The 111,768-nt window shown below is 43.8% G+C and overlaps 1 protein-coding gene and 2 long non-coding RNA genes across 3 annotated transcripts; 1 reads left to right on the top strand and 2 right to left on the bottom strand.

Annotated features, from left to right (window-relative positions):
• Positions 1-7,747: 7,747 nt before the first annotated feature.
• On the bottom strand, positions 7,748-20,393 carry LOC116600948. Its single transcript, XR_004289866.1, has 3 exons — positions 20,341-20,393; positions 14,767-14,776; positions 7,748-7,758 (listed from the first exon to the last, which is right to left on the bottom strand). It is a non-coding gene; the product is annotated as an uncharacterized LOC116600948 (long non-coding RNA).
• Positions 20,394-48,536: 28,143 nt separating this feature from the next.
• Positions 48,537-111,300, top strand: CASQ2 (calsequestrin 2). The gene is made up of 11 exons (XM_032302580.1): positions 48,537-49,030; positions 73,767-73,851; positions 76,579-76,679; positions 78,076-78,187; positions 83,604-83,677; positions 89,108-89,238; positions 90,838-90,883; positions 97,100-97,154; positions 106,085-106,185; positions 108,262-108,336; positions 109,895-111,300. Exons 1-11 carry the CDS (start codon positions 48,548-48,550, stop codon positions 110,111-110,113), a joined length of 1,482 nt encoding a protein of 493 aa, XP_032158471.1. The 5' UTR covers positions 48,537-48,547; the 3' UTR covers positions 110,114-111,300.
• Positions 49,024-87,995, bottom strand: LOC116567504. Its single transcript, XR_004276235.1, has 3 exons — positions 87,483-87,995; positions 67,201-67,305; positions 49,024-54,411 (listed from the first exon to the last, which is right to left on the bottom strand). It is a non-coding gene; the product is annotated as an uncharacterized LOC116567504 (long non-coding RNA).
• Positions 111,301-111,768: the final 468 nt, after the last annotated feature.

A 111,768-nucleotide genomic window follows, 5' to 3' on the forward strand; every position in this document is an offset into this window, starting at 1 on the left:
GCTTCAAGCTCTCTGCTCGGCGGGGAGCCTGCTTCCCCCTCTCTCTCTGCCTGTCTGCCTGCTTGTGCTGTCTCTCTGTGTCAAATAAATAGATAATATGTAAAAAAAATATATATATATATATATTCAGGGGCGCCTGGGTGGCTCAGTGGGTTAAGGCCTCTGCCTTCGGCTCAGGTCATGATCCCGGAGTCCTAGGATCGAGCCCCGCATCGGGCTCTCTTCTCGGCGGGGAGCCTGCTTCCTCCTCTCTCTCTGCCTGTCTCTCTGCCTATTTGTGATCTCTGTCTGTCAAATAAATAAATAAAATCTTAAAAAAAAAAAAAAGAACTCTGCTTGTGATCACACATTTAAAAAAAATTCATCTATGTTTTTGGAACTATCAGTAGTTTGTTGCTTTTTATTGAATGTATTTCATTCAAGTATTTCATTGAATGGATAAACCACATTATTTACTTATTTACTTACATATAGGTATTTGGGTTATATCCAGTTTTTGACTAATACCTATAAAGCTGCCATGAGCATTCATGTACCAGTATTTCTGTGAACATATCTTGTTGGTTTCTTCCAAAGCTAAACATACACTCAGCATAGAACTCAAATCATTGTCCTCCTGGCTAATAGCATTTTGCAGCTGCACAATATACTCTTTTTTTGTAAATGTTTCATAATTTATAGGATAGTCCCCTACCGATGGGCATTAAAGTTGTTTTTAGTTTGGGGCGCCTGGGTGTCTCAGTGGGTTAAAGCCTCTGCCTTCGGCTCGGGTCATGATCCCAGGGCCTGGGATCTAGCCAGACATCGGCTCTTTGCTCAGCAGGGAGCCTGCTTCCTCCTCTCTCTCTGCCTGCCTCTCTGTCTACTTGTGTTCTCTGTCAAATAAATAAATATAATCTAAAAAAAAAAAAAGTTGCTTTTAGTTTTTTACATAGTAAACATATAATCTTATGTATATGTCATTTAGCATTTCTGCCAGTGCATACTTAGGGCATATTCCTAGAAATGGGATTTTTATCCAAGTTTTTCCAGTGAAGGAGGGGCTAATAAGTAGAGAAATCATCCAGTTCTGTGCATTTTCTGCACTCTGGAAACTTATCAGAGTACAGTCGAAAGGTGTGTCAAAAATATCTGAAATTGCAGCTAACTGCAACCCCCCCCAGTTCAAATAATGACAAGTTCAAAGAGAGATGCACTTTTAATTCAAGGTCCCAATAGGCTAAAAGCAAAAGGATGGAAAAAGATATACTATGCAAACACCGATCATAGGAAATCTGATGTGACTATATTAATATCAGAGTAGAATTTAAGATAAGAAGTATTACTAGAGATAAAAGAGGGATACTTCATGTTAAGAAGGTTAATTTACCAAGAAGACATAATCCTAAATGTACATGTACCCAATAACAGAATTTTTCCTTAATCATATGCTCAATTTCCATAAGCAACTGAATATTGCTATATTTTATAAAAACTTTTTTCATTGTTCTGTCTATTCATGGGCAAATACCATCCTGTTTTTATTAAGGCTTAGAGAAACTCTGTGATGTGCTTTTAATATCTAGTAGATTTAGGCCCTCAATCTGGCATCACTGTTCTCAGTTTTTCTAGCTACTATTACTTGTTTTTCTCCTTTGAAGTGGACTTTATAATCAATTTATCTAGCTCTAGCTCCATAAAAAAAGTCTGATGGTATTTTTATTGTATTACATTGAATTTATAAACTAGCTTAGGAAGGAAAAAATCTTTCTGATGTTGAACCTTCCTGCTCAAGAACATACATTTTTTCATTGATTCAAGTATATTTGGCTTATTGATTTTTACCTTATAGAATACAGCTATGGACAAATTATGGTACACATCGTAATAGTTACAAAACAGAATGTTACCAATTTTGGAAATGCAAAAGAAAAAGCGTAGCTGATCCTAGTAGAGGGACACGAGGTGAGGAGAAACAGAAAGAAGTGTAGGACTTTTATTATCCTTAATGAAGTAAGAAATCCAGAGTTGACAACACAAGAAAGAGGGGGGTTTACATATTTTTACAGACATTAGAAATATAAAACATAGTTGTTAACCACTATGTTGTGGAGAGGAAGAGGATCAAGAAGGTGTATAGAGCTAAAGCACTGTCCACCTTGATAGGACTTAACAGGGAATGTCTAACAGTGATATTACAATGATTTGGAGGACCATGGGAACATGTTTAATGGGCAGTTATGGAAAGTAGGGCATCTTAAACAATTTGAGCTCTGTCCTCAAACTTGGGCTGCTGACTTCCTTTCATCAGGTGGATACCTACAGACCCAACTCTATTTTGGAGGTTTCCTCCCTGCACAGCAAAGACAGAAAATTGCACACCATTTTATAAGCAATAATCTCAACCCTTAGCGGGAGCATGCCACACCATGCCTGGGGAAACAAGAACTAGATTGGTGCTTTCTATGTTTTCCATCTGATCCCTGTGCCCCAAGAGGGACTTCTTTCCTTTTTATTAAAATCTAGGGGTTAACTGATTTGATTACTCATGCATACTAGGGAACAGTAGGTTGGCTATAAATTTATTGAAGTGGGTTGGCTGAATTCAGTTTACAGTCACAGGCACTGATTTGGGGAAGTAGGCGATGGAGTTAGGATGAGGCTCCTCCACTTAGGGCCTTAAAAAGCCTCAGGGTCTAGCAACAACCAGCCCCAAATCCTTCCATGATTCTCCCTACTCTGACCTACTCCCTTCTGACCAACGGTTGCTCTTTTGCGCCTTTTATTTTTGCTCTTCAGGGCTCTCCATTTATTCCTTTAGATAAGAATATGTGAAGGGACGGGTCAACGTGGGACTGGAGCACAGGAGACAGAGTCCAGAGGGCCAGCTCCAGTCTTACATCATTTCCCTCCTTTCTCTCTCAAGCCAATTTCCAAGTTTTAGATCTACCATGAGAAATACAATTATTAAGTAGGCTGGATTGTCAGGTCTGCTGACCACCACGTCTCCTGTGGTGAGCCTACAAGATAAAGAACCATAATCTGAGGCATCCTTGGTGACTACAGAACAAAAGCAAAGAAAACTGGAGAGTGCAGCAGGACAGACCTCTTTTATGAACAGAGAAAAATTTGCAATGACATCCCTCCTGGGCCCCATGGAGTACCTTAGGTGTTAGCTCTCTAGGAAAGTTAGCCATCAAAGCCTAATTAAATAAAACAGCGATAATTTCCTATGGAGGTCGGCCAAGGCCAAAGTCATAAAGTAGTACATTGAGCATTTCCACCCCAACCACAACAGGAGCGCACAGACACTGTCAGTATAAGAACAGACAAGTCTCAAATCCTCCATTTCCAAATCCTATGGTGATGGAAAACACCCCCAGCAGTGGCTTTCCTGATACTTGCCTTTGGGGATTACCATATACTTACTCTAGGAAAGTAAGTTATATTGTGAACATTAGCCTGGAACAAGAAGCTGTTGGTCTGAGCACTGGGACAATTATAAAGACAAGGTGATGTAAGGTGACTCAGGTATGTGAGGAAGAGGAAGAGAAAGAAGTAACAACAGAAATACCAGCAAGAAGAAAGGAGAATCTTTGTGTCTGAGAGGGAACTGTGACAGAGTGAGCTGGACACGTTTTCCTTTGCCCAGAGGCTGACCCTGTCTTGCTTGTCACAGGTGCAGAGGATTCCCCTCAAAGCCACATGCAGGAGGAACCCCATGCCCCCTTCCACTGGTGCACAGTTAGGTGTTTCCCCCCCTCTAACCTTCTACTTCACCTGTCAGCTAACTGTGGAGTTGGAGCCTGTGCTCAAGTCTGTTATCCACTTGTGAGAGGAAGGAAGTACTACCTCCATTTTCTTGTGTCTCTGAGGCAGTGTGGTCACGGCGGTTGTGGAGTTGGCTAAACTTTAATCCGTGTCCACTCAGGTGAAGTCCACATCTTTTCTGAAGAGCAGATACCTTCCCAGGACCACTGACTGCTGAGTGTCTGTGGTGCTGGAAGCCCAGCAGAGTCACCGTGACAAGTTTCCCTGCCCTCAAGCACCTTCTCTCATTCAACCCCAGTAACCTTTCCTGCAGCTCTGTTTCACACACTTGCTCGGCCCTACCCACATATTTTTCTATTGCTGGGAGCCAACATCTCCTATATTCAACAATTCAGCCAACATTTGTTTGTACTGTGGGTTTATTCTCTAGCTGAATGGAGGTAAAAAAAAAAAAAAAAAAGGATCTGGTAACAGAATTAACTAATACAAACATTGGGCCAAAAGGAGTAGAATGGAAATATAAATTAAACCCTATGGGAGACCAAGAGAAAAGATGATTAATTACCACAAAGTGAATCAGGAAATGCTTCATGGAAATTTTATCTGCACTGGGCCTCAGTGGGCAGGTTTCAACAGGCAAAATAGATAAAGGTATTCCAGAAGACAGAAGCAGTGTAAAATAAGGACGAAGCGGGAAAAGGGTAGGGTAGGTGGAGTTCTGATCACTGAGGGCCTTGAATGCTGTGCCCAGGAGTTTGGACTGCATTCTGTAATCAGTGGGGAACCAGTGAAAGCTTTTACACAGTACCGGATCTGACAACAGTGACATCTATAGAGTACGCCTGGTGATCCAGGCAACCTACTGAACATTTCACAGGTGTTCACTTACTTGGCCTTCATAATGACTTGTTGAGGATGGTGAACGGGGACAGCAGTTTGGGGATGGGTCAGAGGCAGAATGATTAGAGGAGAGGTGGTAGGAAAGGACAGGATTTCAGTGGACTGGGGCTCAGGGATAAGGGCCTGAACTTGAGCCTACTGGCAGCAGCAATGAGAACTGGCATTAGAATTCTGAGAGAGAAGAATCAGAATGGTTAATGGTGGCCAATTAGCTCCTGGAGTCAAGGGTGCCAGTGACTAGCAGATCTGGAAGGAAAACAACGGTAAACAATGTCAGCAGTCTTGGGACTTCGCGCCCCTACCCAAACTCCTAGTCTCAGGAGAATGAGGCACTTTCCCCTCAGCCAGTTATGAGACTTGGAGGGTCAAGAAAGTTATAGCAATGAGGGCTCTTCCATTTGGTCCAGTTGGAAGTCCAGCTGGGATGCAGAGGCAAATAAACTGGGAACAATAAAAACCATCCCTATAGTTTTATTTTTAGTGGGGGCAAGAGAATGTACCATTCAGAGTCACTGGGATTGAATTTCACCTCACCTATGAACCATGAGCTATGTGGCAGGCACTGTGCTGGGCAGTTCACAGACCTCATGTCATTTAATACTCAAAATACTACTATACTGCTTTACTATAATGAAACTGAGATTCAGAGAGATTAGGTAACTGCCCTGAGCTCACATAGCTGCTAAGGGGCAGCACTGACACACATACACAGGCAAAACTGATGTTTCTGACCAGAGCATGAAACTGTCTACAGGGAAAATGACTTCTCACAAAGCCATGTGTGGCTCAAGTTGGGTTCATTCTCACATCTGTTCATTCAGATATTAGTAAATTCATTCATTTATTCATATATTATGCAATGACTGATGATCTACTATGTGGCGGGCACTGTGCTGGGCATTTATAAAAACAAACTACTAAGATGCCATCTCTGCCCTCAGTGAGAACAGTCCAGAAGGGGGCAGGCAAGTGAACAGAGGAGGGCAGCTAACCTGGCTTGTGTGGGCGAAAAGGAAACTGAAGACTTTCAGAGGTGACACCTGGGTTTAGTTGGGAAGGAGCAGCGGATGGTTTAGTTGGGAAGGAGCAGCGGATGGTTAGGCTAAGGTGAGGAAGTGAGAAGAGGAATGTTGCTGCCCTTCGGGTGCCTGCAAAGGCACAGGCCGGCCTGAGAAATGATGAACTCTGTACAGAAGATGAGAAGCAACTTGGATTACCGAAGGCAGAGAGAGAGGCAGAGGAGGCAGAAGACTGGAGTGGGGGCAAGGGATGTACCATTCAGAGTCACGGGGATTGAATTTCACCCAGCAAACCATGGGCAGCCACTGAAGGGCAAACTCGTTGCATAAAACTCACTCAGGCTGCAGTGGGGGAAGAGACAGGAAGCCAGGAGGTGAGAAAGGAGGCCGCGGCAATGGTACCGGTGTGGGATGACAGATCCGAGCAGAGGGAAGAAGACCTGAAAAATGCTCACAGATAACACAGGGGCTCCTGATAAGTGATTCTGGATGGGAGCAAGGGGCTGAGCACTTCCACCCCCCTGCCCCCCGCCGGGAGGATGACTCATGTCCTCAGCTGCCTCCACCCACAGGTCCAGTCTCGGTGGCCTTGTGTGGGTCGTGTGACACCAGTCAATCCTTAGGCTCAGTGAAGACGGTCTATTTGGATGCCTGTGCATCCCAAGCCACTGCTTTTGTGGGGTGTTCTCCATGGAGTGAGGCTTCAGTCCTGGGGCCACCAGCCAAGGGAGGGTATACCCCTCTCCCTATGTGGGAAAAGGTTAGTTCAGGAAGTCTGGGTCTCAAACCCTGCATGTTCCTGAGAAAGTCCTCACTTCAGGAATGGCCTTGGCCAGCTCCTGGGAGAGGAGCTCTGAGTCTCTGGAATATTCTGCCTGATAAGACTGTTCTTGTATGCCTGAAACCTTGGGCCGTGTGTTACCAGTTTGATCAGATAGTTTATGCTAACAATGTGATTTGTGGTGAGCACCTGTTTTGCTCTGGGGGCTGAGGTCTGAGTCACTGAGGTCAGACACATAGCAGAGCATGCCTGCATGACAGCTCCCCCCCGCCCCCCGCCAATAAAAACCCTGGACACTAAGGCTTGGGTGAACTTCCTTGGCTGGTAACACTTTGCATGTGTTCTCACACAATGCCACCAGAAGAATTAAGCATATCCCCATCAATTCTACTGGGAAGGGACACCTGGAAGCTTGCACCTGATTTCTCCTGGACTTCGCCCCATATGCCTTTTCCTTTTGCTGATTTTAATGTATATCCTTTAACTGTCATAAACCCTAACCATGAGTAAAACAGCTCTCCTAAATCCTGTGAGTCCCTCTAGCAAATCACAGAGACTGCGGGTGGTCTTGGGTACCCCAACACACTCTACCCTGGGGTGATGGCAGGAGAGACAGCTAGGACAAGCACATAGCCCAAACCCAGTATTTCACCCCAGGGTAGGCAACTTTAGAGTCAGGCCCTGCAAAAACAAGCTAAGTGGGACACTTCGTGTACTGCCCAGAGTGGGCAAGAATGCCTCAAACACGGGGAGGGTATTTTCCAGCCTCTCATAATCCAAGGTCACCCTGCTGTTCTCCATGTGGCCTCTAGGAGCTCGCTTTGACTCTGACCTCTATTATACAACAAAGCACTTCACCTTTTTGTTTTCAGCCTTTGCAAAAAGCCTAATTTCCTCCCTCCATTCTTCCAGTTTGTTTCTTTTGCCAGATAGTAGTGCCAAAATTGGACCCATAACTGCAGGCAATTTCCAGATTCTGTAGAACAGAATTTGCCCTGAACAACAGATGTGAGACTCTACAGTATGCCCTAGAAATGTAATACATCACTGTGGTGTAAATTTATAGGTTATTCGAATAACGTGCTGCGATACAACAGGGAAATTAAGCTTCTCAGCAATGGGTATGAAGTACAGCCAGGAAACCTGAGGTTCAATTTTATGTGAATAGAAGCTATTTGTGTGCAATCTTCCCCTTCACTTTACCACTCGGTTTGTTTATTTACAGAACATGAGATAATCTCTAATGAGTGGTATCCACCTCCTCTTCACATTTATCCCGAAAAGGATATAGATTAACAGATACTTCTGCTCAACTTGCAGTCCAGACCCATTCTTGGTATCAACTTGAAGCCTAGGCACTAGGAACTTTTTACAAATTTCAGGTAAATTAATGACTTCTTAGAACCCATCCTTGCACATATCTGTAGAGCCACTCAGGCTCTCCAGGCCCTGCCACGTGCTGGTTTTGCTTCCGCTTCATTATCTCCTACTTTCTAGTGCACTGTGGCTCTCAGTTCTGCATGTAGATCAGTGACAAGCAAGACAGGAGGTTCTATACCTTATACCTGTTTATGACCTTATATGAGGCAGGGCTCCAGGTGGAAAACAGAAATCTGGGTATTGTAAGCAGAAAGGAATTGAACACAGGAAATGAGGTGGTAGCAAGTTACTATAAGGGGTGGGGATGTAGATTCTAGGCTGGGTTCCAGAAAGCCAGCACTAGAACTGCAGAGTTCAAGTCCACACTGCCATGCCTGCTAACCAAGGATCCACATCCTCTGCTAGCTCCGCCACAACCACCTCCATACACCAGGAAGCTAGAGACTGACACTGCTGCAGGACTCCCCTCTGTCCTTGACCTTGCTCAGCAACAACAACCAATGCAGGAAGAAGACAGCCCCTCCCTCACAGTTCAAATCCTGCTGGTGCACTACCTGTCAGTGTATGCAAGACCCCAGCCATGAGGGAAGCTTGGGAAATTTCCAGCATCTCATACAGAAAACATACTGAGAGATGAGGGTGTAGGCTGAGTCAGGAGATATGCTGCACCCACTGCAGGCCATCGAGGTCCCTTCAGGATCTAACGTTCCATGTATGACCAGGATCCTGAATGGAAAAAGACAACCATCTCCAGAGAAGGACGTAAAAGAGGAAAGTATGCCTTCTGCTACCATCTCCCTTTCTACTGCCTTCTGCTTAGGAAGTAATTATTTCCATCTTGTCCTGCCCACTTCGGCATCTCTCTGACTACTTTCAATCTAGCCCCCTGTTCCTAAGAGTGGACACAGACTCCAAGTCCGAAGCTGGAAAGGATCCTGGAGACAACTCTTTATTTAAAGGAAAAGAGAACTTGAGAGCTTCTGTAACTCTCTGACTTTATCACTTGGGTTTTCTACTACCTTCGTCAGAATATTTAAGGTACTCAGTGATGGCAGAGGTGCCATAGCTTTTTGCTTTCCAATTTAATAAAGGTTAAAACATCCTACCTTTCTGTCAGGTAGGACTCTCTTAATTTTGGATGCAAGTGGCCCCCAAAAGGGCCCTGGTTAACTGGACCTTAGGGGGACCTTCCTTAACTCTGAAAAAGGGAATGTAGGGACTATTCGGAAAGAGTAAGTATTTTAGGGAGAGAGATTTTCATTTGTTTCATTTGTTGCTCTGTATATTTCTGTTCTCTATTTCCTAAAATAATATGAGGTATGAAAAGCAGAGTTTAAAATACAACATAAAAGGGAATATGGTACTCCAGGCTGGGACTGGGAGGCAGAGATTTGGCTGGTAAAAGAGACACAACGGGGACTTCTGATTTTGAAGATGCCAGAACTATTCCTTGAATAACTCTGAAGAAAGGGTCCAAGGAGTTTGAAGGTGGAATTTTAGGAATTTAGTTGGAAGACATTATACGTAAAAGTCTGAGAGTTTGTACTGTGGAACGTGACAATTGGTGAATAGACAAAAGATTGTTTTAATGCAGTGTTTCTCAACCTCAGCACTACTGACATTTTGGAGCAGATAATACTTTGCTGTGGGGCTGTCATGTGCCCGGTAGAATGCTCAGTGGTGTCCCCAACCTATAGTTTTCAGATGCAAGTAGCAACTCCACAGTCATGATCATCAAATATGTTATAACAGGTTAGAATAGACTGTTTAACATTATCTGAACCCAGTGGTCAATCCTAACATCTTGAAAAGTGAAACAATCCATCATACGTTTCTCCCAATGTAATGGAGTAGAAAGCACACAGCACCACTCATGCAGTACTACTGGAAAAAAAAAAAAGAGTACTAAATCTAATTAAGTGTCTAGATTTTAACTATCCAATAATGGCAAATACACAGGGTTACAGGAACAGGTTAAATGACACTAAGACAATGCACGCAGACAAATTCAGAATGAAGGAAATTCTACAGGGCAAATAATCTAGTTTCTTAAGCAAATAAATGAGATGAAACAGTAAAACAATAATAACTATTAATAAGAACTATTAGACCCAAAGAACAAATAATCCAATCAAGAAATAGGCGGAGGACATGAGCAGACATTTCTGCAAAGAAGACATCCAGATGTCCAACAGACACATGAAAAAGTGCTCCACATCACTCAGCATCAGGGAAATACAAATCAAAACCACAATGAGATACCACATCACATCAGTCAGAATGGCTGAAATTAATAAGTCAGGAAACAACAGATGTTGGTGAGGATGTGGAGAAAGGGGAACCCTCCTACACGGTTGGTGGGAATGCAAGCTGGTGCAGCCACTCTGGAAAAGAACATAGAGGTTCCTCAAAAAGTTGAAAATAGAGCTACCCTATGACCCAGCAATTGCACTACTGGGTATTTACCCTAAAGATACAAAGGTAGTGATCCGAAGGGGTATGTGCACCCAAATGTTTATAGCAGCAATGTCCACAATAGCCAAACTATGGAAAGAACCTGGATATCCATCAACAGATGAATGAATAAAGAAGATGTGGTGTATATATACAATGGAATACTATGCAGCCATCAAAATAAATGAAATCTTGCCATTTGCAACAACATGGATGGAACTAGAGGGTATTATGCTGAGCGTAATAAGTCAATCATAGAAAGGCAATTATCATATGATCTCCCTGATATGAAGAATTTGAGAGGCAGAGTGGGGGGTGTGGGGGGTAGGGAAGGAAAAAATGAAACAAGATGGGATTGGGAAGGAGACAAACCATAAAAGACTCTTAATCTTACAAAACAGAGCATTGCTGAGGAGAGGGGGTTGTGGAGAGGGTAGCTGGGTTATGGACACTGGGGAGGGTATGTGATATGGTGAGTGCTGTGAAATGTGTAAGCCTGACAATTCACAAACCTGTACCCCTGGCGCAAATAATACATTATATGTTAATAAAAATAATTAATAAAAAATAAGAACTGTTAGAGATAAAGAGAAAATTTTTTTTTTTGATAAAGAGAAATTTAAGATACAAACCAACCAAATGTAATTTTGTAGATATGATTTAGATCTTGGTTCAAACCAACCAACCATAAAAAAAGATTTTGGGGGGGGGACATTATCTGAAATTAAACATGAACTAGATATTAGATGATATTAAAAAATTATTGTTAACTTTTTGAGAATAATAATGGTATTGTGGTTGGCAGTCTTAAAAGAGTCCTTATGTTAGAGATAGACAAGGAAGCACTCACAGATTAAATGATGGTATTTGAGTTGGCTGAAATATTCCGGTTATATTCATGCATTACTTGTATAATTGAGATGCAAATGAAAAGTAAAAGAAAAAATGAAGTGCAGAGATCGATTCTTTCTTCTTCATCATTAACATACCAGAAGGATCTCATTTAATCCAAGGGGTTCGGTAGGAGGCAAGTCTACAGAAACCATGTTCCAATGATACAGATTATTGTAGAAGAGGTATTCTGAAAAGGAAAGAAAGAAGCCAGTAAAATGTGTTCTAATACTTTGCTACTCAAAGAGTGGTCCATGACCCAGCAGCACAAGCATCTCTTGGGTTTTATAAATGCAAAATCTCAAGCCCACCTCAGACCCCCTGAATCAGAAACTGCATTTTAACAAGATACCCAGGTGATTCATTTGCACATTAAAGTTTGAGATTCACTGCTCTAAGTGCATGCTCATCTTTTAATAAAATTGTTTCATTATCTACCTCTGAAAGCTCCTAGTGACCACATCTAAGATTTCATGCAGAATCCCCTGGGAGCAAAGATTTGTGTATTAATCTGTTGCAACACCTACACTGGTTCCCTTACTAATGGCTGCTCCACCATCTATTCCTGGCCCCAAGCCACACAACATCCTCCCTGCCATGCTTCCTAATTGGTAATCTGCCACCCATGACCTTGACCAGATGGTGTACTGCCTTGGGACCCCTGGCCTCATCAGCTGATTCCACACTTAGGCAGAACCACATTACAAAGGGAGGTTAGTGCCTGGAGCATCCATAGAGATGGATGGGCCCCCAAAGATTGTGGCATGCAATTAAAGGGAAAGAACTCTATTAAGTATTTTTATGAGAGGCCAAGGCCCTTTACAGATAGGGGTCACCAGCCCTGCTATTAATCTAGTCTTGCTGTCTTCCAAATAGAAAATACTTTACATATGAAGAGATATGAGGAGGGCACAGGGGCAGATGAGGAGTGCTTCACATCCATTCGGATAAGTGGAACGCTCTTCCACCCTCTCTTTCCTCAAGACAGGAAGGAAGGTTTGTCTCCATTAGTGTTATCTTTCTTTTTAAGCAGAGCCAACTTGGGTGTGGCATCTATGCCTTCTTTGTGATGAACTTTTGTTCATGCACATGGCTGTTTAATGAATATTGATTCTGATGATTGCTTTGATTAATAGGGTCTGAGAAATTTCACACTTAATATCTGAATTGAGATGAGGCATGTGGCATCATTTCAATTCTCAGGGAACTGGCAACTACATCACAGCCTCTTTTATGAGGTGTCTTCAAAGAAATCCTTTCCACATTTCTGAATATTTGCCATCAGATATGCCCAACGTCTTCATGTCTGACTCTTAGTTTTGTTTCAGCTGCCTGAGGGTGAAGAAAACAGAGCTGAGCTGTGGGACTGTGTGGGGTGAGTGGTTTAGGATGCGGGCTCTAAAGCCAAATTGCTTGGGTTTAAATCCAAATTTTACTACTTATACCTCTATGCCTCAGTTTCCCACATGTAAAATGGGGATGATGATGTCTTCTGTCTCATAATTTCATTGTGAGGGTTAGATGAACCTGTATCTGTAAAGCGCTCAGAACAGTGCCTGGAACAAAGTAAGTGCTCATTAATGCCATTATTATCATTTATGCAAACACAATGTTCCAACACCAATTCTCTGTCACTCACTGGGGGTCTTACAATTCCAATTAATTCTGCTACTAACTACTGAGACTTACCCCAGAAGTTAAGGGCAAAGTCCTTTTATTCTGACCTATCTGAAACTAGTACGCCATCCCACAAGATGAAGGGCAAGGTTCCAAGACCGCCTTAACTTCAGACACCAGTTGCAAGTGGTAACCCCAGGATACCTGCACTTCTGTGCAAGTTTGCTAGAAATTGAGGGGTTTCCATGACCCCTCCTTCAGGTTTGATAATTCACTAGAATGACTAAAGGCTATAGCTCTGAAACAGCCAAATGTTAGAGGAACATAGGGTAAGTTCTTGGGGGAAAGCCACAGAGCTTCTTTGCCCTCTCTGGGTGTGCGAGCTACTCAGCACATCCATTTCTTCACCAACCAGGAAACTCTCCTGAGCACTGGTTTTCAGTTTTTATCTAGGGTTTCATTACATTGGCGGACTGATTAAATCACTGGTCACATGATGGAACTTAATCTCCAGTCCCTCCTCTCTCCCCAGAGGTCAGGGGGTGGGGTTGAAATTTCTAGTACTCTGCTCATAATCATGTCTTGGTTTTTCTGACATGACCAGTTCCTCCCTTGAAACTATTCAATAAGGCCCATCAAGAGTCACCTCATTAGCATAAACTCAGGTATGGTCAAGGGGCTCTTAAGATAATAAAGACTCTGCTATCACACAGGAAATTCCAAGGATTTTTGAAACTCTGTTCCAGGAACCAAGGACAGGGACCAGCTGTGTTTTTTATTATATCACACTCAACAAATATTCTAGCACTTATGTTGGTCCAGGTACTACGTGAGGCAGTGGGGAATAACCTCTACTTTCAATGGTTTTCATTAAGCCATAGGCTGCAGGACAATGCCGGATCTAGACCATGAATCGGGACCACCACTCTTTCTTACTTCACCATCATGAGCACCTACACAGAGTCCTATCTCAGGAGTTTTGAGAACCACCATTTTGAGCTGCAGGGCACCTGAGAACTTACTAAAACAATTCCACCCTTTTACAGATGAGGAAACCAAGAATTAATTGGCCCAAAGTTGTATTCTGTCAGTGACACATGTCATAACTGATAATCTGGAGCTATTGCTATTCACCCTGAGCTATGCGAGCAAAGACACCAGTACCTGTACCGATGGTGTACCAATGGTGAAAGGCAAATATTTACAGTCCGTCCTTTTGATTAAGGGCCTAGTCATCTTCTCTGCCTACTTACTATTACGCCTCTCAGAGTCGGCTTGGAAGACGTATAGGACATGATGGCGAGAGCTGCTGGTCAGAGGAACATGTATCAGAGGATGCTCCCTTCTCTCTTCCCTCCTCCTAAGCTAATAAGCTTTCCTGCCACCACCTTCCTGCCCAAGAGGAAAGGCCCTAAAACTCTGGCAAGTCCATTCCACTCAATGTTTGGAGAGGGGGCACCCACTATATACAAAGCATCCTACTGCTGTTGAGTTTATAGAGCTGAGTAAGACATGGTCTTGTATGGTATCTACATACATAATTTGAATGAGGGAAAAAAAATGTAAAGCAATGTGGTACCAAAAGGCATAATATGCTATCAGAATATAGGGGAAAGAGATTAATTCAGGCAAGGAGTCCTAGTAACACTGCTTTTGCAAGGTACTGACTTCTCTGCTAGTATAAGGCCAATAAGGAAGAACCAAAAAGCTAAAATTATGTTTCATGCCTGCCACAGTATGCAAACCCACATTGCTTTATTTGCCCTTAATTATCTAAATCAGAGATTTCCAAGTAATTCTTATCACATGCCCTAATTTAGAAAACATTTTAACAATTTTATAAATACATACATATTTAGCTAGGGGTAAAACGTGAGCATATACTGATGTACTGTGTAAAACACATAAAACATAGCAAGATAATAAAAATGATAATCTGTGAAAATCGTATTTCTCTTAGATGTCTATGTCAACATAATTTATCCTCACCTATTCTTTTTACAACATGATACTGACATTCCTTGATTGAGGAGAGGTGATGTCTGTGTTCCCTCCTTTTGAACCTGGACAGAAGTTTGTAACCACCCGGCTAGGATAGGACATAAAAGGAGATACTGTTCTGCTTGGCTCTCTCTTGGCACGTGTGCCTTGGGTGCCCTGAGCTGACATGCAAAAGTAGATGGCCAAGGTGGAGGGAAGTTGACAGTCGGCCTCAACTCCCTGACAGGATGATTGGATTCTAGCCTCTGAGCTGACCCGGAGACACCATGTGGAACAGAGACAAGCTATGCCTGCTGAGCACAGTCCTAACTGTAAAATAGTGAGTAAAATCAGTATTGTTGTTGTTCTAGACTACTAAATTTGGGGATGGTCTGTTTTACGGTTATGGTAACTGGGAAAAAGAAAAAGATGAAGTATTTCATCAATATTTCTAATAATTTTTCTAATAATATTGCTATGTAATTAATAGTAATTAAGACTTAGTTAAATTATAGTAATTAATATTCTAATAATATTTCTAATTAATATTTCTAATAATAATTCTAATCTTTCTAAAACCTCATCAATATTTCTAAAATTATTTTCACTTTTAAGGGTATAAAAGCTATTCAAGCTCTTTTAATATTGTAATTCATAATGACATTTTTGGTGAGAGTAGCATAGTTGGAAAGACTTCATTAAAAAGCAAACAAGCCTCATTTAAAAATTTACAATGTGGGGTGCCTGGGTGGCTCAGTGGGTTAAGCCTCTGCCTTCAGCTCAGGTCGTGATCTCAGGGTCCTGGGATAGAGCCCTGCATCCGGCTCTCTGCTAAGGGGGGAGCCTGCTTCCCCCTCTCTCTCTACCTGCTTGTGATCCCTCTCTCTCGTCAAATAAATCAAATCTTAAAAAAAAAAAATTACAGTATAATAATTCAAAGTCATGATTCTATGCCCAGTTTATTTCCCCACTAAATTTTTTTAAAGGAGGGATAACTGGTACAATATTATATTAATTTCAGGTGTACAATATAATGATTTGATATTCATATATATTTTGAAGTGATCAATACCATACATCTAGTTAATATCTTAGGCCTACTTAATATCTATCCCCTTACAGTTAAAAAAAATTTGGGGGGGCAATAAGAACTTTTAAGTTCTCTCTTAGCAACTTTCAAATATACAATGCATTATCGACTACAACCACGATGCTGCTGTATATCACATTCCCTTATTTGTTATTTATATATTTATTTATTTATTTTACAGCTGGAAGTTTGTACCTTTTGACCCCCTTCCCGATTAGATTTTCATGGCAGACTTGGCCAAAAAGATACCTCATTTCATGAAAACACAATATATATATATGGTTTGTCCCCTATAGTTAATGTTACTAATTCATATTTCAAAGGGTCCTGAAAAATTGTAATTTTTGACTTTTTGTCAGAGCTAAGTATGTCCATTCTGCTTTTACCCCATAATGTGGCTGACAGCTCATACCAAGAGTAGAGGGCTGGCTCTACCATTCTCCTGTTTTCTCTTCTGCTGCTTTACAGGAATCTCCTAATGCCACGCATTCATTTAGTGAGGAAGAGTTCAGTTAAACCAGATAAAGACAAGCACTACTGCTGCGGTGATCTGTTCCCACTGTCTCTGTTTACCTCCTCCAGCGCCTCCTCACCACCCTCAGGATAAATAAATATCCAAGCCTCAAACCTGGCAGACTGTGTCATCTGCTCCCTTGCATGCACCTGGGCGCCAGCCTTTCCAAATCACTTGCAGCCTCCGTTCAGTTTCTCACCAAATGAATGATGGCGGGGTACATCCATGTATCTGAATTTAAGTCAAATGCATAGAAGATAGCCACTCTTTCAAATCATATACGCTTTGTCAGGATGGCGCAGGGAAGGGGTCCCATTTACTTGCCTGGGGTCCGTCTTACACAAAACAATGGCAAGCACTAACCAAACATTCCTTAAATGTGCCTGAGATCTCTGGGTTGGGGGCAGGGACAGAGGAGTCCTTGTCCTGGCTAAGGAGTCTGTATCAACCATAGTGTAATCTGTCTCTTCTGACTGAGCATGGACAGAATCATGACAGTAACCCAACAATCAGCCTTGACGACCTTTCTTTCAAACGTATGATCTTTAAAGCCTTGTTATCTTTTAAGAATGGTTCCTATTATCCCCTAGAATGAGACTGTTTATCTAGTACACAACTTTACTTTTCAGATGAACATCTGTGGCAGAATCCAATTCTGTTACCCAAACATTTCTTTTGCAGCCAAACCTTTAAAAACTCATCTATTCTGTAAAGTAGGTATATTTATATTCCGGTTTTCCTTCAGGGATGGAGGAGGGAACTGGGGTAGGCGAATGCGGTCAGCTCACCAGTTATTAATGTTGTGGATTACATTCTCTGTGGATTATAAGGGTGTGTTTTTCATTCTGGGCCAACACTGACCGAAGTACCTGGGGAATAAAAACTCATTTTAAAATTAGCCCAAGCAAAAATAAATAATGAGGGAAGAAAATGCATTGTAAAAAAGAATAATATGAGGCAGGTGAAAGGCAGATAATACGGTTTTGATCAATCACTGCTTTGGACTGTCTTTTTCCTGCTTTCTCTGCCATTTGCATGCATAATTGAATGTTCCCTACTCGATGAAAAAGAACACTTACGAGAACATATTGCTATCAAAATGGGCAAGAGTGGCTAAACGTGTGCTTTACGAAAACCTCAGGGCCCCTCATAGAAATTCGTTTTCAGAATCTGTGCTCCTTTACAATTTAGGTCTGGTTCACCTTTCATGGATAGCTGATGGACCTTACAGGAAATGAGTTAGCTCTCCGTACCTCAGTGTGTCTCTCTGAGGGATTCTTCATAGTGTTTCCTCATGAAATTTCCTCAGCCATTCACACCTCCCAGGAGATCTGAAAATGGCACTTCTTTTTTTTTTTTTAAAGATTTTATTTATTTATTTGACAGAAAGAGATCACAAGTAGACAGACAGGCGGGCAGAGAGAGAGAGAGAGAGAGAGAGGGAAGCAGGCTCCCTGCTGAGCAGAGAGCCCGATGCGGGACTCAGTCCCAGGACCCTGAGATCATGACCTGAGCCGAAGGCAGCAGCTTAACCCACAGAGCCACCTAGGCACCCCTGAAAATGGCACTTCTTAACACTCATAATTGCCTTTTATTTTCTCTTATTCATCCTTCGGAAAGTATTTTGAGGATGTGGTCTCTTTCCTTTCCCAAGTACGTAGTGAGCTAAACCTCTTAACTCCTTGGCAGTCTCTGTTCGTGAATCTCTCCAGCTTTTATCTTCTTTGTCACTGGAGTGATAGCATCTGAGTTAACTCATGCGAAGAACATAGCATTAATTTCATACACTTCCAAAAGAATGAGAACACTGTATGTATGTGACAGCAAGGCAGCTACTGTGATGACTGATTTATTAAAATGTAAGGTTTATAGTACAGATAAAAGAAAATTAATCATTTGATGGCAACTTCACTTTCCCCTCTGTGGTAGGAGCATCCAATAGCTCAGGCCTGTATTCAGTGGAGTAATACCCCAAAAGCCTTTTCTTCTGCCTTGCTAAGTAGCACCATGCATCAGAACATCAACAAACCTCGTAAAATAATACCCTGAGGTGCCCCATCGGCACTCTAGAAGCCATCTTTAGGAGCCAGTCAAGCTCAATGAACTGCTCCAGGGAAAGTTCTGACCTTCTAGTAAGTTCCTTGCTGAGTTTCTGTTGACAAGCCATTGACCTAAGGGGCAGAGGGCATCCTGTTCTCTTGTTAACCACTGGAAATTACAATGTTTTCATAGACTCTCTTTATGAAGAGCAGAAAGTGCCTTCTTTTACTCCTTTTGTGATAAAGTTAATTACTAGGACCTTGAACTTCACACAAAGTAAGTGAAAATTGGTCTTTTACCACTCCCCATACAGGTAGGTTACTCAGAAGATTTCACTACAACCAGATGGCTTTCTCCTCCCATGTATGTTTTTCCATTTTTAAATCCAGACTTATAAATGCAACTCATTGAAGATAACAACAACAACTAGCCTTTGGGCCTAATGTATTTTTTTTAATAATGATTTTTTTTTTTTTAATGGAACCTACATTGGCCTGACTTCCTTTTGTCTGAATACAAGCTTTAGCACAGTATAAAAGGGTTGCATGTGCTGAAATGTTGCCCAAGGATATGTGTTATTATTCCTCCGCCCTTGACCAGCAGGGTCTCCGTTCTCTTTCCCTTTCAGCCTTTTGTTTGAACAGATGGGATTGGGGAAGCAGGGAAAGAAAGCCATTCTGTTCTCATTAACTCTCCCCATACACAAACACGAACCTGGGCTTCAGGGACTCTGAAACGGGACAGCTCCCACTCAATTGCCACTGAGACCTGATGTACTGAGATACAAAGCAAGCCAGGCTGAGGACCCACATCACCATTTCAATGAGGCCGCTAACCAGTGAAATTACATGTATATATGTTTTTATAAATACATTCACAAAAACATGTGCCTATATAATATACAACACAAGCAAACATTATGTGTATAGAAAAATCAACCTATTATATACACTCTATATAGTCCATGATTTTCAGGAATTTGTTTGTCACGTTTGGTGATAGCTTGGGTACAAATATATTTGTGATGAAAAATAATGGTATTCTGTGAATTATAAAACCCTTTGCCTTTTCATCATATCTTCTCTTTATACAAAAGAGCTTAAATATATCGAGAATGATGGGGTTCCTATTATTTCCTGCTCTCTTGCTCAGTTTTAATGCGAAAATAATTATTAAGGTTTCTAGTTTGGACAGTCCTGTCTGTTAAAGCTCTTGACCATGAAAAATGTCATAAAAAAATTAAAAAATATGGCCCAAATATTGAAGGCTCTCTCTTTAGGGGTTCTTATAAAAGTAAGAGGCTTAAATATATATATATATACATATATATATATATATATATATATGTATATATATATATCGAGAGAACGTGAAAGGCTTTACAGAACTAGATGAGGGTGTTTCCCCCTGGTGAGCTAATTCTGGGAAGTGCTATCTTTTGTTCTGGACATGGATTAGAAAGTGGTCTGGCCTATTTGTTAGATCATATTTGCCTTTAAATCTCCGTCCGTCCTCATTACTATGATGAGGGTACTGAGGCAAAGATAAACAGAGCCTGAAAAGATGTCTTCTCATGGCCAGATGCTACCACCTGAGCTTTTGCCTCCATGAGCCCCAAGTCTCAGGAGGACGAGGGAAAAAGGAACACTGCCCAGGAACAGATGCATTTATGTTTCCAGCACATTCATACATTCAGAGCGCAGTCCCAGAGGACTGGGATGCTACTTTTATTCTTCCAGGACTTCCAACGGTGTGGAATGTGTAGAATTAAAATGAAATGGATAAAACTATGGAGACAGTGAAAAGATCAGTGGGTTGCTGGGGGTTGGGAAGAAGGAGAGACGAGTAGGCGGAGCACAGAGGATTTTTAAGGCAGTGAAAATATTCTGCAAGATACTATGATGACGGATGCATGTCATTATACATTTGTCAAACCCCACAGAATGTACACCACCAGGAGTAAACCCTAATGTAAACTACAGGCTTTGGGTGATAATGATGTTTCTATGTAGATTCTCTACTGTAACAAATGTACCCGCGAGGGGACGCTGATAGTGGGACGGCTGTACATGTGTGAGGGCAGGAGGTATGCGGGAAATCCTCCGCGCCTTCCTCTCAGTTTTGCTGTGAACCTAAAACTGCTCTAAAAAATAAAGTCTATTTTTTAAAAAAGAAAAAATCCCATTTTTTTAAAAAAACAAAATGGATTCTGTGGCATCTCTCTTGGAGGGATTCCCCCAAACACAGGGGACTGTTTGTGTCCCAAAACAAGCATTTCTAAGTGATAAACAATCTCTTGTAGTTCTATGAAATATTTCCTTGGAGTTTGTTATGAACACAAATTAGCCAGTTTACTTTTTTTTTACACCCAAAGAAACTAAAGCACAAAATGCTCCAAGCCTGAGTTTGTGATCAAGAAGAGAAATAAGGTAGAATTTATATTCTAGATTATTCATTATTAACTCATGAATACAGGATTCAAAAGAACCTGTTGAAAATAAAACATTTTGTCAACTATCCAGAGCACATCAAAATATGCTCATATTTAATATCCTGTTAGAAAAAAAATGAACACTGTTATATACCATAATTGTTTCCTGATGTATAGAGAGAACACATATTTGGACTCTAACTAGAAAATCTTGCAATATCTTTCAGTATTTTTATTTTCAAAATCGGTTCAGATTGACTAGGCTGAGGGCAGAGGGAGAGGACTATAAATTGGCCAAACAACAGCAGGAAAAAAAAGGCCAGTGATAAAAGGCAGCCGATCCCAAGGGGGCTTGTCTAGCAGGGCGCTGCGGGGGTCAGCACTGGCTTTAGTCCTATTTAATATTTTTATTACCAATCTGAAGGGGGAGGGGAGACTGAATAAAAATGAAATCTGCAGATGGCTACTCATTACGGAGGATTTGCAGACCCTAGGAAGAGCAGGAATGAAATTCAGAGGTTCATTTGGAAAGGTGGTCAGAAAAGGACAAAGAAGGCTGGAAAGCCATGAGATGGGGAATCATGGGGCAGTAACTCCACTATGGCAGGTAAAATGCGTCTCAGGCTACAGGAATTCTGACAGCATCCTGGCAGCGGACAAGTTTCACCCCACACATTTTAGGTGTTAGCGCTGGCAAGGTAAAGGTCTGCGAGACTGCCTTTAGACTGCTGAATTTAGTTACAAGAAGGCAAAAGGAATTTAAGTTAGGATTTCATCTCTGCGTTCATAATTGCAGGTGCTCCTGCTGAGGGGTGATTTAAGGTATACGAATGATGGAAAAGACCAGTGTGCAACCAGGTCCTTGCCATTCTTTGATGTGTACCAGCAGCCCTCTGTCCTCAGATGTTGCTCTGGGCAGCTTAGCTCCTTAGAGGCACAGTGAGCACAAAGCCTTTCTTCAGGACAAGCTACCCACCAACCTGGTCTCCCTTTGCCAGTGCCCCCTTTATTGTGTGAAGTGCTGTCCCTGGAAGTTCTGCAAGCCTTGACATGATGATGACAGAAAAGTCATCATCAACTGATGAGATCTCCCCCTTGCTCTGAACCTTCCCTGGCTCCCTAGTGCCTGCAGAAAATTGGCTTTCCTTTGCTGGGGATTCTGGCTTTCTCCCGAAGAGCATATAGGTGTCTGCACCATCCCTGGAGTCAGACTGATTGGCCTCAAACTGCCAAACTCACCAAATGCCCATTGTTCCAAATATTAACTCCCAGCCACTTTCAATTACCAAACAGGATGATAACAATAGTTGCCTCATAGTGTCCTAAGGGTCAAATGAAATAAACATACATGAAGTGTCTATATCATGTCTGGTACACCATAAGTGCTCAAGAGATGCCAGCCACAGCTTTTCGGTTGACAATTTTCACAGTCGATCCTTAATAACCATTTAAAATATTTTTCCTGGAAATATCAATTTCTGGACGATAAGACAACATGCCATAAATAAAATAATGAAGGTTGTTTTTGAAAGATCATTTTATAAAGTGGTTTTATTATGATATCTACCATATAAAAGTGGTATTTTCCTACAGAACCCTGATGACCTGCTCCATGCTCGAACAGGAGCCAGTGTTCATAGCTCTGCCTACCTCACTGTGGACTAGCTTGTCACATAACATCCTTCACTTTGATCTCAGCCCCCAACCTTCTAGCTGCCCATCGTTCCCCCTCTTCCCCACGCCTCTCACAGTGTGTCCGCCAGGCACATCCCGCCTTGGTCCAACCCCTCAAAGACTAGTCACCCGTGATGTTTATTCCCCCACCTCACTCAGCTGGGGTTTTCATGTCTTAATGAGTCACTCACGACGCTTCCTCATCCTGCCATTACTTCCTCACCTGGAAACAAAATCTCAAGTGTTCCCTTTAAGGTTCAGTCAAGATGGTACCTCTCCTGTGAAGCCTTCCCAGAACTACTCTGCTCCACCCCTTTTCTGAGGAACAGAGCTTCTTCTTCTGTGTCCCCACTATTACAACTCCCAACGTGCTGCGTATCTGTCTTTATCTCTATTGTGAGGGCTCCCTAGGTCAGAACTGTCTTACTCAACCTATACCTCAAGTTCCTAGCACAGAAATCCTCAATAAATACTTGCCGAGTGTTTTCATTAAGCTTGTTAAATTAATGAACAGAAGTTGGTCTTGCTAGAGAAAGGGAAGAAGCCCAGGAAATCCAAGGATCACCTAGGAAAGGGGAAGACATATCGAGAGAGAGAGAGAGAGAGAGAGAGACAGAGAGAGAGAGAGAGAGAGAGAAAGAGCCTGTTCTATCCACTGGGACCCCCTGCTGGACAGAGAAAGTGAGCGCAAGTAGCTTTGAAATTAACCTTGGGACTGGGAGCCCTTTCCCCATGGGAACTGGGTCTGGGTTAGCCACAGAGAAGTGTTGGAAGTGAGACTCCAAAATGCAATTTCACAGTTGGAGCCACCTCCCTCCTCCAGCGTGGCAGCAGCACGTCTGTCCTGGGACAGGCACACAGACTGTGTAATCAGGCTCAGCTGGTAATCAGGGAGCTGCCAAACAGACGCGAGACTAAATTACCTCCCTGTCCCAGACAAAGTGGCCTTCTCGATGAGGGTTAAAACCAGTGATGGTGGAAAAAACAAAGGAAGGAAAGTGGCAGCTGCTACCAAACACCTGGCCAGTGGACGGCTCCCAATCCGTCCTTATTCACCCGCAGACCCTCTAAAGCCAGGGTTGCTTAATGAGGAACGGGCGTTTCAGACCAAAGGTATTTGGTGCCAAAGTCATCGTTAGAGGACGAAAACAATTTATGCCCACAGTGACAATGAAAGGGGCAGAACAAATTTCCTGTCAATAGCTTGCCAATGGTGGGCCGAATAAACTTGTATGAGACAATGTGCCTCGGTTTCTCTCTTTTGTAATTGAGAGGGATATGCCTTCACACCTGAGATTCAGATGATAAGCTCTTTTTGGGAAAGAAGATGCTATTTCTGTTCTTGCATGTGTGTGTCCTTGGGGGGCTGGAAGGGACCTGGCAATCACAGTCAGAACCATGTAAGTTCACGAGCTTGAGATAAAAAGGGCTACACAAGGGAAGGAAAGCCCAGAAATCAAATAATGACCGAGGAAAGGGGTGCTTCTGAGGCTTGGAGAGAGAATGAGGCTGCTCTGCTTGATCTGTGGTGAGTAAGGGGTTGGTGTGCCCGGTACATGCTGTGCCCTGAGTATGCAATGGTGGGCAAAACCAACCAGAAGTTTGCCCTTGCCTTCACGAAGCTTACAGTCTGGGAGGCAAATTGCCATTAAACAAATCTTCCCACACGTAAATGTAAAACTGTGCTGAGTGCTGTCAAGAAGCAAGGGGTTATGGGAGCTGCCATAGAGGACTTGATTCAAGCAGGGAAGGCCCCTGAGAAAGTAGCAGCAGAGCTGAGAGCTGAGGGACAAGTGGGGTTCACTCCAGGTAGAAGGGAAGGATGGACATCCTAAGTGGCTTGGACAGATGGACAAAAAAGCTTTCTACAATTGCAAGTAGGTCTTATTATCCACTGCATCGATTTCTGTCTGATTCAAACATCTTATACCATAGTTCTACAGTATAGGACCAGGCTAGCTAACAAGGCAAGGCTGCTTCCTACTACTGAAGCTGGTGATGAGGCAGGCGTTCCTCCTGAGAAGGATGGTAAAGTTCACCCTCTACAGGGGCCGGAGGCACGTCTCGGGTTTCACTCAGCTATCCAGGTAACAGGAACAAGGTCAAGATGTTCTGCTACAGCTCGTGGGTAGCAGACAGGGAGGTGGGCAGGAGTTGCTCCAAGGAAAGGGATTTTAGACATGGTCTGTGACATTATATCATCTATATCAGTTAGCTATTGTCATAAATGATGCTGGAAAACAAGGCAGCCCAGCATTTAGTGCATCACCTACACCAGATATATGCCCATGCTCATGGTCTACAGTTTTTCTGCAATTCAGATGATCTAGAATGGGCTACTGGGAAGCTCTGTTTCAGGCTGTGGGTCATCTAGGCAGGGCTCCTAGTTTCATGTTGTGTTCTGGTCCATTCCATGTGTCATTCTAGGATCCAGGTTGGAGTCCATGCTACACAAGCCACGTTCTTATGGCAGATCACTGGATACAAAAGCATACCAAGTGAGCACATTTCAGGCCTCTGTTCATGTGGTGCACTTGAAAATTCCAGTTTTCAAAGAAAGTCATATGGCTAAAGTCAATATTAATGCGACAAGGATGTATATTCCAAGGATAAGAAATGACCATTTGCTGAAAAACAATGCAAATTACTACACTATCCTTAAGACCAGCATGTGGTTATCTTAGGATCAGAAACTGGTGCTCTGGAAACTCGCTATCTGTGTTGTCTGCTATTATTTCCTTTTTGTTCTCCCTTAGTATTTAGTTAAATTCTTTTTAAAATGTCAGATTGTCTCAGCCGTGTTATGAAGAACTGGGGGAAACACTTTTGTCTACCCTTGATCCTGAGTTTTAAACGGAAACTGATGTACCCCAGGGTCAGAATCCCAAGTGGGAGGTGAAACTCAGGGCACAGCTTCCAAGGACTCTTGTTCAGTAGCCACCACCCTCCTTGCAGGGTTCTCCTTCCAATGTTCTTCTCTGCTCACTTCTTGGAGGATTCTGGGGTTTGATTTCCTAAGAAAACAGTTTCAGTGTGCACATGTGTCAGAATACAGCATAGTAGATAGCGTGTACTATCCATTCTAAACCAAGATGCTTCCAGCTGACTTGCCATCAGCAAGTACGGCCAGTTGCTCTAACCATCAAGGCAGGACTCTACACACTGGATTTCAAGTATGTCTTCATCTCCAGCCAGGACGAGGGAAGTTCACCAATACTCATATTATTGAAAATGAAACTTTGGGAAATTATCAACATTTCCATGCTGTTCCTGAGAATGAGTGCTGGTGGTGGTCAGGATCTGTCACTGAAACTCAAAATGCAGGTCAACCTCTGTGTCGCAGAGGGTAGCCTGACCCTCTCCCCATTCTTCCTTATCACCAGTGGTTCCAATACGCAGGAGTGTTCCTCAAACTTTAATGGGCTGAGGAATCACTTAGGGGTTTTGTTTTGTTAAAATGTAGATTCTGACTCAGTGGGTCTGGGGTGGGCTGAGAGTCTGCATTTCAAACAAGTTTCCAGGTTCTGACACTGCTGCTCCATCGTTCACACTTTGAGTAGCAAGGGTTATAGAAACCAAGTCTGTTCCTTCTAGGAAATGAAGGAATGAAACTGCCACTTTAGGTATATCAAAATGTCAAAGTATGGAGTAACTTTTATTAGATTTGGTGGGGATCAGGACTGGCTACATATGGTTTCCAGGCAAATCAGGGAAAAAGGGAAAAGTTCTACAGAAGCTGACTTAGGTTTAATCCCAATTGGTTTAACCTCAATTGACTGATTTAACATATATCTGGTTATAAAGGACTTATAACCAGAGTTGTTTCCCAATGAAATGGCTACTTCTGAAGTACTGTACTTCCTGCTCTTGAAGGTGCTGGAAAAGGGGTGAAGGGACTACTGATGAGAGAGGGTTGGGAGGACTCCAGCTGGGTGCACAATGTGATCAGAGGACCAAAGACCTTCAAGCTCTTGGTCTATACTTAGACTGCATATCTGGTTTCTGTACAAGGTATGATTCTTTCTAATTTGTGATTTAGCATTTTTTGGTTGCGAAGTGCTCAGAAATGAAAGACGCTATAAAGCAATGCAGTCAATGGAAATGAATTCTAACCCTTTCTTCCCTCAGAGACTTTGCACTCCTGGGCAATCACATGTGTTTTAGATATAAGGAGCTGATGGGAAAGTCTGTACACTGACCTCAAGGTACTGGCTTTGGAAGAATTCCTATGGAGTAATGTGGAAACAAGTATGAAAGGCTGGCCAAGTCAGACAGGAGAGAGTGCCCACCTGGGAACTAGAGCCTGTAGGCCCCACTGCTGGGCCTGCCACTGGAATAGCTCTAAGTTTTGGATAGGCCTTCACCCTTGCTAATCCTATAAGGGAATGAGAGAACTAGACTCGAGCTCTTTGCTTTCTTTTTCTGTCTTCTAAGTCATGGAACCCTTTTGTCAAATTCAGTGTTATGTTAGGCAGCATAGAACATAACATAAAGCTGCTCTTACTGGAGTAGGGAGTCTGAAACTTCTCTATAGGTCCCCTAATGACTCCATGAGGCACTTCTGTGGAAGCCAAAAGCTGTACAGACACAGTCTACAAACCAAAGCAAATATCTGCCCTGGATGACCCCAAAGGTCCCTCCTGTTCCAAAGCTGTGGGGATCACCTCATCTGCAAGAGTACTCCCAAAGACTGTGTAAAAGGTTGGAACTAAACCTCTCCCAGCAGTAGGACACTTGTCTGTGAAAGGCTTGGGCCTCTCCTTTTTACTCTTATACATACAAATTTGGGTTTTCAGGGATGAAGAATACATGATAAAATCCTGAGCATGGGGTACTGCTCACCAATCTTTGGCTGCAAGGGACAAAAAACAAATTTGATCCAGGTCAGGCAAGAAAAGGAAAATGTATTGACTCATATATCCAACTTCAAGAAGGATAGGAGGAGCGGATCTAAAGTCAACTAGAACCAAAGACTCAAAATTTCTCTTTCTCTTCCTTCTATCTCTGTTTATGCATTGATTCCATTATCACCTCCCAAAGTGAGCAACATCAGCTCTGAAGAGTTATTCTTCAAGCTTAGTAACTAGAAAATGGTGAAATATCCATTGATATATCATGTCCAGTTTAAAAAAAAAATACCAAAGGGAGGGCTTTCCCTGGACCATCATGGGCTGGACATCCCTCCGTGGGATCCACTGCTATGGACCACAGCAGGGTATCCTTTGTGGTGGGCAGAATCCACTGGAGCCACATGGCTGGTTCCAGTGTGGCTATCATGAAAAGGAGGGAAAGAGTAAGGGAGAAGAAAAACAGCAGCTGTGTACTGTACCCGCCATTCCAAGCTTTCCTGTGTGAGTCCAATGTGTATTCAAGAACTACTGCTCATTAAGGCTGCACACAGCCTTCATTCCAGCCTGACCAGAGTGTCTCTTGCCTTTTGCTTTGTCTCCCTTGCCTGACATGCCCCCTTTTCTCCCTTCTCAGCTGGTTTCTAGTCTTTCTAGTCTTCAAGGGTTAGTTCAAATCCAAACTCCCCCAGAAATGCCTTTTCTTCCACCCTGTATATTCTTTCTTTTCCAGGAGAAAGGATCACCTTCTGTACATTCAGTGGTGAGTTGGCAAATGTTTAAAAACCACTCTCCTGAAAAACTAAGAATCAAACAAAACCCTGATTTTTCACTTGTCAATTCCCATGGTGTAAATACTCCTACCATGGTCAATTTCCCGCTCTCAGCATGAGAGTCAGTGAATGCAGAATTGGAAAGAAGTGTGTAATACAGCACCATTACACAGAATTCCCACCATACGGATACTACAGATCTAAAGAATCTTGAGAGCATGCACTTTCGTGAACTGAAGTAATAATTATAAAGTTTATGAGTTTTGAGTATTTATTAGCTTTGCCTTTAATTTAATTGTAAATTATCGTACAATTTTTTTAGTATCGGCAGTGTTTAATAATCATCTCACAAAATTCTTAGAAAATTAACAGCTACAGTTTTGAGTTTTCTAGAATTTCATTTAAATACAATCATATAGGGAACCCGGGTGACTCAGTTAAACATCTGCCTTTGGCTCAGGTCACCATCTCAGTGTCCCAGGATTAAGCCCTGCTTCAGGATCCCTGTGCAGCAGGGAGTCTGTTTCTATCTTTCCCTTTGCCCCTTCCTGCTGCACATTCTTCCCCCCATCACCTCGAACTTATTAAAAAAATAGAATCATATAATAGATAGTCTTTTATTATCTGGCTTCTTTCACTAAGCATGCTTTTTAGAATTATTCATGTTACATCATACATCAGTAGTGTATCCACTCTTTATTGATGAAGGATAGTCCATCATATGAATAATACCACAAAGCTATAGTCATTCACAATTTTGGATTGTTTCTGCTATTATGCATAAAGCAGCTGTAAAGATCTGTATACAGGTCTTTATATGGACATGCATTTTTACCTGTCTTGGATAAATATCTAGGACACTGTTGTGTTGTATGCTAAGGGTACATTTAACTCTAAAAGGAACCACATCAATGTTTTTCTAAGTGAGCTTATTATTTTGCATGCATATGAGAGATGTAAAAGAATTCCACTTGCTGGGAGGGAGGAGTCAAGATGGCGGAGAAGTAGCAGGCTGAGACTGCTTCAGCTAGCCGGAGATCAGCTAGATAGCTTATCTAAAGATTGCAAACACCTGAAAATCCATCGGCAGATCGAAGAGAAGAAGAACAGCAATTCTGGAAACAGAAAAACAACCACTTTCTGAAAGGTAGGACCGGCGGAGAAGTGAATCCAAAGCGACGGGAAGATAGACCCCGGGGGGAGGGGCCGGCTCCCGGCAAGCGGCGGAGCAACGGTGCACAAAATCAGGACTTTTAAAAGTCTGTTCCGCTGAGGGACATCGCTCCAGAGGCTAAACCGGGGCGAAGCCCACGCGGGTTCAGCGTGGCCTCAGGTCCCGCAGGGTCACAGAAGGAGCAGGGGTGTCTGAGTGTCACAGACCTTGCGGATATTGGAACGGGAAAGCCGGCTACAGAGACAGAGCCGACAGTAAGCTCACAGCTCGGTGTTACCTTGAACTGGTCGCAGGCTCGGAGAGCTCGGAGCGCGGCCGGAGGTCAGGCAGACGGGAGTAACTGGGCGCTGTTCTCTGAGGGCGCACTGAGGAGTGCGGCCCTGGGCTCTCGGCTCCTCCGGGCCGGAGACCAGGAGGCCGCCATTTGTATTCCCGTCCTCCGGAACTCTACGGAAAGCGCTCAGGGAACAAAAGCTCCTGAAAGCAAACCCGAGCGGATTACTCACCCCGGCCCCGGGTAAGGGCGGTGTAATTCCGCCTGGGGCAAAGACACTTGAGAATCACTACAACAGGCCCCTCCCCCAGAAGATCAACAAGAAATCCAGCCGACACCAAGTTCACATACCAAGGAGTGCGGTTTCAATACCAAGGAGAGCAGCAGAATTCGGAGGAGGAGAAAGCCAAGCACGGAATTCATGGCTTTTTCCCTGTGATTTTTTTTTACTCTTGCAGTTAATTTAATTTTTTTCTTTTTCATTTTTTTTTTTTTTTTCTCGCCTTCGGGTAAAATTTTTTTTTTTAACTGTTACCTTTTTCTTTTTTAACGATTTTTTACTAGTTTATCTAATATATATATTTTTTCTTTTTTACATTTTTCTTAGGTGTTTTCCTTTTTTTTTAATTCTTTTCTTTTCTTTTTTCTTTTTTTTTTTTTTTTTTTTTCTTTCTTCCTTTTTGAACCTCTTTTTATCCCCTTTCTCCCCCCTCACGATTTTGGATCTCTTCTAATTTGGTTAAAGCATTTTTTCCTGGGGTTGTTGCCACCCTTTTAGTATTTTACTTGCCCCTTCATATACTCTTATCTGGACAAAATGACAAGACGGAAAAATTCAACACAAAAAAAAGAACAAGAGGCAGTACCGAAGGCTAGGGACCTAATCAATACAGACATTGGTAATATGTCAGATCTAGAGTTCAGAATGACAATTCTCAAGGTTCTAGCCGGGCTCGAAAAAGGCATGGAAGATATTAGAGAAACCCTCTCGAGAGATATAAAAGCCCTTTCTGGAGAAATAAAAGAACTAAAATCTAACCAAGTTGAAATAAAAAAAGCTATTAATGAAGTGCAATCAAAAATGGAGGCTCTCACTGCTAGGATAAATGAGGCAGAAGAAAGAATTAGTGATATAGAAGACCAAATGACAGAGAATAAAGAAGCTGAGCAAAAGAGGGACAAACAGCTACTGGACCATGAGGGGAGAATTCGAGAGATAAGTGACACCATAAGACGAAACAACATTAGAATAATTGGGATTCCAGAAGAAGAAGAAAGAGAGAGGGGAGCAGAAGGTATACTGGAGAGAATTATTGGGGAGAATTTCCCCAATATGGCAAAGGGAACGAGCATCAAAATTCAGGAGGTTCAGAGAACGCCCCTCAAAATCAATAGGAATAGGCCCACACCCCGTCACCTAATAGTAAAATTTACAAGTCTCAGTGACAAAGAGAAAATCCTGAAAGCAGCCCGGGAAAAGAAGTCTGTAACATACAATGGTAAAAATATTAGATTGGCAGCTGATTTATCCACAGAGACCTGGCAGGCCAGAAAGAGCTGGCATGATATTTTCAGAGCACTAAACGAGAAAAACATGCAGCCAAGAATACTATATCCAGCTAGGCTATCATTGAAAATAGAAGGAGAGATTAAAAGCTTCCAGGACAAACAAAAACTGAAAGAATTTGCAAATACCAAACCAGCTCTACAGGAAATATTGAAAGGGGTCCTCTAAGCAAAGAGAGAGCCTACAAGTGGTAGATCAGAAAGGAACAGAGACCATATACAGTAACAGTCAACTTACAGGCAATACAATGGCACTAAATTCATATCTCTCAATAGTTACCCTGAATGTTAATGGGCTAAATGCCCCTGTCAAAAGACACAGGGTATCAGAATGGATAAAAAAACAAAACCCATCTATATGTTGCCTCCAAGAAACTCATTTTAAGCCCGAAGACACCTCCAGATTTAAAGTGAGGGGGTGGAAAAGAATTTACCATGCTAATGGACATCAGAAGAAAGCAGGAGTGGCAATCCTTATATCAGATCAATTAGATTTTAAGCCAAAGACTATAATAAGAGATGAGGATGGACACTATATCATACTCAAAGGGTCTGTCCAACAAGAAGATTTAACAATTTTAAATATCTATGCCCCCAACGTGGGAGCAGCCAACTATATAAACCAATTAATAACAAAATCAAAGAAACACATCAACAATAATACAATAATAGTAGGGGACTTTAACACTCCCCTCACTGAAATGGACAGATCATCCAAGCAAAAGATCAGCAAGGAAATAAAGGCCTTAAACGACACACTGGACCAGATGGACATCACAGATATATTCAGAATATTTCATCCCAAAGCAACAGAATACACATTCTTCTCTAGTGCACATGGAACATTCTCCAGAATAGATCACATCCTCGGTCCTAAATCAGGACTCAACCGGTATCAAAAGATTGGGATCATTCCCTGCATATTTTCAGACCACAATGCTCTAAAGCTAGAACTCAACCACAAAAGGAAGTTTGGAAAGAACCCAAATACATGGAGACTAAACAGCATCCTTCTAAAGAATGAATGGGTCAACCGGGAAATTAAAGAAGAATTGAAAAAAATCATGGAAACAAATGATAATGAAAATACAACGGTTCAAAATCTGTGGGACACAACAAAGGCAGTCCTGAGAGGAAAATATATAGCGGTACAAGCCTTTCTCAAGAAACAAGAAAGGTCTCAGGTACACAACCTAACCCTACACCTAAAGGAGCTGGAGAAAGAACAAGAAAGAAACCCTAAGCCCAGCAGGAGAAGAGAAATCATAAAGATCAGAGCAGAAATCAATGAAATAGAAACCAAAAAAACAATAGAACAAATCAACGAAACTAGGAGCTGGTTCTTTGAAAGAATTAATAAAATTGATAAACCCCTGGCCCGACTTATCAAAAAGAAAAGAGAAAGGACCCAAATAAATAAAATCATGAATGAAAGAGGAGAGATCACAACTAACACCAAAGAAATACAAACTATTATAAGAACATACTATGAGCAACTCTACGCCAATAAATTTGACAATCTGGAAGAAATGGATGCATTCCTAGAAACATATAAACTACCACAACTGAACCAGGAAGAAATAGAAAGCCTGAACAGACCCATAACCAGTAAGGAGATTGAAACAGTCATTAAAAATCTCCAAACAAACAAAAGCCCAGGGCCAGACGGCTTCCCGGGGGAATTCTACCAAACATTTAAAGAAGAACTAATTCCTATTCTCCTGAAACTGTTCCAAAAAATAGAAATGGAAGGAAAACTTCCAAACTCATTTTATGAGGCCAGCATCACCTTGATCCCAAAACCAGACAAGGATCCCACCAAAAAAGAGAGCTATAGACCGATATCCTTGATGAACACAGATGCGAAAATACTCAACAAAATACTAGCCAATAGGATTCAACAGTACATTAAAAGGATTATTCACCACGACCAAGTGGGATTTATTCCAGGGCTGCAAGGTTGGTTCAACATCCGCAAATCAGTCAATGTGATACAACACATCAATAAAAGAAAGAACAAGAACCATATGATACTCTCAATAGATGCTGAAAAAGCATTTGACAAAGTACAGCATCCCTTCCTGATCAAAACTCTTCAAAGTGTAGGGATAGAGGGCACATACCTCAATATCATCAAAGCCATCTATGAAAAACCCACCGCAAATATCATTCTCAATGGAGAAAAACTGAAAGCTTTTCCGCTAAGGTCAGGAACACGGCAGGGATGTCCATTATCACCACTGCTATTCAACATAGTACTAGAGGTCCTAGCCTCAGCAATCAGACAACAAAAGGAAATTAAAGGCATCCAAATCGGCAAAGAAGAAGTCAAATTATCACTCTTCGCAGATGATATGATACTATATGTGGAAAACCCAAAAGACTCCACTCCAAAACTGCTAGAACTTATACAGGAATTCAGTAAAGTGTCAGGATATAAAATCAATGCACAGAAATCAGTTGCATTTCTCTACACCAACAGCAAGACAGAAGAAAGAGAAATTAAGGAGTCAATCCCATTTACAATTGCACCCAAAACCATAAGATACCTAGGAATAAACCTAACCAAAGAGACACAGAATCTATACTCAGAAAACTATAAAGTACTCATGAAAGAAATTGAGGAAGACACAAAGAAATGGAAAAATGTTCCATGCTCCTGGATTGGAAGAATAAATATTGTGAAAATGTCTATGCTACCTAAAGCAATCTACACATTTAATGCAATTCCTATCAAAGTACCATCCATCTTTTTCAAAGAAATGGAACAAATAATGCTAAAATTTATATGGAACCAGAAAAGACCTCGAATAGCCAAAGGGATATTGAAAAAGAAAGCCAACGTTGGTGGCATCACAATTCCGGACTTCAAGCTCTATTACAAAGCTGTCGTCATCAAGACAGCATGGTACTGGCACAAAAACAGACACATAGATCAATGGAACAGAATAGAGAGCCCAGAAATAGACCCTCAACTCTATGGTCAACTAATCTTCGACAAAGCAGGAAAGAATGTCCAATGGCAAAAAGACAGCCTCTTCAATAAATGGTGCTGGGAAAATTGGACAGCCACATGCAGAAAAATGAAATTGGACCATTTCCTTACACCACACACAAAAATAGACTCAAAATGGATGAAGGACCTCAATGTGCGAAAGGAATCCATCAAAATCCTTGAGGAGAACACAGGCAGCAACCTCTTTGACCTCAACCGCAGCAACATCTTCCTAGGAACAACGCAAAAGGCAAGGGAAGCAAGGGCAAAAATGAACTATTGGGATTTCATCAAGATCAAAAGCTTTTGCACAGCAAAGGAAACGGTTAACAAAATCAAAAGACAACTGACAGAATGGGAGAAGATATTTGCAAATGACATATCAGATAAAGGACTAGTGTCCAGAATCTATAAAGAACTTAGCAAACTCAACACCCAAAGAACAAATAATCCAATCAAGAAATGGGCAGAGGACATGAACAGACATTTCTGCAAAGAAGACATCCAGATGGCCAACAGACACATGAAAAAGTGCTCCATATCACTCGGCATCAGGGAAATACAAATCAAAACCACAATGAGATACCACCTCACACCAGTCAGAATGGCTAAAATAAACAAGTCAGGAAATGACAGATGCTGGCGAGGATGCGGAGAAAGGGGAACCCTCCTACACTGTTGGTGGGAATGCAAGCTGGTGCAGCCACTCTGGAAAACAGCATGGAGGTTCCTCAAAATGTTGAAAATAGAACTGCCCTATGACCCAGCAATTGCACTATTGGGTATTTACCCTAAGGATACAAACGTAGTGATCCAAAGGGGCACGTGCACCCGAATGTTTACAGCAGCAATGTCCACAATAGCCAAACTATGGAAAGAACCTAGATGTCCATCAACAGATGAATGGATCAAGAAGATGTGGTATATATACACAATGGAATACTATGCAGCCATCAAAAGAAATGAAATCTTGCCATTTGCGACAACATGGATGGAACTAGAGAGTATCATGCTTAGCGAAATAAGTCAAGCAGAGAAAGACAACTATCATATGATCTCCTTGATATGAGGAAGTGGTGATGCAACATGGGGGCTTAAGTGGGTAGGAGAAGAATAAATGAAACAAGATGGGATTGGGAGGGAGACAAACCATAAGTGACTTTTAATCTCACAAAACAAACTGAGGGTTGCTGGGGGGAGGGGGTTTGGGAGAAGGGGGTGGGATTATGGACATTGGGGAGGGTATGTGCTTTGGTGAGTGCTGTGAAGTGTGTAAACCTGGTGATTCACAGACCTGTACCCCTGGGGATAGAGTATTATGCCTCCATCAGAAAGGATGAATACCCAACTTTTGTAGCAACATGGACGGGACTGGAAGAGATTATGCTGAGTGAAATAAGTCAAGCAGAGAGAGTCAATTATCATATGGTTTCACTTATTTGTGGACCATAACAAATAGCATGGAGGACATGGGGACTTAGAGTGGAGAAGGGAGTTGGGGGAAATTGGAAGGGGAGGTGAACCATGAGAGACTATGGACTCTGAAAAACAATCTGAGGGTTTTGAAGGGACGGGGGGTGGGAGGTTGGGGTACCAGGTGGTGGGTATTATAGAGGGCACGGATTGCATGGAGCACGGGGTGTGGTGCAAAAATAATGAATACTGTTATGCTGGAAATAAAAAAAATAAATAAATAAAAATAAATTAAATATTAAGATTCAATGGGCATGTTAGGGCATGGACATGCATTTTAAATTGGGTAATTGCTTTGAGTAAATAACAAGGAGCATGATTATCAGATCATTTGATAAGAGTATGTTTAGTTTTGTAAGAAAGTGCTACACTGTCTTTCACAGTGGAAGTGAATTAGTAAAAATTCTTATTGCTGCACAACCACATCAATAAAAAAAAAAAAAAAAAAAAGAATTCCACTTGCTCACCATGCTCTTGAACACTTAGTATGATCAGTCTTTCTAATTTTAGACATTCCTGCAAGTAGTGTAGTAATATCTTACTCTCATCTTGATATGTCCTTCTCTAATAACTAGGGATGTTCAGATCTTTTCATGTGTTTACTTGCCACTCATCTATCTTCTTTGGTGGAGTGTCAATTCAAATCTTTTGCTCAATTATCAACTGGGTTGTTATTGTGGAGTTGTTTTATTATTGAATTGTAAGAGTGATTTATACATTCTGGATGCAAGTTATTATTATCAGATGTATGTTTTGTAAAAATGTTTTAAAGAGTCTGTGGCTTTTCTGCTTTCTCCTTTTTCTGCAGATTATCTAACCATTGTGTTTTTTAATTTAAGCTCAATTAATTAACATATAGTGTATTATTAGTTTCTGAGGTAGAGTTCAGTGATTTATCAGTTGCATGTAGCACCTGTGCTCATCACCTCACTAGCCCATCAGTCAGTTAGCCCATTTTCTGCCCCCTGCCCCCAGCAACCCTGTTTGTTTCATAGAGTTGAAAGTTTCTTATGGTTTCTCTTCCTCTCTGATTTTGAGCTCTTATTTTCTTAATAGTATCTCTGCTTGACCCAAAGTCACAAATACTTTCTCCCACATAACTAAAACTATTATTTTTCTTGGCTCTCATATTTAAGTCTATTTAATCTTTGTGCCTGGTATGAAGTGAGGTTTGAGGTCCATTTCTTGCATACAAATAACCAAACCAAATAAGTCTTTTTTTTTTTTTAATAGTTTTAGGTTCACAGCAAGATTGAGGGGGAAGGTAAAGAGATTTTCCAGCTATCCCCTGGCCCGCACAGGCATAACCCTCCAATTATCAATGTTCCCCACTAGAGTGGTGGATTTTTTATAATTGACAAACTTACACTGACATGTCATAATCACCTCCAGTCCATAGTTCACGCTGGTGTTCAACCTTGGTGTGGTACGTTCTGTGGGTTTGGACAGGTGTACAATAACACGTATCCATCATATGACAGCATACAGAGTATTTTCTCACTGCCCTAAAAATCCCCTGCTCTATTCGTCCCTCCCCGCGTTTCAACTCCTGATCTTTTTACTGTCTTTTCTAATTTCTGATCTGCTTCTACTCCTACCTATGTATTTTTTATTTCAGGTATTTTTCATGTCTAAAAGTTTCATTTGAGTTTTTTAGTAGGACCTATTCTTGTCACTTTAACACTTAAATAATTTGACTGGTCTTACCCAGTATTTTATAAGGCCATGGAATTTCTTATAATAGTCTACCAAAGAGTAAGGGTTTGAAATATATAGATGTGGATCATCTAACTTATTATTTGTGTCACCTCAGGAAAGTCGCTTAGCTTTTCTGAGTTTACGAATGATCATCTATTAAAAAAAAGAATGATCACCTATAAAATTGAACTGAGAGATAATGTTAACTGAATGGGCAGGAATTTGTTGACACAGCAAACAGGTGGAAGAGGTATTTGTGGCCATGAGGCCCCTCCCTCAAGTACTACAACCTCACCACTTTGGAAGCTGGTTTTAGTTATGAGTCAGAGGGGGGATTAGCAGTCCCTTTGCCCTCAGAAGGAGTGGCACAGGAATGCTTCTGGATGCTACAAGCCCAGCCCATATACTGCAAGGTACAGTGGCTGTTCCCAGAACATTGCTAAGATGATGATCGAGAGGATGTCATCCCCGCTCTTAAGAGCCCACAAATCTCAGGATGCCACCACAGGGGCACTGGAAGGATCTACCCTATGCTCCCCTTTAGGTTCACAGCTTCCTTAGCACTTGCGAACTCTCCACAGGACAACATCTCACTTGTGTTCCAGCATCTCACTGGCCGTGTGCTGAGGAAGCATAATCAGGGAGTTTCAGAGAATGGGTGGTTACTACCATAGGACCCAGCAAGCAGGACAGGCAGAAAGACTAATCAAAGGACCATATTAAAGCATGACCCCAGGAAAGGTAAAAGAACAAGGCAGGCTGTGACAAGTTGTCTTGGAACAGTTAAGGACAAGAGAGTCTTTCCCAAACTAAGCTTATCCTGCAGCCCATGAGGCAAGGAGACAGAGCTATAAAGAGCAACAAGCTATACAGTTGAGGCTGGAGACAGGCAGGGCAAAGCCAGTGCTCACGTACCAAACAAGGAACGAATTCTTCAGGTTCCATGAGCCGGGGTAAGATCGTTGCTACTTAAGTTACAAAGACCAAAACACAGGGTAATGTCCGGAGAGACTGAGTCTCAGCCAGCACATGGGCAGCAATCTTTCCGTCTAGCCCAGGCTTTTTCAACTTCAGCACTAGTGACTTTTTGGGATCAGACAATTCCTAGTTGCGGGGAGCTGTCTTGTGCATCGTAGAAAGTTTCATGCATCGCTGGCTTCTATCCACTAGGTGCCAGTAACACACCAATCCCCTCGCCTTGGCTTGTGACAACTGAAAATGTTTCCAGGCACTGCCAAACGTCTCCTGGGCTGTCAGATCATCCTCAGATGAGAACTATTGATCTGACCTTCTGGACTTACACCTTAGAAAAACTGACAACACGAGCAATAATATTAACTGACAGCAGAGCTCAGTGTGAAATACAGGGACCTCTGCTCAAAACCCAGTATTTATGTTGGTTTACTTATAGCTGTGAAGCAAAAAGCCACTATTTATATAAAAGTTTACCCCAAGAACTTAACAGAGGAGAATGGTTAATTACATACACATGAGGGCATGGATCCCAGCTGCTCAGATTCCAGCCTCACCTGTGGATTATCACAGGCTCTACTTCACAACATATCTGAGGATATATATATTTGTTATTATATATAACATGCTCAGAGCAGTGTTTGGCAATTGGTGAGCCCTAAAGATGGATCTATTCTAGCACTTGTCAGCTCCGGGGTTGTGGCAGTGTTCCCTGGGTTCAAGAGTTCATGACATTAATGGCATTGAGACTTCTTTTTCTTTTCACAAGTCCCCAAACTACTAACTTAAATATCTTGCAACTTAAAATAAAACTGCTTGAGAGCCTCCAATTAAATATGAGCACACATGGCCCTTAGTGAGTCAGATAGGCCAGCTCCTGACTCAGACAGTCACTGAGCTGCCACAGTGCTTTTGGCTATTGCAGAGCTTTCAATTATCTTTATTCTCACTCATCATGTTTTTTAACCTGTGCCTATAACACATTATTGTACAAAGACAAAAAATACAAGAATGCCAGTGCTGAAACACAAGAGGACACATATGAAATTAACTAATTCTACTGCATCTGGAAATGATCTTCCTAAATCTGTGAGTTTACTTTACCCAACCCAAATCCTAATTCACAGACCCAGATATAACCAACATTTCTAAAGTCAGAGTCCAAAATATACTATTATAGAGAATTTAGCCTTTCATTTATTAGGAACAAAGATATGCCTCACACCTGCTGCATTGTGTTCTCTGTCCCAAAGAACTTACAAACAACCTGATCCCCATCCAGGTAGACACTGTGATTTGCTCCGCACCCCCATTCCACTGGCTTTTGACAATGACTCCTTCCTGGCAGTCCAGGGCTTTGGAGGAAGCTGACCCCATCAGAGTCTCAGTGATTCAGTGTAAGTACATCCCCTGGACTCTGGTTTTCAGAAGTGGGGACATGACCTGATTTTAGCTAAGGAGATTGGAGAAGATGGTTGCTGGTGGTTTCTGAGGGGAAAGGTACCCACATTGTCTTCCCGGAAGTGGAAGAGAAAGCCTAGAGCCAGGACTTGTCTGCAGTCATCTATCAACAACCAGGCATAAGCCAATAACATGATGAGGGTTTAAGACAAGAGAAGGTAGGACAGAGAGATGAAAAGCAGAAGAAATCCGGAAAAATACTATCAAGCAGGTGAATTATACCGACACTACAGCTCTCCCTGGTTCCAGTAAAACAAGCTAAGCCAGCTTGCATTGGGTTTTTGTTACTTGCATCCTAACATAATTTCACTGCTATACCTTTAGCTCTTCCATTTAGAAATAAACTTTAAAAATTATAAAAACTAAATTAGTGAAGATAAATGTAATCTATAGGAATGATGAACATATATCACAAAAAGTAATTTTTGTCTATTTTGCGTGTACAGTCCATAGCTAAATTTCAATTTTCTAAGACTTTTGCTTCCAGTCAAAATGGAGTAACAAATACCAACTTACACGCGTATTTGAAACAATCACAACCAAAACAAATCCAAAAAAACCCCACATGAAATAACAGTTTTTGACACACAACACATTAGGCAATGGAAGAGTGTGATTCCCGAGAGACAGGAAACCAATGATATAAGCCCTACAACTGCCCTAACACACACGGCCTGCAGAGAGCTTCTAGGGAGCAGACATGAAGGGATAAGCACAGCAGAGTCCCTGTATTGAGGAGAAGAAGCTGAGGGCCCAGAGAATGCAAAAGGCTAAAGCTTTTTAGCTTTTTACCCGGGCCATAGGAGCAGAGAAGAGAGTTGCACAGAGAGACAACCACAAAGATTGTGATCACAGAGGGCCCTCCTCCAGTACTGAGCAGAACATCAATGAGTGCATGTGAGTTAGGAAACTCCGTGAGACTAGTAAAAGAACAAACCAAAAGGATCAGACGAGGGGGAAGGGTACCCAGTGCTCACATGGCCTAAGAAAGCCTGTTTCCACTAGCCAAGCTGAAAAACGTAATTTGTGAAACACTAGGTGGACTGCTTAGAAGAGTCCTGCCTTGGAAACAGAGAATAATTCATCTTAGGTCAATTATTGCTCTGGTCCTGCCAAAAATATATCTTAACATTGATACCAGAATGGAGACTAAACTTTTCCTCCCCAAAATTAACTTCATCACAGAATAAAGTTCAAGAAGATTTATAAAAGTTAAAAAAAAAAAAACACCACAGTATCCAATTAGATAAAATTCACAGTCTGGCATCAAGTCAAATATTATCAGGCATTCAAAAAATCAGAAAAATAAGACCCATAATGATAACAATAGTAATTGAAATTGACCCAGAAAACTGACACAGATGTCAGAATTAGCAGACAGGGACATTAAAATAATTACTATTCTATGTGTTCAAAAAATTAAAGAAGATATAAAAAGACCTAAGTCAGACTTTTAGAAACAAAACTGTAATATCTAAGAGGAAAAATACAATGGCTGGAATGAACAAATCCTATACATTGAAGAAGAAAAAAACTAGTGAACTTGAAGACATAGCAACTGAAACTGTCCAAAATGAAGCACAGAGAGAAAAAAAAGAATCTTGGAAAATGGAGCATCAGTGAGTCATGAGCCCAAGTGACTCTGTTTGCACAAGTGGAATTCTTCAGAGGGAAGAAGACAAGAAGAATATCTGAACAAACTGTGGTCTAACATGTAATAAATCACGTGGAAACTGCATTCCCAAAGTTTCAAGGAGCTCAACAAACCCCAAGCACCAGGAACATGAAGAATACTCTTATCACCAAATCGCTAAATCAAGGCCCATCGGAATCAAACTGCATAAAACTAAGGACTGAAAGAACATCTTAAGGACAGCCAACGGACAAAAGAAAACTGTGTACAATGGAACAAAGATAAGGATGACAGCAACTTATTGTAGGGCACAAGGCAAGGAAGATGACAGTAGAACAACTTTGAGATACTACAAAACAAAACAAAAAAACTGTTAGCCTAGAACTTTTATCCACTGAAAATATCTTTCAAAAACAAAGGCAAAATAAAAACATTTTAAGATAGACAAAAGCCAAAACAATTAGACAAAAGCTAAGACAGACAAAATGAGAACATGTTAAGACAGACAAAAGCTAAGATAATTACACCTCAACAGAGCTGTATCACAAGAAATGATAAAGGGGCCCTTTGGGCAGAAGGAAAATACCAAATGGGCAATCTGGATGTTCACAAAGCAGTGCAGACCAATATCCCTCATGAAGTAAAGGTGCAAACATTTTAAACAAAATTTTAGTACATTTAATCCAATATTTATTAAAAAGGACAATATATTATGACTAAATGGGGTTTATCTTAGAAATCCAAAGTTGATTTTACTTTGAAAAATCAATCAATTTGGTAATTAACCAAATCAACACTGTAAAAAAGAAAAGCCATATGGTCATTTCAATAGATGCAGAAAAAGTGTATTCAACACCCATTCCAAAAAGTAAATTCACTATCCATTTCTGGTGAAAATTCTCAGCCAACCAGGAAAAAAGTGAACTTCCTCCAACTAATAAAGGGAATCTATAAAAAATCTACAGCTACTCTCATACCTAGCAGTGAAAGACTGAATTCTTTTCCCAGGTCAGAGACAAGGCAAGGAAATCCATCTCACCATGTCTATCAACACTGTACTGAAGGTTCCAGTCAGTTCAATAAAGCAAACAAAAGAAACAGATGGCAACTAAATTTCAGGTAAAGAAATAATATCTTTTTTGGAGATGATGTGACTATATAGAAAATGCAGAGGAATCCCCCCAAATCTTCTAGAAACTCATAATTCAGTTTAGCAAGTTTAAAGGATATAAGACCAATATACAAAAATCAAATGCATATATACATACTATCAATAAAAAGTGGAAATCAATATTTCAAAAGTTTATCATTTTAATCATCAAAAATATGAAATAGCCCAGATAAATCTGCCAAAAGATGAGAGACAATTATATGAAAAACCATAAAACACTGCTGAAAGAAATTAAAGACCTAAATTTACAGAGAGATATATACCTTGCTCATGTTCTAGGAAACTCAGTATTGTAAAAGTGTCAATTCTCTCCAAATTGACTTATACATTTAACACAGCGTGTAAATATATAATACAACTTGATGAGCTCATTCTGAAGTTCACATGGAAATGAAAAGGCCTTAAGAAAGACAAAACAACTTGAAAGAGGAGGAGAAAGTTGGAAGGTAAACACTACCTGCTTTCAAGACTCTCAAAACTACAACAATCAAATCTATGTGGTATTGACATTTAAAAGATAAATAGATCAAAGGAACCAAGTAGAGAGAGCAGAAACAGACTTACAGGTATATAATGAACTAATTTTTGACAAAGATACAAAGGCAATCTAGTGGAGGACAGTTTTTTCAAGAAGTGGTGCAAAACCAACTGGATATCCTTACATACACACAGCACAACCAAATCTGATCCACAGTTCCCACCATATTAAAAAATTAACTCAAATCACAGATCTAAATTTAATACTCACACGAGCTTTATGTGTGAAAACAACCCCATGTTTACCAACAGGGAACGGATAAACACATTGTATGTACTGATATGATGTAATTCTAGTTGGCAATAAAAATGAATGAACTAATAATACATGCCATAGCATGACTGAGTCTCAAAACAATTATGATGAATGGCAGAAGACAAACTAAAAAAAAAAAAAGAAGAAGAAGAATAGATAGGGGCGCCTGGGTGGCTCAATGGGTTAAAACCTCTGCCTTCGATTCGGCTCAGGTCATGATTCCAGGGTCCTGGGATTCATGATTCCAGGGTCATCGGGCTCTCTGCTCAGCAGGAGCCTGCTTTCTCCGAGCTCTCTCTGCCTACTTGTGATCTCTGTCTGTCAAATAAATAAATATAATCTTTAAAAAAAAGAGTAGATAATATATGATTCCACTTCTATGAGTTCTTCTCATAGAAGACTGGTGCAGTCTAAAAGCTGGGCAGATGAGTTTCAATCCCCACTTTGCCATGTAATAGCTGAATAGACTTTGGAGGATCACTCACACTCTGATTCTCAGCTCCCACCCCCCTTGTCAAATGGGGATAATTATGCCTATAGTTAGTTAACAGCCCAGTGTCTCAGTTTACCAATCTGTTAAAGGGGATAATGATTTAAATTTGTAAAGTACTTTAGAATAATTCCTGCCACAAATTAAGTGCTTCAAATTTATTTAATAAATTTTTAATGGGAACTGAGAAAGGCCAGACTGATTTTGAGGATTACTGTGAACAGATGCTGTCCTCGCTCCTATGAGGCTCAGTCTAGCTGGGAGAAAATAAAATCCCCAGGGTAGAAATGTTTCCAAGGAGAAATACTGTGTAAAAGGAGTGAGTCAGGCCGTGGGCTACACTGAGAGCTTCCCTGAGGAAGTGATATTAGTTAATACCTGGACTTGTTATTGGGAGGGCTTTGGGCTTTTTTCCAACTAGCTCTGGTCTTTTCCTGCTTTGTTCTGTTTGGGGTTTCCTGATGTTGGGGAGCAAGTTCCTGGGGCTGCTTGATACTCAGAGGCAACAGGAAAGGAAGGTCTTGGGGTGGCTAACAGGCCTGTTCTGATCTAGTAAAGGCAGGCCCGAAGCCGGGGAACGCAGGGCTCCAGACACAAGCACTTATGGGACTGTCTACCAGGCCAGCAGGCTGACTTCCCGGACTAGGGGCCCAGGGCGAGGGAGCAGCGGGACCCAGGAAAGAAAAATGCCATACTCGGCTTCGTCCACGGGGTGGAGTATTTTAGCCGAAGAAGGGACCTTTGGAGGCCGCGCAGTCCTAGTTGCAGGACTCGTCTAGAGTCGCGCCCATCCAACCCTCCTCCCGCAGATGCGTCTCCAAACTTCTCAAACCTGTGGGCTGTGCCAAGGCTTATCCTGGTAAAAGGAAATCCTCTACAGACATTAACAAATTGAAACATTTCAGAGTCAGTAAGGGGCCAAGGGAGACTAGTGAGCCTGGCCCTTGTCCCCGCAAGTGAGCACTGTGAGGGCCAGGAGGTGAGTGACAGCGTTGACCACGGTCGGTCCCACCGCCAGGGCTGCATCAGACCAGCTCAGAACCCAGGTCCCTCAGCTGCCTGTCGCAGCCCTCTCGCTGAGCGGCCTCTGGGTCCTTCGGGCCGCGTGCCTGCCCTGCAGACCTCCCAGTGCAGCTGTGAGCCAATCGGGAAGTTCTCCCGGGAGATAGAGTCTGAACAAGAAGACGGACTGGGCGAGGAGGAGGGACGGGCGGACACCGCTCTCTCGTGGTGGAGCCCCTAGGTCTCCAGCGTGGAGGCTCGCACCTCTTCTCCCCGCGACTCGCTTTCCTCAGCAACCTGCTCCCTACCTTGCCCCTCTCCTTCCTTTCCCGCGTTCCCTCCGGCAGACACCTGCCTCAACCACCCTTCCAAACCCTCAGCCACCGAGCCACGCTCACAGGCTCTCCCTTGTTCCCAGTTCCCTTGTTCAGAGCACGTGCCTCTACTTGGCGTTACGTCACGCACACTGCGTGCGCATGCGTGCAGACTTAACGCGCGTGCGCGCACACAGAACCCACGGTTACATTTGGCATTTTTGATTACCGCCTGTCTCCCTTTGAGGATGTAAACTCAAATGAGTTCAGATTAGCAACTAATCCCCAGTACCCAGAAGAGTGTCTGGTGCATAGAAGATGCCCAATAAAAATACAATTAACAAATAAAGGAAACACCATGGCTTCAAGTCCTGATTGATCTGTAAAATGAATTATTGTAAGGATAAAATTAAATTAATAAAAATGAAATAAAACATGCATAATCATTCTGCCACCCATGAAGAATTTTTTTTTTTAAATGAAAGCGGTTAGGTTAGATTAAAGGACTGTATGTAGTGCCCACTCACAGAGTGGAGGACTGGAAATTGGTAGCAAAAAGAAGGGGACTGAGTTGTGACAATAATCAGCATCTATTTATATTGATTTGTTTATTTTGTTCTTGTTCAAACAAAACAAAGCAAAAATGCCTGCTATAGGTACATAAGGATACATACCCTTTAGCACAATCCCCCAAAACTAAGAGTGTGTGCTTGATACACTGACTGGGACAGCAGCTAAAACCAGAATGAAACAGCTGATCTGGTAGATATACGGTTGATTCAGAAATGTCAGAAACATTCCCTGGTTACCAAATGAATTAATTAGAGCTGGTGATCAAGAGAGCAAAGGAAAAAAAAAGTTAGAAAATAAAAGCAGCCAGAGAAATGGCGGTTACCTAAAAAGTAGACCGTGGATGATGAGAAGCCTGATTTCTACAGAATGTGTCCTCAGGGCTGGGCTGTGAGGCCCCCAGTAGAATCCAGGATCTGGGGACAGGAACTTTCCACAATGGAGCTTTTTTCTGCTAATACAGTTGATCAGAAGCCAGAGAAGACTTAACTAAATTTTAAAAATTTCTTTTTTTCTAGGGCGCCTGGGTGGCTCGGTGAGTTAAAGCCTCTGCCTTCAGCTCAGGTCATAATCCCAGGGTCCTGGAATCGAGTCCCACATCAGGCTCTCCACTCAGCGGGGAGCCTGCTTCCCCCTCTTGCTCTGTCTGCCTCTCTGCCTACTTGTGATTTCTGACAAATAAATAAATAAAATCTAAAAAAAAAAAGAATATTTAAAAAAATTTTTCTTTCTCTTGATACTTTTCATCAGTTTCAAGTCAGGAAATTCCAAGACTCTGACTTTAAATATTTCCCAGTTTTTCAGTAAAATTAAAAAAAAACCTCACATATTAAGAAAAGTGGGGCACATTCTAAATAAAGGTAACCCCATGAGATTGAGACAATGGGAACAGTTTTGGGAAACTGACCTTGAAATGACAACACATACATCCTTTCACTCAGAAATCTTGCTCCCCTTAAATTCTCTAAAGAAAGCAGAGATCTCTCATGCTTGCCAATGACCTGGAAAGTTAACCATGCCTTAGAATGGCTATTTTTGGCTCCATCTTTAAAAGTTTACAGAATTCACCATTAGAAAGAACTAAAGGCTTTCATGGTTTCAGTGATGGGGGTTCTCCAATGTCCTGGCTTCCTGGGCATGAAGTGTCCTGACTGACAGCTCCTTGTTACCCTGCCTCTCAGCGTAAGGCCCTCCAGATGCAGTGAAGGGGTCTGGTCTCCCTCGAGTAGGATGACAAACTTCTCCTATCCTTCAATCCTCTGTAAATGTTATGCATGAAAGAGTCCTCACTCTTGCCAAAGCTGGTTTCCCAGTCCAAGAAAGACAAAAATTTGGTCCAAATTATAAGAGCCATTGACCACTCTAAAGAGTCGAAAGATATGACTGGCCTGTTGTTTAACCAGAAGTGATAGTTGAGGAGCCACTTAAGAAAGGGGGTATTTGCAGGGAATTGCCCTGAGTTGGAGGTAAGGCAACCAGGAGCACCAGATTCCCGAGTTCTCATGTTGGCAGTTAATAAGGCAATCTCAGACAAGTTGCCAATCTCTGAATCTCAGTTAGCTCACCTGTGAAACGAACACTAATCACTTCTGCCCCAACTGTCTGCTAGATTCAAGGAGAAAATGGATAAGAAAGGATTCACAAACCATTATTATTAGAAATTGATAAGTAGTATAATAACCCATGTTCTACCATCTCCAGCAAGAATAAAGTTAGGTATGAGAGCTACCATGTTTGGGCACTTGATTTTTATAATAATGCCTTTCCATCTGCATGTTCCAAACCTTGCAAAAGAGTGTTATTTGACAAGGGGGGAGCTGAGAACCAGAGAGAACGAGTGACCCTGTCCAAAGTACATTCAAACATTAAAAGGCAGATGGGGACTGGAACTCTCTGTTCAACTTCTAGGCTTTGTGTACAAATCTGTCTTTAAAGAAGAAGAAAGGGGCAAAAATGTTACATTAGGGGTTAAGGTAAAAAAAAATATATATGACAGAGGTGGTAGCAAAAAAATCTAAGACGGTTTCTGAGGAAGACTGTTGAATTTTTATTTTATTTAAAATATTTTAAAATATATTTTAATATTGTATTTATTTATTTATTTTAGAGAGAGCGCATGAGCAGGGGGAGGGGCAGAGGAAGAGGGAGAAGGAATCTCAAGCAGACTCTCCACTGAGCACAGAGCTGGACATGGGTCTCAATCCCACGAACCCCGACATCACAGCCTAAGCCAAAATCAAGAGGAACTGTGGCCCCCGGTGGGCTAGCAGGCAGGGTGTCCCTATATTGCTTGCCGAGTGCCTGGCAGAGCCGTGTCAGCATGCATGGTACAGCGGCCAGCCGGGGCCAAGTTCCCAAGAAGAGAGGATGGGAGGCAGGGAAAGGCAGGTGCAGAATGTGAAGCTCACCTCGGGGCTGCACTTGGCTCCTGTGTGAGCAGTGTTAGGGGACAAGTAACCTGCCAGGAGGGGACAGGCTGAATACTCTCCCCAAATCCGGGGTCTGGGTGACCCTGTGTCTGTGCAAACATCTTCACTGACCTGTCCCACTACTGTCCCATCTCTTTCCCCTCTCCTCGTCTCTCCCTCCTTCTTGAGTCTCTTTCTCTTCCTTGACCTTGCTGGCCTCCTTATGTCTGGTGCACACATTCTCCTCTTTCCCTCCCGCCTCCTCCCTTCCTACCCCTCTGACAGACTGTATCAGCGAATCCCTCAACAGAGGCATATCTAACTATTTTATTCATTGCATGATTTATTTTTAGCCTGAAACAACTGCATCCTAAAAATGGAGTTCCTGATGAGACAGGGGCTGGGCCGAGCTATGCGAGGTATCTGGGGCTTGGCCGCTCAGCTTGGCCCTCAGTCTCTGCACGCGTGTGTCCTGAGCCCAAGAGTACTGCTTGGTTGGAGCCCAGGAGGTGGGGAGTTGGTCCTCGGGCCCAGGAGGGACAGAGGGGAGGGACCGAATCTACTTCTCTGCTCCCCACTTCTCTCAGCCAGTCCTCTGGAGTCTTCCGGCCGCTTTCCCGCACTCAGGCTTCCTGGAAAAGTGAAACGAAACTTCTCCCAGATGGAGAGAGTGCACCTGTTCATCGTGGGGGTCTACCTGCTGTCCTCCTGCCGGGCAGAAGAGGGGCTCAACTTCCCCACGTATGATGGCAAGGACCGCGTGGTCAGTCTCACGGAGAAAAACTTCAAGCAGGTTTTGAAGAAATACGATGTGCTCTGCCTCTACTACCATGAGGCAGTGTCCTCAGACAAAGTTGCACAGAAACAGTTCCAACTGAAAGAAATTGTGCTCGAGGTAAGCTGGGGACCTGCTCACCGCATTATCCCAGGGCGCATGGGCTGGCCAGCGGCTGGGAGGTGGGAACACCGGTGCGGAGACTCTGTCCTGGAGTCCAGCTGCAGTTTAGTCTGGTTTGAATCTGAAGATATCCTTGTTGCAAAGCTGAGCTGTGGGAAGAGCAAAGTGTGGGTCCCGGCTCCTAAAATGGGGGCAGTCAGATGTGTTGCACAACACATAGTTCTGATTTAAACTCTGTCACCTGATGGTCCTCTTGACTTTTCAAGGGCAATAGTCAATGTTAAATCTATCATTGAAAAACCTGGTCGAAATGCAATTCAGAGATGATCCGTGTTTTCCATTTCGTGTGCTAACTCCCCCCTCTCCGCTCCCTGAAGTTTCCCCATGATCCTGGAGAGACAGGAGGCATTTGACCTTGCTTCTCCACATGGGTCAGATGGGGAATATCACAAAGTGGTCTTTGCCTCTAGGGATTTGGGTTCGGTCAACATTGCACAGTGTGCATATGCGGAGATCTGTAGTAACACGTTCATTAGCGGGGTTTTTTTTTTTTTTTTTTTCTCAGAAAGTTATTGGTGTGTGTTCAGGGCAGATGCTGAAGTCAGTTCTTATTTTATCTGTATTACATGGCCAGTTTGTAAGCCTGGCATGGGGGTGCATTCTCTAATCCTTGGTGAGTGCTCCAGGGCCAATTCCCACAACACCTTCTGGACAGTGTAAGGTTGCTTACACTTCAGGAGCACCTGTGAATGCCAGGAATTCTAGTAGTCACCAAGATCCCTTCACAGCCCCACGCCCAGCTTAGGTACAAACCTGGGGACAGGGCTATTTGAGAATTATAGCAGCTTATTAGCTAGCATATCAGAAAGCTCAACAGAATCAAATATTTTGATTAACAAAGTTACCATATATCAAACACATGTAGATTTGAATCCCTCCAAATAGATACCAATAAATTCCATGAAAATCATCTCAAATATCATAAAATATAATTTAAAAAGTACTTGAGAATTCTAAGTGTCTCTTGATCATACAAACACCTATTTTCAGAGCTCTTCTGTATGGTGGCGTGGTTATTACAGAGAGCTTGGGTTGACAAAAAGCTAAGCATTTTAAAAATATCACAACTACCACCATATTTTTCCTCAGGCTTATCCCGTGGGCTAGAAGTGGAAATTCAGTTCCCTCTGTGGGTTGCAAGCAAAGAGAAAGCAGGGACAGTTTTTAGATCTTTGTACTATATATGGGAATATCAGAGGCTGGAAGAAACCAGGACATACAGCATAGCTGCTGCTTAGCCCCTGAAATACTCACATAGTCATCTCTGTTTCAAATGGCCCTACTCAGTTATCAAGAGACACTTTTCTGAAGAAGTTCTTTGAAGACATAAGGATTCCACCCCACATGCTCGTCACTGTCTGACAGCCTGTAACTCAGAAAGAATGCCAGTACGAGTAATGATCTCCAGCATATTAAAAGACATGCGCACCCACGCACACACATACACTTGCACACACACACACACACACACACACACACACACACACACTCCCTCAAGAATGTATCTCCCCCAAAGACCTAGGGCCACGTAGACCTGAGAAAGGACTTTCCCCTGGGCTCACCATCCCTTCAGACACCTTTGATCCGAGAGTGCCTGGCAGAGACCCATGGGGCATAGGCGATGTCCCACAGGCTGCTGAAGCTGAGGTGGGAATCATTAGGAGGAGAAGGACACAGAACATGGAGTCAGGGAGATCTAGATTTATATTTTGGCTTTGCTTTTCCTGGGCACATGATATAGGGCAGGGATTTAATTTCTCTGAGTCTCTTTTTCTTATCTATAAATATGGGAAAAACAATCATTATACCTATGTAAGAAATAATTAAATAACAATAATATTTATTGGATGCTCACTGTGTACAGAGACTGTTCTAAGCACTTTGTATATGTTAACATGCTGAATCCTTACAGTATTTCTATGACATTGGCATAGTTCCTATCCCCATTTTACAGAAGGGGACACTGAGGCACAGAGAGGGTAAGTTGCCCAGGGTCACTCAATCAGTGCAGGCGAAGGTGGTCTTAGCCCCTGCATTGCACTGCTGCTGTAACCAAATAAGATGATGTTTAGTTAGCTGCTAGATACTCTGTTGAGGATCCTTTCTAGTCTGCCTTAAATAGAGTTGCTCCGCCCATGGGCCTAGGCCTGGAGAGGCCAGCTGTATCAGCAGCAGGGTTGAGAAGCACAGAGCAACCTCCCCCCCCATCCCAAAACAGGATACCAGTCATGTAGCTGTCCCAACCAGGGAAGAGTCCCTGCTTCCTTAGTGATGACCCGGGAGCGGAGGGGGATTTGCTGGGGTACCTGCCAAGTGCAGACTCTTTCTCAGAGTCCAGGACAAAAATGGTTCTGGGAATACCATGGGTAGAAAGAAAGGGATGTAAACCTCTATATTTCCCTCCTCATCAAAACAGTTATTTTGTCCTTTTAATTCCCTGGACCCCCCAAGCTGCATTAAGGGAAATCCTCTGCCAGTGCCGGGGCTGTGGCTGCTGGGGGCTAAGAGAAGGCTTAGCTGGCAGCTCCCAGCGAATGTTCACAGGAATGAGGTCTCGGGCATGGGCAGACAGGGCAGGGACAGTGGGCTCCTTTCCTCCAACTTGTTCAGGGAGGTGGCTTCCGACGTTTCTATCGCAACTCACTATGACCCAGTGCTCGTAGACACATGCATGCATACACACACAGGAAACACAGATTTCAAGGGACTATTACTGTTTGGGGAATACTTGGATTTTTAACAAAATTCTTTTTCTTCTATTTCATTCTGTTCTGTTCTTGTCTATTTTGATCTTTTTCAATTAAAAAATATTGATTCCAACGCATTAAATCGATTGCATTCTACAATGATGAGCTGTCACTCCCCTCCTTGCCCCACCGCCAGCCAAAACACCTAAGAGAATTTTAGGGATTAGGAGCTCATAACTTGTCATGTAAGGGCTGCCCCGTTCTGACAAAAACCTAAAGGAGCTGACCATAGCTCCTGCCACTCGAAAGGATTTTGCCTGCCACTCTAAGGGATGGCCATGAAAAGACCCAGCAACAGCCCTGTCTGCAGGGTGAGGAGGCACTCCCCGACTTGGGGTCTTGAAATGCTGATCAGTCACACATACATCTGTCACTTGCAGGTTGGGGTTTGGGCAGGGGAGAGATACTATGGATAAAGGAAAAGGAGACACTTGGGTGGCTCATGGCCCATTATGGAAGAAGGGCAAACAAAAGCTACAGTGCAAGGAGCTCATTGTAATAACAGAGAGGCTTATAAGGTTCTCTGAGAGCACAAACAAGAGCCCCACTCTCTGGGAGAGAAGTGGAAGGCATGACAAGGAAGAACTGGTTTGTTACAATGAGTGGAATTTACCAGGCAAGAAGCAAGGGCTGGGGAAGGAACTGCAGGAGGAAGGGTTCTGACAACACTCAAGTATCTCCCCACCAAATTTTCCTAGAATTTGGCTGTGATGGCCTCATTCTTTTAGGGTAGGTAGGGTTTTTGTCCCTACTTGGTTAAAGCCCTGTGGGCAGATCCTTTAAAATATTGCCAATCACTTGTACCTGCGTCTGACAAAGTTTGAGTTCTGAGTGAGAAAAAGGTTTGATAAAGGGAAAGAATGTAAGGTCACTAAAAGCTTAGGCAGAAAAAGTGCAAATAAAATGATACCAGGAGGCACCAAATTCAAACTGCTGTCCAGTTTGGCTGGGTCTGGCTCTGGAAGGCACCAGGGGTGATGCGGGGTACATAGTTCGATAGAGGTGTTCTGTAGAGGCTTGCTGAATGAATGACGTGTCTGATGAAATGTTGTCTTTAAGAAGCATCTAGATTGCTCTGAGCCCTTTACTTCAGAGCTGTGGCTTTGTAGTGATGGGACTCAGCCAGCTGGTAATCCCGATTCCTGGTTGGGCATTTCATCCACAAAGAGCACATACTCACTTAGAAATGTCAGAATACATGGAAAAGAAAAACGAAGACAAAAATAATAGCCACACAGAAAGAAACAGTTCACGTACTGAGAGATTTCTCTCCCATATTTTCTGTCTATATGCAAACATACATTTTTCAGTTGTTTTGTATTATTAATATAATTTTGTTTCCTTTCTTTTATTTCAGTATATTGTGAGCATTCCTCTGTCATCATAGAGTGTTATATTCTTGGCAAATGTAATGTTAATGCTGGCCTAGCATTCCATTGTATGACCATGCATATTTTTAAGATAAGTGACCTATTTTGGGATGTTGACACAATTTTCAGAGTTTTAAAAATCTTTGTTTAGATTTTCATTGTACAGTTTCATCAAAAATTCTTTGATTTTTTTTTTTTTTAGCTAAATGGGATTTCCCCATAAAATTACCTGCCATTTACATTTTTTTCTCCCACGAATTAATTTTCTGACTTTTCCCCAGTTTTCTGTTGAGGTGTCAACACCATTTAGTTGCAGTTTTATACACTGTTTCCTTCAGCATCAGCTAAGACAGTACTGAGAGTTACGCTGTAGAGGCCAGATTCTGTTAGCATCATAGGACTCAGACCCAAGAGGAGGATCTGCCCAATGATTCCGATTCTTCCCTGCTCTTTTGTTTCTTGCTTTGACTCTCCCCTTGAAACTGCAATGCAAGCCATTGCTGCTATCATGTGTTCCACAAACGTTGCCAGAGAAAGTCCTCCAATGTCACCGACCTCTCTTGGGTTAGAATGCTTGAGAGGTGGTGTGCTCTAAAACATGGACTTTCGAATCAGGTAGATTCGAGTCCAGTTCTCAAGGAGGAAGTCTGTCTGTGGTCAGGCTCCTTGTTTTGTAAAGTGGAGACAGTGGTGGTGTGACGATGAGTTAGTCTGGCAAGAGCATGGTTCAGGCATACGGAAGGTACTTTGACAAATATTGTCAACTTGCTGCCGGTGCTCCCCTTTCCGGTCATCATTTTACATACCACCCACCCTAACCCTGCCACTTTACAGACTGAGGACACCAGGCCACTTGCAGAGAGCTCAGGACTGATAATATGGTGCCACGTTGCTTATTCTCAGCCAGCTGAGCCCCAGAGGGCACAGGGGACTTGCCATTGCTCATAGATTCTTGATGTCTGCCCCCATGCGCAGCTCTCCCTCTGATCTCCACGACTTTGCTGAGTCTGTGCTTGATAATACTCAGCCACTTCGCCCACACCATTTACGAACTGGGCTTCTTCCACATTCTCAGTTCTGGTGCCGTCCGTCTTTGAGGGATTCTTCCAGTCTCCTTCCAGCTCCTTCTACCTTATTCTTTCTCTCCATGGAGACATACGTGGAAGTTCTCTCTCTGGATTGGAAACCTCTGGAGGGCAACCTGAATTCAAAGCAAACTTGGTAATAGAGGAAGTGGAAAAAAGCAAATGGAATCAAATTGATATGGGCAAGGACCAAAATCGGCTTGTGAGTCAAAAACATAGCTGGATGAATGATTTGGGGGTGTAGGGTACTGGACAGCAGAAGGAGGCAGAGGATGGCAGAGGGGGCTGTGCATAAGCAATATGGCTTCCACATTAGGAGTTCCTTAGCTCCCTGGGATTGGCGTTCCAAACACCCAAGCAGGTATGGGAACTGTTTACTTCTCCCTATCCCCACCTGCCTTCACACGGATATTATCCTCAAGTCCAAGGCCCACTGCCTTTCCTCTACACCACTCCACTTCCTGGAAAACAGCATTCCAGCCTGAACAAGGAGAAAGGAAAGAGGACTGAAACTTTTTCCTAGAGAGCTTCATGCCCATATAGAAACGATGTCTTGCTACCTCAGCACCTCTAGAAGGAAAGGAGAAAGGAGACGTGCATGGACCTTGGTTTCAGGATCTCTGGGCATTCTATATCACATCTCATGTTCAAAGATGATACTATTAACTGTGTATGTATGTTTTGGGGGAGCGAGTGAATAGGCCAACCTGTAATCAATACACATTTATTGGATTAGGAGAAACCATGGGAGATCTACTCAGGCAAGTTACAGAATGTTTTAGAGCCTGAAAATAAGTAATGTGAATCCCTGAACAGAACTATCAGTTGATCAAATATGCACTGCCCTTACCAGACTCTGAGTCATGTCAGCATGAATACGTGAATGAATGAATGAATGAATGAGTCAGTGAACAGAAGATGAACGAGCTGTGCTGCTTTCCTCACTGTGAGCAGCTGACAGCCGCTTCGGTTGTTTAGGATGAGCTAGGTCTCTTAGATGGGCAGGCAGCCTGGGGTCTTGCAGGAATAGCCACAGCATCCTGCTAGCTGCATGCCAGGTTGACCCAGGTCTCCTAGTATTTTTCAACAGAACTTAGCTAGGGTGCAAGGTCAGAGGCTGCTCCTGAGCGTCCCCCTGCAGGGACCTTCCGTTCTTCCTGCTTAAGAGGTCCCACTTCCGCTCACCACATAAAAGCTGCTGCCATCCACACACAACCTTCCCGGTGGCTCTCTCCCATGCCCTCTTAGATACTGAATGCACATCATCACATAAGATGATTGGAAATGCCCTGTCCACCAGTAGGAAGACAGCTTGTTGTTATGACCAATTTTTCAGTGCCGGTAAGCAGATTATTTTCCAATAATTTTTGATGGTGATTCTGGCACAGATTTTTCATTATGCCCTGTGGGGGATGAGGGAGGCTGGTTCCACCATCTGTAGCAGAATCAAGAATCAGAATCATGGTCAGTGTAGGGCTCTGGGTTCTATTGCTACTTAAGGAAGTCTCTTGATACTGCTGCTCCCAGTCTACCAAGGTCCCTAACAGACTGAGCTCCCTTCTCTATTCAGCACTTAATCTCCTAATCAGTTTGCCTATCAGTGAAATCTCTCTGGCTGGGAGTGAGTGACACAAGATTTTAGACCCTGCAGTGTGCCCAATGTGCCTGATGACATTGCTCTTTCTGAGCATGGCCGGCCTTGTATATCCAACCTCAGATGAGGGGGCCATGCTCAGGAAAAGCAGACAACTGGAGTTCAGAGTGCCTGAAATTCTCTCACTCTTGCTTTTTGATCCAGAGCAAGTCATGGAGAGGGACCTCATTTCGCTCATCTATTAAACCAATCATGTGGTTTCAGCCAGTGAGTTAAAAGACTTAAATGGAATGCATGTGAATAAAAATTTCTTATAAAATTGTAAGAAGCTGTACAAGAATCAGATATTATCTTGTTATGCTGATTACTATTACGCTGATACTAGGAGATTAATCTATGTAGAATGCCTAAAGGAGTGCCTGAAATATACCCAGTGCTTATCAAATGCTAATTCTCTTCACCTGTTGCTTGAAATTTAGACCATGTTCTAGGCTAACTGCAACAGTTCTCAACCTTGGCTACATATTGGAATCACCAAAGAATTTTTAACAATACTGGTGCCTTGGGGTGCCTGCGTGGCTCAGCTGGTTGAGCATCCAACTCTGGGTCTCGGCTCAGGTCACGATCTCAAGGTCATGTTCTTGGGGTTGAGATAGAGCCCTGCATCATACTCTCTGCTCAGAGGGGGGTCTGCTTGAGATTCTCTTTCTGCCATTTCCTCTGCCTCCCCCACCCCTTACCACCTGCTTGTGTACTCTTCCTCTCTCTCCTCTCTCTCTCAAATAAATCTTTTAAAAAAATACTGGTGCTGGGGCGCCTGGGTGGCTCAGTGGTTAAGCCTCTGCCTTCAGCTCAGGTCATGATCTCAGGGTCCTGGGATCGAGTCCCGCGTCGGGCTCTCTGCTCAGTGAAGAACCTGCTTCCTCCTCTCTCTCTCTCTCTCTCTCTCTCTCTCTGCCTACTTGTGATCTCTGTCAAATAAATAAATAAAATCTTCTTTAAAAAAAATACTGGTGCTGGGGTCTCCTCCCTCCAGATACTAATTAAATTGGTGATGGGATAAAGGATGTTTTTAAAATACCAGTTTTTAAAAGCTCTGTGGGTAATTCTCATGTGCAGCCACGCTTGTAGACACTTGAGAATTGATGCTCAAAATGCAGACCCCAGAGCAGCGGCAAAGGCATCACCTTGGTGCTTGTTACATTTAAATGGGATTCTGCAAGTGATTCCAAGGTGGTTTAGAGTTTACCAAGCACAGCAGTGGTCTCCTGGGCTAGAGAAATTTTCCAGATGGCCAGAATCGTGTTCCAACTGGTTGATCTTTGGTCTGTTGACATAGCTCTGGTTTGAACTGATGCCATAAATTGGTTCTGGGGTTGGAGGGGTTCAGGTCTGCCCTAGGACTCAAGCCCCAGTATTCACCCACCGTCCCCTCTCACAGCCAAGGACTAAGATTTTGGACCTCCTTAAAAGGGGATATTTGGGCCATGGGAAGTCTTACCCTACTTGAGAGGTTTCCAGTGGAATTATGGATTTTTCTGAGGCCAGATCAGAGGGTAAGCTTTGGGCAGGGTACAGGATGTACCTTCAGAAAGGAAAAAAATAATCCATTTGATTGCTATGTCACACTGCCCTTTTCCACAAAGAAATGGCAAAGCAGAGAACCCTGGAGAATATGGGATACTAACGGGTTTGTATGTATGGGTGTTAAAGTGTTTGACAGGAAACTATGGGAAATCTGCTTAGAGCAATCTAGTAAGTGTTCTATAATGTGAAATGGCCCTGTGACCACCCAAAGAGAAATATTCATTCCTTTATCCATCACATGTTCATACCTGCTTTCTTACAAGATGCAGGGGAGGGGTGCCTGGGAGACTCAGTCAGAGTCAGTTAAGCAGCTGCCTCTTGGTTTCAGCTCTGGTCATGATCGCAGGGTCCTGGGATCAAGCCCTGGGTCAGGCTCCAAGCTCAGCGGGGAGTCTGTTTGAAGACTCTCTCTCTCCCTCTCTCTCTCCCTCTCTCTCTGCCCCTCTCTCTCTGTCCCCCCCAATAAATAAATAAATCTTTTAAAAAGTCTTAAAAAAACAACAACAACAAAATGCAGGTGACGTGGCTCCCTATAGCTAAAGAGATGTTCTTTTATTAATGCTAAGAACTCACTTCCTTTAGTTCTTTGCTTAAAAGGCACCTTATAAAAGAAGTTATTTGCCTGACCTCCTACATAGCTCAGTCTCTGAGCACTCCGTTTAACCTCTCTTCCCTACTCTTTCTCCATAGCAGTAGGCTGACACATTGCCCACTGTCTGACACCCTTACAGAATGTAAAATCTATACAGGCAAGAGCAAAATGTTCCCTCCATTGCCATATGCTAGCATCTACATCAGTGCCTGGCTCGTGGTGGGCACTCAGGGCGTTTGTTGAGTGAATGTTAAATGAACAGAAGAGAAGAAGAAGAAGGGAAGTAGCACTTGCTATAAATTTACCATAAACCGTACCCGATATGGGTGCTTTATGTATATTATTTTACTTAATTCTTACAGCATTTTTTCACAATGCATGCAAAGAAATGATCCCAAAAGTTAAGAGGGGGAAATTGCCCAAAGTCACAAAGCTATAAAATGGTAGAGCAGGATTTGAACTCCTATCTGTTTGGTTCCAAAGGACATGTTCCTTCCATGACACCAAGGAACAGCTGAGAGGGATCGCTTCGTGTTTGTAAGCAGTGCCAGCTTAGAAAGGGACAAGTGTCTTTAGTTTGTATTCTGGATTTTCACCCACAGTTGAGCAACATTTAATTGTACAGTTGGACTAGGTTGAACTGAAATGAACAGTGTGAGCAAATGGGCTAATGTTTCACGCCTACTTGGGATTTAATAAAAATCCAGCAAACGCTGGATGGAGGGGTGGATGGAGGGATGGATGGAGGGATGGATGGATGGGTGGATGGAGGGATGGATGGATGGGTGGATGGAGGGATGGATGGATGGAGGGATGGATGGATGGGTGGATGAAGGGATGGATGGAGGGATGGATGGAGGGATGGATGGAGGGATGGATGGAGGGATGGATGGAGGGATGGATGGAAGGGTGGATGGAGGGATGGATGGAGGGGTGGATGGAGGGATGGATGGATGGGTGTATGGAGGGATGGATGGATGGGTGGATGGAGGGATGGATGGATGGGTGGATGGAGGGATGGATGGATGGGTGGATGGAGGGATGGATGGAGGGATGGATGGAGGGATGGATGGAGGGATGGATGGAAGGGTGGATGGAGGGATGGATGGATGGGTGGATGGAGGGATGGATGGATGGGTGGATGGAGGGATGGATGGATGGGTGGATGGATGGGTGGATGGAGGGATGGATGGATGGGTGGATGGAGGGATGGATGGAGGGATGGATGGAGGGATGGATGGAGGGATGGATGGATGGGTGGATGGAGGGATGGATGGAGGGATGGATGGAGGGATGGATGGAGGGGTGGATGGAGGGATGGATGGAGGGGTGGATGGAGGGATGGATGGATGGATGGATAGGTGGATGGAGGGATGGATGGATGGGTGGATGGAGGGATGGATGGATAGGTGGATGGAGGGATGGATGGATGGGTGGATGGAGGGATGGATGGAGGGATGGATGGAGGGATGGATGGAGGATGGATGGAGGGGTGGATGGAGGGATGGATGGAGGGATGGATGGAGGGATGGATGGAGGGGTGGATGGAGGGATGGATGGATGGGTGGATGGAGGGATGGATGGATGGGTGGATGGAGGGATGGATGGATGGATGGATGGATAGGTGGATGGAGGGATGGATGGATGGGTGGATGGAGGGATGGATGGAGGGATGGATGGAGGGATGGATGGAGGGATGGATGGAGGGATGGATGGATGGGTGGATGGAGGGATGGATGGAGGGATGGATGGATAGGTGGATGGAGGATGGATGGAGGGGTGGATGGAGGATGGATGGAGGGGTGGATGGAGGGATGGATGGAGGGATGGATGGAGGGATGGATGGAGGGATGGATGGAGGGATGGATGGATGGGTGGATGGAGGGATGGATGGATGGGTGGATGGAGGGATGGATGGAGGGATGGATGGAGGGATGGATGGAGGATGGATGGAGGGGTGGATGGAGGGATGGATGGAGGGATGGATGGAGGGATGGATGGAGGGGTGGATGGAGGGATGGATGGATGGGTGGATGGAGGGATGGATGGATGGGTGGATGGAGGGATGGATGGATGGATGGATGGATAGGTGGATGGAGGGATGGATGGATGGGTGGATGGAGGGATGGATGGAGGGATGGATGGAGGGATGGATGGAGGGATGGATGGAGGGATGGATGGATGGGTGGATGGAGGGATGGATGGAGGGATGGATGGATAGGTGGATGGAGGGATGGATGGATGGGTGGATGGAGGGATGGATGGATGGGTGGATGGAGGGATGGATGGAGGGATGGATGGAGGGATGGATGGATAGGTGGATGGAGGGATGGATGGAGGGATGGATGGAGGGATGGATGGATGGGTGGATGGAGGGATGGATGGAGGGATGGATGGAGGGATGGATGGAGGGATGGATGGATGGGTGGATGGAGGGATGGATGGAGGGATGGATGGAGGGATGGATGGATAGGTGGATGGAGGGATGGATGGATGGGTGGATGGAGAGATGGATGGATGGGTGGATGGAGGGATGGATGGAGGGATGGATGGAGGGATGGATGGAGGGATGGATGGAGGGATGGATGGATGGGTGGATGGAGGGATGGATGGAGGGATGGATGGAGGGGTGGATGGAGGGATGGATGGATGGGTGGATGGAGGGATGGATGGATAGGTGGATGGAGGGATGGATGGATGGGTGGATGGAGGGATGGATGGAGGGATGGATGGAGGGATGGATGGAGGGATGGATGGAGGGATGGATGGAGGGATGGATGGAGGGATGGATGGAGGGATGGATGGAGGGATGGATGGAGGGATGGATGAATGATGGACGAACGGAAGGAGGAAAAGAGAGGGAAGGAAAGGCGAGCAATGGCAAATCGATGGCGTATACGGAAAATATCGTTCTCCTTGATCTCTCTTTAAAGTTAAATTAATTAAAAGAAGCATTGAGTGGAAAAGTATAAAATTAGATTGACCCTGTCATACCCAGGAATGTTTTTGTCATCCTTGCTTAATCCCACTGAAAAATGGGTAAAACTGATTAAAAAAAAAAAACCACAGGACATTCAGTCCCAAGTATATATCCAGCATGGGCAGAAACCTCTAGGCTCTGCAAGGCTGACCCTGCCTTCAGACCTATTTAGCACTGGCAAATGTCCCTATGATTGCATTTCTAAACCCCAAGAGAGGAAGGCAAAATGAAGTTGCCGGAGTCAAGTAAATCTACAGATGGAATGATGTGGGAACCGTGGGCAGAGAATAGCAACACACACAGGATTCAGGTATTTCTTCCAACTGTTCACGGCCCAAAAATGGCATCCTCCAAACTTGCACCTGCTGCCCTCTGTAAAATCAGATGAGGTCAGGCTTATTTTGGTTTGGCTGTGGGAATGAATCCTCCCCTAGAACCAGTGCTCTCTCAGACAAGGTATACCCATGCCCGCTCTGAAACTGCAGATCTCCTTAGAGCCCAAGTGCCTCCCAAATAATTGATGAGAGTTTACTGTGCACATCCCAGGGGCAGATGGTGAAAGACAGAAGTGCGATTAGAAGATCATGGCTTGAACTGATGGAAAGAGATCAGTTCTCATTCTATCTGGAGAATTCATAGAGATTTTACAAGATGGAAAACCCACTGTTGATTCAGAAGTTTTTTAGACCATTAGAACTTTCTTTTCTCAGTCCAGTACTTGATTCCAAACAGGATGTCTGGCCATGATATCCCTTAGGTAGACCTTCTACCAATGCTATACATTTTTTAAGTGGAGACATGAGATACCATGAAAGTCACCACTATCAAACTATCATAAGGGGCGCCTGGGTGGCTCAGTGGGTTAAAGCCTCTGCCTTCGGCTCAGGTCATGATCCCGGGAGGGAGCCTGCTTCCCTTCCTCTCTCTCTGCCTGCCTCTGCCTACTTGTGCTCTCTGTCTGTCAAAAACATAAATAAAATCTTTAAAAAAACTATCAAAAGATGAAGCAGTAAGATGAAAAATTCAGGGATAGGATGTTTCAGAATCACATGGTTTTTCTTTCAAAACAGCAGCCCCCTTTTTTAATGTTTGGACACCTCTGGTTGGTCTGGAGGATTTTCATATCATTAACAGCTCGGCCTTAGCATCTAAGGTGACTTCGTCCACCAAGAAAGCCAGCCCTCCAAAGCATTGAGTCTGTACCCGAGAGCCTTGGAGGCTCCCTCTGCTAGCAACTGGATGCAGTTTTATCCAGATAAGCTGTTTCTGTTTGAACAGCTATGTGGGAAGACGGCCAGTGCGCCATCTTGCAGTGTGCTGGGCCCCGCCAGCCAAAGCCGCTTCTGAGTGCCCGCGGAGCCTGTTCCAGGAGTGTCCGCCTGCTGCCCACTGCCCCACGTCAGGCAGGCCTCTCCTCACCATCTGCTGTGTGCTGGGCAGGAGGCGGACCAGGCCAGCCACCAGGTACTCCTTCACACGCTCCCCTGCCTCTACTTCACACCCACACGCACGGCCACTTTGGCTCAGGACCCCAAGCGAGTCTGACCACACGTTTCCGATTTATTTATGAAGGAAACGAGAGTGTCTCCTGAATTCACGGGAAAAGGTGAACATGACACATAAACAGCAGCCCTCAATATTGCCCCACAAAGAAGCACACGCTTTGGGGCACCTGGGGGGCTCAGTCGGTTGGGCATCTGCCTTCAGCTCGGGTCATGGTCCCAGGGTCCTGGGATCAAGCCCCATTTTGGACTCCTTGCTCCGCAGGAAGCCTGCTTCTCCCTCTCCCTCTGCTGCTCCCCCTGCTTGTGCGTACTCTCTCTCTGTCAAATGAATAAATCATCTTTGAAAATGGAGCCACAGTGTCAGGTTGGAACCCAGCTATGTTACTTAAGTGCTGTGTGGCCTTGGGCAAGTTGGTTGACCTTTCTACGCCTCCATGTCCTCAACTACAAACTTCTGCTTTCTGTGGGTTTTGGGAAGATCCAGTAAGATAACCTGTGTAAGGGACTGGAACAGTATCTAGCACATAGAAAACACCCAATGGGTGCTCTTTTTCTTGCTGTTACACTGCTTCTCAGCAAGGTGGAAAGAACACACAGCTCTGGTTCTTGGGTCTCGTCCCTGGCATTGACAAAAGACGGAGCCTAAGAACACCAGGAGAAACCATCAACAGCCTCCCTCTTCCCCTAAAGCTCTCTCGGAGGCCACCCATTCCAGCCTCAGGAAGTCCCAATATTTAGTTCCATCTCGTAAAATAGCTGTTCCACTCCCTCGTCTTCCTCCTGCCTGGAGCCATCACGTGCCAACGCCCAGCTATACATAGCCTGGGCCTCATCTGCAGGTGGCAGAAAGTGCCGGGAGATTACTGGGGATAAACGTCAGCTCTCCAGTTTCAAGGGAGGACACACAGCTGCTGAGTGGCTTGACACGTTGCCAGATGGTATGAGGGATAGTGGGTGAAAACAGGGTGCTTTTGGGCTTACAAGGAAAGAGCAGCATTGTAGCCGGGATATTTTTAATGACCAGCCTCAGGGACGTTCACTTTGAGCAAAGACCTGTGACATTTTTTCCCCAGGCTCCTCAGTACTCCATTTTCTTCAGATTCTTGACCCTGCAGAAAGTACCCCCCAACCCCCACTCTCAGTTCCCTTTAACAGAACCTCCCCATGCCTTCCCCACCTTCCCTCTGACCATGAGATGTGGCACCAATGGAGCTTTCCTCAGTCCATCCCGGGAGGCAAGGGGTGCCATGAAGGGACTGCACTTGGAGGGTCAAACACAGGGTCCTGATGGTCTGCATCTGCTCTCCCAAGAGCGGTCACACGGGCCTCGGAAAGTGCCCCCTGCTGCGGCTGGATGACTCTTTCCTGCCTTTCATGGGCAAACTTCTTGAACCAGGGATCCACACCTGCTCTAACATGTCCTTGCCACCCACTCAAATGCTTAACTCCCAGTGCTTTGGCTTCTGGCCCAGCTCCTCTCTGAAAGGTCATCAGTGACTTACCAGTCCTGAAAGGAGAGGCCTAGTGGTGGTCCCACTGTCCATGACTCCCTGCAATATCCCTGATCCGGCCACCTGCGCCTTCTCCCCTGCTGTGACTTTGGAGTCCCCACACTGTGTTCCCTGTCTTCTGATTCCTTCCCCAGGCCTCCATGCCTCCAGGGCACGCTCCTCTTTCTGCTCCTGCCTCCTGTGAGACGGCCAGTTTCCCATCCTGTGGTTTTCTCACACCCTGGCCTCCCTGAAGATGCTACCTGCCCTTCTGCCCCCACCTCTCCCCTCCACTTCTGTCTTTGAGACCCCTCCCCCGAGTGCCAGGTTGACACCTCCAGCTCTTGGCAGGACTTGGATTGCCATGAACGCACTGCATCGAAATCGAAACGGAGAACTTCGCCTGCGGGTCTGGCATGCCCCAGCTGATGTCAGTGTTTCGTTCTTCTGTTCGTTCCCTGGCTGGGGACCCTGGCACCATCTCGCCTCCTCTTTTTGTGAGGTCTCCCTCCCTTCTCTCTCCAAAGCCATGAAAGAGCTCTAGTTGGACTGACTCTACACTTGGAACATCATTTCCTACGTTACCTCCATCCCCTGCCACCGCCTCAGTCTGAGACCCGTCCTCTCCCAGACAACGCATCAGCCTCTCAGCTGGTCACCCTTCCTTTGCACTCTCCTTTCTGTCGGTCAGAACAGACCCTCCTCCAACTCCGGTTAGCTGTATTGTTCTCCTACCCAAATACCCCAGTTCAGAACCACTCTCCTCATATTCAAATCCTTTACCCTCTTTTTCTTTTTCTTTTTTAAAAGATTTTATTTATTTATTAATTTGACAGAGATCACAAGTAGGCAGAGAGGCAGGCAGTAGAGAGAGAGGAGGAAGCAGGCTCCCTGCTGAGCAGAGAGCCCGATGCGAGGCTCAATCCCAGGACCCTGGGATCACAACCTAAGCCGAAGGCAGAGCCTTTAACCCACTGAGCCACCCAGGCACCCCTACCCTCTTTTTCTTGTATGCCTTAAATACACCACTCCATTCAGCAACCTCAGATAACCTCTCTGTTCCATACCCTCCCTGCACATCTGCATCTCCAAACCTCTGCTTCTGCCATCTTGTCCTCCTGAGATGCCCTTGGGGCTGGCTTCTGCTTATCCACGTGCGGCTCAGCCATTCAAGGTCTAGGGGGCCTCTCCTCTCCCAAGCAGTATCCTCTTGCATTCATTCATTTCCTTGAGAAACTAATTGTGTTTTTAGTTTCCTGCAAGGTAGCAATGTGGTTTCAGTTCTTCTGATTTTTCAAGGAAAGTTGGAAACCTCAATTTCCATGTGAAATTGCTTAATTTAAAAATTTTCACACTATGCTGTAAAGATGGTTCCTATCAGAGGCACATAGTCCCTTAAAATTACAATTTATAGTCTACTTCATATGCCATGCGGATAGCAAATCATAATATATTCAGTGTACAGAAACAAAAGAGAGTAATAATTCTTTTCAGGACGGGTTTTTGGATCTATAAAAGTAGATTTTCTTGGTAATCAGGAGTTGGATGTTCATCCTATGAATTTGGGATTTAAATGACAGGACAAAAATATGGCAGTGTTCATCACTTCTTCATTTTACAGGTGAATTTAGTAATATAACATTTCTATCAGTTAATGTCATTAGATGGCTTTAAAATCTTATTTTTACTTTATGAAAATATTCAATGAAACAAATTTATTATAATTTTTTTTTTTTTAAATAAAGGAGGGAGAAAGGCAGGGGAGGAGCAGAGAGAAAGAGAGAATCTTAAGCAGGCTCTGCGCCTAGCTTGGGCCTCTACCTCACAACCCTGGGATCATGACTTGAGCCAAAATGAAGAATCAGAGGCTTAACTGACTGAGCCACCCAGGCCCACTTCAATGAAACAATTTTCATTGCAATGTAACTGACATACATATTATTAGTTTTAAGTGTACAACATAATGATTTGATACCTATGTATATCATGAAATGGTCCACCACAGTAACTTTACCTAACACATCCATCACCATACATAGTTACTAATTTTTTTGTGATGAGAATATTTAAGATCTATCTTCTTAGCAACTTTGAGAAATACAATACAGTATTATTAACTATGCCTATTATGCTGTATATTACATGCCCAGAACTTACTTTTCTTATAGCTGAAGGTTTGTACCTTTTGACCGCTTCATTCATTTCACCCAACCCCCACCACCTTTGGCAACCACTCATCTGTTCTCTGTATCTATGAATTCAGTTTTGTTTTTTTATTTTGTTTGTTTTTAGATTCTATAATTCAAAAGAGATCGTCCTGAAGGCAAGGAATTAATGTTTTTTGAGATCCATTCTGGTCAGTTACTCAAAGGGAGAGCAGGGGGAGAAAAACAGACAAGGACACTTTGTTTACAGCTATCAAATAAGTAAGTATAGCTAAGTGATTATATAAGTCAAGGCATCCTTTACAAATTGAGAAAGAGGTGTAAAGGAAAATTATAGCGTGCCTCAGACAAGAGTACAAAGGGCACCTGATTCAGACGAGGAGTCAGGGCATGTCTCTTGAGAAGCTGATGTTTATGTGTAGACTTCCAGGATAGTTGGAGTTGGTGACAAATGGAAGGAAGAGACTTCTAGAAAGAGAGAACGGCATATGTGGAAGCAGAGCACCTTCAGTGCCTTTCTGTGGGTAGAACAAAGCATTCCCTTCAGGCAACTGCAGCTGGTGCCCAGCCTAGGGCTTGGGAGTACTGCTGAACAGACACCCCATGCAACGGCCTCCCAGGGTAGAAAAGAGCTTGACAGTTTGAGGAACTGAGGAAGAGTGTATTAAGTAAGAAGTGGAGTGGCCCCAAATGAGGTTGGAGAGGCAGGAAGGCCAAACCATGAAGGGCCATGTTGGCCATGTAGGGATTTTAGACTTCATTCTGAGTGCATGGAAAGTAAATCCACACTGCTTATCACAGCCCACTAGGCTCTGTGTGATTTGACTTCCCTGCCCACGAACTCTCTCTCTCTCTCTCTAATTCTCCATAACCCTTGTTTTCTACCTTTTGTCTTTTTGTACCTACCAGTTAATTTTTCATTAGCTTCCTTCTTAATGAAATCACAGAGTTCTTGACTCTCTGTATCTTACACACTTTCATTGAGCACATACCTTGATCATAGCAGGTCCTGGATGAATAGTTTTTGCTTTCTTTCCATTCCAATCCATTTGGCTTTGGTTCTTTTGAATTGGCACTAGGTCCAGAATCTTATCCAGCTATCATAATATTAAGAAAAAAAATAACATTTATTAAGCACTTACTGACTGCCACACTGTGTCAACAACTTTACATGCATTATCTCATTAATCTTCAGCCTTGTGAAATAAATATTGTTATTGTCCATATTTTGTAGCAGAGTCCCAGCACTTGTGATCTAGTCAGGAATCCAGGTCTCTGACACCAAGCATTGTATTATTAACCACTGGGCTAAACTATTTGAAGATGGGATTCATTTATTCATTTAAAGATGAGATCTACTTTGATTCCGCCATTGTAGAGATAACAATGGTGTGATAAATACCTATACGATGCAATATAAAGAGAGAGAGAAAGGGTATACTATGGATAGCTACTTATTTACACTGACTTATGCAAATAATCTAGTATTACTTTTTTTTTTTGTAAAGTTAGTTTGTAGTCAAAATAATCATCTGGGGTCAAAGCAAATCCTAATGTTTCTGGAAAGAATGAGCATTGCGCCAGTACCCAAGGCTGTGTGTACCAACCCCATTGTGTGTGACAATCCCATTCTCTAGGAAAGGCAATAGATAAGACCATCTGAGAAGTAACCAACCAACCAAACAAAAACAGTGGGGAAAAGATTATAAGTCAACAGGGGAAAACTGTAATCACATCAGAAAAGAATATTCCAGTTTTTTGAGAATTCAGGAGACATGTTGACTCTGTTTTTTCTCTCTGACTCATATTTGTAACTCTTAATCACTATAATTAGTGACAATCGCCTTTTCCTATTTTGGTTCAAAATCCCTTGATCTTAGAAAGTGCTTGGGCCAGTCCATCCATTCATCAAAGTATGCTGAGTCTCTAAGCTGCTACACGAGAGACCAGAGGCACAATATGGGTCCTGGTGTCCTTAGAGAGGAAAGGTTGACCCTGCAGAAGAGGCTTATACACGACTCTAATGACTGCGAAGTCAGTGTCAGAGTGCCATGCCCCTGCCATGGGCTTTGGAATTCACAGAAAGGAGGCTGGAGTGAAAGATGAGCCTGGAGCTGGCTTTACAACCAGGGGTGCCAAGGCTGGCAGCAACTGAGAGAGCACAGTGAGACTGGGCTGCAGGAGAGTGGAGAAAGGAATATATGAGCTGGAGATTTAAGATCAGAGCAAAGGCGGAGACAAGATGGAGCCAAGTTGGAGAGTCTGGCTGGCCCCATCAGCTCGGTAGGGATTCTTGGTCCTGGGGGGCCTGGGTCATGTCAGGACTCAGCCCAGGAGGGCCCAGTCTTTCACCACAGACCTTCTCCCCCAATCCAGCCTCACTGCTTTCTCTTAGGTTGCCGCCAGCCCTGGCCACCCTTGGCTCAGCCCATGGGGGTGATTGCTGGGACTGACGGGAGTGATGACAGAGCTCAAGTGGGCAGGCTTTGGGCCTAATCAGGTTGGGGGGCAGAGTGACGGGACACTGCAGGGACTGCACCTACGATTGCCAAGGAGGAGGTACACAGGTCTCAGCTAACATGCGTTTCTGGCCCATCTGTGACTACAAACTCTGTTCGTCCATCTGTTTTTAGGATAGTGGCTGACTATGCTTAGTTAAACAAGAAACCCAAGAAACAGGGCTGAGCTTGTTTGAGACAGCACCTCTCACTCATAGGGGTTCAAAGGTCACATATAAACACGGATAAGGTAATAGATGCCATGCTTTCCATGCCTAGGGGAGGCATGCATTTGCAGCGACCTAAAGCCCAACAAAACATGGTGGTGTATGCCTAGGAGAGGTCAGGGGTAAAACTTCTGTTCAATTCTCAGAGTTCATCACTTATATTCTTACTGTAATTAACATTTCTCTCCTGTGCCTAAGGTAGAGGGGTCAACAGAGCCAAGCATGGGCCTGAGGGTCACAGTTGAAAAACATGATAACCATATCACTTTTGGATGAACTGACAATCTTTTATAGCAGTGATTTCCACAGTGTGGTGTGTGGCCTGAGATCTGCTGTGTCAGAATCAATGGGTGTGGCAGTGTGGCTTACAAAAACATACATTTCTGAACCCCACCCCAGCTCTGTTCTCTACTTTCTGGTGCGGAGGCCCAGGAAGCCTCATTTTAGCCAGTGATTTAAATGCATGCTGCTGCTTAGGAACCACTGCTAGGGGCTCATGCTCCAGGAGTAGGGAAACTTACTAATATCACAAAGCCATTAGGTCTCACCATCATTATTTTTGAATGATAGACAAGGGAACATTTACATCAACGTTTTGATAGCACTAAATAGGGCAGAGTGGCTTCTATGTCTACATTTCAGAAATGACCTTGTCTAATAAATTGAAGGCCGTAGACAAAAGCCAAGTGACTTTGCAGAAAGATGGGCCTGTTTAAGCATTGCAGGAGAGCTTAGATGAATCATCACATAAACACTGATGATGATGTCTTTCATCCTAAGCCTTCCCTAGTCTTGGTCAAAATCCAAGAAAGGAGAGAAAACTGCCTGAGGGGCAGGTGGTTTTGTTGCCTGCCCCTCCACCCCTAGTCACCAAGGGCACTCCACAGAGCAGCTTCTGAGCTGTGACCAATATGCTTAGCCTTAAAGGAACAGAAGTGGTTAGGAGCAGAGAGAAAGAAAGAGAATGAGGAGCCTGTGAGAAGGTTAAGAAGGGAAGAATGAATAGGCACAGAAAGTCCTCAAAGAAGTTATAACAAGGAAGGAAATCCAAGGGAGAAGCCACAGATGCCGGCAACAGTGAAGGGAGACAGGGATGAAGAGAAAATGAGAGAAGCAACCACAGAAGAGGAAGCCGATGGATTTATAGCACAGACTGTAGAGCCAAATAGATCCAGGGTCACTCCACCAAGAAAACAAGAAATCTTAAAGTTATGTGCACCAAAGAACAAAATAGCAAAATGTGTGCAACAAACACTGATAGAACTGAAAGGACAAGTAGACAAATTCCTAAGAATGAGAACAAGGCATGGATGTCCACTTTTAACTACTTTTATTCAATATAATGTTGTAAGTTCTTGTCGGTGCAGTAAGTGAACACAAAAAAATGAAAGGTATACAGAGTGGGGTAAAAAATGTCCATATTTGTAAATGACACAATTGTCTACATAGAAAACCCAAAGGAATCTGCAAAAGCAAAACAAAAACCTCTTAGAATTAATAATAGTTCAGCAGGGTTGCAAGATGCAAGATAAACATACATCAACCAATTCTGTATCTATTTACTGGCCATAAACACATGGACGTCAAAATTTAAAATATGAAACTATTAAAAAATCACTCAAAACATTTAAATAGTTAGGTATAAACCCAACAAAACATGCATAAGACTTGTATGCTAAAGACTACATACTGCTGGTGAGAGAAGTCAAAGATCATCTAACTAAATGGAGGGGCATACTATGTTCATGAGCTGAAAGACAATAGAGTAAATATGTCAGTTCTCCCCAAGTTAACATACAGATTTAAAGATTCAATGCAATTCCTGTGAAGATCCTAGAAACATTTTTTGTAACTATAGACAAGATTATTCTAAATTTTATATGGAAATGCAAATAAACTAAACTAGTTAAAGCAATTTTGAAAAAGAAGAATCATGTGGGGGTGCCTGACTGGCTCAGTCAGGGAAACATGCAACTCTTGATATTGGGGTTGTGAGTTTGAGACCCATGTTGGATGTAGACATTACATAAAAATTAAATTTAAAAAAAATCGTCTGGGAAGAGGCAGTCTACTCACCTTCAAAGTCTATTTTAAAACTACTGCTATCAAGACCATGTGATATTGGCAGACAGAAAGGAGAAAGCAGAAGTAGATCCATATTATGTCAACTGATATGCACAAAGGTGCAAAAGCAATTCAATGGAGGAGAGATGGACTTTTTAACAATAGTTAACTGAACAGAAAAAAAAAAGAACTTCAACATAAATTTCACACTTTACCTAAATATAGCTCAAAATGGATCATGAAATTAAAAGTAAAATTAAAAATATACAAATTTTAGAAAAAGAGGGGCACCTGGGTGGCTCAGTTGGTTAAGCATCCAATTTTTTTTTCTAAGATTTTATTTATTAAGTGGAGAGAGTGAGAAAGAGAGCACAAGCAAGGGGGAGAGGCAGAAGCAGAGGGAGAAGCAGATTTCCTGCTGAGCTGGGAGGCTGACATGGGGCTCAATCCCAGGACCTGGAGGTCACAACCTGAGCCAAAGGCAGCCATTTAATCATCAGAGCCACCCATGCACCCCCAAGCATCCAGTTTTTGATTTCAGCTTAGGTCATGATCTCAGGGTCTTGGAATGGAGTCCTGTATCAGACTCCCTGCTCAGTGAGGAGTCTGCTACAGGATTCTCTCTCCCTCTTTACCCTTCCCTCTGCTTGCTCTCTCTCTCTCTCTCTCTCTCAAGTAAATAAATAATTTTTTTCACAAAAATTTTTTAGAGAAAGAATTAGGAGAAAATTTCAGGGTACAGGGCTAGACAATGAGTTCTCAGACTTAACACCAAAGGCCCAACCTATAAATGGAGAAACTGATAAATTGGACTTCATCAAAATAGGTGAAAGACCCTATTAAGAGGATAAAAATGATAAGTTATGGAGTGGGAGAAATATTCATAAGCCACATCTCTGACAAAGGGCTAATATTAAAAAGCTCTCAAAATTCAACAATCAAAAAGCAACCCATTTAATGTATAGGCAAAGACCTGAAAAAGAATTTCATGGAAAAGAAGACATAGATGTCAAATAAGTACATGAAAAAATGTTCAGCCTCATTAGACATTAGGGAAATGCAAATTAAAACCATAATGAAATGTCACTACACATCTGTTAAAATGGCTAAAATTAAAAATAGTAACAACCCCAAATGCTCGCAAAGATGTAGAAGAACTAGATCAATCATCACTACGTTGCTGGTGGGAATGTACAGCCACTTGGTTAGACAGTTGGGCAATTTCCTTAAACACTAAACATGCAATTACTATACTCAGCAATCACGCTCCTCAACATGTTTCCTAGAGTAATTAAAACCAACCTTCACAAAAAAACCTGTGCATTAATGGTTGTAGCAGCTTTCTTCATGATAGCCAAAAACTTTAAACAACCCAGATGTACTTCAATGGATGAATAATTGACCAAACCGCAGTACCTCCATACCATGGAGCACTTTAAAAAATAAATGACCTTTTGATATACACAAAAATCTCAATGAATCTCCAGAGAAATATGGTGGTTAAAGAAGATAATCCGAAAAGTTTACATACCTCGTGATTCAACTTATGTAACATTCTTGAAGTGAAAAGGTTATAGAAATCTTTTAGGAAGGGGATGAGGGCAGGAACAAGCAGATAGGACTATAAAGGGATAACATGAGGGGTCCTTGTGGTTACGGAAATATTCTGTATCTTGACCATATCAATGCCAAAGTCTAGTTTGCAATATTGTATGGCAGTTTTGCAAGATGTTACTTTGGGGGAAACCAGGATGTGCAAGGGATCTCTGTATTATTTCTTAGAAGTGCACGGTAATTTACAATTACCTTTTTAAAAAAGTTTAAAGAAAAGTGATATTAATATTTCATGATCTTTCTGGTAGCTTCTCCACTGTTTCTATTTAAGCCCCCATTAGTCAAATGGCAGGACTTAGACCTCAGTCTGTCAGGGCCTCCCTGCTTCCTTAGAACTGAGTTTCAGGGAGGTTAACACAATGCCAGTCCCGCGCTTGACATCATCATCCGTGCTGTTGTCTACCCAGAGTAGCTCCCAGCCATCTGTCCCCCTAGGACACTGCTGCATCTTCTTCCCTGTTGTGGCTGATGGTTCCATTCCAGTGTACCACTGGTTCTTCCTCTCTGTGGGCTGCGGGAACACTTCAGGGGCCATCTTGGATCTATCGGCCAGACACACCCAGTGCACATTCCTACTCCATAAGCCCAGGGGTTGAAGGTTGAGAACTGTGCTTAGGTATTGGGGACACCAGTCTCCTTTGTTTTCCTCAGCTTTTCTGGTGTTCCTCAGTTTTTTCAAGACCGAGAGGGAGGATTTAGATGGGGCACGGTTAAGTGACCACACAGGGTACATTGTGAACTCTTGTGCTGCCACCTGACTCCAGGTTCAAATGGTGGCTAGCGAAGGGCTCTGAGCCCCTTGTCATGTATCCATGGTCATCCGAGTATTCTTGGCTTCCTGTTTGAGTCCTACCTTCCCAATTTAAAGTTTATCCACCTTGAGGGCAGAGGAGGGTATGGGACAGTGGACATAGTCTTCCAAATCCTATATCTTAGGATTCTCACATTTTCTCTCTTTGGTTCTCAGCCTTCTGCTAAACCATCCTTCTGCTGAGGGGATAGCATGGAATCCCTTTATGCTGCTTGAATTGGTCAGATTAGCAGAACATATGGAGGAAAATCCTCTTGTTATTACGTCATAATATTATCCCATGATGTTTTCTGCCATCTTTCTGCCCTCGGTCTGCTCACCCTCTGGCTTGTCTTCTCCTTCAGCTTGTGGCCCAGGTCCTGGAACATAAAGATATAGGCTTTGTGATGGTGGATGCCAAGAAAGAAGCCAAGCTTGCCAAGAAACTGGGTAAGTGGGACTTTCTGAGGTATACCAGGAAGAAACAAATGTGTCTTGCAAAAAAAGAGTACAGTTTCATTTCTTTGTGCATGATAGCTGGACTATTTTTAAACAAATATGAAATGATTCTGCACACCTCATTCTTGGGTTGAGGAAGAGTTTCATGAAAGCAGTATTGGCCTGAATTGAATGATTTCACATGAATGATCTAATGTAGCTTTGCTTCATTGTAGAAACTGATGCAAAAGAGGCAAACCTTTCTTTTTGGCTCCTAGTTGGGGTTAAAAGCCTAGCCTCTTTATGTCACTGCCATGGTGATCTCTCTGGGAAAAAGAAAAATCTCTTCTCCCATCACTATTATTTCCTTACCTCATGAATGAAGCAGCCAGCACAAGATAGCAGTAATAGTAGTGACTCTGGGGTCACAGTGGTTCTAAGTGTAAAGCTAAACCTCAGCTGGGCATAATTGTTGAGGGCGAGAGGGAGGATTTAGATGAGGCACGGCAATGTGACGGCACAGTGCATGTGTCCATGTGTCTTGCTTAAGTCCAAGTGCACTTTAAGAATCTCACACCCCTAATACCAAGAAAGAGAGAATATGGGGCGTTCCTCTGCTTTCTGAACACCCACACATGGGAACCGCCCATTTTGCCTTTTCTGCATGACCAGTGGAGAACAGCTATTTAAAAATAGCAGGAGGTTATAAAACAGGACCTTTGAAGAAAGGTTAATTGGATTTGGAGTAGTAAACACAGTGGGGGAGAAAAGATTAGTAGTGGCGTCAGGTACATGGAAGTTCATTATCTGAGGACATTACAAACAATTGTTTTTTATTATATTTTCAAGAAGACCAGCTTTTTTTTTTTTTAAGATTTATATTTTTTGCGACTGTATTTAGGTTAGATACAAATATAAATTCACGACTATAAAATGATAATGAATTATTAAGAATGTCTGGGGTATCGTTTTCCCTGGAGACAAATAAAGGAATATGTTTTCCCTTTGAGCAGGAGAACTAAGTGTGTTAACTCTTTCCCCAGTCAAAAGCAATTCAATGCCATGTTTCTCTTCCTCCAGAATTTATTGATTCCCTAGTTTTCTTTCCTGTTGTTATCATGGGAAGTTGAATTGGGGAGAACTTCCAGTAAATTTAGTTGGAGGAAAGCACTAGTATTCCAGTGATCTAAAAATTTAGCCAGGGGACAAGCTGGGCGAGCTTTCCTAAGAATGGACCAATGGATATTCTCCCAGTGGATGGAGCTTGAAAAATCAACACGATCTTTTCCTGAAAAGCTCACCCTGGAGGAACTGGGGGAGGTTCTTTTGAACCAAATAGTTCTCGGAGTTTTTAGGAGAGTTGTATTTCATGAAGCTGCTCCTGCATCTTCTCCTCTCTTCCATTTGCCTGAGTTTTGTCTCCATCAGGCTATGCCTGAACTACTACAAAAGCCTTCTAACTGACCTCACTTAGAGCAAAATCTGACATTGGGATATCGGCTGATGTTCCCAAGGTACCCTTCATGATCAGTCATTGCTGGCCTCAAGGTTACCCGGTACAGAGGCCCTTTGGGTTTACAAATGGTGCTCCAGGGTGTGCCCTGGGCTCTTCAGACGCGCTCTGGGTGGGATAGAGCAGGCGGTGGGCCAGCCTCCTTTTCCCTAGAGATTCTGCAGGAGAGTTCAATTGGAGAAAGCCTTCTCCAGCTAATAGAGACCTTGGAAAAAATTAATCTAAGGAGTCAAGGATGCCATACAGTTGAACTAAATGCCAGCCTCGGTTATTTAATATTCCTGGGGAAACAGTTTTCCAGCAAGCATTTGTTAAAGCACGCAGTATTATGCCAGGAGCGATGGAGGGTAGAAAAGATGCAGAACCTTCCCTTGTGGCATTATCAGCTAACTGGGAAGAAAAAAAAACAAAAAACAAACAAACAAAAAAACATGTGCAGAATTCAGCAATGATAGAAAAGTAAACTTTTCATTCTGGCCATGGACATTTTTGGGGTCCCTGATGTGTCCAGGATCTGTGCAAGATCCTGGGGTGCTGAGGGGACCGTGGTTCTGCCTTTGGAGAGCTTTCTGTTCCCGTGAGTACTGTACATGGAGCCAAGAGAAAAACAATGGTGGCAAGAGGGTGGCCTTCTTGGGAAAAATGAGTCCAAAGTGGAGACCCGAAGGAACTGACCAGGATTGGGGTGCGGGGGGCAAGAGTAGAAGTCAGTCCAAATTTGGGGAACCAGGAGAACATCTGTGACTTTTCCTTTACACACCCTCTCACATCAGCACAAGGGCTAGAAGCAAGGAAGCTGCACAGAGGGTTAAGAGGGCAGGCCTATCCAGGAGAGAATGTGAAGCGTAGAACTGGTGCTAGGTTGTGGAGGGACTGGAATCTGGAATGCCTGGCTAAGAAGTCAAGTGGGCAGGGGGCAATGAAACTTTGGTAGGGAGAATAGGGTTTAATTTTTGGAAAATTAAAGCAGTGGTAGGGTGGAGAACAGATTTTTCTTTCAAACTGAAGTCCTGGTAGAGCTGCTGGTTCTTAACGATTTCAGTTTAAACACGTGCTTTGGGCGCCCTTGACAAGGGTGTTTTCAAGAAACTGATCCTAAGTTGAATGCTGGCCCCACTGATCCTGACCCCACTACCACCCAGGGATCCTGAGCCAGATGTCAGCCCACAGGATGGCTCTTCTTGCATTGGAATGACCTTGTCTTGTGGACTCTTTGTTTCTTCCAGGTTTTGATGAAGAAGGAAGCCTGTATGTTCTTAAGGGTGATCGTACGATTGAGTTTGATGGCGAGTTTGCCGCTGACGTCCTCGTGGAATTTCTTCTGGATGTAAGCATTTATGCACAGTGGTCCTGCCTGGGGCTCTTTGGGTTCAAATATAAGGGAAAGTGAAATCCCAAAGTAAGAACCAAGAAGCTGGATAATCTGTCCTGGTCTAAGACTGATTCCTCGGGCTTCACAAAAAACTAAGGAGGACTTACTTCGCAATGCTATTTTCTTCTGGTGGGAAGCTGGTCCTTAAGTTACCTCAGAAATTGTTTTATTAGGGGTCACTAATCACGACTGCGTTGTAGTAACACACTAAGTTTCTTAGTAATTAGACACTACCATCTCCTGAAATCCCCCTGGCTTTGTTCTAGGGCTTCTGAAGAAGAGCTGGGGAGAGTGGGAAGGAGAGGTGGATAATCACCCAAAGATGAAGTAATAATCAGCTGAGTTACTGTCAGAGCAGGATAAAGAGCAGGGCTAACAAGCCCCCCAATATCACAGTCCCTCTCAGCCATGGGGGTACAACACTCCCAGAGCCATCTGCTCAGGCACATAGAGGAACAACACATAAAAATATGTTATCCATAGACAAACTCATACTTTCCATAATAGCCATGAAGCTGAATGCTTTTGAACAGATTCCTTTGCAGGTAAACGATATCCATACCGATGATTCCTTGTCTACCAGCTAACACACGGTGGCCTGGTGCCTTTTCCTCATGGCCTCAAAAACCCAGAGAGAGTGAGTCAAAAGTGAGTGGAAAGCCACCTCCTGCAAAAAAAAAACACCCATGGACTCTGCCTGGCTCTCTCCTGGACCCATCCCTGCAAGCCCTAAAAAAAAGTGAGGGAGGCAACAGAAAATTCTGGGCCAATCTCTATCAGCTAAGTGGAGGCTTTTAGATGCACATGACAGAACCCATGCCCACATACACAAAAAGCACAAATGGAACAACAGAGGGAGGGCAGATTTTAGACTGATAAATCAGAGATCGTGCTCTCTTCAGTGTGTTGGCTTTGTCCTCAAGCTGACTCTTTTCTAGTTGCTTGTAAGACAACCAGTGATTGGAGCTGATATGTCACATCTCATTCATATCCAATGAGGGGTGTGGGCTAGGGGAGAGGACCTGGCTTCCACTGTTCTCCTGGAAGGAATGGAGAATTTCCCCCAAAGCTCTCAGCAAATCTACCGGAAGAGTCACTGGCCAGAGTTGGGTCACATGCCATTCTGAAATCGATAATGGAAAAGAGAAATAGAATTGTCTACCTACCTAGTGTCAGCCTACCCCTTGAGTTAAGCTGATTCCTCAGAAGGCACTGTTGCTGTGTGCTTTGGAGGAGGATGGGGTCCACAGATCCCTGCCAAAGCGTCCTACGCATGTGCCTGATGTCCCCACTGAGGAGGGAACATTTTTCTCACTGAACATATCCTGTGTATGTGTGCGTGGCATTCCAGCTAATCGAAGACCCTGTGGAGATCATCAACAGCAAGCTGGAGGTCCAAGCCTTCGAACGCATTGAGGACCAGATCAAACTCATTGGCTTTTTCAAGAGTGAGGACTCGGAGTGTAAGTTTTCTGAGCCCCACCTGTGAGTCTAAAGGCTAAATTCCCCACCAGTTATTTAGAATGCTGCCCCTGAAGAGGATGGGGGCATCAGCATATCCGGTGCTGGGTGGAATAAAGGGAGAATAGTCCTCGCACCCTGTGTAATGGGACCCATCTGCAAAAAGTATGCGAAGCAGGCTGGGATGTTGGAAGAGGCATAAAGGTTGGGCCATGTTCTCTGGTCTTGGGAGGAGCATGTTTTATTGAGAGAAAAGTCTTCCTTCCCCTTTTCTACTCGCCCACCTACCAGTGGGACTCTTCCCTAAAATAGGTAAAGAGTGGGCTCTCTCCCTGATGTTGGCAGCTCCTGTAGCCACCAGTTGGAGAGCTTCTCAGTCACTTGGACAGGATTAGAGGAAATTTTGGGTGGGCAGGGCTCAGCCGCCGCCACACAATGTGGAAAATTGCTGGCCAAGCCCACAGTCGACCACCAAAGCTGCCCTCAACAGCACAGCCTCACCCCTGGGTGTAATCCCTTTGAACGCTTTGTGGTCAGGTTTTGGGTGGGCACGGCAGTGCATCATAGCATCACCACAATCCATATGGGAGGGAGAGAGCGGAGAGTGGGAGTCAGGAAAAGGAGAGACCAGGCAAGCTAACTCCTGGAGTGCGTCTTTTTAAACAACTTTGGCAGCATGGCCCAATGAGGTAAGACTTTTTCTGGAGCCTCAGCTGTGGCATAACCACAAAAGAGGATCTGGTAGCATTAGTACATGGGGGACATGCAAAGGAGGGCTGCCTATGATGTTTCTGCAAACTCCAAAATATTTTGAAAATTATTTGCAAAGCTGTTTCTTTGCCCGTATGCCAGCTGGCACCCTCAGTCTTCTCACCAGCAAGCCACCTATTTTCCCTCTGCTGTGACCAAACTTAGCTGCCTTCTCTTGTGCTATATAAAAACCTCTATCTGGGGGAAAGGTGGCTGTCCAGAGAAATTTGCCCAGCCCTCCTTTGGGTGACTTCACTTCAATTTTTATGTTTCTTATAGATGTTGAAGGTGGGGTGCCCCAGCTGCCTCCTTCTTCTTTCTCCTTAGACTTCTTTCTATTTCCCTTTATCCATTTCTGTCCCCACCCTTCAATCTCTTTTGTCCTCTGTTTCTCTCCCCTCCTTTAAGCTCAGAATAGCAGGTAAGAAGGAAAGCAAGGCACAGACTGGGATAAAGAGCACATCGTCTAGTTTCTCTCCTCCCTACTAAGACAGTGACAAAAACAACTCCTTTAATCAACACATGTCACGTACCAGGGTCTATGCCAGGAGCTCCATAGTGACACCTCACCTTCTTTCTCACTACTAGCCTGTAAGGCAGTTAGCATATTATCAGTGTTTTGATGAGGAAGAAATGAAAAGAACAAAAAAGTTCAATTAGCTCACTATCACACAGCTAGTAAATAAATCCTACAGCCAAGGTTTAAATCCTAGTAATCTGACTTTATATCTTGCACACTTAAACACCATTTTGTACTTTCAAGATTTTACACACTTTTTTAGGTCATGGCACACACAAAATGTGGTGATGTTTGCCCAGCTCATGGGGTAAACTGGAGAGGATTTGGACTTAGTAGAAAAACAAAAAACAAAACAAAACAAAACAAAAGATTCTTTTGCTTTCTTTATGTACTACTACTACTAATAATAATAGTAAAAGAAGATAATAGAAAAGTTTTCAATATTGCCTTGTATAAATCCTCCAAATAAAATATTTTTAGGTTTTTTTGAATGAGAATGTTGTACTTCCTTCTAAAACTATAGCTTTTGAAACAGTGACACGAAACTCCTGGTGAAGGGTTTAAACAATCTCTTCTTGATGGTCACAGTCAACAAGAGACTTTGCTTGAACAGGTGGATGGCGGCAAATGACAAGGCAATAGTTACCGCTTTTCCTCTGATTGATGAGCGGTCTTTTCTTGCCAATGAACAGAACTTAGGAAATCTGATCTCTAAATTGTCCTTCAAGGGCATGAGCATTGCTTCAGTCCTAATGGCTTTTACTTTCATTTTCACCAGCAAATGTAATATTCTTATAATTTGAATAGATTTCAAATACAAAGTTTTCCATATTATATATTTCAAAAATAATAATGAAGCATTTCCTTAAGAATACGCAGATTGAGTTCTACTAGACTTAGAGATTTTTTCTGGAGATTTAAGTAATAAAATCACTAGCGAGCCATTTCAACATCCTTTTTTTTTTTTAAGATTTTTATTTATTTGACAGACAGAGATCACAAGTAGGCAGAGAGGCAGGCAGAAGGAGAGAGAGGGGATAGCGGGCTCCCCGCTGAGCAGAGAGCCCGATGCGGGGCTCAATCCCAGGACCCTGGGATCCCGACCTGAGCCGAAGGCAGAGCTTTAACACACTGAGCCACCCAGGCGCCCCTCAACTTCTTTTTAAGGTTGAATTTTTATCTTTAAATTGACAAACTTTGTCTTTAGGAAAGTCTAAGCCCAGATCATGTTAGTAATACCGATGATGATGATGAACATGATAAAGAATAGCAGTCATACATTCATTCCATTGATGTTAGTAGACAATATGAACATTCAAGTGTATGAAATCAAAACAAAAAAAAAAACTCCCCAAACCCTGAATATTTTACAGTATCACAAACCAAAAAACATTACTAATGACAAACTAGCTTGGACTATAGTCACAATCACACCAACTGAGAAGACCTGGTGAGGAAGCAGTTTCCCCAAGGATCTCTCCAGCTGTCATGCTCATCGACATCTTAGTCAGAAAATATTATAGAATACAATAAGTTTACACTTTCATATATAATATTAACTACCGTGAAATTTTGAATGGTTGTAGAAAACATGCAGAAAGTTTTATCACCACAAAAAATGTATGACTGTTACACACTGACTGAAAGCATCATGAAGTTCTATCAGACTTTCATGTCTCCCTGTTTCTTCTTGCCATGGGGTCCATAGGTGGGGAGTTGGGAAGGCACCCAGGGAAAGCACTCAGGAAGAATCCTGTATTTCTGCTGTAGTTTGAGGGTGACTGGTCAAGGAAATTTAATGGCATAGAGACATTGGCTTTGCAAAATGATCCCAAGCTATCCTACAGAGAAATGGGAGGACAGTGGAGAACTAGAGGGCTTGAATACAGAGGCAGACTGGAGTGGTTGGGGAGAAAAGTCTCCTAAGATATAGAAGATCAAATTAGAAAGGACTTGGAAGAATTGGGGGGCCACATCTTCCAAGGAAGTTGGGTATGAAACTTCACATCCAACTTGAGCACATAGCCATGGATGTTAGCGTTGGGGGGGGGGGAGGGGAGTGACAGGAACTTCTGAGGGGAACTCAGCAGATAGTTAAGAATGCCAAACTGGGGGAAATCTGGAGGTGGACAGCCAGTATCCAGTATGGAAAACCCTGAGAAATGGGAAGAAAGGTTAGGAAATGCAGTATGCAGTAAGCTGGCGATTAAAGGCTGATTGTTCAGGAGCCTATTCCAGAAGGGGAAACGGAGTGTCAGACTGGAAGAGCCAGGAAGGAGCTGGTCAGCATCAGAACAGGACACGAGGGCAGGAAAAACCTGATGTCACATGACATCAAACAGAGCAGATTAGACCAGGTACTCTAGAAGACAACCACTATTTGGGAAAGGCTAAAGGTTCAACCACAATTTGAAGCCTCACCTTGGGGGAATTACCTTGTTCTACCCTTTTTCATCTTAAAAGGGATACAGATTCGTTCCCTAGGTGAAGAAGGGAATTCTCTGGACACAGTTGTAGGCCATCCTTTCCAGCAGGGGAGGAGTTCAAGGACGTGGGGAGAGATTCATCAGGGACAGGGGGGTCAGGGAGGGAGGATACAGACGATTCTGCTGGAGACCACTATAGTTTTAGACAGATGTAAATAGCTTACGTATGGCCCTAACCCTTCCACTCTCTCCCACCTGCTGTCTATTCATTCTCCAAACCTCTCACCCATCTTCTTCTCCATGCACCCAGTTCTCTACCTCAACTATCAGGCTATATGATATATTTTCCAACTAACCAATTACCTTTATGGGGAGAAGTCTTTGTGAATGTGTATCAGTATGGAGAGACATTCTTGTAAATTTTTCAACCCCCTCTCATCTGTATTTATTGCACTTACCTCTATTCTAGCAACCATCACATTACCTTGTGGTTCTTTAAGGGTCCATACCAACTCTGGGTTGTGTGCCTTTGAGATCATTATGGTCTTTGTCTTACTCATGTTTGTATTCCCTGAGCCACTATTAATCGTGAAGTTTTTGATTGACTTGAAAAATTATGCATGCTCCTGGAACTCAGGCAAAAGCTTATGTCTCTAATGATTAAGAGATAGGGAACTCCACAAAATGGGAAGAGGTTAATCTTCTTAAGAATGAATCAAAGTGTCACCAACTTTCAGGATTATGGATGTTATGTAGAATCACCCCTGCGAGCATTCTCATACCCATCAGCCTCACCTCTAAAGCTGAAATATCAGTGTCTTCTCCAGGTCACTCACGAGATGTGACAAGGCACATTAATGAGCATGGCCACGCTCATGGGTCTCAGGAGTAACATGACCAGTTTGGATTCAGGTTTGAGACCAGAGTCAAGATAGGCTTGATTGATTTTAAATCATCTTCTCAAGGAATCAGAATAAAAATGAAAACTTAAAAAGAGGGAAAGAAAAATGAGGGTTTACCAAAAGGGGGACTTCTGCTAAGAAGTTTAAAGTACTTTCATGATGTCATTTTTGATTGAGGTTGCTTTACATACTAAGATGGATTTCCTTCTCACCTGGTGGTCACTTATAGGAAGCTGTGCTTACACACTCATAACTAATGGTGAGTCTGAGTGGAATAACTTTTTCCTCAGGTTTAGAGTCTAATATTCTCTTTTTCTCCCTTTCTCAGTTTCCTTCACTTTCTCCTTCCCGTCTACCAATTTCTGAAAAGACATAAAGATGTGGTAAAGGGTTCTTCTTTAGCTCAATAGAATACCAGTCAACTCAAACTCCTTGGGGGAAATTGTGGGTTTAAATAGCAATAAATCGGGGCACCTGGGTGGCTCAGTTATTAAGCGTCTGCCTTCATCTCCGGTCATGATCCCGGAGTCCTGGGATCGAGCCCTGCATTGGGCTCCCTATTTGGCGAGAAGCCTGCTTCTCCCTCTCCCACTCCCTCTTCTTGTGTTCCCTCTCTCGCTGTGTCTCTCTCTGTCAAATAAATAAAATCTTAAAAAAAAAAAAAGAACTAAATAATTTTCTATCTAAATAATAATCTACTAAATAATTTTCTAGTCATGATTAATTGGCTCCCCACTCTCTCTACATTATTTAAAAAGAGAAATGTCTTTGGCATGCATCTTTAAAAGTTCTCTTTCTTTGATCTTTTTTTTCCTCTCAGATTACAAGGCTTTCGAAGAGGCAGCTGAACACTTCCAACCTTACATCAAATTTTTTGCTACCTTCGACAAAGGGGTAAGTACCTATGAAACATTTGGATACTTCTGTAGGTATTTGAACTTCCCAGTCCTTTTCTAAATTTTAGAAACATTTGCCATCTTCCATCCATTAACACTTTATCCAGAAGTGTTAGAAATACAGCAATAAGTCACTTTTGAATGGGAGATGAATACAAAGATGATTAATTCAGAGGAAGTAAGCTCATTTCTGAAAATAGCTGATGAAAAGTGATGAACCATTTTTAACCACCTTGAACACTAAGAATGGGCCGCGCATGAGCAGAGCATGCCAGGACACTAGTCACCGCTTCCTCGTCTTTAGAGCTATTCTCTCCCTTCCCAGGGGTGCATACTTCCCCTTCTGTTGGGTTAGGATGGGGGAATGGAAGGGGGAGGACTACTGGCCATCTGAAACCTGGAGTGCTTCCATAGGTTACCTATTATCTTCAAGAGACGTCATTAATATACTCATCTGTAATTCAATTTTTCTTTCTTTCTGCATGTGGCTCATGATTTTGTAAGCCAAAGAACATATATGAAGGACCTTGAATCAGTGGGTAATTTTTTTGGAGTTCACTGTGGGTGGAATACTCCACTCTAACTTCAGTTAGAACTAAAATGGCTACTACTTATCGAGTGCTTTTTTTGTGTCGGGTACAACTTGATGCTTTGTATGTCTATGACCTCTAAGCCTTTAAACAACTTTGGGAGCCAAGAAGTCCCATGTCCCATATAACAAAACAGATTTAGAAAGAGTAAGTAATATCCAAGGTCTCCAGTGAATTAATGGTAGTGCTGAGATCCCAGCTATGCCCCACACCCATGCCCCTTCCTTGGTAACATCCACTTAAGTAGAAGACTCTGTACCTGCAGGGTATATCCCCACACACCCACATTCACATAGAGACACCCACATTCACATAGAGACACACACAACACACTAAAAAATTCATACATAACACACATGTAAAACACCCAACACACTCACAACACACAACAAACACAGCACACAAACATGACACACATAAGCACACAACAAACAGGACACACACAATACACAAATAACACACACCTCCTCACACACACTCACACTCAAACCCACACCCACACTTATATAACTCTCAGTACACATGCACTCACACTCATAGCCACACCTATACACATAAGACTCTCTCTCACACTCACACACATGTCACAACTAAAATCCTTCAGTCACCATATCTACTAGAACAAATAAGTCTAGGACAAACTAAATCCTGATTACATTCAAGTCAAAGTCCATCAGAGGGTGACCTACTGAGGGGTAAGGCAGTTGAAGAGCAGGGCTTGTGGGCCTTTATACCATGGGAAGTTCAAGTATTCTGTGAAAAACAGAAGGAAGCCTGTAGGCTCTGGAACAGGTAAGGAGTATGACAAGAAAAGGTTGTATTCAATCCCTGTATATGTGTACATCAAACCACCTCTGTGGATATGGCCCTGCTCTAAAAACTCTAGATTGAAAATAATCCAGAAAAGAGTCTATAATCTGAATAATAAAATCTAAACCTGAAGAAAATTTACCTTGATTGGTTGGATTAGAATCAAGAGAGATCCAGAGCAAGAATAACAAAAGCAATAATAACTACCACTTACTAAGTAGCTTTTATGTGCTAGACTCTGTGCTGAGAGTTTACATAGCTCTTTCAGTCATCTCCAAGTGCCCATAAAGGACATATTAGTATTCTCAGTCTACATAGAAGGAAGCCAAGGCACCGAGAGATTAAGTGATTTGCCCATGGTCACACAGTAAGGGAGCAATGAAGACTGAGGTGTAATCTTAGTTCAGTGTTCATACTACTGTGCAGAGAAAGAAACAATACATGTGAAGCTCTTGGCTGAAGTCTGATGTGGGGAGCATTCAGTAAATGTTAACTAGTCCTGTTGTGCATAGAAGGCAGCCATCTAAGCCCAGGGGAGTGGAGGTTGGGTGAGAACTTTAGCAGAGAAGGGGAGGTAAAGGGAGACCTAAACTGAATACATCAATGGAGACCATTCCATTATGACAGGCCAGCAGTGACTGCTGTGGCTCCCGGGGGTCAGAACTCATCCGAGAGAACACAATCAGGCAGGCAGGCTAGGCCAGGCAAGAAAGCCTTAGTTCTTCGAAGGGTGGCCCACTGTTCAGTTCAGGGTGGTATCGGTTTTCAGACATGCCTCCCAGCCCAACCATATGGTTTTGTGTCCGTGGCCCATGAAGAAGGTGAGGTCAGGCTATAATTACAAACTCAGAAGCCTCTTCACTCCAAACTCTGTAAGACACTGAGTCATAAGTGCCCCCATTCATGTAGCTTTGTGGGATTTTACAACATTTAAAAGAAGAAAGACACACTCTCTACCTCTACATGGAACATGGAAAGAAGAGGAGTCACACTCAGAGGACTCAGTGCCATTTGGGACTTGAAAATTTCATCTATCATTTGTGGGTGAGGGAGGGAGCCAGAGCCCAAGGAAGTCTCATGGTGTCCAGCAGGGGGCGCTGGTGCAGAAGAGGGAGCTGCAAGAACTTTCATTGAGACTGAGGGAAGCCCATAAGGACCAGGGGAAGGGAAAGTATTTCCTAGAGGTGTGAAGTCAGGAGAGGCCAGGGCCAAGGAGGCACTAATACAGTCCCAGAGATGAAAAGCCAACTGGCAGACGTGGAGATGACAAGAGGACTTGGTCATTACTGAGGTGAAGGAGAGAAAGACCAGAGAAGATTCAAAAATACAAGACTGCAAGTCTCCTTTTCGAGATAGCAAAGATCCTGAAGCTCCTGAAACCATTAGGGAATCAAAGAAAAGAATCTACTGAGAAACATAAGATGGGATTGATGAATTCTCTTACTACAAGTGGGGAAGATGTACAACTAGAAGTATCTTTCATTTATTCATTCATTTGCTCATTCAGAGAATATTTATTGAGTGCCCTTTATGGGCTGGAAGCTCTTCTAGAGGCCAGCGACATTACAAGGAGTAAAACAGATTCCTGCCCCTGTGGGATTTAGAGTTTAGTGCGGTGGGGGAGGGGACAAGGAGAAGATGGTAGACAGAAAGTAAGTAAACAAACCAATAAATATGTTATATTCAGTATAGTATATGAGTTAGAGAACCATGAAGACACTGGGATGTCAGGGCTGCTGAACCATTGTCCAGAGGGGTCTCCCCCAAAGAGCTTTTAAAATCATGGATTTCTGGACCCCACATCTAAGATGAAACTTGTATTTTTTTGTGTTGTGACCAGGCCCAGGAACATGCATTTCCACAGAGCTCCTTGGGGGCATTCTACCTGACCTGTAGGTTTGGGACCAGCACTAATAGTTGCATCCTGATCCTAAACCAAGCTATGACATCTCTGATCTGAATCCTATGGAGCCAGAGAGTCAGAGAGCTAAGGATGGCATTTTATTGGCCAAGATACAACTGAAAAAAATGGAAGAAAGGGCTTTCCTTGGGATAAAGGCTGAGGGCACTCCATGGTGTGGGATATAGTGACTAGCCCTCTGGAAAGTTTTTTTCAGGTTTCCCAAGACCTAAACTTAAGAATATCACCATCCAGCTTCACGTTTGTGGTCTTAACATTGCATACCCAGACCCTGGCATTCAAAGACACCCCCCCCCCAACCCACACACACTTCATAAGTTGGGGATGAAAAGAGATTGCCATTCTAGGTGATAGTTTAGAACACACCACTGCCCAGGATTCACTTTTGGCTGTCTCCCCTCCACATACAAGATCTTGACAAACTGCAAAGACTGGGCCTCCGGTTCATAATCTGTAAAGTAAGTAATAATAATGGTTCTTACCTTGCAAGCCAGGTGAAGATGTACAAAGTAATCAACTGCACTAGCGCCCGACACAGCATGAGTCCTCTGGGTGCTTACTACCTTTACTGTTTTACTTCATCTGGTCACTCCCCACTGCCTTTAAGCACGGTTTCCTAGTTCCTAAATTATGTCATCAGTGAAGTCAGCAACCCAGAATCCAGTGTCATTTTCAGCCCATTTTCTGATGGGCCAGGCTCTGTGAAGAACATGTGAAAACCCAGCCCCTGGTTATATGTTTGCTGGTTTTTTCCCAAGCTCCCCACCCCAGCATCCACACCACCCCCACCCTGTCAAAGAGGGCGAAAAGTAAGAAATGGCCCCACACTTCCCTGTCCCTCAAAACCACATCAACATGATGATAAATCTCTTTTGAAGGACTGGAGCTCTTAACGTGGCCTGTTTTCTTTAGCTCTGGGTAGGATGCTAGAGTTTCTTTCCCTGAAGTCCTATGAGAAATGTCTTTTGGAATATGGTGACCCAGAATTAATAGCGACTGATGACAAAAGCCATAGGGACACCCGTGTTTGCTCAGAATGGCCTTACTTGTGTAACGGCTTATGTAATACCCAGTTCCTCCCCCTTCCCAATTAGTCACGGCTGTCCTGGACCTCTGCACCGTTGGTTACCACCACAGGGCGTCAGCTCTTAGGCAATTCTTCTTTCGTTTCAAGGGAACCACTGTTCATCCCTGTGCTTTCTTGGACCACAGCTCAAACGGGAAAAGAATGGCATTTGGTTTTCTACAAAGCACTGCACATTCCAGGCCTCTCAAATCATTTCACAAAAAGAGGCTTGAGCTCAGCAGCCCTGCAGGCAAACACAGCACCCATTCTGCCCCAACAGTGAGACTATGTGGCCACTTTCATCAAGAGAGCAGACGTCTTCCGGGCTGCAAGCTGGCTCCCCGTGCTTTTTATCTGGTAGAGGGTGAGCCCCTCATCCTGGGTTGTTGGGGGACTATCCCAGTTCTAGCCTAAGAGTCTGAACCCTGGGAAGTCCCTCCGTTCTGGACAAAGCAGGATGGTTGGTGACCTTCTGGCTGGTAACAAAGCAGACAGTTCCCAGAGTCGGAGAAACCATTGGACAAGCCAGTACTGAGAGATAACCCTGCTTCCGTCTAAATCACAAGTAGGGGTAAGGAGATGATCAAGGACAGATTAATGGGTTGACCTCTGATTTTGAGTACTTGCGTGCTGTAAACGGCTTCTGTCAATTGCCCGTGCTATCCAAATTGGTTCAATTAAATCATGCATCTCAGAACACTGAGACTGTTCTGTTGACATTTGCTTCTTTCTCCAGCCCTGGCACATACAGTGGAGTGATGATGATTGTACAGTTAGATTTCCCACTTTTCATTCCTACCGCTCCCTTCTCCTGGTTGGGTCTCATTTGCCAAAGAGGGTTTTTCCTTGATTTGTCCTTCTCTGATGGATTGAGCAAGGGCTTAGGCAATGGGTTTCTACCACTTCAACATTTAAGTTAAAACTGTACGTATACTCTCATATCTTTGCCAGAAAACCCACACACTTCTTATAGATGGGAAACCTATTGCTACTCTAGACTAACATTCAAGGAAATTATTGTGGTGTTTCTAATTGTTACAGGTTGCAAAGAAATTGTCCTTGAAGATGAATGAGGTTGACTTCTACGAGCCATTTATGGATGAGCCCATTGCCATCCCTGACAAACCTTACACAGAAGAGGAGATCGTGGAGTTTGTGAAGGAGCACCAAAGGTGCCTCAGATGGCATGCAGGGGATGGTGGGTGGGGGACAGGCGGTGGTCTGAGGCCTGGGGGATGGAGAAGAACCTCTCAGTCCTAACATTTTTAGGCCTCCCATGAGCAATAACCTGGAGTTACTACCTCAGAAGAACCGAAATCAGTAGTATGGCTTTGTTGGTCATTGATCAGTTGGGCAGGGATATTGCTACCTTTTCTGAATATGGGTGTATACTTGCAAACAAGGTAGACCAACTCCCCACAATCAGCAAATCCCCTCTAAGTCAGAGTAAGTTACAAGTCATATTCTACAATAATAACAATAGAGATTTACTGTCAGACTCTTATATGCCAAATACCATGCCAGGTGCTTATGGAAGCTATTTTTATCTAATATTCAACATTATGGAGTATTATTACTATCCTGATGTTACAGATCAAGGGATTGGGCTCAGAGTAGTTAAAGAACTTAGCCATGGATGAGTGTTTAATACATAGACTTCTGGAAGAGGCATATTTGATACCACTTAGAGTAGCTCTAGCGTGGATCAGCGAACTTTTTCCGTAAAGGGACAGAGAATAAATATTTCAGGTTCTGTTGGCCAGATGGTTTCTGTTGTAATACTCAACCTTGCTGCTGTAGTGTGAAAGCAGTTGTAGACAGTATGTAAACAAATGGGTGTGGCTGTATCCCAATAAAAGCTTATTTATAAACACAGGAGGCACTGGCTGGATTTGGCCCACCAGCAATGGTTGGCTGACCCCTGCCCTTGAGGGAGGGACAATATTGAAACATGGAATGTCGTAGTGGGTTCAACACCTCGTCACACCACCCTCCCTCTCCAACGCCCGCTCAGATATGTCCACTGAACCTGGAGCACTATGACTCCATCACCTGGTTGCCCTGGTCCCCATAGGGAGGCAGCATTTGGAAAAGGAAATCTCAGTGTGTCTAATACAATTTGCCAACATTCAGAAGGAAATAAAACCATGAGCAAAATATAATTTTACTTGTTCCTCCAAACATCCCTAAAGAGCTTTAATTGATGATCCTGATGATAAGACAATGCAGTCCTGGCCTGGGAGAACCACTACTTCTGTTTCTTCTCCCAGGTGTCCTCATTCTGGGCCTGCTCTGGGCTTTGAGCAGTGGGCCCTATCTTTGAGGAAGGAAATGGCTTCTTGCCCTAGGAATAAGCTAACCCTGTACCCTCTGACCCATTGTTTGTAATCGACTTTATTTCCGTATTTATTTGGCTCCACACTTAGAGTGGAGCCTAACATAGGGCTTGAACTTTATGACTGTGAGATCAAGACCTGAACTGAGATCAATAGTTAGATGCTTAATCCACTGAGTCACCCAGGGGTCCCTGTAATAGGCTTTATACAATCCTTGGATCAAATGGGTCTGTGAAAAGGCTGGCAGCTTCAGGCCCAGCTAGCTCCCTGTGTGATATAGCAGGGTAGAACAGCTTCATTTCCTTAGGGGAGATTTCTAGAGCTCTTCATGCCCTTGCAAATGAACCAGCATCTCATTTTATATTCACTATGCTGAGGCTGTGGTGTCTGCCTTGGTAATCCCTACTCAAAGAAGCTCATCTTTGTTTTTTTCAGACCCACCCTACGTCGCCTGCGTCCAGAAGACATGTTTGAAACATGGGTAAGAAATGAGAAACTCTTTCTGCCTTGTAGACACCACACCAAGTGGAGTACCCCTTTGAGTTCCCAAACTTAAACCACATTTTATTTTGCTGGAGTGGATGTCTAGATGATGGAGAATTTGAAACGTGGATAACATCACTCTCAATTAAAGCCCAGTTCTCCTTGGATCTAATTTAAGCCTCTTGGGTACTACCCACAAGGCAAAACTACTCTTTGAGTTCATTTCCCACAGTCACTACTGGCTTCTGGTCACTGACTACCAGAGACCCAGGGTGACATCATGGAAGGCGCTCAGGCTGTGGAGTCATAGAGACTTGGGTTCACATCCAGAATCTGCTACCTGGTAGCTCTGCATCCTGTATCAAGTCATGTCATCTTTCTGAGCTTTAGTTAGTTTCTGCTTCTCAAATCAGGGCTTTTCGTAAGGATGAGTGGTTGCAAAACACCCAGAACCTGGGAGGTATTTGGCCAATTGATGGTAGTTGTTTTCATTAATATCAACTCAAGGCACTGGAAGATGCTGAGTCAGATTATCCCCTAGGTCTATGCCATAGACAACGTGTCAGGCAAGTCAAAATAGCATAGAAAGAAGGCCATGGAGATACAACATCCCATGCCATCCCACCCCACATCAGCTTTATATAAAATTCCATAACCAATAACAACCAACACCTGTGGAGCTTCTTCAAAGCATTCCACAGTATCCTTTTCAACTGGATGTTTCAAGAGTTCTAAAAAGTGAGGAAAACTCACTTTTACATGGGGAAACTGGTGATCGTACAGATTAAGTTGATTAATCAGGGATACATAAGTAATAAGCATTAGATCTTGGGACTTAAGTTTAGATCATTTGGAGCCAAATCTCATGTTCTCTTCAGTATAGTTCCCCAGAGTAAGCCATATCCCCATGAGGTGCCATTTTGTCAAGGGGGTGGGGGAGAAGAAAGGAATTAAAATGAAAGCATTTATTTATTTGGTCTTTGATTCAGAGTCTAAAATGACAGAACAGAACCATGAAGTAACTTATCACTTGATGTCTTACTGGCTGGTAACTTATTTGTATGTCTGAAGGCAGAACAAACGTTTCGTAAGATCCTGAAAAGTAAGTCATCCAGTCTGGATAATCGGACTTTCGAAGAATAACCCAGCAGTAATGGCAACCTATTTTCTTAATATTTAAACCTTTCAAAAATGTAATCTTTAAAAGGTCTTGTTACTAGATTTAAAAAGAGTGTATCAGTGTTTTAAAAATAATATTCTTTTAAAAAATATCTTTACCTTTTACTGAAAATCGTTTCACACTTACAAAAAATAATGTAAAGAATTCCATGATCTCTTTACCAGATAACCCAAATGTTAACATTTTACTTTATTTGCTTGATCACATACTTCTTGACAGATAATGGATATAAACATTTTTTTCCCTGACTTATTTGAGAGTAGCTAGCAGACACAAATCTCCTTATACTTCAGATGTTTTCTAAAAACAGGGAATGTCTCTCAAAACCACAGTGTACTTATCAAAATCAGGAAATTAGTATAATTCTATTTCACCTATGGACCTTATTCCAACTGACCAGTGTCCCACTAATGTCCTTTATAGCACACACACAAAAAATTCCTTTTTCCTGGCCCAGGATCTGATCTTGGATCTCACACCCGAGGTTTGTTGTTCTATTCTTTAGTCTTTAACATGGTGTGAGTTCTTGGTTACCAGAATCTGCTACCTGGTCTTTCTCTGTCTTTCATGACCATTTTAAATTGAGAGTGATTGTCACTGCTCTCTTCTGCTAGGTCTCTGTTCTTAGTTCTTTTAATTTTCTTCATCCCTAAGAGAAGCCCTTCCTTTAGACCTTCTCTTAATGACACAGCTATATCACATCCCTGACACCATCTGCCTTGGTGGGAGAGCTGTGTCCTGTCCCCTCCCCCTGACCACAAATACCCCTAGCCCCCCACACTGCCCAGTAGAAATGTTCCCTCTTATATATCATAGGCAGAAGTTCAGAAATTTCATTTTCTGGATTCACTGAAACTCATTCTCTGCTCTCTTTTCACTTAAGGGAAAAGAGAAGTTACTACCTTTCGCTATAATATAACTGATGGCTCATATTTTCCACCATTACTATATATTCAATTGTTTTCTAATCAGGAAAGGGCTTTGTATTAAATTTAACCTGGTAGAGAAAAGGGCAACTAGACTAGTTTTCTTCTTACCTGCACACCATCATGGACTATCCATGTGACATCCCCAGGAGCTGTAACCAGACCTAACCGGAGGGAAGGCAGGATCATCTTTCCATCCTTAAAAAGGAGAAGCAGAAATCAATCTGTCAAAGGGATCTCTGGGAAGCCACTTCCCAAGTGCCTTCCCCATCTACCTTTGCCACCTAGGGAAGCATTGCTTCAAAGAGCAGCATCTTCATGGACCACTTGGCTGCAGCAAATGAAACCACAGAAGCTGGGGAAGGTGACCCGTTATGAACTTGGAAGTCTTTATCTTCAACACCCACTTCCCCAGACGTTGCAAAATATTTAAATAAGATAGGAAAACTAAGTCAAGCTAAAGCAACTATTGACCTTTTTCTTTCTCTCATTGTGTGGGTTTTTAAAGAACAAACCATAAAAAACACATACTTGATTATTACTAAAGAAATTGGTGGCTAGCAATACTTGCTTTGTAAATCAAACAGCTATTTGCTTATTTAGATTCAAAGAACGTCAAGGTGGGGCAAGGTGGTCCAGACTGAGTGCCGGCTTGTCCTTCCCTTTCAATACTCTTACCTTCCAACCAGCTCTCCGTCCTGGCAAGTGGTCAGAGTTCTGGGCAAAAGTCTATGGGGATGGGAGTCAGCAGTTCCTTCAGAAAGAACCTTCTCTCTTTGTGGCAGTTATAAAGTAGTACTTCCAAAAGGGGGCCAGAAACCTCCAGATAAGCCCCTGGAACATTCCATTGCACCAGGGAGTCTGTAGTTTTAAGTGCATGTTTTTTTCTTTGCATTGCTTCAATCAAGAGAACAAACATTCAACAGAACCTGGAAGGAAACAGAGCAAAACAGCAACAGTGGTAATATACCTGGTTGGTGGGTGACTGATGTGTGGTTTCTTTTTGGTATCTCTAATACTTTCTATTTTCTTCAACTAGTGTGTAAGCTTACACATCCTTTTTTCTTTAAGTCAGTGGACATTCATAAGAACCTATTACTTTGTGCTAAGCACAGGGTTTATAAAAATGAACATTGCTATTGTGTCCTTAGAAGTTCAGGGTTGAATAAATGAAACAATCTTAAAACATATAACACCACTCCAGTATGCCCATACTATGATAGATGGATGTACAAAGTGAAAGAGAATTCAGAGTAGGGTATTCACCAAAGTATTCCTAAGTCTCCAGTTCTTTGGGGGATATGGGGCTCAGTCATTTTACATAAAACCCCCTTACCAGCTCCTTTAACTAAGAGTCACTAATCTGAGTTTGAAACATCTGCAAACCCTGCAGGGACAACAGACTCATTCTGTTGCTATTGGTGATGTCAAGGAGGAAAACTGTTTCTTCTACCCTCTTAGGTTCTGTATTAAGGGGCTGCAAATTAAACTGACAAAACACCGATGAGCATGGGCAAAAGATTTAATGACCTATTTATGCAAGGGAGTTTACAAGGAAATGTGACTCAACAAAGGGCTTATATACCATCTTAATTGGAAATGGGAGAGGCAGGAGGCACTTCTGGGAGAAAAAATGACTTGTTAGAAGGTTGGGGAGAAAGGGAACTTATGGAAAAACAAACCACATCTTTGGAAAAAGAAATGGGCCCCTGGGGAATAGATGGGAGATTTGCTAGTTCTGTGATAATATCTAAGAAGAGAAATTAGAACGGTTCTTGGGTACGGGTTTATGACAATTGAGTTCTTTTGGGATTCTCTGTTTTTAGGTAGATAAGGCATTTAGGAATTCATATGCTTTCAGCCCAAAATAATTTTTATGCCACAGTGGCTTATTCTGGACCCCTTCAGTGGGAAAGAAAAAGCACGTGGGGCCAGACAGAACGGGCTTGAATCCCAGTTATGTCACGTACCAGTTCTGTGGCGTTAGGTAAGTCACTTCAATTCTTTAAGCACTAAATAAGAATAAGACTTTCATTTGCAGTTTAGAAAAGACGTACTTGTAAAGAACTGATACAAAGAACGGCAGGGGGCAGATACTATTGTGGCCATTGTAATTATCCTTGTTATTTTAAGGCATAATCCTTCTCCTCAGAGAGCTTGCCATCTGGTTGAGAAGGTAAGATTTGTGCTATTAAAAAGAGAGTTTCCAAGGCAATGTGATCCAAAGGCTAAATGGGTGATCTGGAGCAAAGGCTGTGGGGTTCAGAGAAGGCCCCGGGGCGGGGGGGGGGGGATGTCTCAGTCCTGTGTATGGTCAGCTTGGCTCTTCCTCCCCCGTGCACAATGGATTCTCACTGAGGAACCCTGATTTATACACTTCCCCCATGGATTCTTGCTCTGTTAGTTTATTACTGAAAATACCTCTTTGCCAGTGTTCACTACAGGTTTGTGAACTGACTCTTTGATCCCTACAAAGAGACGGGTTCTTTGCCTGGATGAGAGCCCTCCATCCAGGCACCATCTTGGGTCTGGGGAGTGACAGTCACATTGTGAGCAGCCTCTTAACAAACGAATATGGATTCTTAATTCCAAAAGCAATTTCCAAATGTGTTCTAGAAGGGCACACAGAAATGAAGCCTACTTCACAGAGTTAACACTGCTCACTTCCTGCTGATGGCAGGAGACAGAGACACAGGACAGCCTAATGAGAACTGATCAGGATATTCTGTCTGGCCATAATAGCAAATGTAAAACAGTGAAACCTTGGACTCCCCTTCTGGTTGGTGTCAGATTTGTGTAATAAACCTGCACACACACGCACACGCACACACATATATCTGTAAAATTCAATTCCCCAAAGCATCTGACCAAGCCCATGCCCACTCTCTTGTTTTTAATAATAATATTTTCCATTTAATCTCTCAGAATTTTTGGAGCTTTTGTCCATTCCAAACTCAAAGGGGGAAAATTAGCATTTAGATAGGATTGCACCAGCATTAAAATCAATTGAAATGGAAACGGGGATCATGGGAGGGTTGAGATGCTTGGAGTTTTTTCCATAGGATGATTCTGATGTGATATCCGGGATGCCCTGTGACTCCCTTTCCCTGTGTCAGCGATAATCGGTATTCACTCAGATTTGTCCCGGGTGCCTCCTTCTTAAACATCTTCCTCTCCATGTTTTTTTGGTAATCACATTGCTCACAACAGAGCCTCCTCCAAAGGAGACACAGGTGTATGGTCCTTTCTGTCGAGAACATAGAACCATGCAATGCTGTTTGCTCGCTCAGGGATGTGACGTACTCGCTGAATCCTTGGCCTTGGCCTCAGCCCCCGCAGCCACACCCACGTGTCATGTTACACCCTCAACTTTCCCTAGTCCCCAAATCCACTTTTCCCATAGCCTCCCACACTCACAGAAATGCGTTAGAGGCCCTCAGCAAAATTTGGACCTGAGCAGAAAGGACCCCAAGGTGGGAACCTGGATGCCACAGTCAGCGAGGCACCCCTTACTGACTACACAGGTTTTTCAGTAGGAGGAGTGTTCACAGAGGAGCCCTACGTTTGTATATGATTCTTGCGTGAACAGAACAGACCCACGTCTTAACTGACCTAGAAGATTCCTGTCTGCTGCCAGTCTGGGGACAGTTTCAGGATTTGTCAACGGCATTCAGACGTTCCCATATTTGCTGGTTGCTGGTGGTGAATTTTCAAAACACAGACTGACAATTTACTGAGCTATATTCAGAGTGATTGTTGCCCTTGGAGCTCCTAATAACCAGAATCATGTTTTTCCTCCTTTTGCCTTTTGCTGCTGCTGTCCTGGACCCCACAGCCCACAGGAGTGAGGCCCATTCAGTGCTGATGTCTTGTGTGTAGTGGGTGTTCTCCTGTCTTGTAAACCCATGGATCAAGCAGCACGCATTCCGCCCAGTTGCTCATCAATATTTCCTTCCTTACTGTGCACCCCTCAGTTCCCCTGCCCCATGTCTACTACCCCAACACCTCCCCCCTTCCCACTTCCATGCCACCCTTTGTCTCTGTCCCTGACTTGTTCCTTTCTATCTCTCCACCTGGGAGTGTAACTTCTGATTCTTCTCTCCTCCAGGAAGATGATCTGAATGGGATCCACATTGTGGCCTTTGCAGAGAGGAGTGACCCAGGTAGGAAACCCCCATCTGTCCCTTGACACCTTAAGCAAGATCTGACTTCTCCCCTTTGCCAGCCCTCCTTCCTTGCTCTTGCCTCAGCGCTTGTCTGCAAGTCCACTGCAAGATATTGGGCACCCCCTGGTGGTCGCCAGTTAGGTATGAGTCTGTTGTCAGTTGTGCACACAGCCAAGAGATGTAGATGGATCAGAGCCTCATTCTTTTCTGCTTGGCTGTCCAAACTAGGAAGAAGCACTGAGTACTGGAGGGATATAAAAACATCCTAGCTTTACAGGGTGTATGCGTGTGCACGCACGTGTGCATGTGAGAGAGAGGGAGAGAGAAATGTCCGTCCACATTAAAAAAAAAGTTTATTTAACAGTATTATGATCTAGCCTATATAAATAACGATCCTACATTTCAACTACAACCAAAGTATGCTTTGCTTTGTAAAATATGGTATGTGCTTGGGAAACTTAATAGAAAACACTCCCTCAAAGAGTGAGGCTTGGACAAAACTGGCAGTTAATTTCTAAAGTGCAAAATGACCCTATACACGGATGAGCAGCTTTGTTTTATTTTGGAAACTGGATGACTTTTTCCTGGTCACATTCTTTTTAGCATCGGTGGAGAACGAAGTGCAGGAAAAATCAATATTGCTGGCTGTAGAATGCTGAGTCCCTTTGGCAATGCTGTGACATAAAGGGTCCCCAAAGCATAAGTGGGCATTCTGTGGCGCATATGCGGAGACTAGGCATGATCCAGACGGCACACATAGAAGGCAAGGAACTTCATTTAAGATGGCTCAGCGGCTGGCCTTGGGCCATGAGGTGCCTGGGCAGGGGTCGCCAAACGTGACAGCATGAGAACCAAAGCCACCTGGGGCTGATTATAACAGGACCTTCCGAAACCTGTAATTGCACAGAGCTCAGAGGCAAGTGTTAAGGCACCATCCGGTTTAGGAACCACGGCCCCAGGTACTGCAGAACTGTGGTATTTGCCTGAGACCTCTTGTACACTCATAGGGACAGACGAGGAGGCTTCAAGGAGTTGAGCAATCTGCCCAAGAGGGCACAAGGAGTTCATAGTGGGCCATGAAGGAGCCACAGGTTGTCTTGGTCCTCAGTATGTACCTGGTCCTTGTACAGCACCTTGACACATAGTAGGTACTCAATAAACAGCTGTCGGGAGGTGATGGGATAAGCGGATGACTGACCAAGACTGAGCCCCAACACTTCAACCCCACTCCTGTTTTTGTTGTTGTTGTTGTTAATACACTATTAGCTTCCATAGTTCTTACAGACAGAAACCTAAATGCTATTATCATACAGTTTTTAATCTTGAGAGAGAAGCCACACATGACAGTATTCACCTTTTTAAAGTGTGCGTTTCGGTGGTGATTTTAGTGTATTCACACAGTTGTACACTAATCCGGAACATTTTCATCACCTCAAAAGGAAACCCCATGCCCGTTGGCGGTCCCTCCCATTTCCCCCCCCCCCCCATCCCCGGCAACCACGAATCTACTTTCTATCTCTACGGATTTGATTATCATGGACATTCCATGTGATTAGAATTGTGTAATCTGTGGCCTTTTGTGCCTGGCCCCTTTCACTTACCATAATGTGTTCAAGATTCATCAGTATGTAGCACACATCAGTAATTCACTTCTTTTTAGGGCCAAACAATGTTCCATTGTATCAAAACCAAATTGATGCTCTAAATTATTTGAGGGTTTCCTCCCCCCTTTGTTTGTACTAGTTTTTGAATGCTCACTGAGGTCTCACTTTTCCCATCATTGACTTGCAGAGTTGGCAAAACTCTTTAAGGATATCTAGTCTTTGTCTGGAAAAAAAAAAAAAAAAAAGCCAGTATGGTTCCAGCATTTTCTGGCCACCCCTCTGCCCCTGCAGGGGAAAATACCGAAGGAAGCCAATTGCCCGGGGTTTATAAGCTGTAATCAAACAGAGTCGGATCCCTGGTGTTGTGTGAACAGAGATGAAATTGCCATCAGCAGCAGCGGGCTGGCCAGACCCCAGCGGGCTTCCTCCCTCTGCCCCACCTGCCCTCTTCCAGGATTGTGGGGAAGCCTGTCTGGCCCTCTGGAACAATGGAACAAAGAAGCCTCCAAGAAGTTGCTGGAACCTGTTTGACCGAGATTGCTGCTGCAATGAATCAAGCTCCTGAAACTACTTCCACCTCCTACTTGCACAAATATCCCTGGGCCTGAAGCTGCGTCTTTCCCCAGAGGAGCCCAAGCTGGGGCTTGTTCCTGGGAAGCTGGAAGAAACGCACTGAAGAAGGGGGGGGGAGGGGCAATATGTGGGGGATCGAAGTGTATTTTTTCATCCAGGGAGGGCCTGGCCCACTCAGGGCTAGGAAAGGCTTTTCTGTGAAAGTCCTGACGCTGCAGCTAGTCAGTCATTACCCGAAGGTCACTGATGTGTGACCCGGGGCAGAGAGGCGTGGCTGTAGGACCAGGAATTTCGCTGCTGCCCAGACAGCGGTTCCTTCTATACTTTTGCTCTCGCTGGCCGACTGCCGCAACGGGACCCCTGCCCACCGGCCAAAGACAGAAGGTCATCTGTCCGGGAAGTCCATACAGCTCTCCTGAAAGAGCTAACTGTCTCGAGGAACTGTGCTGTACGGAGATGATCTCGTTGGGTCCCTAAAGCCAGGCTGTGATAAATGCGTGATTATTACATCCCAGCTCAGAGGAGAAAAGTGGTCTGAGAGGTTAAAGGGCCTAGATCGCTTGCTGTGATTCAAATCCCGGCAGGCTTAGTTGACCTCTGACCGTGGCCTGATGATGATGAGGCTGGTGATGATCACTTCTCGATCACTTCTTGTATGCTTACGGGCCAGAACCCCACGTGGGCGCTGCTCGTTTTATTCCCATTTTACAAATGAGGAGGCTGAGGCCAAGAACGAAGCTGAGGGCTGTCTGGCTTCCTTCACGGTGGCAGGAGGCCTGGCTGTAGACTTGAGGGCCCCTCGCAGTTACTACCCCTGGCGACCTCCTCCAGTGACCCTTCAGCCCGCCTTCCTTCCTCTCTCCTGCCCTTCATCACCCCGCCACCTCACCATGAGCAAGACCCAGAGAAGTTCGGTGACTTGCTTGAAATCACGCGGCTAGGGGCACAGCGGACACACGAGCTTAGATTTCTCTCCGGCTCTTCAGCACCCAGTGCAGCTGAGCCCACTACCTGTGGGACTGCCCGGCCCGAGGCTGGCTCTGAGCACGCCCAGTGATGCTGCTGCACTATTGGGGGAGGGGGGCAGGGAGAGCAAGAGAACGCAGCCACCTGGAAGCTTGGGAGCCAATTAAGGAAGCGAAGTCAGCTGTCCTCCCTGCTGTCCACTGATGTTCCCAGATTTGGAATTCAACCGACTATCCAAGTGACCTGAGTCCCCAGGGGGCGCTTCTCTGAGCGGTTCCCACAGTGCCAGCTGTGAGCTTGCTCCCCGGGCTGCAGTGTCGCTCTCTGGGCCCTGGAAGGACGAGCCTGGGCGCTCTGCTCTTGCCCCAGGCCCTGCGCGCTGCTTGGTCTTCCTCCTCCAGGGCCTGTCCAGCTCCTGCGCTCAGGATGCCCCCGGAGCTGCTGTTTGACGGGTTTGAAAATGAGCACCTCTCCTCTGCTGCCCCCAGATGTGTCTGCAGCAGGCTGACATCTTCTTTATAACACCTGCTGAAAGGTCTGCAGAGTGGCAATTCTACACGAGCGCATGCTGGATGGATATATCCTCTAAGGGCCCAGGGAACATTAGCACTAACAAGCTGGAAATACAAGGACAGGCTGCTGTGTGCACGCGTGGGTTGGCCCTGCAATGAACGTCTCCAAGCCCCGTTCCGACTGGATTGCAACCGCCTGGGGTTCTTGGAAAATGTTTCTGAGATCCGCTGTCTCAAGTAAGAGTGCTGACTGCTTATTTGAGCTTCCCAATGTAAATCTGGTTTATCAAACTTAACTTTTGGTTCTTGCTCAGTGCTAACCATGCATGTAATCTTCCCAACAACCCTGTGTATTAGGTACCATCCTTACGATCTGCCCCGATGTACAGATGAGGAAGCAGGGGTATAGGAAGTTAAACAATGTCACCAGGTCACACAGCTAATAAGTGGTGGAACTGGGATTCAAACCCAGGCTCCCAGCTCTTCGGCTGTGCTCCGAAATACCCACTTCTCTGCCAGACCCGGCCCTGGTCTGACAGGGTTGTGACTGGCCTGGAACTGGTCCCCCAGGGCTTGGTGCAGCCTCATTCCCACCAGATCCTCCCTGCCTGGGAAGGAGGAGAGCATAATCACCGGTTTCCCCTCCCACAGAGATGGGATTCCCAGAGGCCTCTTGCTGGCCGTGGGAAACCTGGCTCCACACGAGCCCTCAGCCCTGGGTCATGGGACTTTAGGTTCCAAGTCAGTGTGGCAGGGGAGGGAGTCACGGTTCTCTCAGCACCGTGTCCCTCTTCTTTATTTAGGTGGATCTCTGAGACTCCAGTCACTTAGGGACCTCGCTGACTTAACCCACCCTCCCAACACAGTAACAGTGTGGCCAGGAGGAGGAGGTTGCCCAGCAGCATGGTGGGGGGTGGGGGAGAGGGGCTCTGTCCTCCAGAGGGTTCTGCCCCTTGCTACCTTCTTGCTTCCCTCCTATGGAAGCTTTCCCACTCCGCTCACAAATCTCAAGCACAATCTTGAGGAAGGAAGATGGCAATAGCTTTGGTAGGAATGCCAAGAACTGGGAGGGAAAGTGATTATGGAAATGGTTCTAGACGTGCAGACCAAAGAACTGAGTTAGAATCCTGGCTCTTCCACTTGCTCCCACGTGATGCTTGGCAAGCCACATACTCTATCTGTGTCTCAACTCCATCATCTTTAAAATGCAAATAAGAAAATCTTCCTGTGGCCATCAGGACTAGATGTGAAGATTAAAAACACTGACTAGTCCTCTAGGTTTGGTGATGAAATAATCGCTAGCCCCCAAATCATGGAATAATATTTCCTCCTTTAAAAAAAAAATTAGCTTTTTGAAAATATTATGGACTCTTCTTCCTGAAAGATACATGGCCACAGTTTCAAAAGGGCTCTAAGTTTAGGGTATCACTGATGAAGGAAACATCTATTTATTCAAATACATCCATTCATTAATGAAATCGTAACTGTGGACTCTTCTTGGTCTTTACACTGAATTACAAACGTGAAATATGGCTTCCTGCACCTGCCTTCCTGGTCAAAAAGGGAGAGCCCACGGTGGCTGTTTCCCTTCTCCAAGACACCTGCCTGGACACCTGTTTTCCAAAGAAACAGAAGCTCTCCCTAAGAGGAAACTGAACTTGTAACTTGCAATTTTAACAATTAAATACCTGGGAGACCAGTTCAGCTGCCTTAACTCCGCTTTCCCAGATGCAAGAGAATCCATTCCAGCAGGTCCACATCCAAGGCTGCGAGGAAAAGGGGAGAGAAAGTATCAGGCTTGTGAACCTTGAATCAGGAATATCCAAGTTAGCTTAATGACTTTAAGAGAAGGGAATTAAACCTTGCTCTAATCCACATATTGGGGCAAGGTTCTCATACTCACAACTGCTGGCACAGCCACCCCTGAGGCCTTCAAGTCATAGAATCATGAGCAGGGGCCAGAAGGAACCGCCCCATGACATACTCTCTCCTGGCGTGACTTCCTACGAGCCTGTCTTCTCTACTGTGTGGTGCTGAGACTGTATCAAACACACTGCTTATGCCCAGATCATTGTACTTGTTACCTATGCCCTGAATGGAGAGATGAATGGCCAGGTTCCTTGTATTCAGGCAGAAAAATCCAGATCATTTAGGAATAATGGCTTAAACTCACTCTGTGCTAGGCACTGTCGCAGTGATTTAGAGGGTACTAACTCATGTAACCTACAACCACCTTATGAAATAGGTACTTTTATTATCATCATCCCAATTTATGGATGAGGGACCAAGACTTAAATAACTTGCCCAAAGTCACACTCAAAATGGCAGAACCAGGATCTGGACCAAGGTTGTTTGCCCCAATGTCTGTGTGTTTAAGCATCATTCTGGGCAGCCCCTCCCACTCTGTTCTGTTCTTGAAAATATCCAGGAATGCAGAAAGATTATGTCCATTATGGAATTCATCATCTCAAAAGTCGAAAAGGTGTGGTTGGATCTAGATGAGGTTTCTCCTGCTTTAATGTCAGCCTCATTTATTGATGTATTTTGTGAATGTTTTTTGAGTTTTCCTTACTCCTCTGTGGACTTAAAAACCTTTTGTATTCCTAAAATTAAGCACTAAGTGAAAAATTTGACTTTTCTTGTTTACATAAAAAAAACTGCCACCCTTTTAAGTTTTCTAGCAGAACCCATTTTTTATTCCTTCTATCTTTTCATTTTTATCTCCAAACCTGCTCTAGCATGTAGAGTAGAAAAGATTCTATATGCAGCATTCCTTCTCATTAGTTCCAACATTCTGTGCGGTTTTCTATCAGAAACCTACCATGCTTTCTTGCGTGTTCAGCTATAGTACTCATGACGCCTTTGTCCCTCTACAATATGGTGCCTAGATGGCTTCTCCCCTCCCTTTATTCACGTCCGTCTTTTGACCCTCAGATGTACTTTCTACGTGAATCAGGGTCCGTGTCTTTGAATTTTAGCCTCTTCGTGAATTTCTGATTTATCAAGTTCACTTTTGCATTTGGTTCTCACCTTCTAGAATACTTCCTTCTGGTTCTTGAAAGTAGTCATGGAAAGTGTTTTGGAGAATTTCCCATTGTGGTCTGTGTATTATGATACACAGATTCCCTGTTTGGACACAGTTCTATGCCCAGGGAAGGAGGAGCTATAAGGTTCAGAGAGCAGGGGCCAGTGGAACTCTGGAGGGGCTTGACCTTCTCAGCCACTCCTACAGGAGGCAGGAGTAATATCCTCCAACCCCATCTCCACCCAATTCCCACAATGATAGTGAACTCTAAAGCCTGTGGCCCTATTCACCCCAGGTGTCTGCCATACCTGGTTACTAGTGATACACAGTCTTCCCTCGCTCTCCCAACATTCTCATTATGTTGCTTTGCTTTACAAAATATCCACATTAGTATCTGTTTTTGCTGATGAAAAGAAGTCCCAAGAGGATTTTTGATTTTATGACATGTTATTGCTTCTTCACTTTACAACATTTCGGTTCTTAGGAATGTTCTACTTTTGGATATCGGGGGAAACCTGCAATTCTGCAATAGATGGAAAAATCACGCAGGCAGAGCACAGCTCCGCAGGAAGGGGCTGTGGCCTCTTCTCTCCCACCAGTACCTCTGCTTTCCAGGTAGCAAGGCCGAGGGGGCCCAGTCTGGATCTTACAGTTAGTAGTCGGGAGTTAGCAACATTGAAAGTGATTACACCCACTCAAAGCAGAAGTGCCAAGAATGGCATGCATTTCACCTGGAATGTATAGGAGATGAGGAAGTGCAGAGAAAACCCTTACCCAGAGGCCCCAAGTAGCCAAACAAAGGCTAAAGCTCCTGGGAAGAGAAGAGACTTGTTAAACAGAAGGGCTCAAAATGGCTGGGACCTCAGGCAAAAGAAGAAACATTTACAAAGAAAAAGCAGTTGCCAGAGGGAATTCCGAGACAGGTGGGGTAAGTTGCTGGTGGAGAAAGTGTACATTTCAGGTCACATGTTCAACCAGGCCAGAGACAGAACTTTGCTGTCTAGAATCAAACCTGTATTGTACCCAGTGAGTGGGAACTGGGTCTGGTCATGGATGGCCCTCCAACCTCACCTCACCATCCCGAGAGGTCTGGTGTCTTGCGGTTTCCCACACGTAGACAGGTGGGGGATACATCTAGATGGAGATGGCTGTGGTTCTGTGTGGCCTCTAGCTCTTGTTCCCACCACTGGTCCTGTCCATCCCAGCCATGGCTTTGTGCATCTTCAGAGCCACAGAGAACTGGTGGGGCCTCCTGGCAGACTTTTCTGCCCTCATGCTGCTGCACCAAGGGGTTCTGCAAAAGATTTGGAGGCCTCTCCATTTCCCAGAGTTTCATTCCGAAACACTGCATGAGTGCCCTATGCTCTGAGATCCCCTGGAGCTGGACTTTCTTCGTGTGGACACACATGCACATGCACACCCTGGCTCGCAATCTGTGCGCACGCATGCGCCTCCACATACACACGGGCGCGGCGCTTCTTCTCAGGGACTTTCCAGAATCTTTGTTTCTAGCTGGGAGTAGGGTGGGGATGCTGAGGGTTTAGGGTGTGCTTTCTCTTACTAAACGTTCTTCCAAAACTTGTTTATGGTATAAATTTTATGCTACCAGTCCTTAAAGGTTTAGGCTTTAATTTTTTTAAATTAAAAAAAAAAATTGTGTTCTTGAGGCTCACAAGGCTTGTCTCTGCTTTTCTTATGAATCATCCCTCCCCTGGGGGCCATAAATGCTGCTGCTTGAAGAGAGGGAGGGCAGAGCATACCAGGAAATGGTGAGAGAGGGAGGGGAACCCCATTTACTATCTCAAAGCTACGAAACCAGCTGTAAATCAGAAGCTTCGTTTGAAGGTTTTACAGATTCCAGGTTGCAGAAGACTAAGGGTCCAGGCTACATGTTCTTGGTCTGTAGAACTCTGAGTGATAGCAAATTGTTGGTTTCAAGAGAAGGAACAGAGCACTGAGGACCAGGCAGGGGTTCTTCTGATCTGATCAGCAAATGGAACCCAGCTTTAAGAATCATCCACTTCCCTGTGAAATTCTAATATTTTTTATTTAAAATTTTTATTGTTTCCTTTGAGTAAGCTGCTTCGTGGCTGAAGTTCCCCGACTCACTTTGTAGAATAATCCTATAATTGATGGTATGCATCAAATGCCCTAAGAAACTCTTGTGGAAAGACCACACTCCTGGCTCCACATGCTGGAAGCCATTTATGTACAGGGGTTACTCAGACTTCTCGAATCCTGCTTCAGATGGCTACGAGTTCCTGGAAATCCTGAAACAGGTTGCCAGGGACAACACCGACAACCCTGACCTGAGCATTGTGTGGATCGACCCAGATGACTTTCCTCTGGTGAGTGGCTCAGCCCTGGGCACTGACCTTGGTCACCTTCATAGTCTCGTGTGTGTGTTGGGTGTGAGACCCAGAAGCATGAAGGAGGGTGTGCACTAGGAGGAGCATGTGCAGAAACACAGTGTGACCACTCCTATCTTGTGTGGAAGACCTTGGCAACATGGTGGGACACCATTGACCTTCATACTGGGCGCTAGCACTGACATGGTTAGACCCACCATTCTCATTCCCTGGAGATCAGGGATCTGAGCCACCCACATGAGTGAGCTGGGTGAAATTCTTCTACTAGAACTTCCATTCCTGTCCCCCATCCCACCACCTCCCTTGTTACAACCTCTTTCATGTTTTGGGTGGGGACCATCATTCATAGGCAACCTGAGTTGCTAAGTCATAAAAATTAGACTTAACCATTTTGCATAGGATGAAGAACTTCGTGGAGAGCAGGAGCAGCCCCTCAGAGAGCAGAGACTCTGTCTTGTTCATTGTGTTCTCCCAGGTCCTAGCATGTTGAATGTGTAAGAAAGTTAAGGTCCAGACTCTTGCTAATGTCAGTGATCAATGGTCAGAAAGCCTTTATTATACTAAATTTTAAAGAGAATAAACAGGAGTCCAGTGGTGATGACAATGGAGGTAGCCAATATACTGTATGCCTGGAAGTATAGTAAATTCTTTGCAGGCACCATCTCATTGAACCTTCCTATCAACCCTGTGAGGCAGAGACCGTCATAATCCCCATCTGACAGATGAAAACAAAGCTACTAGGTGGGAGATGAGATATCACAACCCAGATCTGTCTGATGCCAAAGATTTGTCTACTACTCAGTCAATAGACTTTAGGTAGAGCTAACTGCTGCTAATCAGAACATGTTTAGTTATCATTAGGTTTAAATGATATAATTCTTCTGGGAATTATTGTTTGGTGCATAGGACCTGACTGATCATATCATGATTAAATAGTCAAATTGGGGCAGTTGAATGATTTCAAGGGTCCTGAAAACCAGTCTTACTTACAGAATAAGACAGAGACAGAGACTTCCATGATATCTGATGCTTCAGATATCATGAAAGTAATTCTTAGGTGATCGTAACAAAGTCATGGCCTCATAAGACCCTAAATACTGTAACTTTTTAGAAAAGATGTTATTTATTTGAGAGAGAGAGTTCACATGGGCAGGAAGAGGGGCAGAGGGAGAAGCAGACTCCCAGCTGAGCAGGAAGCCTGATGTGGGGCTCGATCCCAGGACCCTGGGATCATGACCTGAGCCGGAGGCAGACGTTTAACCGACTGAGCCACCCAGGCACCCCTAGTATAACTTTTTAGTTAGCCTCTGCCTGGCTATATTTTGAGTTTATCTGGACTGTTCTGTTGTGTAAGCTTGCAGATGGTCTGCAGTTGTCCCAGCCTGCTCTGTATGTTTGTTTGCTTTGGTGTTTGCAAAGGAGAAATCTCCAGACTGTTTGGATATCCAGGTTCCTGACCATCCCCGCTCCCCATCAGGCCACTTATCTGCGTTGGAGACTTTCTGCCACTGAACATTTATTTGCATTGTCTTAGCCCCATGGCCCCTGACTCCTTTAGCCCTGTCCCAGTCAGGGATTAGTCCCTGCAGATCCCAAGCCTGGTGAACAAAAAAGCCCTCCCTTTACTTGCATGACACTTCTTGTCTCCATCACCACGCCCTCCCCCACCATCTTGTGGATCTGAGTAGTGCAAGGTAAGGGATTTTTAAATGGGACATTGAAAAAGAAGTGAAGGAAAATGGCTCCCTGACCACTCATGAAGTATAAAAGAGCCACGGTCATTTGGGAATTGACATTGGGCCATCTCTGTAATATTCTTCTTTACAGCTGTAGAAGCTTTTATAGTACATGTCTTCATAGTTGGTGTTATGACCTCTTTTTTTCCCACACTTATTTAAAGTGTTTGAGGGCTGAGGCCAAGGCTTCAATTTCTGAGGTGCCCACAGCTGTCTTGGAAACCTTAAAGCGATGGTGACCGATGAAGGGATGGCAGGTGGGTCCAGCCACAAAATGTGGCTTCTGCCTGCTGTCTAATCTCATTTTTTGTTGTTTCAGCTCATTGCCTATTGGGAAAAGACTTTCAAGATTGATCTATTCAAGCCACAGATTGGGGTGGTGAATGTGACAGATGTGAGTATACCCCGGTCACTGCTAACCTGTCCTGTTTTCTGCCATGCAGCCCAGACTGTGACCCCATGGATAGGAGTCTAGCCTCCCCTGAAATGAGCAGGACCCTTGGCCTTGCCCAAGCTCTGTGTGTCCCCAGCCTAGTCTCTGAGCCTGTCTCAATCTATGGCTTCAGGACTGGGCACTTCCTGGGAAATGCATGGGCACGTTTCCTTTATGGGGCCAGCCCATCCTGTTTTACTGACTCTTTGGAACTTTCTACCCAAGTATTTTCACCAACTTCCCACCCTCTATTTTCTCCTAAGGCCCAACAACAAACTATTCTTACACAAAGGAACCCACATGTGAAGCTGCCATTGTGATGGCAGGTGATGGAGGGGGCTGGGGGCGGGGGGCAGGAGGAGGAACATGAATGAGGTGGAGAGCCACACCTCACCGGGCAGACAGCTGGAACCGAGGGTGGAAAAAGCTGGTGTGTAGTATACTGGAAGATTGTGGGGAATTTTGAACCTCAGTCTTGACTGCGGATACAACTCCATCATAACAAAGCAGAAGGGAAGACAAATACAACAGATAATGAGGAAATAAATAATGGACAGAAAGAGATGGTCACAGAGAAGTCATTAGAGGCATAATTATTTGTAGTGGGAATGCTTGTGAGTGGGGGTCAGTTAGTAATGTCCTGTTATCCTGTTGGTGGATGTTTGGTCACCTGGGGGATTCTACATTTGTTTATTCTGTACCCTGCTTTTTAAATTAATAATAATAATTAATACTGTCAAAAATTTACTCCAGTTAAAGCATTTATAAATGGAACATTTGAAATATATATGGTGAAAAGCAAAAGTATTTCCCACTCCCTGACCTCTTTCTTAGTCCCATTTCCTGAGGGAAACATCGGTGATAGTTTCATGGCTAGCCTACCGGAAGCATCACGTAAATGTTTGTCATTATTATTACATAGATATCTTGTAGATACGGTCATGAAATCAGAAGGAAAAAACAGTGCAAATATAGTTCTGATTCATAATAATACTTGATTTCGATACCCCTGGGAACTGTTCCAATCTGAGCTACCTCCCCCGCCACCCCCAGCACTTTCCAGACCTAATGGCGGGGATCCGGAGGGCAGGCAGTTTAGGGTGGGACGGGGACTCTGCCAGGCAGTGCCGCTGATCTGCTTCAGGGTGAGGGGGTAAGGCAGAAGATAGGAAAGATGGCATTTCAAAGAGGAATGGGGTGGAAGCAGCTACCAGTCCTGGTATACTGGGCCTGGCTTATTCCCCTGCCAACCCTTCCAACCTCACCTCCATACCTGCTCTTCTTCCCCAGAGACCTCTGTGGGCACATCACACACACACACACACACACACACACACACACTGGAATGCACGCTTCCTTTGACATCGCACAAGCAGGCTGCTACACACAGCATTCTGCATCCAGGCATTCCCATGAAACCATGTGCACATGTTCCCAATGACAGGGCCCGGCTGCTTGGGATCCTCTGGTCTGGCTGGTCCTTCCATCACTCACTCACTCACTCTGTCCCTCACTGCAGGCTGACAGTGTCTGGATGGAGATCCCTGATGACGACGACCTGCCCACAGCCGAGGAGCTGGAGGACTGGATTGAAGATGTGCTTTCTGGAAAGATAAACACTGAAGATGATGACAATGAAGATGGAGATGATGGCGGTGACGATGAGGATGAGGACGATGATGATGGTGATAATTCTGATGAGGAGTCTAATGATGACAGTGACGATGATGATGAGTAGCTCTGACTCCAGCTGGTGGATGGAAGCACAATCATAGCTGCCCACTGCCCTGCGGATAGCCCCGGGGGGCGGCAAGCAGCCCTGGCCCCCTCCCACCAGCACCTTCCCCCTTTTCCTATCTCTTTTCCCACCCCTTTCTTATTGGGAGCTGTACCGTTCAACAAATGCCTCTAAAACCAGTAATCCCACTCAGCAGGGACAAGTGGGGAATTATTCCCATGTGGACTGTCTGATTGTCTTGGAAAAGCTCTCGTTCTTTGCCAGACCACCCATGGTCATGGCAGTGCCGGAACCTGGCGGTCCGGGGACAACAATCCCCTGACACCTTGACTCAAGTTTACTTGTTGTCTTTGATGGAACAGTAACAGAATTGACAGCTGAAAAACTCAAAGCATAGAGTGATCTCACAGTCAGAGCCCAGGGAGACCCATGATTAATCCATTTAGCCCCTGTGCCTAGAACATCAGTGACAATCCTTCCTTAAGGCAAGAGGTTCCCTCCTAGGAGAGGCTCAGCCTTAGAAGCAAGTTTCTAAATCAGGTTCTCTTGGCTCTATTAAACTGATTATGTCAAGTGTGTGTCACACCATTATGAACTCAGATCCAAGTGTTTGGACAGCTATTGGGAGGCCTTGAAACACATGGGTACAGATGTCTCAGTCATTTTTGGTATGTTGGGATATGGGATGAGAGGTTGGTTTGCTTTCCGAACTTCCCTTTAGTGACAAGTCTCACATGATTGGCAAGGGGGTGGGGGAACTGGAAGGATGAAATGTTTTCAGTTTTTCCTGCTGGGTTCATACCCCTGATTGAGTCAGTTGGCTTCCTAGCCTGAGCTGGGATCTGGGCACCCTTTTCTGTTGCTGTGAGTGAGCCCTCCCATGGGGAGGGAAAGTTGGTTTATCCAGAGGTCAGTCAATGCCCCATTTGTCAACCCTCCCACACTTGAGTGGGACAATAGCTAGAGTTCCTAACGGTGGCCTGAGGCACTGAGAAAACCCCAAAGTGCCTTCCAAACTCTCTAGAGGTTACCTTGTGCTTGTAGTTTTAGCCTTAAGTGTGCATTTATCATGTTCTAATTTATTTTCAATCTCTTAACACATGTGTAAGACACTGTGCAAATTCTTTGGAAATAGAGTAATCCTTTTATGGAATAGTAGCCAACTAACTGTCATTAAACTTATACTTTGAAAATACTGAGACTATCTTAAAAATCCTCACTTGGTTTTTCTGATCCTGTCATTCTATCTTGGTTCCTGTTCTACCTCTCTGTTCCTTCTTTGTTTTCCTTTCTGGCCCCTCTTCCCCTTCCTGCCCTTTAAATGATAGTGTGTCACAGTATCTCTCAACCCTAACATCCTTCCACGTCCGTCAGCTACCCCTTGTGTCTGATGACCTCCAAATCTGGGTCTCTAACCTTGACCACTCTCTTAGTTTTAGACCCACCCATTCATCTTGGTTCCGAGGGTGCACAAGCAATTCAAACAATAGAGCAAAACCCCAATTCACTACCTTCTGCCCTCAATTCTCCTCCTCTAAATGGTGTCCCAGATTGAAAGAGTGATATCACCACGTATCCACTTGTCGAGGCAACCAGAAGGGGCATTTTACACATACCCCCAGTCATGGAAATTGTCCTTTAAATTGTAGTACATA

Source organism: Mustela erminea, chromosome 10, assembly GCF_009829155.1.
Source record: "Mustela erminea isolate mMusErm1 chromosome 10, mMusErm1.Pri, whole genome shotgun sequence".
Taxonomy (NCBI): Eukaryota; Metazoa; Chordata; class Mammalia; order Carnivora; family Mustelidae; genus Mustela; species Mustela erminea.

Coding starts and splice junctions, on each gene's coding strand:
- CASQ2 (XM_032302580.1), top strand. CDS start 48,548: ATGCGAGGTATCTGGGGCTTGGCCGCTCAGCTTGGCCCTCAGTCTCTG. Junction 89,239..90,837: donor TTTGTGAAGGAGCACCAAAG/GTGCCTCAGATG, acceptor TGTTTTTTTCAG/ACCCACCCTACGTCGCCTGC. Junction 97,155..106,084: donor TGCAGAGAGGAGTGACCCAG/GTAGGAAACCCC, acceptor ATCCTGCTTCAG/ATGGCTACGAGTTCCTGGAA.